The 136,917-nt window shown below is 39.3% G+C and overlaps 13 protein-coding genes, 3 long non-coding RNA genes and 6 pseudogenes across 22 annotated transcripts in view; 11 read left to right on the top strand and 11 right to left on the bottom strand.

The window, feature by feature from the left end:
* LOC116928937 (RNA polymerase II elongation factor ELL) overlaps positions 1–6,847 on the bottom strand; it is a 13,399-nt gene extending 6,552 nt beyond the window's left edge. The window contains exons 1-3 of the mRNA XM_032936071.2: positions 6,619–6,847; positions 5,454–5,501; positions 195–433 (exon numbers count right to left, since the gene is read on the bottom strand). Coding sequence (XP_032791962.2) covers positions 195–433; positions 5,454–5,501; positions 6,619–6,750 — 419 coding nt within the window. The 5' untranslated portion in view covers positions 6,751–6,847. The remainder of the gene's footprint in view (positions 1–194; positions 434–5,453; positions 5,502–6,618) is intronic.
* Positions 6,848–7,924: 1,077 nt separating this feature from the next.
* On the top strand, positions 7,925–10,973 carry LOC116928941 (U3 small nucleolar ribonucleoprotein protein MPP10). Its single transcript, XM_032936078.2, has 9 exons — positions 7,925–8,065; positions 8,171–8,390; positions 8,577–9,216; positions 9,280–9,458; positions 9,520–9,952; positions 10,019–10,192; positions 10,257–10,365; positions 10,438–10,658; positions 10,753–10,973. Exons 2-9 carry the CDS (start codon positions 8,308–8,310, stop codon positions 10,906–10,908), a joined length of 1,995 nt encoding a protein of 664 aa, XP_032791969.2. The 5' UTR covers positions 7,925–8,065; positions 8,171–8,307; the 3' UTR covers positions 10,909–10,973.
* A 2,933-nt stretch (positions 10,974–13,906) lies between these two features.
* On the top strand, positions 13,907–18,216 carry LOC116928950 (synaptotagmin-4). 3 transcript variants are annotated; one of them, XM_032936099.2, is made up of 8 exons: positions 13,907–14,106; positions 15,064–15,405; positions 15,480–15,804; positions 16,347–16,563; positions 16,719–16,907; positions 17,079–17,202; positions 17,268–17,461; positions 17,530–18,216. In XM_032936099.2, exons 1-8 carry the CDS (start codon positions 14,067–14,069, stop codon positions 17,647–17,649), a joined length of 1,551 nt encoding a protein of 516 aa, XP_032791990.2. In that variant the 5' UTR covers positions 13,907–14,066; the 3' UTR covers positions 17,650–18,216. The 3 variants fall into 3 exon arrangements, with proteins under 3 accessions (XP_032791990.2, XP_032791987.2, XP_032791988.2); XM_032936096.2 differs by having other exon boundaries at positions 17,518–18,216; XM_032936097.2 differs by having other exon boundaries at positions 15,480–15,813.
* Positions 18,217–18,393: 177 nt separating this feature from the next.
* On the top strand, positions 18,394–19,731 carry LOC116928956 (33 kDa inner dynein arm light chain, axonemal). The gene is made up of 5 exons (XM_032936108.2): positions 18,394–18,536; positions 18,616–18,831; positions 18,931–19,063; positions 19,137–19,480; positions 19,560–19,731. The coding sequence occupies exons 1-5, from the start codon at positions 18,444–18,446 to the stop codon at positions 19,593–19,595; spliced, it is 822 nt and encodes a 273-aa protein (XP_032791999.1). The 5' UTR covers positions 18,394–18,443; the 3' UTR covers positions 19,596–19,731.
* Positions 19,606–21,360, bottom strand: LOC116928952 (DNA-dependent metalloprotease dvc-1). Its single transcript, XM_032936100.2, has 5 exons — positions 21,116–21,360; positions 20,936–21,047; positions 20,756–20,875; positions 20,444–20,693; positions 19,606–20,377 (listed from the first exon to the last, which is right to left on the bottom strand). The coding sequence occupies exons 1-5, from the start codon at positions 21,289–21,291 to the stop codon at positions 19,716–19,718; spliced, it is 1,320 nt and encodes a 439-aa protein (XP_032791991.2). The 5' UTR covers positions 21,292–21,360; the 3' UTR covers positions 19,606–19,715.
* Positions 21,361–21,401: 41 nt separating this feature from the next.
* Positions 21,402–29,793, top strand: LOC116928935 (RNA helicase aquarius). Its single transcript, XM_032936069.2, has 13 exons — positions 21,402–21,596; positions 21,647–21,904; positions 21,975–22,181; positions 22,252–22,429; positions 22,492–22,670; positions 25,476–25,693; positions 25,787–25,889; positions 25,958–26,475; positions 26,568–26,711; positions 26,784–28,041; positions 28,164–28,790; positions 28,930–29,283; positions 29,438–29,793. The coding sequence occupies exons 1-13, from the start codon at positions 21,498–21,500 to the stop codon at positions 29,717–29,719; spliced, it is 4,425 nt and encodes a 1,474-aa protein (XP_032791960.2). The 5' UTR covers positions 21,402–21,497; the 3' UTR covers positions 29,720–29,793.
* LOC116928949 (probable G-protein coupled receptor Mth-like 5) lies at positions 22,672–25,012 on the bottom strand. The gene is made up of 6 exons (XM_032936094.2): positions 24,328–25,012; positions 23,668–24,266; positions 23,427–23,602; positions 23,218–23,353; positions 23,005–23,152; positions 22,672–22,941 (listed from the first exon to the last, which is right to left on the bottom strand). Exons 1-6 carry the CDS (start codon positions 24,721–24,723, stop codon positions 22,801–22,803), a joined length of 1,596 nt encoding a protein of 531 aa, XP_032791985.2. The 5' UTR covers positions 24,724–25,012; the 3' UTR covers positions 22,672–22,800.
* Positions 29,794–43,157: 13,364 nt separating the features above from the next.
* LOC116928936 (protein jagged-2) lies at positions 43,158–74,369 on the top strand. 2 transcript variants are annotated; one of them, XM_045177662.1, is made up of 16 exons: positions 43,158–43,840; positions 45,292–45,597; positions 61,712–61,769; positions 63,551–63,826; positions 64,799–64,859; positions 65,601–65,734; positions 67,049–67,285; positions 67,987–68,100; positions 68,477–68,689; positions 69,022–69,149; positions 69,375–69,558; positions 70,641–70,775; positions 70,933–71,046; positions 71,181–71,423; positions 71,675–72,366; positions 72,503–74,369. In XM_045177662.1, exons 1-16 carry the CDS (start codon positions 43,676–43,678, stop codon positions 73,184–73,186), a joined length of 3,744 nt encoding a protein of 1,247 aa, XP_045033597.1. In that variant the 5' UTR covers positions 43,158–43,675; the 3' UTR covers positions 73,187–74,369. The 2 variants fall into 2 exon arrangements, with proteins under 2 accessions (XP_045033597.1, XP_045033596.1); XM_045177661.1 differs by having other exon boundaries at positions 69,372–69,558.
* Positions 74,370–77,095: 2,726 nt separating this feature from the next.
* On the top strand, positions 77,096–77,939 carry LOC116928966. Its single transcript, XM_045177681.1, has 3 exons — positions 77,096–77,310; positions 77,397–77,589; positions 77,663–77,939. Exons 2-3 carry the CDS (start codon positions 77,563–77,565, stop codon positions 77,933–77,935), a joined length of 300 nt encoding a protein of 99 aa, XP_045033616.1. The 5' UTR covers positions 77,096–77,310; positions 77,397–77,562; the 3' UTR covers positions 77,936–77,939.
* LOC116928945 (zinc finger protein 2) lies at positions 77,856–80,274 on the bottom strand. Its single transcript, XM_032936085.2, has 5 exons — positions 79,097–80,274; positions 78,902–79,034; positions 78,702–78,845; positions 78,392–78,634; positions 77,856–78,331 (listed from the first exon to the last, which is right to left on the bottom strand). The coding sequence occupies exons 1-5, from the start codon at positions 80,113–80,115 to the stop codon at positions 77,927–77,929; spliced, it is 1,944 nt and encodes a 647-aa protein (XP_032791976.2). The 5' UTR covers positions 80,116–80,274; the 3' UTR covers positions 77,856–77,926.
* Positions 80,275–80,342: 68 nt separating this feature from the next.
* Positions 80,343–84,409, bottom strand: LOC123475240 (importin subunit beta-like). 3 transcript variants are annotated; one of them, XR_006650061.1, is made up of 12 exons: positions 84,273–84,409; positions 84,118–84,185; positions 83,667–84,053; positions 83,457–83,609; positions 83,256–83,402; positions 82,648–83,193; positions 82,240–82,590; positions 81,987–82,184; positions 81,356–81,922; positions 81,065–81,291; positions 80,772–81,005; positions 80,343–80,697 (listed from the first exon to the last, which is right to left on the bottom strand). XR_006650061.1 is itself a non-coding variant. In XM_045177663.1 (11 exons), the coding sequence occupies exons 1-11, from the start codon at positions 84,331–84,333 to the stop codon at positions 80,828–80,830; spliced, it is 2,883 nt and encodes a 960-aa protein (XP_045033598.1). In that variant the 5' UTR covers positions 84,334–84,409; the 3' UTR covers positions 80,343–80,827. The 3 variants fall into 3 exon arrangements, 2 of the variants coding, with proteins under 2 accessions (XP_045033598.1, XP_045033599.1); XM_045177663.1 differs by having other exon boundaries at positions 80,343–81,005; XM_045177664.1 differs by having other exon boundaries at positions 80,343–81,005; positions 83,667–83,995; positions 84,141–84,185.
* Positions 80,856–87,685, top strand: LOC116928967. Its single transcript, XR_004397471.2, has 6 exons — positions 80,856–80,994; positions 81,328–81,489; positions 81,569–81,778; positions 81,854–85,060; positions 85,128–87,126; positions 87,251–87,685. It is a non-coding gene; the product is annotated as an uncharacterized LOC116928967 (long non-coding RNA).
* Positions 87,686–100,874: 13,189 nt separating this feature from the next.
* LOC123475249 lies at positions 100,875–102,534 on the top strand (annotated as a pseudogene).
* On the bottom strand, positions 102,472–105,497 carry LOC123475242 (annotated as a pseudogene).
* A 1,427-nt stretch (positions 105,498–106,924) lies between these two features.
* LOC123475336 lies at positions 106,925–112,615 on the bottom strand (annotated as a pseudogene).
* On the top strand, positions 109,588–110,722 carry LOC123475245 (cuticle protein 21-like). Of its 2 annotated transcripts, none has more exons than XM_045177675.1 (4): positions 109,588–109,621; positions 109,683–109,739; positions 109,824–110,300; positions 110,368–110,722. In XM_045177675.1, exons 1-4 carry the CDS (start codon positions 109,610–109,612, stop codon positions 110,578–110,580), a joined length of 759 nt encoding a protein of 252 aa, XP_045033610.1. In that variant the 5' UTR covers positions 109,588–109,609; the 3' UTR covers positions 110,581–110,722. The 2 variants fall into 2 exon arrangements, with proteins under 2 accessions (XP_045033610.1, XP_045033611.1); XM_045177676.1 differs by having other exon boundaries at positions 109,596–109,621; positions 109,683–109,709.
* A 3,095-nt stretch (positions 112,616–115,710) lies between the features above and the next one.
* Positions 115,711–116,960, top strand: LOC123475244 (annotated as a pseudogene).
* Positions 116,961–119,423: 2,463 nt separating this feature from the next.
* LOC123475335 lies at positions 119,424–120,390 on the bottom strand. Its single transcript, XM_045177930.1, has 3 exons — positions 120,336–120,390; positions 120,002–120,279; positions 119,424–119,931 (listed from the first exon to the last, which is right to left on the bottom strand). The coding sequence occupies exons 1-3, from the start codon at positions 120,388–120,390 to the stop codon at positions 119,650–119,652; spliced, it is 615 nt and encodes a 204-aa protein (XP_045033865.1). The 3' UTR covers positions 119,424–119,649.
* A 93-nt stretch (positions 120,391–120,483) lies between these two features.
* Positions 120,484–121,087, bottom strand: LOC123475251. The gene is made up of 2 exons (XR_006650070.1): positions 120,892–121,087; positions 120,484–120,830 (listed from the first exon to the last, which is right to left on the bottom strand). It is a non-coding gene; the product is annotated as an uncharacterized LOC123475251 (long non-coding RNA).
* A 1,545-nt stretch (positions 121,088–122,632) lies between these two features.
* On the top strand, positions 122,633–126,712 carry LOC123475248 (annotated as a pseudogene).
* Positions 126,713–127,387: 675 nt separating this feature from the next.
* Positions 127,388–128,376, bottom strand: LOC123475250. The gene is made up of 5 exons (XR_006650069.1): positions 128,216–128,376; positions 128,033–128,143; positions 127,822–127,972; positions 127,584–127,731; positions 127,388–127,520 (listed from the first exon to the last, which is right to left on the bottom strand). It is a non-coding gene; the product is annotated as an uncharacterized LOC123475250 (long non-coding RNA).
* Positions 128,377–128,988: 612 nt separating this feature from the next.
* On the bottom strand, positions 128,989–131,989 carry LOC123475334 (annotated as a pseudogene).
* Between the last annotated feature and the right edge of the window lie 4,928 nt (positions 131,990–136,917).

Raw genomic sequence — 136,917 nt, 5'->3', positions numbered from 1 at the left:
GAAAGAAAAAAAAAAAACATGTCGAAAGATTTTGTTGTCGACAGCAAAGAGAGCCTTTCACTTGCACACGGCTGTCTGAATGAGAACAGGTGACGTCATAAATAGCCTCAAGCGCGTCATTTCAGGTGCATGTCTTAAAACGTAGTTTGATTTTCCATTTTTAAAAGCTTTTAAAGCAAAGTGTAATAACGTACCAATTTTTCTTGCTCTCTTCTTCGGCGACAGCCATTCGTTGCCGAGTGGCTTCATAGACGTCATCTTTGGCTTTGATGTTCATCTTGAGACCCATGACGCCGAGCGATTCCAGCGACCGGGAGCCGCATTGTTGGACGCACTCGAAACTGCCTTGGGGACCGCCCGCAACGGACGACGACGACAGGTTGAAACTGAACGCCGAGCCGCGACCCTCCTCCGCGCTCGGAAACCACAGCCGCTAAAGTAGAAAATGGGGAGAATGAAATGACAACGGGTTTCTTTTTGGCACTAAAGAAGAAAAAGAGTTGGGTTACACAACGAAGACGAAAATAACGAAGCGAAAAGAGAGAGAGAGAGAGAGAGAGAAATGAAAAGTCTCTCGTGAAAGAAGAAAAAAAAAAAATGGGGAATTGAGAGCGAGAGATATTTGGCGACAGAAAATGGATGGAAGACTATTCCAATTTCGATCGAAGGCCAGCTGTTAAAGACATCAAAAACCCACCAGCGGCAGATGTAACAGTCGATCTACATTTGATGTGTTGTTTCATAACGGCTGCTGAGTGGCGCTAACGTCTCTTTTAAAAAGTCTGCCGATTTGCCTTGCCAGACTCTCTTTTTTTTTTCTTTTTCTCCGACACACAACAACAGGGAAGTGAAATAACAAAATAAATCAGGCCGCCAGCAGCAGCAACATGATTTTATTTCTTTCGAGAAAGAAAGCTTCCAGCTAAAAGAAGAAAAAGCAGAGCCCAAGAGACACAAAATAAAGTTTTAAGAAAAAAAAAAGAGAGAGGCTGATGGTGGACCGGAGTCAGATACTCTAGACTTGAAACAACGGTCCAGGTCTCTCTCTTTTTCTCAGGTGCGCCAAGGTACAGGAAGAGACCGTCTCTCTGCCTCCTCCTTTTTTTTTCCCCTTTAAGAGAGAACATAGAAAGTTTCCAAAGTTTGTGATAAATAATAATAAAAGGCCTTTCTACTAAAATAGAGCCGACCACTAAATTTCAGTTGACGATAAAAATAAGGAAATACAAAAGACCCATGACTAGCCACCATTACCCCCCTTTTGTCTTCTGAGGAGGGATATGATGCTTTTAGGACTTGATTTTTTTTTCAATTTCAAATGTGTCACAGCGAACAAGGGCATCAGTAATCTCCCATCTTCTTTCGAGTAAAAAGACAACATCATTTCGATATTTTCTTCTGTCGATCCAGCCAAGACGTTTGGAGGCTTTTGGCAAAATCGAAAAAGAATGGTGAACGAAAAAGAGAGAGAGAGAGGATGAAAAGAAGGAGTTATTGACAAGTAGGTCAATCGTTAGAGGGGCGCACGAAAAGAAGGGAGAATGAAGAAGGAAAACACAACAACATTTTTTTTTATTTTTTACAAATATTCTCAACCAAAGAGAGAAAGAAGAGAGAACGGTATACGTCCTTGCCCGGTTTTGGGTGTGTGTGTGTGTGTATGCTGAGTGTCTGTGTTAAGAGAAAAGAGAGAGGGAATGATTCCGTTAGTCTGAGGCGGCGAATAAGAAGAAAAAACGAGACACTCGGAATGTCTTTAAAAAAAAAAGAAGACGACGACGATGGTTCGGTGGTTGTTGGCCCAGCCGGAAAAATGGGACGGCCGAGAGCTTCTTTACAAAGAAGTGCTATGCTACTTTTTTTTTTTTGTACGCGTGTGTGACGTCACACTCCACCACCTACGCATTACTGCTTCTTCTTATAGTTGGCTTATTACATTTTTTTTTTTCATAAACTAGCAACCCCAACTCGTCTGCTGCACATCCCAAATGGGTCATTCCCGGCCAGCCCACAGACACAAGAGAATCTAAACGAAGCTAAAGAAATGGTAGGAGGAATAGCAACAAAAAAAAAAGCCGAACAAGTAGTAGTAGCGCATAGGGCCTCATCAAAAGGAAAAGAACGAAACAAGTCGTGTACAAGAGGCCCTTCAGGGTGAATTCAGGATGTTCGTGAAACACACGTGTGTGTGTCGTGACTCTGGTCGGCTTCAGTCACGCTCTAAATTTGAAAATGTAGCACCACACACAGACAAGACACACATAAAAAGGCACACACGTAGCGGGTCACTAGAGCGTGTAGAGCAAATCAAGGATTTTGTCACCCACCCCCAACCAACCTTCATCATTCATAGCCCTTTTTTTTTTTTTTATCCATGTTCATTTGCATGTCCGATTTCTTCACTTTGTTGGAAAATTCCGACAGTCGCACGTGTGAAAATCACGTATGACGTCAACGATGAACGATAACAGAAAAAAGGAGGGAGCGACAGGTGGCCATTAAAATGCTAAATAACGAGAAGGGGTTGGAAAAGAGAGGGAATCACAACATATAAAAATACGTGCGGCAACAATTACCACCAGAGCGGGCGGCGTGATCTAATTTTGGAAAGTTGATGGAAATAAAACCACTTTCCCTTCTGATGTAAAGAAAATGGCAAGACAATTATTTTTTGAAAAAAAAAAAAAAAAGTCGCACAGCAAAAATGGCCATCAACTTCCTTTAGTTTTCAGGTGATGCCAAGCGGAAATGGGAAACGGACGAAAACGAATTTTTAAAGAATTTAAAAGCGAGCAGATATTCTTTTTAAGCTTCGAGAGTTTTTAATTCTTGTAGCCTAAATTTCATCCCTTTTTTGTTGTTCAAGAAAGGTAGACACGAAGAGAATTCTATTCCTCTTTTCAAAGATGAACGGTTAAGCCAATATTGTGATACCCATGCGGGTCAAAAGTGAAAGGAACCCAACAAAAAAAAAACCCAACAAGACGTTCACGCCAACAACTACCTTTCCCCCCCTTACCTTTTGCTCTTTTAAAAAAGAAGGTAATCCCAAAAATAGTTTTTCTTAAAACATCGATCAGCTGGCTTTTTAAAAACGCCACCATAAAGGAAAAAGGATAAATGTTCTGTTGTTAAGGGAATTGAAAGGTCCACTTTGGTGAAGATTTTGATAGTCGATGACTGCAAGGCCAATTGAAATGTTTAGGAAAATAAAAAACCTGAAAAAAGAACGCCAGGGGAAATTGAGATACGTGGAAACCGCACCCAATTTCACCTTGACAATCTTCGGAAATTTGACATTTTTTCTCCACATATTATCTCCACATTTTCTTTTTGCTACGTCATATACGTCATCATCAAAGTGCCATCATAAAAATCAGGTAAAGTTCCCTTTGTTCGCCTCACCCCCCTCCCCCTTTATCTGCCTTCCAACTTCCGCCTTCCTTATCTACTTTTTGTTGTGTACAAGTGAGGAGCCACCGCTTTTCGTTACGGTCTACACAGCGAGAAACAGACAAGTCAGAAAGGCCATTGACATGGGTGTTAATTAACCTAAAGCTATAGCGTTATGTTTTTTTCTTTCCTTCTTCCCTAACAGCTGTTTGGGTAGACCTTCAACCATTTTGCTTCTTGACAAGCAAAAAAAAATTAAAAATAAAAAGATCAAGGTAGAAAAAAGATAATGAAAATTTAAGAGCCCGAGGTCCGAAATGGCCACGCCCAAGTGGAAGAACTCGTTTTCTGAAATGTGTAAATGCGATCCCTCAAATACCTTTAACGATGCTGGTACTTTTTTGTTGTTAATAAGAATTCAAAAGAAAGAAAGAAAAAAAGAGACTGAGAAGAGAGTGAAAAGAGCCAGGGCAACTTTCTCTCCATTCAAATAAATCATCAAAAGGCGATTGTGTTCGGCGAGAGAAAGGCCAATTCAATAATGGCGTTTTTGTGTATGCGTGTAGTAGTTGTCATACTTTACTTTCTAACCTTGCATTTGGCTGCCAAAAAAAAGAATGAGGCACAGCAGGCGGAACAAGTAATGAACGGATGGATATTTCTGACCGACGATCAAGCAGTTTCGGGAAAGTCGAGTAAATGGATTTTTTTTTTTTGCCATATTGGTTCCCTTCCCCCCATCAAATACGATCCCCCTATTGGCGAGGTCATTCAGATGTGCAACAAATCAAGGACTTTGGCTGAGCCGTTTTTTGTGTGTGTGTGTGCCTGCATCTGTTCACGTGATTGGGAGAGATGTTGTCACGTCACTACAAGTCAATTGGATTATTGCGCCCTTTAATATGTGTACGGTCGATAGATGGCAGAAGGAAAAGGTCTTGGCCGTGTGTACATTCGAAGATAACACCCAATTTTGCCTGTAATGCACGTGCATTGCCGGCCCGTGGAAAGCGACTTGGGTGGGATGGACTTCCTAATTAATATTTTTTGTTACGTATTGTTGTCAATCGATAAATGGCAACCTATATATAAAAAAAAAAGGTACGGTAACAATTTTGAAGGGGGAAAAAACTGTTTTCCGTTCCGAAACGTAAAAAAAAAAAAAGAGAATAGAGAAAATGGGTAACCGCTCTGCTGTTCGCTTTGCTTCCAAGAACCGGATTTTGGTCCAAGAGAGAGGACTGTGTGCGCTGACCTCGATAAGCAAGGCCAATGAGAATTTCGTCAAGTTCGTGAATTAATTTTCTCTTTTCATTTTTTTTTTTTTCAAAAGAAAAAGAGAATTGGATTTGAATCAGGATTCCAGACAGGCAAAAAGCCACAAGGTGTGTTTTAAAAAAAAAAGGCCTGTTGTCGCTGCTAGCGAACGATACACTCATCGTCTTTTTTTGTTGTTTTTTTTTTTGTCTTGTTCCAGTGGGTGGTGAGTGAGCAGAGTGAGTGATGGAAGAAGAGGCCAATGGACTCGGGCACTGTGGATGTTGACGACGCCAAAGTTCATCCGACCTTGGCCGTCCGACATATTGCCAAGTCCCTCTGTCGACCAAAAAGAGCCAAAAGGGCAACTTACGATAAAAGAAGGAGCTCTCTGATAAAAAGGAAACAAAAAACCTCAAATAAATAAAACGCTCTGTGTGTGTGTGTGTATGTGGGCACACACACATACACACACATTTAGGGGAGGGGGGGGGGACTGGTGACTTGGTCTTCCTCTTCCTCCCCAACCGAAATAATTCACAGGGTGAGAGAATGCGGCTTCGTTTTCGATTGTTCCTGTTGATCTAACGGCATAATATTTTTTCGAGACAAGGAATTTTTTTTTTCGACTGAAAGAGGCCAACATAGACACCGCACACACACAATGCTACGACGATCCGGAAACCTACGTCAACCTGTTGCGTCACGAACACGACCGGTTTTTTTTTAATAATTTTTGCGTGAGGGGTTTTCTGCCTTCTTTCAATTCAATTTCATATAACGAATAAAAAAAAAAGACTTACCCCTTCATTGCCGAGAAATTGTACAGTGGGATGTTGTGCCGTCTTCAGCTGAAATAGAAAATACAAAACACGAAAAACTTTAGTACGGTCACTTGACGTTAGCACGAAACACACACAGCAGCACAGAGACGCAACCACACATACACTTGTAGCGCCACCGCAAAAAGGAGACCTCTCAGGCTCTCTTTTTCACAACAACAACCCAATTATTATTTATTCTTATTACTTCTCTCTCTCTCTCTCTCTCTCTTTTCTGTGTGTGCAACGTTTCAAAGCTCTCGCGTGTGAATTCACATTTTTTTTTCTCTCTTTAGGATATTTCTAACGGGGTATACAACAGTATGTCGATCAGTGACTAGCCATGTAGCCGTTCTTTCAGATCACGAATAAAAAGAATAAAAATAGAAATAAAAAAATCCGCACGCTCCTGACTTTTTTTGGTGAAATGATCATGAAAAGGACGGGCAGAAAAAGAGAAGGGGGTGGTGGAAGTAACAGAAGAAGAAGAAGAAAGAAGAGGGATAGGGAGAGATTGTAATTTCTTTTATGCTCAAAGTTTTCACTCGGAGAGAAAGAGGGGCCACTAGCGGCAGCTGCCACGAAAAATCGCCCAGAGCGACACACTCATACACACACACACACACCCAAGTTGTGAAGGGAAAAAAAAAGATTCTTTTTTTTTTCCAACCAGCACATACACACACACACACCATCAACGATAAAAGAATAGAAAAAAATAAAGAAACATGTCGGCCGCCATCGTTGTGCTGACAACGTACGCCAATCTCGGGCAAAATGGTCGCGCACACACACTTACACACACCGATTGTGTCGATTTTTTACGTGAGGAGATGAGGTTGGGGGGGGGGGAGAAGAAATTATCTAATTATGAACATTGCCTTTTTTGGCCATACGATTTGGTGTGCGAGTGAGAGACAGAAAGAGAGAGAGAGCTGGGAGATTCCTTTGCGGGCGCTTAAGGGGAGCACACACACACACACCACACACACTACACACACACGACTTGGTCGACGTTTTTTCCACGTCGCGAAACATCCGGAGCTTTGTGCTGAAACTCTTTTTTTTTTTTTCCTTTTGTTTTATAATTATGCTTTTCTGTTTTTTTTTTTTTCTCATTTGTGTGGCCTTTTCTAAACAATCTCACCTTAATCCTTAGATATTCCTCAATGGCTTTGAACGACGAATCGGTTAGCTTCACGAAAACCAGCGATTTGTTCTCGCTGGAAAGGCCGTGCGCAGAGAGGCCATACTGAACTCCGTCCGCCAGGACCGCCATTTTCCCACTGAACCCCTTCTAAAGCTTGGCTGACTCGTCTAGCTCGTAGCCCTCCCGGCTGGGGCTATACCTCCTCTCTCTCTATTCTCTACTGCACTGCAGTGTGTTGCTGTGTTCCACTCCTCCCACTCAACCCCCCCCGTTTCTCTTTTTTGCTGCAAGTAGTCGTACAGACAGACCCCCAAAAAAGTATACGATGATCGTTCTAACTTGAAACCATGGATCGATACGCACCGGTATTCTAGAAAACAGATCACATTACATGTTTGTGCACCTCTTTTTTCCTTTCGTACGGTCAACTTGATGATGCTTATCGAATATTGTCGTTAATTAGACATCTTGTGTGTGAAATAAGAATAAATTGCCAACAGCGGTGGTCGAATTCACTCGTGTACTGGTGATACCATTTTTTTTTTTCTTCCCCCTTTTTATGCCTTCTTGCCGTTGTTTCGGGAAAGACCGGGAAAATCCGACCAAGTGCTTTTACTCCTGGCCGCCAGAGCGCTTATGACGCAAGAGGATTGTATCGGCAAGAAAAGAAATGAAAAGGACAAAAGCTAAAAGACTTGATGAAAAACAAAACTAAATAACGAAATAGATTCGTGATTTCCAGATGAAGCAATAGGTTATGGAGGAGACAAAAACAATCCCTGACTCGTCTCGTCTTTATGATCGAAAGATATCATACACTTCGTATAATTACACAAAGCAGCAGGACAAAAACCCGATTCATTGACGGGATTTGGAAAGCTGAATACTGTTCAATTCCTTTTTTTTCTTTTCTAAATTCCAGACTTGTAAACGCCGTCTTTAAGCTGACACAGTGAAAGTATATGAACGCACAGTAAGACGGGCCAGTGTACAACCCTACTGCCAAGTGTGCTATTATTTTTTTCTTCCTTTTTTTTTTGTGGCTTAGGGAACCAACAGCAATTGGGTCAAGTTTTAGAGTGGAATAAAAAGAATAAAATACACCTGAAGGCTATGGGCACAAAGTCAAGCAGTCCCGGACACCCAAAAAATAGAAAGGTGCAACCTGGAGCACGTCGCCTACCAGCATTATTTTTCGTTGTATTTATTAAAGAAAGCCTTATTGTCTCTTGCATGTGGCAAAGGACGTGGAGGAGAAAATGGATCGACATGCATATCACCCACAGAGTCCGTGACACTGACTGCAGTGAAAAGCCACATTTCCCAGTAATGCATTAGTGAAGCCTGAACGATACGAATATATACATTTACCTCCAAGTCCTAGACCTCTTTCTGTTACTGGAGATGATTACCAGACAGACTCATTAGCCAGCATCTCTCTGAGGTACCTAATTGTCTCTTCTTTAAATCTGAACAAATATTTTGATTCTGCGAAAAGCAGTTGACATCATTAGTACAACTTTTTTTTCTTTTTTGTGACGTTGAACAGAACTGAACAGACTGCACACTAGAAAGGCTCAATAAAAAAAAAATTATCGATCAGAAATTCAGATCAAAGCGTCAAACCCATTTGTGCAAAACTGGCATTGCTGGTCTCCGTGGACAGACGTCAAAACATTAGGAAACATGGCCGCTCACAGCGAATCCCTCGTGGATCGCGTTTTGAATGAATTTACTGCTGTAACTACGAAACCCGAGAGTTTTTTAAGGTAAAAAAATGTTTTCTTTTAAATGCCTTTCATGTTAAATGTTTTGTATCGTACCGTACGACAAGACTACTTGGGGTTCTAGTATTGGATCCTCATGTCCATGTGCCTGAATTTTCATTCTAAACGAATCCTGTTGTTTCGAAGCTTTTCGTTACTTTATTCTTACCTAATTTTTATTCTTTGTAGTGTGCAGACGGCTGCCAATACAAAATTCAAGACAATCACTAAAGATCTGTATAATTTTGTCAACCGGAATTTCACCTTGCAAGGCCTTACACGTTCTCTTCCAGAGTTGTACATAGATGGATTTGATGAAGAACAAATTTGGCAGCAACTAGAACTTCATAATGAACCTTGTTTCAACATCTTGGTCAAAAATGTAGCCAAATTACTTTCAGGAAAAGACAAAAAACTCACATTTTACAAAGTCGAAGTGCAAGCTGATGAAGCAGAAGAAGAAGAAGAAAATGTAAAGGAAAATGAACAGGATAAAGACAGTGTTGCAAGCGATTTGTCTTTTGAGCTTCCTGCTGATAGTGACAATGATGAAAGCGGGCATGACGATGATTCAGATCTCGACGAAACTGATGACTTGAAATTCGACGAGTACAAAATGCTCGACGAAGAGCGAGAGGAAAGGCCAAAAAAGAATAAAGAACAGTCAATGGGAAAGATCAGGAAAACCGAAGTAGATGATGAGTTCTTTAAAGTTGGAGAAATGGAGAAGTTTCTTGAAAAAGAAGAGGCTGAAAAACCTTCAGTTAACGATGACGATGCCGAGTCGATTGACTACTTTGAAGATGTCTTATCAGATGATGAGGAAAACGTAATCACAGATCCTTGAAATCGCAAAAAGTTTTTTTTTTATGTAATTTTTTCTTCCTTGCAGGACACCGCTATCAGAGCCAAATACAAAGATTTTTTTAGGGGCTCCATTCCAGCTGGAGATCGAAAAAGCACCTCAAATCATAATGGTGAAGATCTCGAAGAGGATAAGGACGACGACGAAGAAATCGAAGACGAGGAGCAGGATGATGATGATGCTGAACCAAGAGGAAAACGTGTCAAGTAACTTTTAAGACGCGTCATTTGTTTATGCACATTGTTAACAACTTGTTTTAAAATCTAGATTCGACCTAAGTGGCTCAGAATCAGAAGAAAGCGGGTCTGAGTCGTCTGTTCGTAATCTGACGAAATCAGACGTCAAGTCTAGCTATGAGCAGAGGCAAGAACGGTTGAAAGCCAAAATCCAAGAACTGGAAGACGAAGCTGTGGCGCCGAAACCTTGGCAGCTGATGGGTGAAACGAAAGCTGAACTCAGGCCTGACAACGCGTTGTTAGAAGAAGATCTCTTCTTTGACCATACGACACGACAAGCCCCTGTCATCACAGAAGAAACCACTAAGACGTTAGAAGAGCTTATCCGTCAACGTATCAAAGATCAAGCTTTTGACGACGTAGAACGTAAAATCAAACCCGTGTACGACCCTACCGAGTACAAAAAGAAGTTGGTTCTGGATCAAGAGAAGAGCAAATATAGCCTCGCTGAAATCTACGAACAGGTTTGATTATGTCAACTGTCAAACAGTCGATAAAAGTATTTCATTTTCGCCTCGCTCAATGTTCAGGAATTCCTGAAGCAACAGGAAATCCAGAAATTGGAAGCTAAATCTAGCAGTCTGGCCGATGCTGCGAACGATGAACCGTCCGATGACCAAAACCGGGCAGCACTTCGAAAAAGGATGGCCAACGTGTTTGCAAAACTCGATGCCCTATGCAACTTCAACTATACCCCGCGAGCGGTATTTACGGGGGCCTTATTTACGTTTACGATCGATTGTCAACATTTTTGTAACATTTCTTTAGGCTGAACCTGATATCAAAATTGTCAGCAACATGCCCTCTATCGTCATGGAAGAGATTGCCCCCGTCACAGTCAGCGATGCCAATTTATTGGCACCACAAGAAGTTCAAGGTCTTTTCTTTTTTTTTATTGCTTGTCATATAGTTTTCTCTTTGAAATAGTTTAATCGCAATGGTTGAACAGATCCCACGAGAGGCGTGTTGAAGGGCAAAACCGAAAAAGAAAAAACAGACTTATTGCGCGAGCGGCGGAAGAAGAAAAGTGCCCAGCGTGTGCGACACAAGGAAAGAGAGCGAACAGAGAAGGCCGTCGACAAGGCCAATCCTGGGCTGGGTAATAAGCACGCTAAAGCCCGCGTTCTACAGAATCTGCAGAAAGCTGAGAAGGAGGGTACCGTTTCATTGGTAGGTTTTCTTTTTTTATTATTGGGAGATCCATCCGGCCATGTCCAAATAGAACGGAATTTTCAACTCTTAAACCACGCTCTTTTTCCTGCAGATCAAGGAGAATAGAATGAAAGCTCCGAAATCGTCTACGGCCTTCTTCAGGCAGCTACAAGAGGACGTCTCAGCTAGCGTGGACGCTGTTAGACAAAGCAAACAGAAATCGAGTTTGAAAAACAAACGCACCTCTGGTTCTCAATTCAAACTTTAAAAACAAACACGTAAAACATAAAACGAAAAAAGGCGACATAAAACTCTTTCCAACTTAAAAACATATGCAACTTTGTTGGTGTCTTTCATTTTATTTTTGATGTGCTGAGTTTACCTTGTTTGTTTATTTTAATGGTTTAACTAACTTTTTTTTTCGCTAACGTCTTTGTCGTTGGGTTTTGAGTAAACCCCCACCCACCAAAAAAACAAAACAAGGAAGGACTTTCAATGGTCAAAAATCAATAGCATTCCGCTTCCGGTAAAAATTTGAATGCTTTTTAGGAAATGGAATGCATGTAACCAGGTCAACGGCAGGAACTGTCGGAACAGAATAGCGTGATATTTCCTGCCAAGCAATGGCTGTGTGGCTAACCCAGGGAGAATGGTATCTTACGTTAACATTTATAATTCATCCATATTTTCCTTCTTTTCTGACGTCAAACAGAAATAAGCCCCCCCGCTGGTCATCGACTGCCATTTTAATTTGCACTAGCCGTTTCGGAAGTGTCAAGAGAAAAGTGCTATGCCTCTTGGGGGCGGCATTCTAAGCTCGCAAAAAAAGAAGATGGGGTTGGGTGCGCGGTGGAGCGACGCGTCGTTCCGGTGATGACGAAGAGACTGGCTTGTGAAACGGGTATAGAACGCAGTGAACAAACTTCAACATCAGGAAGTAAGTGTGCGTTGTGTGTTTCTCCCTTTGAAAAGAAAGAAGAAGCGTCATTTTGATTACAATTCTTTTCGATTATTTACATTAGATTTTTAACACAACAATTTGGGCTGACTCTCACCGTCCCTTGCCTTGCATCCGGGCTATGCAGTCGTCGTTTTCGTAGAACACTCGACGACATAGAAGAGAAGTAAGAGCAATCATCACCACACAATCATTGAGGAACAAGGACGCCCTTTCGGACGGAAATGAAGGAACGAGAGGGGCCCGATGTTGAACCACTGAATCAGTGTAAGTCGATTTCGTTCTTTTCTTAGACATTGCTCAAGTAGCTCTCTTTATTTATCTAAGCCTTACACGTGTGAATCATTTGATTACGAATCGGCTTATTGGTACATGGCGATCGATAACCTCATCGACTATCCGTAAAAAATAGGCAAATTTTCACTCGTTTTATTTTAAGCGGGAAACAAAAAATGCAACAGGAAAAAGAATTTTTTATTTAGCTACGCGGAAGAGGGACAGAAGTCAGCCGACTATTGCATCTCCAGTAGAAGCCCTCCATATCGAAGTTTTCTCCTCCGTGTAGGAAAGGAAGCTCTTTATTGATTTTATTTTTTTTCTGATATTTTCTCGTTCCCGGCGCTTGCCCGCTACGCTCTCTGCCATTGTGACTCCCCCACTGCGTGAGGCAGGGACTCCTGTTATTGACCCGACCTTCATATTCAACCTTCGTGACGTCAACCAACCGCCTTCGCTACCCTTATATTCTCAAACATTTTGGATTCCGCGATAAGATAGACTCGTTTTTGCGTGACGTAAATGATGAAATCCTGTTTGACTGCACACGCCCTGACAAAGAGCGAAAACCTTTCGATTCTTTGCTGAAAAAATTTATTTCAAATGAGACGACGTCTTATTCCCAATACTATGGACAGAGAAAGATTAGGTTTTCCATTTTGTTGAATAAATATAGACATGGCGCTAGTGTGCGTGTCCCTTTTTGCCCGCTTATCGACGAATGTCATCTCTTGCGCCATCACCTTGGCAACGAACACGGATACAAAAGAACCGCGCTGGTCCGTAAAAAAGAATTCTGCCTGATGATGATTCATCGTCCCGATTAAACGGAAAGTACCCTCTAATAATGGCGCAAGATCTCGATATGAGTAAAAGAGGAAGATCATATTTCTTCGCGAGAAAATGGTTTCAGATGAACGCTCGTTATAACACAGTCGGTATTGTGTGTGTGTGTGTGCGTGTGCGCTTTTGTGCCGGATATACTCAAAGACGGGAAGGAGCGTGTCTGAGACGCGGCCTTCTAGACACGTGCAATGTTTCGAGATCGATCAAAAAGCTCGTTCAAACTAACCCCACTAGGCTCACGCTGCCTTTTGTTGAAAGAATGAGGAGGCCTTTTATTAATTTTTTATTTGGGGGGGTGGTAGTGAAGAAAGACCGGGATTCATTTTCAAAAACAAATAATCGGGTTTTTTACGATCGATTGATGGGGTTTAACTTTGTCGTATCGCACTAGAGACGTTGCAGATTTGTGTCAACAACAGCAACAAAAAAGAACGGGCGTTGTTTACGATCAATGCGGTACTTTATCGACGTATTGACCTCCTTTCTGCCTTTTAAAAAATTTATTCATAGTCATGTATCGTGTATTTATTAATCGTTAAGATCGATCAGTGCCGTTTGATTTTTGAAATTGGTTTTTGACTTAAGTTTGCGCAGGATAGAGTAAATATTTTTGAAAGAAAATAAAAGAAAGGGGCTTTCCGTTTTCCCTGTTGTAATATTTGGGTTTACGACAGCGTTCACAGAAAATTGATCTTGTCATATAGTCCCCAACGGCTATGAAACGAACGAACTGCTGTAACAGTTAAATGAACTACGTTCCCCCCTTCGTTCACGACCAGCTTCCTTCGGGGGAAATGGAATCTTTTTATTTTGAAGATTGCCCCCAAAATCTTTTTCTTCGAAAAAAAAAATAAGAACATAATGAAAAAAGAAAAAATTGAGTAGGCTCAAAAGAGCAATTTCGTTCGGGAGTCAAGTCTGCGCAAATGGTCAATCAGCCGTAGGGCGATAACATGAGCATGTCGCCTTTTGTTCGGTGAGGGGAAAATAGGCAAGGAAAAAAAAAAAGAACTTTTTGTTCTAGCCCTGCCTGTATTTTTTGGTGCACGCCTAGTGACATCGACCAATCCTCGACGGTGAGGAGCTCGCCACTACTAGATTGCAAGAGCAGAGTCAAGCGCGCGCTCCTCGTGGAGTGCTCCTCCTTTTTCCTATTTCTCCCCCCCGCAATCTTCTCTTCCGTTTAGCTCCCGGTCTTGCTGCTGTTCCCGTTCAGTCGATCTTGTACCGGGGAAATGAGTCAAAGTGTTGGATGTTAGCAAGGTCTATTTACTGTACACAGGTTACTACGGTGCGAAAGTTTAAAGCCTCGCTCCTAGTTTGTGAGTTTTAACGTGTAGTTCAACATGGTTATTACGGTGCTCGTGGATATTACCAAATTTGCCGGTAGGGTTCTCTGTGTAACATCCTTACCCACTTCGCTTTTGTATTCAAGTTAGGCTTTGATCGATTTGAAATAGTTTCGCCCACACGTCGTTGCTTGACGTCTCCCCCCGCCCTTAATTTTTGGAATTACCATTTTTTGATGATGGACGCAATTGAATTGAAACGGTCATCGTTTCCGACAGTCGGAAATTAATGCGCAATTAAGGGAATTAAAATCATTGTCTCTCTTCTCGCGAAGAATGTTTTATTTATATTCTCGACTGCGTCTGCAGCCGCGGCGCCACTAATTGGACGTGGGGTAGACGTCTTCAACTGATTCAATCAATGGCCGCATCTAGTTATTTACTTTTCCTTTTTATGCTGTGGGTGTAAGCGTGCATCCTACTTTTGCGTCGCTATCGTACGTCGGCGACTCTAAAATGACGATGATAGATATACACTCTCCATCACCCGATTCACTGGGTCGTACCCAACGGAAGCCTAACATCGACCGACCCTTATTTTTATTTATTTTATTTTTTCACGAAAGATGTCAAGTAGACGATGCAACGTATCGATCGAATAACAAAAATATTCGCTTCTCTTTTTTCGATAAATATTTTGATCTCATTTTCGTTCTTTACAGACACCGGGGTCTGATGCAAGGAAAATATTATTATTATTTTTTTTTATCCCGCTAAATTTTCACGAAAGACTATATTGCGCATCGTACTTATTCTGGTCGTTTACTTTCTTACAATTGTGATGCAATTATGTTGATGAGCTAGAAAGAACAAGTCGAGCATAAACGAACTGCTTTAAACGCATTTGCACACTCCCGGGAGATCCCAATCGTCTCCTAGTGGCGTTACAGCAGCAAAGAAAAAAAAACAGATTTATCCCGCCTTACAAATAGAGAGACTTTATATCAAGTGTATCAATAACAAAATGTTTTCTTCTTTTTCCTTTGATGTGTAGTGAGCACCCCGGCAGTGGTGGGCATCTGCCTCGGAGGTGTCGTTCTCCTGATTTCAGTTGCAGCCGTCAGTTGCTTTTGTTATCGAGGCCATCAGCAACAAACGAGGAAGAAAATGCGATCACCTGGCAGTCACCTCGGATCAGAGAGCAGGCCATTGGCTTTTCGTAAGCCGGTGGCCGTCAAAAGCCCCAACAGTCAACAACAATTGACACATTCGCATTCCATCAGCGGAGGCTCTTCGGCAGCCATCAGCCATCACATGAAGAAATCGCCAAGCCCAACAGGAGCTAAAACTCCTCCGGGTTCCTGCCCTATCGGCAAATCTCCAAGTCCACTTTCAGGTAATAACAATCATTACAGTTAGCTGTTTATCAATTTTTGTTTAAAGACAAATTATACGTGTTTTACGCCGCAGGAACGACGCCTTCCACCTTGACCCCAACCTACGAAATGAATAGCCCGCAGGTGAGTCGAAAGAATTCGCTGGTGGGTACGACCTGTCGTTCTGGCAACAACGCCATTCAAGAGGAAAGTGTTCAACAGCAACGCGAGACTGTCATCCGCTTCCAACTGGAGAATGAGGTTACGCATCCAGCCAAAGCAGAATTAATCAAAAGCGACTTGGTTCCTTCCGCCTCCGCCCACCAGGACAATGTCCCCGGAGAAATTGACGTGAATATGGATGGATCCTACAGCGAAGGAGGAACCAACAAATTGGGCCAACTCTATTTCAAAGTTAGGTATGGGGCGTGGGTGTTTCCTAGGACTGGCTTATTCTTGTTGAATAGATGTATCTACATCCACAGTGTAGGTGGCTAAACCAAGTAGATTGTTCACTGGTTTGGGTGGACAAGTCCACCCACTCTAAGCTTATACACATTAAAGCAAGTTACAAAGTAATGTAAGAAAGAAGGACATGTCGTGCGACAGGGAAAATGATAAAGTCGATCATGTCCTTATTTGTTGTAGCAGAACCTTGCGCTTTTTGCGACTTTACTCAAGCGACAGGGCAAGAAAGAGAAGACCAGTCGTCGTTTCTTTTTTATTTGCCGAGGCTGACATGAGGCATTGGAGTAAGAGAAGCTATTGTGATGGTAACTTGATCCTATCCAATCATGCGAGTAGTGAAAAGAGAGACGTACTCTTTTCCGGCTCTTTGCTATTGACTCACGTTCCAATGCGTGCCTCATGCTCCGGAATTGGTCCCCCCTCCCCTGTTTTTCTTTTAAAGATTTCATTTTGAAAAAATAACAAATAGAATGTTTTCTTTTCGCATAATCAGGCACATTGTGGAAAAGAGCACGCTGAATATTACAGTGGTTCGATGCCAAGGGCTACCAGCTCGTGATTCCAATGTCGGTTCCAGCGATCCTTACGTCAAGCTCCAATTATTGCCCGACAAGCATCACAAGGTCAAGACTCGCGTTCTTCGTCGTACACTCAATCCCGTTTACGACGAAGACTTTACTTTTTACGGCATTGGCAAGAACCAACTGCAGGTACGCTTTATTAGCCTTTCAATCTATTCTGGAACATTAACCGTTGTCTCGCTCAGCGCAGATCGTATTGGCCTTGTTATGACGATTTACAGCTTTTACTTTGTTATCGTCTCTACTTTTTGTTATTTTGCTTCTTTCTTTTTTTTTTATTGCAGAGCCTGACGCTCCATTTTGTCGTCTTAAGCTTCGATCGATACTCTCGTGATGACGTCATTGGTGAAGTGTTGCTGCCTGTTAACGAAGCTCTGGAGGAAATGACAGACACGGTCGATTGCAATAACGCTGACAACGGAAACCACTCTGGCGCTCTTCTGTCCCGCGAAATCGCACCCCGCAGTCACAAGGTGAGTTCGCTATCACTTCACCCTGGAAAATATTTTTTTAAAAACTTCAATAAGAAATATGCCGTCGGATAACACGCGAAATGCGCGCACGAACATTTTTTCGTTTATTTTGATACAACTTTTTTTTTTTTAATTTTCTTTGACCTGCGGAAACAAAAAAATGCAAAATAGATGAGGACACATGGGCGAGGCGAGCTCTTGGTGTCGCTTTGTTATCAGCCCCAAGCTTCTCGACTGACGGCCGTTGTGTTGAAAGCACGCAATATTCCCCGCATGGACATGACTGGCCTAGCTGGTACGGTTGATATTCTTCTTATTCTGCCATTGATTTTGACTGATTGGAAATAATTACTCTCACAGATCCATATGTCAAGATTTACCTTGTGCATAATGGGCAACGAGTGGCCAAGAAGAAAACGCACGTCAAAAAGCGCACTTTGAATCCGGTTTTCAATGAATCGTTTGTCTTTGATTTGCCGGCTGGCGCCACTTCGCTGGACAGTATCAGTCTCGAATTTCTCGTCCTCGACTGGGACCGAGTCACCAAAAACGAAGTACGTTTTGAATAATCATCTTTGATTGATTCCATTTTCTTTAAATGAATTCTAAGAATTTTGAACAGGAAATCGGACGTTTAGAATTGGGTGGAACCAAAAGCAGCGGAACGGCCTTGCATCACTGGAATGAGGTGATCAATTCACCTCGCCGTCAGATCGCTGAATGGCACAAACTTAAGGACTGAATCCATCCAGCCCTTCTGCTGATATCATGCTTATTTTCCAACTAGTATTCCGTGGACTCCAGTCAATTTCCTCGCCATTGGAATATAGGACTCTTCTGATCTTTTTAAAACTATACATAACACCTGAGTTTAAAACAACTCCATCTATGTTGCTATTGTTACATAAATTCTAATTGCAGCTCGTTGTAGACCCGGAATGCTTTTACGTGAACAAAATGTTTTCTCCTTACTGTCCACTTGCCTACAATCACAATTTGATTCGCTAAAAAAAAAAAAAAAATGGCTATACACTTTCCATCCACTACTATATCAATTATATAGGCGGAATCTTTTTCTTTTTTCTTTCGTGCTCGGAACGAAAGGTGACGATGTATTTATAGAAGCAAAAGATTTTACGACTTTTTTCTTGTTTGTCTGCTATTATATTCGACAACGTGAAAACAAACTCATTGGCTCCTCGATTTCCTTTTCATTTGTTTCCGAAAATATTGTTGACTAAATTTTCATGCGATGTGACGAAAGAATGTAAAATGTGACGAAATCAATACACGTCAGTTTATTGGGCAATGCTTTTATCTGTAAGCATTAAAAAAAAAAAAAAGGGAGAAGTCGGAATCGCCTCATATTGCACGCAGTGCGATTGCGCAATCGTTAACCAGGCAGGAATGTTTGATCCATAATTCTCTGCCTGGAAATGAAATTCTTGCGCTAAAGTATCGTGCAGCTAACTACTGCGACACTCTTCATTTGAGACGACGACATTTTGAACAAAAAAGTGCAAAGTGAAATCAAATATGTCGGAACGTTTGGCAGGCGCTTCGTTTTCATTGCTGAAATACGATAATCCCGTGCTATTTCGGGAGCCGAGTGACGCCAATAAGAAGAAGGTAATTGTTAGAGTTAAGCCATCAAAAATGTGCAGCTAAGGGATTTTTTAGTTCATTCAGATTGATCATTTAATTGCAGACAGGCGAATTACCTCAGTTACAAACTGCCAGTGGACCAACTGGCGGAAGTACCAGTCGATCCTTCACTACCAATTCGGGTCCGGTTCCAGATCCGCCCTCGCCGCCGGGTGGAGGCAAGAATCGCGATATTATTCGACGTGAAGCGCAAGATGCTATCAACGCAATTCTTCCTCCCAAGGAATGGACCGAAGACGACCAGATATGGCGCCAGCTGGTACCACAACATTAAAAAAAAAAAAACTATCCAATATTGCATTTCGAAGATTTCTTTTTCTCTTTCTTGCATTCTTATATCGTTTATTTTTTCGATAAGGTCTCAAGTACGCCGGCAACAAGATTGGACGTCCTCGCTCTGCAGGAACAGTTAGATTCTAGGCTCAAGCAGCGTCAAGCACGTGAAATTGGAATCTGTCCAATCAGAAGAGAGCTCTACTCGCAATGCTTCGGTACTCGTACAAACTTATCCATCACGATCAATAGTCGACATATAGTTTTACGAAAAGAAAATCATTTATGTAGACGAACTGATTAGACAAGTGACCGTCAGCTGCTCCGAAAGAGGTTTCCTATTGGCTCGGGTGCGCGACGAACTCAATTTGACGTTGCTTTCATATCAGACCTTATATGAGAGCAGCTTGGCCTTTGGTGTGCGCAAAGCTTTGCAGGCGGAGATCGGTCGAGGAGAAATGGAAGAACAGATTGAGCAGTTAAAGCACGTCGAGCAGAATCTTGAATGTCAAAAGACGGAGCTTAAAGTTGAGTTGGAACGGAATGCCAAACGAGCTCAAGAGGACATAGAATCCCTCAAACAACAGCACGCACAAGAAGTGGAATCCTTACAACAATCCAACAAACAGCTCAAGGTAAAAATTAATTGATTAACTAGCTATGGTAATCTTTAAATGGATTGCGTGTTTGATTTAACAATATTTCAATTTTTAGGAACTCTTGGAAGGTGTTCTTACAGGAAACAAATAACACTGGACCATTTAAAAAAAAAGCTAAAAACATTGCATAATATTTTTTCCGCATTAAATACACTTAGAGCACCATGACATTTCGAAATAGAAATAAACGAATTGACTGCACGTATCGAGGTCACTGCAAACATGAATCTAAATGTGTGTTAATTTGACTAAGAGCGACAAACGATTGACAAATGGGACAAGGTACTTGCTTCTCTTCGGGGCTGTCTTCGTTGTGACTGTCGTCCAAAACTATCTCAACGACCTTGGTAGTTTCCTTTTTGATGGATGACGTTGATTGTTTGGCTCCGGACGTGGACGGAATACTGATTTTTTGCGGACAACCCCCTAAAAGATTTCCTTGCCCGGTAAAAGGAATAAAAGATGACAAAGATGTGGGTTTAGATACAATGCCTCCTTGCGTCGGTCTCGCATCTTCCGGTTTTACTGTTTTTGCTGATCCAGCGGACGGTGATGTAACGGTTACAGTCGAACTGCCTTTGTTCTTTACCATCCCTACAAAGCCGGTCACTGTTTTTCCTTTACTAGGATTGCTGGACGTGCCAAAATATCCAGATATCGGTTTGTCCTTGGAAGGACTAGCTTTTTTGCCCGAAAATCCAGTTGTCGATTTCCCTTTCGAGGTGTTATTTGACTGTGGTTTTGGCAGAGGGCTTGCGACATTCGCAGCAGTAACTAATGCTTTACTAGTTGAAGGGCCAGAAGTAGGAGAAGCTAGAAAGCCACGGATATCACGTGAACCCGATGGCATTTCCATTTTTTGCTTTTTGGAGTCTAAACACGTATTTGACAATACAACGTTAATTATGCAAACATAACAATTATATTTAAAATAAATACCTGGTACTGCTTTATTCTCATCTACTTCTTTTTTCTTTTTCACGCCATAACCTTCAGGTTCTTTGATTTTGACAAAAGAACCACCACAGCTGGCCTGATGAGTAGCCCACCAGTTATCATTGGGCCCAGGAGCTCTATTCATTGAGCGCTTAACCAGTCCATAGAAGGGACGCCTATGTTGACAAGGTCCAGAACATTTCCACCAATGCTGTTTGTACAATTTTACCTCATCATGGAAGCTATGATAGATCTAATATATAAATTAGGGTTATGATAAAAAATGATTAATCATTATATCAATTCACATCATACTGTGATTTTGGTTCCACTTTCTTGATTGATTCTGTGCATGTGATATTGAAATTCCGGGCCATGGCCATCCCTATCTCTATTATTGTTTGTTAGGAACAGGAATGCATGTATCATTTCATGCTATAACAAGAATATTTGAGGAGCATGTACAGTTTTGATTTTAAAGCAACATTTTCTTACCAGGAGAGTTTCAACCAGATCCTTCCTTGGTCTCAATTTTAAAAGTGGAACACTAAGACTAATGGAGCAATGCCCAGATCTTCTACCTTCATACCGGCATAGACCAGCACAACTAAGACAGTAAAATTATTAATTAGGGAGAAGAATTAAAAGAATAAAAAAATAATTCTTAAGCTATACACAGTCATCCTTGGGCTCCATTTAACAACCACACTTTTCAGTTTGCTACCAAAGAAACGGTCGTCAAACTCGAGGAATAAAACGTGAATATCAGGAGTTGGGTCCAAATATTCCCACTCTTCGTCCACGATAGAATTCGGGTACACTCCATTTTTCTGTTTGCTAATAATACTCATTGGCTGACAGGAATGAATCGAACGATAAACCGTTCACGGAAACTGCTGTTTACAAATAATAGCCGCCTTCATGAAGTATCAACATTTGCCGCTTGGCGGTTGCAATATCGTCTGCTATCGGTTTCTGTGGCAACTCGGCGCCATCCGAGTTACAACTTTTCAAGCTCATAACTTGCTCGACGTTTCGGGCATTTTTGAAAAGGAAAATGGAGAGTAAAAATCGAAATAACGCTTCTACGGGAAAGAACAATGAAAACAAGATACCCTTAACACTTGATCAAATCAATTCTGATCGTGTTACACAGGTACTAGAATGTGGTGTATAAAATCTTTCAAAACTAACACACTGTTTCAGGTTGCTTCAAAATACTGGGCGCCACAAACTATTGGAAACCACATGGAGTTTGATGGCGATATTGTTGACCAAATTTATCAAGAAGAAATTCAAGGTGCAAGATTCATGATTCGAAGAATCATGATGCTTGAATTTAGCCAATACCTTGAAAATTACTTATGGCCAAATTACAGACCCGGGAGTTCCTCAGCATATCATGTATTATCAATAGTTATCATGGTTAATGAAAAATTCAGAGAGCGAGTATCAGCGTGGCAGGTGCTTATTGTCATTTTTATCACTTTTTGTGTGAAATTTCTGGCTAGAACTTATCTATCTTTTTATTTAGATCTTTCAAAAACTGCCAGACAATTTTCCAAGTTTTTTTAAACAGTTGATGGAAATGTCACTTGATGAAAAGTGGGGGCTTACTTTTAAGGAGCGAACCATAATTCTCATCTTTTTCAACCACTGTTTCAATAGCCTTGAAATTGATCTAATTCGTGATCAAGTTCAGAAATTGGTTTCACTATCAATCTGGACTTGCCTACCAGAGGTTAGTAACATTTCCATGTCGTTTTAAATGTTTTCTTCTGACTTAGCCTTCAACTGTGGTTTTATTTTAGGGAAGGCGAGAGCAAGAACTGAATAGTTTTCCTAAACTAAAAAAGTTTTGGAAAGTTATACAGAAAAAAGATGCTAAGGAGAATGAGGAATCAAGAACTAAAATTGAATTTGAACGTAGATTTCTTCAGCGTCTGATGCAAAAATTCCTTTCTCTTTTAGCCACCATTCCGTTAGAAGGTAAACACTTAACCTCCGCTTGTAACATAGTTCTTTGATATAAATGATTCTGTTTCTAATAGGAGACATTGACATCGAGGCAGTCCATTACTGTGAGCGCTTCTTAGAACTACTAATCGATTTAGAAGCTTTACTACCCACTCGCCGCTTTTTCAATGTCGTAATGGACGATTGCCATCTGGTCACGCGTTGCCATCTGTCTTCATTAAATCACCGCAGTGAAGGAAAACTTTTTGCACAGGTTAGTGTTTTCACTTTCAGTGTATTTCATTCGTGATTTTAAAAAACAGAACATGGAGCAGGGCAGTAATGTAAAGATATCAGAGGAATTGTAGGCGTCGTCAATAGTTTGTTAAAACAACATCGGTAGGCTAGATGGGTGTTCCAAGGGCCATCATTTCTTCGCCGTAGTAGTGTCCTCGATCCCGTGTTTTGGGTGGGAAGCAGCGACGACATAGCCAACACTGCGACATTTGCAAGCGAATTTTTAATAAATGCATGACGCGGCGTCCCTGCGTATTCAAAAATAGGTTAATTCAGCTTTCAAATAGATGTTATTATGTCATTTTTCTTACTTTGAGGGCGGCCCAGAAAATGAGGAAAGGCAGTGTGATGTCGGCCAAGATTCGTAGGCCGACCAAAATAGGATATTGTAACCAAGAAAACGTTTGGATTATCCAAACAGTTTCCACGATGAGAAAAAGACGGGTGAATGCACGAAAGCTAAATCAAATCATTGTGTTACTTTCGTTTTTTTTTTTTTAAGACCTTTAAGTAGGTTGCCTTACTATCCCTTGGTGCGATGGAACGTCCGTCCATAGTTCGTCTGATTATTAAGCGTAGAGCGGGTGGCAAAGTACACGTAAATATTGACCAGAAAAAGGAAAACGCAAGTAGAGCAGAATAGAGCCAATCCCAACCAACCTACAAACAAACAAAAATCGATTGCGTTTTAATTCGGTTTGGGTTTTCTCGTGTGTCACGTTTTAAACATTACCGATTCTATACCAAGTGAAGAAACTGTGCGGTGAAGTAGTTCCGAGTGACTGGTCTTCCATGAAAAAGTGAACCAATACTGCCAAACCTGTCACACAAACAGCTGATCCCCATGAATAAAGTGAATAGAAGACGTATCGTTTTCCTTCCGGTCGCATGGCTTCCTTCCGCGGAAATCTATCGATAGGGAAAAAAAAACCGGTCATTAAACTGTAGTAAAAGCTATCAATATCAGGAATTACCGAACAGCCGTCCAGGCTCTGTGTCCGATGGCACTAAGCCAAAAATGTACAGCCACATCTGAGCCGTGAACTACCGACTCTAAAAACAGTAAATTGAGGTACGGACTAGGTCGAGAATCGGCAGCTGAAAGAATTAAGTTGCTGGTCAAAGTGACGATCATCGAAACAACGAGGCTTATGAGCATGCAACCGCTCAGATCACGCAATTCTTTGAGAACCAGATGAATTCCAGTTAGGGTGAGCAATACAAGTAGACCGACCCCTAAGCCGATGGGGTAAAAGACTTGAACAAACATTTCGAAAAAATCACTCTCGTCCAGCGGGCCTGGCTCGCAGATGAGGGCATAATAAACAGGGCCATCGGATGGAGGCGACAACGGTGCTGAGCTTGTGTTCTCGGCACCGTCAGGCAATCCGTGTCCGTAATGGGAGACGGAGCCCAAAAGTCGAACGCCGTCCACGCAATACTGATCTAGCGCATATTCATGGTGACGAGGAACCTGAGCCAACTTGTCCACCACATGACGTAGGACACCGAATGGTCGTAATTGTAAATCTTCTTGAAAACCGGCGTACGTAAAGATGGGCCATGCTCGGTACTGTAGAGTACAAGTTTTTATTTTTCGAATTGAAATTCAAAGAGAAGAACAAGATTTTTACCGGTCCACATTGTGGTTTACCCACGATGGCTGAGATGCAAGGTCCGTTTGGTATGCAAAATTTCGTGATGTTGAAATCAGAGTCGACACTCTCTGCGTCGAGACTTCCTTCGAATGCTTGCAACTTGTTTTGTTCGTCGAGAAAATCGGGTGCCCACAAGAATGTCGTATCGTTTTGCAATTGGCATTCAAACTTGGAGCCAGTGTTGTGGGTGGTGGCCGTTGTTCGGCTGGCCACTTCCACCATCATGTGGGCTTCTGGGCAGCATTTCTGGACGTGAATCCAATGACTGCTGCTGCCCACGACAGGTCCATCACTTTCCAGGTTCTCTAAGGCTGTTGATGACGCCAACTGAATAATCAGCAAAAGCAATTGTGTGGCTATCCACTCGGACATGATGACGCAAGGTCGTTCCTCTTTTGAAGCCAGTTGACGAAGCTGCAGATCTTCAAAACGTCATGGCATCTTTGGCGATTTGAAACATTGAAACGAATCACTTGGAGCACCAGTTTCGTGTGCTGTTACTGTTTGCTGCTTTGAATGGAACAAAGTGTAGGAAATTTTCTTTTCTCTCCCTCGCTTAGGGAACAACAGACGACGGAACGAGGGGAGAAAATGAAAATGAGTGTATACAGTCTGGGCACAGCAAAATCGGAAATGTGGTAGACTGTCGGCTACAGCAGCCTTGTAGCCGCCGGCGGAAATGATAGAGGTGGGAAAATGACGAGCTTTTGTTCTCCTGAAAACACGCCCAGGTGTGCCGCGTTCCAGCCGCTTCGCTCTACGCTTGTCGTTTTTCTTTTCTTTTTTTTCAAGGCTTCTGGTAAATTCAAATGGAAGGGCACGTTCCCCCCCTCTTTCTTGTATTTTTTATTGTTTGATTATTCTTGTATCCTCAAATTTCGAAATAGTGGAAGAAAGGCTTATAGCTTGCTCGGATTAATATTAATTCTGTTTTCATCTTTTTTTTTTTTCCTGGAAGGGGAAAATTGATATTCGGCTTGTGTTGTCTAGTTTTCGCTGCGTCTTTATTTCATTTTCAAACTTTGTTCGGAAAATTTAGAATTTATTTATGCATTTATTTTATTTTACAATTTAATATTTATATTCATGTTCCTTTCTGTTTTATTTTCGTGCCTGTCATGTAGCTGTTGGATATGCTCAAATTCTACGCTCATTTTGAAATCAATGATCAAACCGGCGATCCGCTGACGGACCGCGATATGATGCAACTCCATTATGATCGCATCACGGCGCTCCAGAAGGCCGCGTTCGTTAAATACTCGGAATTGAGGCGGTTCGCGTTGACCAATGTGGCTAGCATCAATACCCGTGAAGCCCTCACAAAACACTTCGACGGTCTCAGGTTTGGATTTTTTTTTTTTTTTAAATTCTCTTTGATGTTTTTTTAGTATTTAATTCTTCGGCGTATAATAATATTTTTCATGATAAATTCCAGCACGACGGTGCTGCAAGATGTGGCGGCTTACCTCAAGCTGTTGCCACCCCCAGACAATTCGGATAAAGACGAAAAGGATAAACAATTTCTCATGGAACTCTTGGTAATTTCAAATACGAGCTAAATTCGAACCGATTTCTTTTATCCTTGACATTTTTTTTATTATTCTAGATATCCCGTCACGAAAGACGTGCTTCTCAACTGGAGGCACTGAATGAAATGCCATTGTATCCCACCGAGGATATCATCTGGAACGAGAACATTGTTCCGACTGAATATTTTTCGGGTGAAGGCTGTCTGGCCCTGCCTAAACTGAACTTGCAATTCCTAACGTTACACGATTACTTGTTACGTAACTTCAACCTGTTTCGATTGGAGTCGACCTATGAAATTCGTCAAGACATTGAGGATTCCGTCTTTCGCATGAAACCCTGGAAGGGCGAAGATGGCAACGTCGTGTTTGGCGGATGGGCCAGAATGGCTCAGCCCATAACAGCCTTCTCCGTTGTCGAGGTGGGAAAACCAAACATTGGTGAGAAACAGCCTTCGCGTGTGCGAGCCGATGTATCGGTCATCCTCGACGTCCGCAACGATGTCAAGCATGAGTGGGAAAACTTGCGCAAACATGACGCATGCTTTCTTCTCACGGTTCGCCCACCTGGCCCACCCGGAACTCACTTCAATTTCAGGTATGCATTCCATGGTTTCCTCTTCTAATGAAGAAAAGAAAAATGTATATACAAATCATAGATTAAATCATTTCATTGTCTGTGTTAAACAGAGAGCCATTTGTACCGCAAGTTGGCTTGGTCTACGTCAGAGGTTGCGAGGTCGAAGGAATGCTAGATCACCTAGGTAGAATTATCGAAGAAGGACCAGATCCTAGGCCTAAAATACCAGGTGGAAACAGAACGTTCCGCGTTTGGTACGTTTGAAAATCGAATTAATCGTTTAAGTTGAAGATTTAATTATTGGACGTTTTGATGATTTGCCTTAGGCTGGACTGCAATCAATACAAATTAGATATGGATCGCGTCTCGCAGAATGGAGAAGACGTTTACGACACTTTCAATATCTTGATGCGACGCAAACCAAAAGAGAACAATTTCAAAGCGGTGCTGGAAACAATCCGAGATTTAATGAACACGGATTGCGTTGTCCCCGAATGGCTGCATGACATTATTCTCGGCTACGGTGATCCAGGAGCTGCCCACTATTCGAAAATGCCTAATCAGATTCCAGCATTGGATTTCAACGATACGTTCTTAAGTTATGCTCACCTTAAGGAAAGCTTCCCCGACCACGAAATCCGCTCTAATGAAGAAGACGGAAAAGCTGAAGAAAAAGAAGGAGGGCAAGACGGTCCGACGAAATTGGTCCCACCGTTCCGGTTAACTTTCAATCTACAAGGAAAAGATATTTTAGTTGAACCCCATGTCATACCCAGTCGTGGCCCTTACCCGTTTAATGAGCCCAAAAAGAATGCCGTGCGTTTCACGCCGACCCAAATCGAAGCCATCCGTTCTGGTATGCAACCTGGTTTGACAATGGTGGTTGGACCTCCTGGTACCGGTAAAACGGACGTTGCCGTCCAGATTATCTCCAACATTTATCACAATTTCCCCGAGCAGCGGACCCTTATCGTCACTCATTCCAATATGGCGCTCAATCAGTTATTTGAGAAGATCATGGCGCTAGACATCGACGAGCGTCATTTGCTCCGTATGGGTCACGGCGAAGAAGAGCTGGAAACTGAAAAAGACTTTAGCCGTTACGGTAGAGTGAATTACGTGCTGGCCAAGCGCTTGGAATTGCTGGATCAGGTTCAGCGATTGCAGCAGTCCCTCGGAGTGACCGGAGATGTGGCCTACACGTGCGAAACAGCTGGCCATTTTTTCCGCCTTCACATTTTAGCTCGCTGGGAAGAATACCTTGCCCGCGTCAGAAGCGACAAGAGCAGCGGAGTCACCGTCGAGGATGTCGGCCGCTTTTTCCCGTTTGCCAAGTTCTTTGACGATGCGCCACAGCCAATATTCAAGGGTTGCAGTTACGTTGAGGATATGGAAATCGCTGATGGCTGCTGGCGCTTCATTCGCAAGATTTTCAGTCAATTGGAAGAGTTCCGGGCTTTCGAGCTATTGCGAAGCGGACTTGATCGATCGCGATACCTGCTGGTCCGCGAGGCCAAAATTATAGCCATGACCTGTACGCATGCGGCCCTCAAGCGCAGAGAGTTAGTAGAATTGGGTTTCAAGGTGAGCAGCGTTAAAATTCTGTTTTGTGCGTCATTTTAGGGGAATTTTCAACAACAAAAAAAAAGATTATTATTATTTATTTATTTATGTTTTTTGTTGTTAATGTATAATCCATCATCCAGTACGATAACATCTTGATGGAAGAAGCAGCCCAGATCCTGGAGATTGAGACCTTCATTCCGCTGTTACTGCAAACACCACAGGATGGTTTCAACCGACTCAAACGTTGGATCATGATCGGTGATCACCACCAACTGCCTCCCGTCATTAAAAATATGGCGTTCCAAAAGTATTCCAATATGGAACAGTCGCTGTTTACTCGCGTCGTGCGCCTGGGAGTGCCCACTGTCGATCTAGATGCACAGGGACGTGCCAGACCGAGCCTCTGCTCTTTGTATCAATGGCGTTACAAGAAGCTGGGCAACCTGGAACACGTCACGAGTGGACCCGAATACCGCGTGGCTAACACTGGATTCGTCTACGATTTCCAGTTGATCAACGTTGACGATTTCCAGGGTGTTGGAGAATCCGAACCCAATCCGTATTTTTTCCAAAACTTGGCCGAGGCTGAATATGTCGTGGCCGTGTTCATGTACATGCGGCTCTTGGGTTATCCGGCCGAAAAGATCTCTATCCTGACAACTTACAACGGACAGAAACATCTGATCCGCGACGTCGTCAACACTCGCTGCGCCAGCAACCCGCTCATAGGCAGGCCGAGCAAGATCGACACGGTCGACAAATATCAGGTATTATATTAGACACCCATCCATCAACTTGCCTTCCATCTCCGATGAAGCAGAATTTTCTTTAACAAAAACTCACACAGACGTGTCCTTGTTCTTTTTTCTTATCTCATTCTTCGTGGTCAACCTCTGTCGAGTTTAGGGTCAACAAAACGATTACATTCTCCTGTCGCTGGTGAAAACCCGAGCAGTCGGTCATTTACGTGACGTCCGTCGTCTGGTGGTGGCCACCTCGCGTGCCCGTCTTGGCCTCTACGTCTTCGCCAGAGCTTCATTGTTCGCCAACTGCTTCGAGCTGACGCCAACCTTCCGGTCGCTTTTGCAGCGACCTACTGACCTGCGATTGTTACCCGAAGAGACCTACCGGACAGAGAGACTCTCCACTAAAGAGCCGGATGAGGATGCAGCTATGGTGATCAACGATATGCCACAGATGGCCACTTTTGTCTACGACTTGTACCGCAAAAAAGTCGAGGCCATCGCCAAGGACCCCAATGTGAGTAGTTTGAATTTCCACCGCTAGATGGTAGTGGCGTCCATTTTCTTTTCGAGATTTTTATCTATTAGTCATTTCGTGCCTTTTTTTTTTATGATCTATTTTGTCTTTGGTAATAAAACTTGTAAAAAAATGAACTGAAACTCACATAAAGGCGGAGAAGCCCTGGGCGAAGCCGATCGAGCCCATGCAGGAGGATGTGAAGCAGCCGGTAGCGGAGGAATCGGATTCCGAGTCGTCGGAAGCGGAAGTGGAAGAGGTCAGGATCATCAATGAAATTGAAGAAGAAGAAGAAGCCTCTGGGCGAGAAACGAGACAGGAACCTGTCAAAAAGCAAAAGAAGAACGAAGAAGAAAAAGAAGAAGAAGATGAAAAAGAAGAAGAGACGGCAACGGTGGCCTCCACTCAAGAGGATCAAGACTCTTTAAGGAAATGACTTTAAGAGAAGAAAGGAGGGGAGTGAAATGAAAAGAAACGGATGAGCGATCAATACATTCATTTTCCAACTAAGTGAATTCCGAATAGAGACAGAAAAAATGGATTGTCGTTGACATTTTGTCGTTGATGAACCTTGGCGGACATGTTTTGTTTATTTGGCTGTTGGCCACTGGTTTAAAAAAAAAAACAACAACTGTTGGGGGGTAGACAGAATGCGAGAAGAATGCTGTTTTGTAGCACACGCAATATTTAAAAAGGCGCCTTAAATTGAAAGAAGAAGAAAAAAAAACAGAGGCTGTGCAGAAATGAATTTAACTGTTGCCAGACTTCTTTTATGACGAGACATACTGTGAATATGTGCACCAACTGTTTTGTTGTTTTGGGAATGAAGAAGGGACTAAAGGTTTTGTTGTTTGTTACCAACCGGAGCTATTTTTTTGACGAATGGATCGATGGTGCAACAGAGATTGGAAAGGTCTTCTCGACTGGACTGATCCGGATATGGGAAATTATTCAAAAAAACAAACAAAAAGACAATGTTCACCTTTAACACACACGACATACCGAAATGTATGCGCTTCTTATTTATTTCTCTCTTCTTTTTTTTTTTTTTTTAAGGTTTGCAGATAGAAAAGACTGGGGAGGGGACGAGGTGGATGGGTTTAGTCGCGGTAGGGGTTTTTTTTTTCTTTCAAGTTGACGAGCTCCGGTCCATAATTCACATCTGGTCGCTACTTCAAGAAAGAAAGAAAGAAAAAAAAAAAGGGAAAATATGAAAAGAGTCGTGCGCAAGGAGGATGACGGTGGCATGAATATCATATACGTACAGCATATATAGCCTACGTTCAAAACCACACATACCAAAAGAGGGTCTTCTTCTTTAAAAGGCGATCGCGCATCGTCAGCGTACCAGAAGCAACAAGCGCCACTGAGCATCTTGAAAAGAAGTTTTTGCGTCTATGGCTCTGGAGTAGGTGGAGGAATACAACAACAACAACATCGTCTTTTTCACACACACGCACACAAAAAAAAGGAGAAATCCCCAAAAGAAAAATATTGATAATAAAAATGATAGAATGGAAGAATCTTTTTAATAGTCTGGATGATATTTCGTACTAACGCGCGCGCGCGCCCAGCATTTCCACCGATTCAATGGGAAAAATATTTTCCTCTAAACTTTTGTTTGTGATGAGAGATTTTAGGCGAAAGGAGAAACGATCCTGGACACTGTCGAGTCTTTAAAAGAAAAAAGAAAAAAATTCTATAAAGAAGAAGAAGACTTCTTTTCATAAACTTTGTGACCGTTCCAGCCATCAACTGAATGGAATGATTCGTAGGAATTTAGCTGAACGCGTCACCGATTTTTCTCCTCCTTTCTCTGATGGCGACTCCGTTCCGGGCCAACGGCATCGATTTATTTCTCCATTACGCTGTACACGAAAAAAAAAAAAAAAATGAATGCGGATGAAGGGAACGGGAGACGAAGAGGAAAAAAAAAGACAAAATATCTTTATCCATTTTCTCGAAACAAAAATTCCAGGAGGGAGAGAGAGAAAAAACAAAACAAAAGAAAAAGAAAAAATAGTTTTCATATTCGACAGTTACAGTCGAAAAGTGCATGTTGTCCTCTGTGTGTGTGTGCTCCAGAAATCTTTTGAAAAAGGTCTCCCAACTGATGCCGCGTGACAACGAACAAAAGCGGATGGAGGAAAAGAATCCCGGGCGACCTTATCAGCAAGACTCGATCAGCTAGAACGTAGTATTTATTTTATTTTTTATTTTTTTCCTATTCTTTCGTATTGTGTGTGTTTGATCCGCGGATCCAGTTACTCAACAAGAGAAAGAATGAGAGCCCCAAGTTCTTTTTTTTTTTGTGAATAATTAGACCTGCGCCAAAGGTGGCCGGTTTCATTCCATTTACGGCTAAGTATTATACGTATGTCTATATTTGTTGAGAAAAAGCAGTCCGATAACAAATAATGAGCTAGATATATAATATTTTGCGCGGTAAAGGTCATCGCCTTTTTGGATTCAAGAGAAAAACGAATTGAAAAAGAAAGGGACGTGACAAAATGTACCACAATTTGGGGAGCTCGTTTTTCTTCTTGCACGGTGTTCTCTGAATTTTTCCAACTTTGTGTTTTGAGCTTCACCAGAGATCTGGATTGGGTAGGTTTTTCATGGTAAATGCAAGTTTAATGAGGCTTTGACCAGCAGTCTTTTACTTTTCCTCTCGCATTCATGTTGAAGTTAAAGAGGCAAGCTCTCTGTTTTTCACGTGTCACGTTGAATGATCGCCTAACGGTTGATTGGGGACCTTAAAGGACCGGGTCGATTAAACTGTCGGTAATATTTCACTTGGTCGCCACCAATTAATCGGTAGACAGGACTGGACTTGAACACTTCAAACGTTGAACCTCCGCCATTCCATCTTCCTTGAAAAGTTGTTAAAAAAAAAAACAGACACCCTTTAGTCGTCATTAAAAGTCCCTTTGCATAGCCGAAAATTGTGGTGACCAAATGGGAAAAATTATTTAAACGGTAGGCAGTAATAATAATAATAAAATTCCCTAAACAAAACCAGTTGCTTTTTTATAATCGTTAGATAGAGATTGATCCGGCAGTTGTAATCTAAGCGGACAACTGTGAATCGTGGGAAAAAGAGCCGACAAGTACATGCAGATAGCCAGTGAAAGCAAACACACACACAAAAGGAGATCAAAGTTTATGATAAAGAAAAAAAAAGAACATCACTAGATTGAAAAGTGTCAGGTAAAAAGGCATATACACGTTAGAAGGGTTTCCGCCTTTTGAATTTTAGAAATGGGGGGAGGAAGATGAAATATTTGAATGTTGGTATAATAATAAGAAGCCTCAACCCTCCTTCATCATCTCGGGGGTTAATTTCTGAAATGAGCAGCTTTGTTTAATGGACACGGTCAATGGAGTTTCTCAGATAAGAAAGCTAAAATGGGAAAGAAAGGCATTCTTTACGAAAGCACTCGTCTATATACATACATTATAGATAAGTCAAGTTTAAAAATAGAAGACGTTTTTTATTCAACCTCCAGCGTGACCGATTTGTCCGAAAACTGTTGAGAACCGGAAAAAAACAAAAGGGTAACAATTTGATCAAATTATTTCCGAGAGATTTATAAATAGAATTTTGTATAGATAAACATAAAAAATGAAGGTGCTCGTAAATGACACAATACAACAGTCCATTAAATTGTATAGTCACAAGCGCAGTCCAGTTTTTTTTTTGTTTTCCACTCTGTTGCTTTTTCCCGGATGTTGCATCCGCATCAATGGCTATAATAATCTCAGCGTTTCTATTTACTAGACTCGACAGCACTTTTGTTTTTTTATGATGTACCGACATTAGTCGGTTTATCCATTTGAAAAAAAGGCATCTTTTTTTTTAAAATGATTTTTGCTTGCGGTTTCACAAGGAATTATCGTCCGCACTTACAGCTCATTTGTTTTACAAGTGTTCCAGTTTTTTGTGTTGTTGGATGATTATTCAAATTTTCACAGAGGTGCACTTGATTGGCAAAGGGTTTATTTTTAAAATCTCTGTGCCTTTTTGAGGGCGGCTCGTTTTTTTCGCAACGTATACGCTTTCGAACCTTTCACCGCCATTTTGGGATCCGGTTGTTGACGACACAAAAGCACGAGCCCTGTCGTTGTATCCATCGTCTATTTTACATACAGTTATAAGACACAGTTTTTTTTAAAAACAAAAGCCAGTTTGTTTTTTTTTTACCTCTTTCTCCGAGTTGCATTTTCATTCTTTAACGTTCCAAATTTTGTAGATTTTTCCTTTTTTTTTTTTGCACGCGTGATGGCCAAAACTTGAAAAATGGTTGGGAAATTTATCAAACTCACGACCCGCCATCATCAGCTCACGAAAGAATTATAAACGACATTTTTTTCCCCCTTTTTGGATGTCGTTATTTTGATTCAAAAAAATGACTTGCTGCGGCTGGACCCATCGCCCGTTGACACGAGAAGCTCTTTTTGTGTATATAAACTCTTATTTAGGCTAGACAATGAAAAAGAACAAGAAAGAAAAAGAGCCACTTGAGATGAACTTGTTCTTCCTGTTAAAGTTCTTCAAACATTGGACAGTTTGGGTTGAGATAATTTGGCCGTTTCTTCTTAATTTCTTTCTTCTTTTCACGCCGATCCTGTCCATTTTCATACATTTCAACGTTAGTTTAAATGCACATCAGGTGACAAGTCAATGAATCAAAGATTGAAAAAAAACGTTATTTTTTTTTTCTTTCTATGCGTGTGTAACAATCAGAAAAACAGTTTGACGTTCATTTTTTTCTTCAAGTATCTTTTTGACTCCTTTGTTAAAATATAATATTCCTTTTTTTTTTTAATGCTTGTATATTCTTTCTGGTGCCAACTACGAAGGACACGAGTAAACACACCTGAAAGCCTCCTCCCACCTTTCCTTAATTCGAACATTACACAAACCAGTCCCTCTTAATTCCTGAAAGTCTTTTTTTCTTTTAACTCTCTCTGCTGGGTTTCAAAAAAAAAATATATATAGATATATATATATATTTTTTTTTGTCGGGAGACGAAGCCGTTCCGCCTCTCGAGATTGTGCTGACGTGTCGTCGTGTTGTCATTCACGCCGGAGTTTTAAAACGGAAGGGGGAAAAAAAAAATATCTTTTTTTAAGAGTATAAGGGAGGAGGAAGAACAGCACGTTCAACCCGAGTGTGACGAAGAGATCACATTGCCGAAACCTTTTTTTTTTATTTTTTTAACAGAATGCGCATCAAACCGTGATGACTCTTTTTTCTTTTCACGTCTTTTCCCCAAGTTAAAATGCGCTTTTGGAATGTTATTATTAAATTTGCTGTCGATTGTCCTTATAGAAATGATCTTTAACCACATTAATTGCTCTCACGTACCATCCGAAAACTTGCCGGAAAGAGGCTTTAAAAAACAGTTTAAATAGATGACAATTTTCTTTTTTCTAAAAATAACATCTTCATAGTTACAATTTTGAAATTCTAGAGACATAAAAAAAAAAAGAGTATTTTTCTTTTCACTACTGTCAACCCGTGTTGGGCTTGACGAATGAGTCCGGCAACGCTTGTGTCTTTCCCCATAGGTGACTGTTGAAGAGAGTTTGAGTTATTCATGTGTTAGGGGAAACCCGAAAGAAAATATACCGCTGATCCATTCGGATTACACCTGTACAAAAAAAAAAAAGACATCCAGACTCGGCTGATACCTCTGTGTGTGGTGCATCAACGTTTTGTTCCATTCTTCATAGAGACCGTCTCCTGCAAAAATGTCGTTGACAAACGAGATGCTCTATTTCCATTGGCTTTAAAATAAGGTATAGACACACACAAAAAATGCGGCATTAATTCTGTTTGATGAAACTAAAGATCTACTAGCAATATACCGCCGCCATCAGCGATTGACTGATGGCTGATGCTTTCTTCGTCTTATTGTTTTCAGAGAGAGACCCTTAGAAGAAGAATGAGAATTAAAAATGCTTCTCTGGTGGGGTATTTGTTTCATATAGTGCCTTATTTTATTTTATTTTTTTAAAGCATCACACAGCGGCAAATGGCCCTGATGACGATGTTAGAACTCGATAACCAAAATCTGATCAACCCGCTTCTCTTTCTTGTTTATTTCTTCTTCTCAATTTCTTGTTATTTTTATTTTTTTCGGGGGTCTTTTAAACATTTGACAGTTGCCTGATGTAGACATTAGTAAAAGCCAGCCAATCAATTCCTTTTAGGGACCGCGATTGCTCACATGTCTCTTTTCTTATATTGCTTTACCCAAATTCTTCCCACAGGTCTTTTATATTCGTATGTGTGAGAGTCAAATTGGGGAAGAAAAACGAGAAAACTTTTTTTTTCTTTCTTTCTTTCCTAATCTGATTTGAAGCAAGTGATCTGCGTTCTCTTTTCGATCAACAAACAAAACACGAGAAGACTATACGTGTTCCGAGAATCCTTTTCAATCTATTTTGTTCGACTTGAGTTTATATAAGGTATCGATGACTCGCATTTTCATTTTTTTTTTTTTAAACCTCTGATTGATTTGCTTGATTGGTCTGGGATAACTGAATTTAAAGGGGTAAAAACGGCCAGAGTAATTGGCTGGCCGTAAGCAGATTGAACGCGCAGCACATCAGAAAAAAGAATCACGAAATCGTTTCCCACCCAAAAGGCTTTGATTTAATGAGATGCCATCAATCTGTATATAGGTATTTAATAGAGCGGGAAAACCCGTATGGCATAGTCGATTGGCATGAAAATGTGTTGTCCATTTTTTGTGTATACACACGCAGACATTTGATGACGCGCGTCCGACATCACGCGCGTCTTTTTCGTTTGTTTTTGCATCATCGTTTGATTTTTCTTCTCTTCTGTAAAGTGAACCGTGTTATTCACGAGAAAGCGCCGCGTTTTCATCATTAACATAATGCAAACGTCTCTTTTTTTTCTTGAGCGTGTCTATTCGAAAAGAGGGGCGGGATCGATAGCTCTGAAAACTTGTTTGTTCGATTTTCAACCACCGCTCGTTCGACACTTAAATTCCCTCCTCCCATTTATGTGGAATTGCCCTCCTTTTTGATTCTCGTCCTTCCTGCTTGTGTAACAGCGTATGTCATACAACTATACACACAGCCAATCTGCTGCAAATTGATTGGGAATCAAACAAGGGTCGTCTTGATTGGCGAGCCTTTTTCGTATAATGCAGAACAATCTCATGATGTCAGTCTACGAGCCAAAGGAAAATGTTGCGCGGACATGTTCTAACTTCGTTGCAGTTATATAGCAAAGATAAGACATTCTCTCTTTATTTGAAATTCTGATGAAAAATGTGTTGCAAGAGGTCATCTTTTTCACTGAATTCTCTTGAATCATTACAGAACTAACGTAGATTTTTGGTTTGTGTTTGGGTCTTTTTTTTAATGACTTTAACCCTTTTTTTTTTTATTATTACATGTTCCGGCGACGCCATTCCGCCGGCATGTCCCGGTATGTTAGAATTTAAATATATTTTTTTTTTCAATTCTTTAGTGAAGTTTGTTTGTTTTTTCATTTTCGCTAGACGTCTCAATAGATCTGCCAGTTTTTTTTTTTTTTGTTTTTTGGTTCGTAAATATTTTTCATTGGAATGGATGTCTTTTTTATTTCTTTATTGGGCATTCCCGATAAAAATGCCAAAAAGTTTATCGTTCGGATTTCGACTGATAACCGTCGCCGTCGTACTCAAAAGATTTTTTTTTTTCTTTGTTTTCCTACTCCCTCCGACTTATTATTATCTGATTACGATGATTCGATTTTCTGAAACCAAAAAGTTGAAATGGCATTTTCAGGCGGCGAGGAAAAAGGAAACACTTTCAAGTTGGAACAACAAAAAGTAGTTAGTATTATTAGACGTTCTGCGTATTGTTTTTTGTTAAATGAAAAAAGAATATCTGGCGTGGCTGTTTAATATAGTTAAGAGTGCTGTTCTGGAGTATGTAAAGTGCATAAGTGTGTGCTCTATTTTTCCATAATGCACTTATCAGCAACCGGCGTTTTGCGTCCGCCCCGAAAGGGAAAATGAGCGGCGTTCTGTTTTCGTTAAAAATATGGAAATCAATTGTTTTGTGCGTTTTTAAATAGAAACAGAGAAGAACAGACCTATTGCTTATTGACGTTAGAAAATAATTGCCGTTTGGATCTGTTTAACGAATTTTTAATGCTACACACTTTATATAGGCCTTTGTAATATAGACAGGACCCGTTGTTATAAAGAGCTCGTTTTGAATATCAATTAGTCTCGATACACGCATTTAAAGGATTATATACAAGAAAATCCACTCTTTTTCTAAAAATGAGTTAATCAACTCGGGTCGAAATCTTTGGCCGTCATATGTTAATTTAACTACAGTTCTTGTTGCTTTTAACGAGGGTGACACAACTATTATATATGGCTGGGTCACGATACGAGCGTTCAAATTTTCGTCCTCAACAAAACAATCCCACACGTTTTTGCAATCCGTCATGGCTGTCTTGTAAAAGCATTAAACCGTAGAGCCAAAAATTCCCATATTTATCTTTTTGCAAACTTTTGACAGGCCAACTGTTTCTCATTATTATTTATTCAAAGTTTTACGGCTACCGTATATTTAACGGGCGTACGAGTTTCGAATTACTGTATGACTAGCATCTTGGGACCTTTTTATTGATTTCAAAAGAAAAATGGGGGTGGTAGTTCCGATACTTCATCATTATTGAGTCGTTATTGTCATAAAGGAAATAAGGAAGCATATGATTTCCATTAAAAACACGCTCCTGTCGCACGAGCCGGATGCGTTTTTCTTCCGGCACTTCAATTTGAATTTTTTTTTTTTTTTCAAAGGAGAAAACGTTTGTCGTCAGCGTTAGTAGAGGAATGCTTCTATATATTATTCGTTGTATTCAAACAGCTGCTTCTCCTCCCATCTTTCACTCCCGACCCATTAGCTCGTGCCCTCACGACCTTCTCATCCTCCATTTAAGTTTCCAATGGAACAAGTTTCTTCCATCGTTTTTTTTTTTTAATGCGTATATTACATAAAAGAATTGAGTCAATCAAATGGATTATAAGTCCTAGTTATGTAAATTTTGATTTTAAAATTTCTGCCGGCCGACGCTTTAACTTTGTCGTTCAGGTCACGGTCATAAAATATATGGGTTTTGCTTGCCAGATTGTGCTCTCCATATAGGCCTGTGCTGCATATATTATCTCCCCCCACCCCATCTTTGAACAAGAAGGAAAGAGAAAAAAAAACGAGCTCATCGATTGAAAATGGTACATTTCTGTTGGCGTCGTCGTCGTGCGACATAATGTCACCTGGAACTATATAGAGTCGTGTGGAACTGCACAGACGGGGGAGAACGTAAGATGGATGGTTTGTATACGAAAAACAACAAAAATATGAAGTATCAAGGATCTTGCTGTGTATACGTTAGAACGAAGCGTCGTGATGGCTCCCCCCTCTCATATTTAACCGTCCGGAAGAAATCCGGGGGTCACGTCCTCCGCCAGCATTTTTTGAAAGAGGGGAAAGACGTGCGACAAAAATAGTAACCCATCGCTCATCAAAAAATTGAAGCAGGTTAACGTCACTGTTAAGTTTCCTTTAAAACGAGACAATCTGAAAAGGTAAAATGTTATTGGCGTCTCTTATGTCAACTTTTTTTTGCCCCCTCTGTAATAGCTCCTTTGTTTAAAACAAAAAAACAAACAGCACTTTTGAAATGCATAACATAAGAATTTAGTTTCTTTGATTGTTTTCCGAGAAGCCAGTTTTACTTGTTTCTGAACTTAGATTACACACAGTTCATTCCGCCATTGTCTCTGATTTGAAACGAAGAAAAATGTCGGGAATTTTTATTACGAATCAACAACAACAAAAAAATATCATCGCCATATAATATTATTATAATCAAAAAGTCCGTTGGATTTTCGATCCGTTTATAGGATTTCACTCTTTTCTTACATGGTCATCATCGTCTAAGAATCGCTCAACAACAATTTCCTTTCCTAATTATTATCTTTTAAGATAGACGTTTAGTGTGCTAAGTAGTACCTGTACACCTATGATCATCAAATAAGATTTAAATTCCCTTTTTTATTTTCAGAAATTCTCACTTGGGCGGGTGAAAATCATCCTTAATCAAAGAAGAAGAAAAAAACTCGTCTCCTTTCATTTGCTTGTTACAATCCCATTTGAGCTATTTCTAGGAATCATTTGTTAGTACTCTAATGTTACTCAGAGTGTGTAATTGATACACTCTTTGACCTTCCACTAGAGATAAAAACGCGACGGTTGACGAGAGACTCTTGTTTTTTAAAACGTATACACAAAGATGAGGGCCTTTTTTTTTGGAGATGTGTGTTAGCAAAAAAGAAAGAGCAGCCTTCTCATTATGATGTTATATTGCTGTTGAGAGCTCGTGATGGAGCGGCAGGTGACAAGAGAAAAAAAAAGGACCTTTTTCCATCGCCATAGAACCTCAAAGACAAGAATATATGGCTCTTTTTCTATTCACTAAGAGGCGACACACAAAAGAAACGATGGGCTCGATATAGTCAGCCTCCTCTTGATCTTGCGCGTTTTAAAATTGTTAAAGAAAAGAAACAAAAATCGTTTGGAAAGCGCGCAAATAACAATGGCAACAGTGGTAGTAAATTTGTTATTGTCTGGACAGTGGTTGAGTAATCATTTAGCTGCCGAGAAAAATATTCAAGAAAAACAAAGACACACACAAAAAGGAGACCTTAAAGACGTAGGGGGTGAGTGACTTGGTCGTGTTATCTTTTCTTTTTCCAGGTTCGTTTCGAGTATAAGGCTAGATGTACACTATACGTCAGCTCACGTGTCCTTATCGTAATCAATCTCTAGACTGAAATCTAGACGAAAATGGGAAAAAGGATCCCATTAATCCCCTTCTCAATTTGAAACTGTTGAAATTTCATTTTGAAAAGCGCGCGCTAAATTTGAAAAAGAGCGCGCCGCAATTAAATTCAAGTACAAAGACATTGTTATGCTCATTATACGTACGTGTTTTTTTTAATGCTGGATAAAATTGTTGTTTCGATAAAATAGAAGAACAACGCACCGCGTCAAATTGATCATCGCAATTTCTACATTTCCAAGGATCCATCGCAAAAAATCGCATTAGCGTTTTGCGTGATTAACATGTAGCATTTTTAGCTTCTTCAACAAAACTATTTTCAGTTCATTAATTTTTTTTGTTGTTGTACTCATTGCTTGTCTTTTAATCTCTATTTTCGGATGATGAGAGGAGCCACTCTGAAATTCTATACAATTTTTTCAGAGAAAAACACAAGTGCCTTGAAAATATTATTTTTTTTTTCGGTGCATTTTTGCGGTTGAACCGACACCCCGGCGTGTGTTTTTAAAACACTCGGTTCAAAAGTTCATTTGCTTTTTCCTGTTTTTCCATCAACTTTTTTGGTTTTTTTTTCTTTTTCTAGAGATAACACACATTGGCCTCTACCTTGGCTTATTATTTTTTCCTTCTTCCCCTCCACCTCTCTCTACCCACAGCCGAGTTAATGACTTAATTACCCGAGCCATTACACACAACAGTGGAATTGTTTTCGGTTTTTTTCTGTTTAGTTTTCATTTTGACTAGAATTTTCTTTCATCATCGTCAAACTCGTATAACGTTGACATTTCGAAACGAATTGCCCTTTACAAACTAATGATCCCAATCATTTTTAAACCTTAAAAAAATTTCGATTTTAGAATTCATTCATTCCAGCTAAAACACTTTGATTTCAATCATAATTGCACACGATTTGACCTAATCCCGATCAACCGGAAACCCTATTACAATAAGCCTTCATTTTTAAACGTTGATGTGGGAGCACAACCCGATTGACCTTTGCGTGCAGATGATGACGCGCTTCCAAACACAAAAAAAAAAATAACGTAATAATAAAAAAATAATAACAATAAAACAAATTAAAAAGCAGGAAAAAAAATGAAGAAGACACACACAGTCATGTGAGAAAAAAATAACGCGAGCAGCGCACGTCACGATGTAGCAACCCCCCCAAAAAAACCAGGGGAGGAATACAACACGATAAAGAAGAAAAAAAATTCAAACGTTTGCAGTGCGTGTCGTTCTCCCGTCACACGCTCATATGTATGTATGGTAAGGCCCTAGTTTAGGTTTTTATTTTCCCTCACATGATACACTCAAGGAAAAAAGAAAAAAAAAACTTTCCGGTTGGGATCTTCATTCGACGTCATATTTTTAAAGCTTTTTTTTTTATGATTGTTGTGCGTATGTTTCCTCGTGATTTCTACACGTAAGAAATAGAAAACTTTGGGGTTTTCTTGTGTGGCACGTCAAAAATCCACTGGCACGCTCACGTTTTATTTTTTTTTTTTGAGTTCTAAAGGACGATGTGACCGCAGAATTCTCACTGTATAATTTGTTATATGGAAGTCTATAAATGTATTGTCGGTGGGACAGTACGTAATGTAACACGATATCAATTTTTTATTACTGGAACATCCTGTGTGATCGAGTTTATTTTCGAATCACTCTCAGACATTGGGGATATTATTCGAATGCTTTAGATGTTGAGATTCCATGCGTTGGAATTGTTTTAAAATATCGCCCTATTTCAAAAGCGAAATGCAGACAATATGGCGACACCGCGCCCATTTTGAAAACGCCTGAAATAGAAATAACAATCATAAACAAAAGTGGATAGGTCAATATCAAGTGCACTACTAATAGCTCCATACTAATAACGATCTTAGAACCCCTTATAAAATTGCGGTTGAGAGGCCTATATATATAGTTATCCGATATGTTAAACATCGTGAAAAATTTTTTTTTTTTCCTCCACCATGTGTAGACTTAAAAAAAAAAATGGAGGATGTCATACGAGACTTTTTTCTGGGGATGCAATAAAGTGAAGTCGAAATGTTTGGACGCATAGACTTGGACACAATGGACGATACAAATAAGAGCCTTGTCATTTTGGCTAAATACGTATTGAGAGACGAACAACGGCATGTCCAGACCCGAAAGGTCCCCCCCTCTCCCCGCCTTCATTTTTGTTTCACCCCCTCGGTGTGGGGCTGCTCTTTTTCGATGGCTGGGAAATTAGCGCCCGTTTCCCATGTTCGACACGGATCACTTCTTTGTTTTTTACACAAGGATGTCGCCTTTTCTTGTTTCTCACGCTCAGTCTTGTGTCGCCCCTAGTGGTCAACATGTACGAATTATCATCGACACGCTGACCCCGCGCAATAATGTCACAGTGAAATCAGGATGTATTGACAATTAATATTTTTTTTTAAATTAAAAACGAAGTTAATGAACAGGTCAACACTAATCAGGCGGTTTAAATAAAGTTCAAAAACGAAAACAAAAAGGAAACGGAAAGGGGAAGTTATTGGAAGGACAGCTGGCGTCGCCACCAAGCGGTGGGAAATGGACAAGAAAAAGGAACAAGTTCCGAAATGGAGTAGACAGCGTGGACCACATGGTCGTGTCGTGCCTACACCTACTCTCTTTTTTTTTTCTCTCTTTCGGGGTAGTTAGGGAGTAGTGTACAACTGTATACCACTCTCAATCAGAGCCTCCCACCACCCAGGGAAAAAAAAGAAAAAAAAAAGGCGCCCTTCTCCATTTCAAAAAAAAAAAAAGAAAGAAAAAAAACGTGGGGGGAGGGGGGAGATACACACCGAAGGGGGAAGGGCAACAGCAGCTCTACAGCCACGAAACTTCGAAAAAAAAAAAGAAACTAGTGTGTGTGTGTTGCTCCTCCCCCTTCCTACTCCTCCCTCCGGGGGGGTGGTGGTAAGGGGCTGGGTAAGAAAAAAGTCGCTTTAACTCGACCGTCCCGTCCTTGGTCCTCAGTTTCGAGTTGACTGTCGTCCGGTTCACAGGTGTCGTTTCTGTTCCACGCTGTTCCTCTCACACAGACACACACACAAAAATTTGAATAAATTAAAAATTCAAACAACTACTCCTGATTAAAAAAATCGTGATTGTGCTGTTTCGAGTTGTGTGTGTGCACGTGCGTGAATGTCGCCATTGATTTGATCGATTTCTCTGCTCGGTGATTGGCTTTCATCGTCTTGATCGATTCCACGCAGTTTTTCGTCGAACCACGTTAATTTTTTTTGTCTGCTAGTGACTCTCACCCCCCCCCTTTCCAAAATAAAAAGTGGATTTACTACTCGAGATGATTATCACATCACCAAGTGTCTGACTGAGAAACAAAAGAAAGCACACAGTGAATTATTATTATTTTTTTTTAAACTCCCGTCAAGTTTCATTTTTTTGTTTGTGATTTGTGCATGTGAAACGCCCGTGTGACGATTGGATTAACAACACACAGCTCACCTTTTTTTTTTTTTTTTTTTTGAATGGAGTCGTTTTGGTGGAGGCGACCATGTCGGACGATTTCAGACAAAAATCGAAATTGTAGTAAAAGAAAAAAGAATTGTCGTACGTTAAGTGTGTCGTCAATGTCGTTCACATCGTCCGCCATGATTTGGATAGTCCTACTCTTATCCACAGCTCACCTGACGGTACGTTTTAAGTCTGGTTTTTTGTGTGTGTGCTTTGATCTATTAGATGATTTGTAATTTATGATTTTTTAAGAATCTTATTTTTTTTTTTGGTGGGGGGGGTATTCATCTAAAGAGGGAGTTTTTTCTAAAGTTAATGAGGAAGGGCGAACAAAATGACTAAAAAGCCAATTGGCATGCAAATGAAGAACGCCGCTCTTTTTCAGGGCCATGTTTTGTTCTTTCTTTCTAACCCCCTTTCTCAAATGTTTGCTAGGCGGCAGGGGTGAGGGTAACCAAAAACAAAATCGATACATATATTAAGGATCAAAACCAATCAGAGCGTTTCCCTCCTTTTCTCTCTGGTGGGGGTGGCGGTGGGGGTATGTTTTGAATAAATTGACATTAGTAGTTCAAATTGGATTGGTCTTGTTTTTTTTCCCCTTCGGTGTTTTTTTTTTCGTTTTTGTTTAAACGATTTCGATCTGAGAGACGTATGGGTTTTTGATGGGTGGCAATCAACTAAAAAATAAAAAGCCTAAAGTTAAAGAGAAACAGGTAGCTTTTGTTTTTCTCTCTACCCCCGTCTATATGAATAATAGATCTCCATAACCAGATTTGAAATGATGGATGAATGTTAACGTAGAGAGATACACACGTTTCAGCAACACCCCGACACACAGATGGGGAAACCGGTCGAAACTAAGTTGTACACACTGGAGTGTATGTTACTCCACCGGTGTGTATAAATGGAACACGATAACAAAACGAAAGGAAACAAACGTTTTTTTTAACTGGTTTTATTTTTTGTTTCATGAAATTCAATCGACATTAAAATAAAAATAAAAAAAAATATCGGGAATTTTGAGAAAAGAGAGTCGAAGAAAATATTTGTGATTAATGAGGTTTTAGAACATTCCTTTAAAAAGTTCCCAATCTCAAATGACGGCCATGATGATGATGGCCGCCATTGTCACACCTGTTCAGGTGGAAAAGTCTCTTCCTCTCTTTTTTTTCTTCTTCCCCCGACTTGTGTACCATCCCTCTTCTTTTCATCCAATTTTTTCTGACCTTGCCGGCCCCTGGAAAGAAAATGGTGCGCTGATTCTTTTATGACCAAGAACACGGAATCTCTCTTGTCTTCCATTGTGCATCGTAGTCTTTTCTCTCTTTTTTTTTTTTCATGGCAAGTTGAATGATTAGCACAAAAAGAAGAAAAGTCGACTTGTTCTTCTTTTTTATCCCTTCTTCTTTCTTCAAATCATTATTATATACCTGCGAATCGAGAACGACTCCTCCCACATTTTTCTGTCTCTCTTTTGTCTTGTTTTTATTCCGTAAAAAAAAAAAAAAACACAAGAACGAAATCGCTTTCAAATGACACTGATCCCTCGGAGCTCTTCCCCTAAAAATAATAAAAACAGTTTACTCTAAATTTAATGTGTTAATCTCTGTCTTTCTCTGTGTTGAAGATGGCGAACGCGTCGGGCTTTTTCGAATTGGAAGTGGTTGCATTGGAAAACCCTCAGGGCCGGCTGGCCAATGGCCAGTGCTGCGGCGCGGACGAGACCAGTAGCTCAAACTCTGGCACCTGTCATCGCCAATGCGCTACTCATTTCCGATTGTGCCTCAAGGAGTATCAGAGCAACGTGACCGTCTCCAGTCCGTGCACCTACGGCAATGCGTCCAGTCCCGTCCTGGCCGGCAATTCGTTCACGTTTGTCGAACCCGGTAAATCCAACGCTCGACTCGTCATCCCGTTTTCATTCCGCTGGCCGGTAAGTCACTCACTTTTTATTTTTTCCCACGGTTTTTTTTTTTTTGTTGCACCTGTCGCGGCTACCGCTTGATCTCATTTTTTAAAAATCTGAGAGATATCGACATGTTACTAGTGTGAGGGGTGGGGGGGGGGGTTATTATCAGTTGAATTATTTGTTTTTGGGCGCTTTCTAGTCAAAGGTAAAAATGCGCGTGACAGGTTTTTGATGGACAGGTGATTTTAGTGTGTCACCGATTTTTTTCTTTTGTACAAAATCGGTCAAGAGCGTGAGAAAATTCACGAATTTTTTTTTGGGGGGCTGTGTGAGATGCCCTTAGGGGTGGACCTGTTTGGTCTCGAGAGACGCGCTGCATATTTCACATATTGAAATGATTTTCTACTTAAATTTTTTTTTTTGTGACTCGAGTGCCAAATCAAATGTCGGAATGAGCTTTTAAACCACAATCCTTTCGGTTTGTTGTTGTTGTCACTCGCACACACCTTGAAGATTTTGTCAGTTGTCCTAGCGGGGGGGGGACACTTTTTTTTTTTCCTTTTCAAATGTGGATCGAAGTCCCAGTGAGACTTGCACGGTAGTGAGTATCTGGTATAACCTGGTTCCCACGCGAACTAAACCTCCCCCTCAAGAAAATGATGTGCAGAGGGGGTAGTAGATATTATACCTCTCTTACCTGGGATTTTTTTTTTCTATTTTGTTGGTCTTATTATCATCAAAAAGGGGAAAATGAAACAGGAAAAAAAAGGGGAGCAAGCAAAGCAGAAGCTTCTCTCTATATAAAAGGTGTGTGTGTATACAAGGGGGAAGAACAGGTGGCCGAGTAGGTAATAACCGGTCATCATTGTTCCCTTTTCTCTTTAACTCTCCCCCTCTAACCCCCCCCCCCCCCTTTTCTTTTTCAAAAAGAAAATGGACTTGTAGAGGTTTAATTTTTTTATTATTATTTGATCGTCTTGTTGTATGAAATTTTCTTGTTCTTATCTCGAAACCGCATCTTTCATTGCCCGTCTCTACCCGAGAAAGGGAAATAAATCAATGGTCAGACTTGGATTAGATCTCCCCCCCCTTTTTTTTTCTTTCTTTACTGTTTGCCTTGAGAAAAGTAAACTAAAAATTGAAATGAAAGTGTATTTACGCAACGCAGATGTGTGTCCGGAAGCGGCCCATTTTTTTTTTTCGGGCGTGCAACCCTTTCAAATTTTTTGAGACACATGTGACACACAAAAAAAGATTCGTAACATTCCCCCACAAAAAAAAAAGGAGCTATCCATAACATCTTGTCATCACTTAATTTTCTATTTATAGAAGATTCATTTCTTGTGGTAAACACATTTTTCGAACAAAAATTTTTTTGCTGTTATTTCCGGCGGATGACGGAAGAGGCCCATGTTGCCCATTCAACCGTGAAAATGCGATGGCGAAAAAAGGGGGGGAGAAACCAATCAACCTCGTAAAAAAAAATATATCTTTGTACCTTGAATAACAACATGGGGGAATGGAGGGAAGTGCGGTAGACTAAAGGGGGGAGTCTGAAAAAGTTTGCCAACAGTTTGGAAGGAAACGCCCCACGCACGGGGGTCGTATTTATCTTTTTAAAACAGTTTCGTTTTCGGGAGAGGGTAATGAGCTTCTTTATTGGATCTTTTTTTTTTTTCTTTTCTAAACTGTCTGACGTCGTCTCTATAATTTGGTTTGAATTTCTTGTTTGCATGTCGGAATCTTCTTCGGCTTTCAAGAGATGCCGCGATATTATTTTTATTCAAACACTTGAATAATCACTGACAACGAGTTCAATCTATTTTAAGTAGACCTTGAGAATTCAAATAATGGAAGGTGTGTTAAAATAAAAAAAAAGTTGCACTTGCGGCGTCTTTATAAAAAAAAAACAAATCAAATAGAAAACCATTAAGGGGAAGATATGGCGAGATATGGCGACATATTGAAAAGTGAGTCCGGATGGGAAGTTCCCTCTAAAAAGAAAAAAAACCTTTTACCAAACATTTTTGAATTCTCCTTCTTTGGAACTCTAGCGTCAGCTGTTTTTCTCGTTGATGCATTCGATATGGATTGTATATATACAGGAAAAAAGAAAAAAAAAGGACCTCATTAAATAAAAGCTCTTCTTCTTCTTCTTGTTTTCTTGTTGGCGTTTCCCAACTCCTCCCACTATCAAGTCGAAACTGTGTCTTTTTTTACCTGTCCATCTACCTGTGCCAGAGTTGATTGCTTCCAGTTTCTCTGAAAGCTTCCGAGAGAGAGTTGCTCCTTACAAGCGAGTCATTATTATTTTTTCGCCAAGACCCTCCGCGTGTTGCTTTGTGACCGATAGTAAGAAACGAAAGCGTCTGCGTTCTTTTTTTCCTTTAGGGCGACGACATACCTGGGGACTATGCCCCCCCCGTCTCCTGTTGGTAAATCAGTGATTAGTCAGCTGGTAGCGAAAAAAAACAAAAAAACAGCAGCAGCACAAAAGATGCCGTAAATCTTTTGTGTGTCTACACGCAGGCAATTTCAAGATGGATGAAACAAAACACAAAATGAGTTTAAAGAAGATTTTTTTTGTTTTGAGGGGGTTAACTTTGTAGATAAGTTTTAATTGTAAATGAGACCTTCGCCTTTTTGTGTGTGAAGAAAACTCGTACACGGAAGAGACTGCGGATGATGGATCGTCGAATGTTATCTATTGTTGTACACTTTTTATTTTATTTAAACCGCATTTGTTTTTGTGTGTGTTGGTCGTAAAGGGGGGAAATGTTATTTTGCTCTCAATTAAGTGAGGCACAAACTAGTTTCTTTTTTCAGGGGGCTCCAAACCACAACCGCCTTTCCTAAATAATAATAAACCTTTGAACTGTGAGCTCGTTTTCTATATCGCTCCTCCATCATCAGTTTTATGCATTTCTTTTCAGAAAGAAGCGGACCCGACTTTTTCTTTTTTTCATACATTTTTTTTTTTTTTGGGTGGGGGGGGGAGCTTAAAATCAATCGGTGAGAAGATTTTTGAAACTTCTTGTTCCGTAAGAAAAAAAAAAAATGACACCGTCACGGTGTAATAGGACCTGGCCAATGACGGGCAACTTAACACTGACCCCTTCGGCCAGGTAAAGAACACAACCGGGGGCTAACGCTAAGACACTCTGGGATGAAGAGAAGGGAGAAAAAAGAAAAGACAAATGACAGAGCGCGGCAAATATTTGAACAAGGGGGGGACCCCGTGAGTTGCGTGTGGGGGAGGAGCTCAAGTCTCTCTCTCTCTGTGTGTATAGTGTCTCGAATTGTTGGGGCACTGATTGCTACAGCGTCGAGCAGACCCTTGGTTCTTTTTCTTACCTTGTATATCATTAAGCATTATAAAAAGGAGGTGAAAGAGAAGCCCGTCTTTGAAAGAAAATGCGCACCATGTGACTTTTTTCAACCGCTGGATGACGACGATAGCGGGTCGGGATGATAATTGACGAGAGAGCTAAGAAAGAAACACGAAGAGGTACAGAAAAAGAAGAAGGGGCATTACTGGCACGCCAAGTCGCCTGATGCGTCATTTACTGGCGTTCTTCTCTCTGTGTGTGTGTTGTGAGATTTTTTCTTTTTTCGGCGTGTCTTGCGACAGTATTTCACGACACGCATTCCTTTGCTTATACACACACACACACCTCCCTCACCTGAAGACCTTTAAAAAAAAAAAATCATTCAACGTGACACCTAGTGGCTGTTGATGATTTGTGACTTGATTTTTCTTTCCTCTTTTTATTTTTTGATCGTCTTATTTTTTTTAGTTTTCATTTCAAAATGTTGTATCACCTGTGAGGCTTGCCTTTAGCTACAAACAATCACGGACATTCTACACACACATATCTGGTTTTCTCGTGTGCCTTTAGAACGCACACACTTTAAAAACAAAAAAAAAATGGTACGAGTGAAAAACGCGTTCACACACGGAACCCTAATCGGAACGCCACGGGCATTGTTTTTCAAAAAAATTTCGAGAGAAAGGAGAAAATGAATGCAGTTCATTTTTTTTTTCTCTCTCTCGTTGTTGTCTATGCCGTCAAATCTCATTTTTACGCCATCAACAGCCAGAGAGAGAGTTACACACACACACACACACACACATGGTTATTTATTATTAATCATCGTATGTATTGCGTGGCAGTTGGGTGGCGGTCGTTAGTTATATACCTGTGCATCATTTTCCTTTCTTTCATACGTGTTCCAGATCAAATAGAGATCCTCAACTGGATGATGATCGTGTGAGCTCATTTTCCATCTCTACGAAATGTGATTTTAATTGTTCTAAAGGAAGAAAATTGAGAAAAAGATAATCATTTTCTATTATCTTTTAATCATTTTTTTTGTTTTGTTTCGTTGGTAGTTATTTTCATTGCAAAGATGATTGAATCGGGATCTCCCCCTCTTGCTCTACTAATAATAATAACACACCCCACCATCTATGAGGAAATCATCATCAGGATGTCGACCGTGAAATGTTTTTATTTCGCCCTCTCGTTGTGTTCTCAATGCACAACAGATGCGTATCGATGTTGACCCCCTTGAAAGCTGTCGCGATATTCCAGCGGCAACACGATCCCTCTGTATGTGCTCAACAATAACTACTTGATGAATATACGTGACGGTTTGATTACGGGTGGACCTTTTTTTACGAGGGGTACGGCAAAATGATTGGTGCACATTCTTAGCGATGATCTTTTTTTTGTTTTCCGAGTTTAAAGCATCTCTTGTTTTTTTTTAGCGAGAATCTGACGGTAGCGATCGGACAAAGATGATAAGAAAAAGGGGGGAAACTTGTCTCTTGTTTCAAAAAAGAAGAAGATTCTTTGACGATAAATTAAAAGTTTTGCATCCCTTTTGGTGTGGGAATCTCGTACACACACGTGTGTGTGTGTGTAGGTTTTTTCTTTTTTTGCCCGTTTGTCGCAGCTGGAGGTTTTGTGTGTGTGTGTGTGTTTCGTTGGCCCTTGGAAAGAGACGAGTGTTTCCAGGTAAGGAGCTGTTTCGGTTAGCCCCGAAAAGATAGTCATCATCTCAGCGAAAGAAGAATATAAAAGAGAAAGGTTCTATCACTGAGAGATCACAGAGACACAGATCATCTTTTGTCCTCCTTTTTTTTTTCTTTCCCTTCTTCTTATGTGTCTACGAAGAAAAGTCACCAGACGAAAGAATCGTTTTGTGTGTGTTGTGGCGTTTCCCAATGGGAGGCCTGGCATTTTTTCTCGGGTCCCGCGTTCTTGGCATGGGTCCCTGTGTGTCTCCTGCATACCATCCGAAGGGGGGGGAGGGGGAAAAGAAAAAAGAGGAGAAGTTCCACATATTATTATTATTATTATTATTATTATATCTTTTCTAGTCTCGGCGACATTCCTGAATAGGCTGTTCCATCATCCTCTTTTTTTCTTTTCCCCTCCATCACCTTTTCGGGGTTGTCGTTTCTTCTGCAAACGATTCCGAATTTTTTTTTCTTTCTTTTTTTAAAAAAGAAAAAGATTTTCGTGAGAGGTAAAAGATGGTCGTAGTGTCAATTCTTTAGACAAGTAGCCACGTTGATTGTTGTAATATTATTGCCCAACATCATCCCAACGAATGGTTTGATTTATTGCGATTGTATACGACGTTGCATTTTTTTTTTTGGTGGGTGGGGGGGACGGTCGGGATCTCCTAAAGGAGGGTGAGGAGCAGCCGTGAAACGCGCGCGCACCTGATGAATAGATTTGTGTGACTGGGTTTTAAGTTTAGCAGCAGCAGCGTGAAAGGCTTCACTGATTGAAAGTAAAAACTGATGTCTTGCATTCATCTCGCCAGTTGAACTTGAATCGTAAAAAAAATGAAATGAATTTCTTTTTCTTTAACGTAATAAACTTGGGAACTCGCATAGATGGAGTCGAGAAAGGGAACTCTATAAAAAAAAAAACACGATAGGAAGAGAAAAAAAAGGGAAAACGAATGAAAGGGAATGAAAAGGTGTTAAAGATGTAGCTCCATAAGAATTGAGCTCTAATGAAAATGCCACTCAGTCTCTTTCTAAATTTATTTATTTGGGGAAGAAGCGCTTGAAGCGCGCCCATCTTTTTATGATATATATATATTTTTTCCATGATATTTATATATTCCATCTATCTCCCTCATCTCTCAAGTCTGGGAATGAGATGGAGGGGGGGGGGTTTCAATGTTACGCGATAAATTTTCGCCCTGGCATTTTCTTTTTTCTTGTGTGTGTGTGTGTGTGTGTGTGTGTGTATACCGCTACTTGTACACTACCGAGAGAGCCGCCCCCGAAACTAACCGATCGTATTATACACCCCGCTGATCGCTCTAATGAAACTCTTCTTTTTCTTTCTCTCTACGCTTAGACACACACAACACACAAACCGGTACGGACTTTTTCCCCCCTCACTTTTTTTTTTTGGGGGTTTTCGTGCGTGCGCGTGTGTTTTTTTATCTTCTCGATCATAAAAAGAAATTATTAATTCATTCGGAGAACAGACGAAACAGAGCGAAGCACGAAACAAAAAAAAAATGTGAAAATCCCACCCCGTTATTCTGAATTTAATGAGAGTCGAAGTTTTGGGAAGATAAAAGTCCCGAAAATGTTTTGAGACCGCACGTCAAATTATTAGCGGTGCACGTGAATTCAACAAATTGTTTCAAAAAAAATTCCGCGTTTTGCTTTCGAAATTGCTCACTTCGCTGTCTGAATAAGTCGGAGATCATTAAAAACGCGGACAATAATCCCTCCATCTCGGAATCCGAAAAAATCCTTTCATTGTGCGCACGATTTTATTGCCTATAGCGAGAAGCAAAAAGGTAAATGAAGAGAGATCAACGCGTTTTTCTTTTTTTTTAACCAACTCCCAGACCAGTTTTGCTTTTCATTGTCGTGTGAAAGCGGATTTTGAACACGGTACACATTGTGATGCACCGGCTCATGTTAGGCGCCTTAAATAATAATAATAAGAAAAAAAAAAGGTGTCGGCGGTACACACAATTTTCTTTTGGTGGCGTTGAATGGCGCGCGGGTGAAGAAGAGTAGGAAGGGCGTAGCACCTTGCGTTACCTGTTAACAAAGAGAGCAAATAATCCCCCCCGACTCCTTTGAGCTGCGGCACTTGACTTTCCTTCTTGTTGTCTCTTTAATAAAGAATTTTTTTCTTTTTTTTGGTTAAGGATATTTAACATTGACCAGTGAAAACGTGGGGGCGCGAAATTCAAAACGGAAGAGAATCAACTGCACCCCCCCTCTCCGCACGGCTGCGTGTGAATTGCATTTTTCTCGAGTGTGACGTAGTTATGTCGGCGTCTCCATCCTCCATTGAGGGGATTGTAATGTTTACATTTGTCTTTTGTTTGAATCGGCTGTGTTGGTTTGTTGATTCAACGGGTTCCTCCGAACTTTGGCTTAGCCATTTGACACTGGTGAAACAAACAAGGGCTGGGCTCCCAACTTCTTTCGCTCTGTTGTTTCTCCGTGTGTGAAGGGGCAAAAGCGGAGGAGGATTTGCTTTTTCACACCGCCGCCGTTCTTGGCTTCTTTCTTTTTTCTTTTTTTTTTAGCCGCTGCTTTTGAGAAATTTTCGTGTGTGTGTGTGTGTGTACACAATTAAAAAAGATCTCGAGAGAAATAACAAAACCCCCTTTTGTGTTCAGAAAAAAAAAAGCGCTTTTTGTGGGGCTAGTTTAGGAGGGCGCGTCTATTACACGTGTTTTGGAGTTCTTTTTCAGGATGTTTTTTTTTTAAAGGGGGGAAGGAATTAATCGCGGTTCGTCGTGATGGAATTATTAATGGCCATTTGGGGGGGGGGGAACTGGATTTTTTAAAAGAAAATTCAAAAATCTTATTTCTTTTTTGAAGGGTTGCAACCATTTTCGCAGCGGGGTCACCAAAAGCGCTTAACAAACGGCACAAAATTTAAAGGGTCAATTTCTTTCTGCCTTTACGAAGGGGATAACTTTAACGGAGGGGGTTATTCCTATAAAGGAGGACTATTGTGTGTGTGTGTGTGTGTATCCCCTTTCCATTTGCATTCCGTAGACTACACACAACAAGAAGCAGCATCTTTTGAAAGATCTTTTTTCTTTTCTGAAAGAAAATGTTGGGGTTGTGAGAGAGGGGGCAAGTTTGAATCAGCGTGATACCACGGTGATGTGTAGTTTGTTGTGTGTAGAGCAAACGATTTGGAGGAGCGGGACCCCCTCCCGATGGGCCGCCACCACTACGGTCCGTCCACCACTTCTACCCGTTTACAATAAATTATATCATAAATAATATTTGATTTTTTTTTTTTAAGGAGGGTTTCTTTTTTCTTTTGATAAACAGTCCCTACTCTTTCCTTAATCAAAAAGATGAGAGACGTTTGTCCAGCACGAGAAACAAACGCTGCCGGATTGTTTTTTTTTTTTTTTTTTTTTTTTTTAAATGTCTGTCGTGTCTCATGAAATGGCGCCTTGAAAATCAAAGTTGACATTCAAGTTGAGTAACATCAAGGAATTTTTTCTTGTTTCTTGTTGTAGTTTTTGACCCATTCTACTACCCCCCCCTGTTTTAACCCTCTGGAAAGAACGAAAAAAGATGGGTAGTCAAAGACGGAAGTATTCCGGGCCATCACCTTTTGTGACCCATTCCCCCCCCCCCCCTTTTTTTTTCTATTGTTCTTTTTTTTTTTTTTGATTTCTTAAAAATAGAGAAACGTAGAAATAAGTAGGCCTTTCTATGACAGCTGTGGTAGATCCTCGTTTTTTTTTTTTTTTCAAGGGGGTATGGGCAAAGACACTTGGTGTGAGGTGATGGCAAAAAATAAAAAGGGTAGAAAGGTTGAAATTTTTTTTTGGTGTTGTCTACCTCGTCCAGCGTTGCTAATTTCTAGGTGGGCTCCCATTAACAGCTGGGCATTTTTTTTTTTTGGGTGGCTGTCCGGCTGTTGTCCGTCACACGATGCACAAAAATTCCAGGTGGTGGTTTCAAAGTTATTGGATGCTATAAATTTCAATGTTTTTCGATGTGATTTTGTGGAGGTAACACAGGTGTGTGGCTGGGTAAAAAGATTTTGTTTTTTTTTGCGCGCAATGATTACGACGAGCTTTTCTTTTATTTTCATGGAAAACAAAAGGAAAATGCGGGTTGAGGGCCATTTTTTTTTGGTGTGTTTTCTTGGAATTCATCTAGTTGTTCACCTGATTAACATTTAAAGTGCAGCAGCAGCAAGCAGTCCGTTTCAATTGAAAACTTTTGGGGTTCGTCTCTCTCTCTCTCTCTCTTGTTTTTTTTGTTGCATAGAAAAATTCTACAGACGGCCAGAAGAAAGGGCCATTCCACAATTTAAAAAAAGGGCTTCTTCTTTTGAATTTTAGTGTGTATATATATCAACTGTTTTGCTTTCATGATGGATGAAGAATCCAGGCTTCACTTCTATTTTTTTTTTTTATTTATTATCTTTGACTGGAAATCTCACCTTTTTTTTTTGTGTGTGTGTTCCAGAAGATCTTCTTTGCTTTTGTCATCTTGTCAGTTTCTTTTTTCTTCTGGGGTCTCCATTTCACATATTTCGTTTAAAGAAGCAAAAATAAGCCGCTCGCCTTTTTCTCTCGATGAGACGGCGTTGTGTCTATGGAAATGCATACGTAATCAAACAGGATAGAAGTAAAAAGAAAATGCATAAATACAAAAAGGGGGGGACGGTACTGCGTCTCTGTGGCCGGTCCGATGGCCGGCCCAGATTAAAAAATCGAGAATAAAATTTCTCTGCGTGAGATTTTTGTTCTTTTTGTCTGGCCAAAACAAAACATGTCGTATACACCACGAGATTTGGTGGAACTATTGTCAAGTCGGGGGGGTCAGCAGAAGTCGTACAAGATTTCATAAATAAAAAAATTATGATTTGTTTTTATTCGTTTTGTTTCTAGTCGTAAGACATCGGCGCCCCGCGTGTCGTTCACGCTGCACGGGGTTGTCGCCGTAGACGAACGATCTTAATCGCTATGAAATATGTCATCGTGAAAGTTTTTTTTTTTTCTTTTTCTTTTTAATATTTTTGATGCCGAAATGATAAAAAAAAAAAAATTCAATTTTCATATTTTGCTCCTTTGAGGGGGGCGCCATCTTTTCTTCCATGTATCCACCATACAATTTTCCCTTTTTAGGCTTTGGGTCTTTTCGCTCTTTTACTATTTTGTCCACCCCAATGGGGGAAAAAAAAAAAGGAGATGATGACATCACATTCTGTCAGGCTCCCTTTTGTGTATTTAATGAGCTCTCCAAGTCCCCCCCTCCCTTCCTAGTTCACCTGTGTGAACGCGGTAACGCGCGTCAGGAGCGAAACAAATAGGGAAAAAAAAAAATTTAGGGGAAAGGCAGAAGGAGATGAGGACGATGGATAATGATTAAGGAGGAAAAATTGAAAATATCTTACGGAAAGAAGAAGAAAAAGCTTTCAGAGTAAAGGGGCTGCTCTTACGTCATTATCGTTAAAAGAAGAAGGAGAAATAAGAGGACAACTTAAGTTGTCAACTCTGGTCCAACCTGTCGACTTTATCATTTTTGGGGGGGGGGGGATGGGGAGAGGAACGCCGGGGTGGATTTCGGTTGAGACACACGAGCCAAATCGGATGATCAGACCACCAGCATCAAGAGAGACCACCGAACAGCTGATGGTCTCATGACTTGATTGCAATCAACTTGTGAGGCCATTGGAATGTTTCCCTTCAAACCCCCGCGCATCAAATAGAAATTCACGTGGCATCTTCAGAGGGGGGGTTTGCGAGTTTGTCATCTAGTCATGAACGTTTTCTTTTTTCTTTCAATGGCGATCGTTTGATAGTTGGTGTTATCTCTTTAAAAAAAAACAAGAAGAAATGCTGGACATGTAACTGCAATTATTTCTCTTTTTATGATTTTACAGTCCGGATTTATTTCTTTGATTGCGGATGCCATTCAGCTTTTTGTGTGTGTGTGTGTGTGTATTCTAACTCTGTGCATATCAAATTTTTTGGGTTTTTTTTTTCCGGGTGAGGGCTAGAGGGGTGCAATTGTAAAAACCGAAAAGAGTGATAGGTTTTGACGGCAGAAATGTTGTTGTTCGCCTATGTGGCGCATACATTTACCTACACTTTTATATGTATATTTATACGTATCGCTTATGTATGTAGACCGAGATAAGACGTTTCCAGTTTTTCTTCAGTTCTAATCTGTCTGCGTCTCTTGATGTCTGCGTTCCCCAACAAACAGAAAAAACGAGAAAGAAAAAAAAAATGATCTTATTTCATTTTTTTTAAAATCATTTCTTGTTTCTCCGACATGGTTACAACTAGGCGAAATAACATAATTTTTAAAAATATATTTTTGAAATGTGCAGTGAAACAAAAGACTTGTCTTATCCATCATCATTACGCAGAAAAGAAAAGTCCCCCCCCCCGTACATTTAGAAAAAAAAAAAGTCAAAACAAAAGAAGATAGTGAAAACAAGACAACGACACACGCCCATTTTGCGCGCGTGTTTTTTGAAAAAAAAAACACAACAACATTTGTGATAGCGTTGGGACTGACTCGTGTTAACAGTTGGGGCAGTATCGAATGCTACACAACTGAATCCAATTTGATTAGGGATTGAAATATTTTGTGTTGATCTCATCATCTTCTAATGCAGCAGAAAAAGGAAGAAAAGTTGTTGTTGTTTGGCTCGGCAAATCGTCGTCTCGGGCAAGAAACATTCCTGTCTAACGAGCGCGTTCTTGACACACGCGGACGTAAAGGGGCAGCAAGAACCATCGCATAATGGTGGGCGAGTAGAACCGGAGCAAAGGAATAAAAAGATGGAACGCTATCTTATACAATATTTTTTTTGTTCCTTTAATTTTAATTCAAAGATTTTTTTGTTTTTTCTTTGAATTTCTACGAAAAAAGAAAATGTCCAGTTTTATCGAATTTTCGTTGATAAAGTAAAACAGCTTTTGTGTGTGGATCTTGCGTCATCAAATTTTGACCCGATTTTGCTCGAGGGCCACACACACACACGCACGATAACAACAGATATTGGTGTCATGTTTTTTTCTTTTTTTTCTTTTTTTTAATATACAAGAAATAGATGAGAAAACTAAACAGGTCAGCAGCCATTAACTGTTATTGGCGAAAGAATACATTTTAAATAAGAATTTATCAAATTCCCACCTGAAGCTGAATGACACAGCACCGCCCGATTGTAACGGAAACGTTTTCCCTCCCCATTTTTTTTTTTTAACTTGTTTGATTAATCGCGCAATGTCTTGTTTTTCAAAATTCTTTTGGGCATCGACATAATTTCAAAAGGCTGCAGTGTTTGAATTGTCACACGAAAAGCGCATCGGTTGACACACTAAATAAAATTCAGTTCCTCGTGATTTTTTTGGAATAGAAACCAACAACAACAACAAAATGGGTGCCGATAGAAGCGACACTAGCACGTCATTCCTAGCGGAGAATCGTCAAGACATTCCTCACCTGCTTCCATTTGTGTGTGTTGACCTTTACGCTTAAAGTTTTAAATGGGGAAAAAATGCCTCGTCCTAACATCAAAATGTCGTGATTTTGAATTTACGTACACGCCCAACAGCGCCATTTTTCCAGTGGCGGTCGACCTTCTCGTCTTATTATTATTATTTTTTTTTTAATGTATCTTTTTTTTTTTTTTGCGTTGCCCTTCCCGAGTTGATGGACTTGCTCCGACTACGCGCAGTTTGGATTGATATGCGTTTTGTGAAAATAGTGTCGACGTCGGGACTGTTGTGCGCGTTCACTTCTCCCGCTGTGAAAAATGGAAATTGTTGATAGACTAGAAAATCTTCTTCTTTTTCTCGTTTTTTTTTTTTGTTCGCATTTTTCCGTGGGGTTGGGATCACGATTTCATTTTTTTTTTTATATATGCAGACATGGAAAATAACAAACAAACAAAAAAAAATTTTTTGTTATATCGCTCGTCTGTGCTGCCCGCAGTCGTTGCTTGAGACGTCATCGCTCGTGCGTGAACTCTTTGGTACGTGACGATCTCGAGTCCCGGACTCGGGGAAAAAAAAAAGAGCTTCTTCTGGCGTGGCTTTTATTTTGATCAAAAAGAAAAAAAAAAAAATGTGCGACTAGTCGGGTCATTTCGACACACAGAGAAATGGAATGTGAAAATAGACGCATGTGCGTGCATTCCAAAGGTGTTTCTTTATGACCCGTTTTCTTATTTTATTGTGTGTCTTTTGATTGACTGTGGCGCGGCCGCAAATGAAACAAAAAAAGAATTGAGATACAAGCGACGGAGGAAAAGGCCGCTCTCTTAAAAGCATTTGAAACAAATGATAAACGCGGCACGAAATGCGCAAAAGTCGATTGTTTTTGGTTTTTTCAAAAACGCACTCTAAATTTGAAACATTTATTCTTTTACCGTCTTTATAATCGAACCGTTTCCTTTTTCGGGCGGAGGAATCTAAACATGGTCACGCGCACACACACACATATCGATGTGTAACCGCATCAAAAAATAATCCTTTGACTATAGTTGGATGCTAATGAGGATGCGCTTGTTTGCGGGGGAGTTGTGATCCTGATTTTTGATGGTCATCCATTGATCATTTCTGTTTGTCTTGTCGAATAGCACACACACACACACAGCGAAAACTAAAAACAAAGCAGTCTTTTGTTTCGTCATGTTGTAACCTTCGATTGTATCGGGGTAAAAAAAAAAAAATAATAATAAATTCTTTTTTGAAACGGTAATCAGATGCATAGATCAATGTCTTATCTGGTTATGGTACTGCGACTTGGAGACGAGTATTGTGGAGAGACATTTTCTTTTCGACTCCACAGGTGTCCCATTTCTTGTCCCTTTCTTTTTCTTCTGATTTCATCTTTTTTCTTTTTTTTTTTATTATTATTTAAATATATATATACATTTTTTTTTTTTATTATTCGTTTCCGTCGTACAGCTCGACATTTTGTGTGTGTGTGTGTGTGTCTGGAACGCGCCAAACGGGTTAAACCTATCGGAGGAAATGTGAAAGAGATTTTTCGTTCACTGTTGTTGCTACTTTGCTGGCTCCCTATTCAAAGAAATAAATGGGGGTCCTCCCCTCTTGCTCACACACACACACGAAGCAAAAATTTTTTGTTTGACAGGAAGGGCCAGCAGGAGCACACAGGTAGCAGGCAGTAGGTAGCTTCTAATAACAAGCGGGAGACTTTCTTCTTCTTCTTCTTCTTTTTCATGGACGAAGAAGAAGAAGATGATAAAGGAACCCCACACCACCCCCTGGTGGTCTCTTGTGTGTCTCGTCCCCCAAAAAGCCATCAAAAAAATGTCCTTTGGAAAGGGGGGGGGGGGATTGTCGCGTCGAGACCCCACGGAAAATAAAAATGAAAGGGACTTTTAAAAGCCATTTTCTGAAATACGTAGCGACTTATAGCCAATTAATCACTTTATCATATTTTTTTTTTTTTCTTTCCTCTATTTTAAAGGAAGGGGGGGGGAGGGCACTGGAAATGATTGTGGGTAGATGTTCTTGTAGCTAAAAGGGAAAATGAATTCAAGGGGGAAAGGTTAAAGGCTCCGCGAACTTGCATTTTTTAGCGAAAATGTTTGTCTGATACGAAAAGGAAAATCACGAACGCTCGACCTTGGAATTCCTTGGTTTCAATAAGAAGAAGAAGAAGAAAAAAAGGGCTATTTAATGCGGTACTGGAACACGTGAAGCGTTGCACGAGGACACAATCTGCAGGTCTGGAATACTCGCGTGTGAAATGCGTGTACAGGTTATACTAATTACCTTCGCGCTCTGTAAAGCAAAACACCCCCAACAAAAATGGCTCATGACCTCGTCCACTTTTCTTTCCTTTTTTTTCCAACTTTTTACACACGCACAAAAACCAAAAAAATTTAAATATTTTCCACTTGGACGATGTCGTGTAGATCTTTAACACACACACACACACACAAAATCGTCGTCGGCAATCGATCTGCTTGTTTCATTCTCATTCAAAAAATACAAAAAAAAAATTCATTTTTTGTTGTTGTTTTGTTTGATCCATTGCGTTTGCCGTTGGACACAAACTTTCTATTGTCTACCTTTCGACTGTTGTTGTAAATACACACTGTAGAGATATATTTATATATTTTTTTTTTGGGAAGGGGGGCTCTTGTGTGTGTGTGTTAGCTTTGGAATGCGCGTGTTATCTAGTGGACACAATAGGCAGCGCGCAAAAGGGGTTAGCGCAAGAGAGCCACTTGAAAAGGAGGGGCAATCTCATCCATTATAATCCGTATCGTGTATGTATATATATATATATTCCTTTAGTCTGTGTAGGAATATAACCGAAACCTCGTTTTTTTTTTTTTTTTTCAAGTGGAACGAAGAAGAAAAAAGGAATTTTTTTGTTTTGTTTTGTTTTGTTTTTTTTCCCTTTTGGCTTTTTCGAGCCTACAGCGCGCAAGATTTTTTCCTTATTGTAACGCACGCCATAACGAGCTCTGATTTCCTTCTCTTCTACCCTTATTTTTTATTTTTTTTGTGTTTTTTTTGTTTAATAGACTTGATGGAATGTTGCCAGACTCTCTGAGCTGGTCATATCGGCCATCATTAGATACTAATCAACTGATATGGAGCTCTCTCTCTCTTTCTTTCTCTTTTGTAGGCTCTCATTTTATCGCCATTAATATCCTAAATAATTATTCTTTATTTATTTATTTTTCCTGTTTGGGGCTCTTGTTTATTTTCTTTTGCGGCATTCTTGTCCCGTTTTCTTTTCTTCTTCTTTTTGGGAAGGGGGGTGGGGAGGCGAAATGCAAATGGACAGGAAACCAAATATGTGCGACGTGCTTTGGCCGCTCGCTCGTCAATTTGCCACCCCTTTGTTTTGTGTTCCGGACGTGTGATTTCCTGTGTGTTATTTTTTGTTGTGTTTGTTTTCTTACTTGGCATTCCTTTCACACGCAAAGTGAACTTTTTCTTTTCATTTTCTTCAGAAAAGAAAAGAAAAAAAAAACGAGTAGAAATGATTTTTTTTCTTTTTCTTTTTGGTTAGAGATAAAAATGCAGTCAAAACGTGTAATTGCTAATTTGTTTTGTTTCTTTTACTTGTTTTTTTATTTTATTGCAGAGGTCCTTCACTTTGATGCTGGAAGCGATAGACTACAACAATTCTACACGACCATCAGGTAAGAAAAAAATCACAAAATAATTCGTTTTTTTTTTTTTACTATTGGCTCATTATCTTTGAGTTTGCTGCACAAGAATTTCAAAAAAGTGCCGTTTTTTTTTCTTCATATTTTAAGTTACTTAACGATTCGCTAACAGCCAATTTGTCGCCTCAATTCGATCGTGTCCACGAACAAAAAAAAAAAAAAACTAATAATTAAAAAAACAAATCGACCGCTTCTCTTCGACGCCAATGACGCCCGCCATCCATGACGAATGAATGGCTGGGAACGTTTTTTTTTATTATTATTATGGGTTTTATTATTGTTGTTATTGTTGTACTGACTCCGTCGCCAGCACGAAAGAAAGAAAGAAAGAAAAAACATTTTAATATATCGCGCATGACCGGCCATATCAAATGTCAATTTGGAAACCCCCTTCCTACCCCCCCAATGTTTGGGGTAGGGATTGGGAGGGTTGCAGACGGGAATAAGTGGGTGGGTCGGGAGCAGAGTTATTTGAGCGGGGTGAGGCCACGCTCTATAAACACACTAAAAAAAAAAAAACGCAAAGTGAATTATCCGAAAGAAGAAAAATGCCGTTGCGCGAAGATGAGGGGGGTTTTGTTGTTTTTTTCCCGCGCGCTCGTTTTGATTTCGGGCAACCGGAACGGCGGCGGCGCCAGTCAAACGGTAGGAATCGTTTTGTGGGTTTGTGTTGTATTAGAAAATTTAATGCGGCAAAACTTGAGGCAGCGGGGGGAAGAAAAATAGCCATAAACGACTCGAGATTTTTGGAAAATGGCCGTGTCAAAATATTATGAAACAGTAAAAGAACGTTTGAAATTATATTTAAAAAAATATATATATATAAATTAAATAATAACCCGGGAGGCTAATTGCTATTTGATTGAAATGATTTCGCTTTTTTTTTTTTTCTTTTCATTTTTATTGCTAACCGCTTCGAATGCGCACAAAAAAAATTGTGGGCGTTTACACTGAAAAAAATGCCGATCGTAGAGTTCCCTCCTCTTCGATTAAAATCTAAAAGCCTTTTTTTTTTTTATATAATTCTTATTTCATGATTCTAACGTATAGATCTACATGCATACGCATTAGACGGACACACACACACGCTATCGTTTTGCCTCGACCGTTTTTCTTCTAAATAAATGTGGCCATCTATAATCCGATCCGTTACTCCTCCTCTCTGCCCCTTTTATAGTCCTCCTCCTCTTATGTACAGCGTTGCGATGAATGATGAAAGGCTTTTTATCATATCATCCGGGGCATTTGCGTTTTTTTTTCTTTTCTTTTCTTTTCTTTTTCTTCGTTGCTTCCCATTTTCCCTACACGAAACAAACAACAAACGACTACATCTAGACAATAAGTCTTAGATAGACGCAACCGAATCAAATGGCGGGGCAAGAAAAACGAGGTAGTAGTTTTTGAATATTTGATTGCAGATGGCCGGCAGCAGTTTTGATCGAATGCGTAACCATTACAATAAACGCTTGAGCGTTTTGTTGAAAGGTTTTCTCTTTTTTGTTGTCGGAAAATAGCCGATAAAATAAAAAAGAAAAGGGTTCCATCGGAGATTGTTCCATGATCGACATACACACACACACCCGTTATTATGTAAATATTATGCCGGTAGAATTTCTCTATTAGTAACGAAAGGCTTTCCGATGATGGATTCATTTCGGTTTCGATTCTTCTTCCAACTGAAATGAATGTGGAATAAATGAAGGATTGGGTTTTTAAAAAAATTTGAAAAATCGAATACATTTTCAATGTTGCAGGCGATGCTGTGAGTGGGCGTGAAATTGAACGGGCCGTTTATTCGGGCATTTTGGAACCGAGCGCCGATTGGCATTCTTTGACTCACGAAGGATCGGCCGTCAACCGAGACTTGCGACTCACTTACCGCGTGAGGGTGCAGTGCGAGCCCAACTACTACAACGCCACGTGCACGAAATTCTGCCGGCCGAGGAACGACATGTTCGGCCACTACGAATGCGACCGCAACGGCGATAAGACTTGCATGCCCGGGTGGACTGGAGCCACCTGCGAAACAGGTCGGTTTATTTATTTATTTTATTTCATTTCTTGTTACCTTCTTTGCCCGTATCGATGTATAAAGAGTCTTACGACGAATCAGCTACAATCTGAAAGAACAAGAGTAAAAAATCAAACAAAAGAACTGAAATAACCACACACACACACACACACCAAAAGAAAAGTTGACGGACTTGTTTTTTTTTTTTCGTTTTATGTAAATTTTTGTTCCCGCGTGCAATGGCGTAGGGAGGTGGGTTAGGGTGGGAGATGAGGGTTTTTATAGCTTGGCCGACTACATCGAGTCGTTTTGAGTGCTTTAGAAAATTCCAGTCGAGTCTGCTACTTGATAATTATAAAAGCCAAGCGAAAACGAAAGAATTCCACATTTCACGAACGCCACACGCACGCACAATTGAATTAAAAATAATAATCATAATTCACCAGCCGAGTCTGAATTCAATAGGCTTTAGAAAATAAATAAAACAACCGAAAAATGAATCGTAAAAAAAATATAAAAATTAAAATGATCTACTTAAGGGTATTAAAAAAAAATTTTTTATTTGGAATGAAACTAATGAAAAATAAAAGTTTTTGAGTGCGTCGCGAAGTGCGAGTGAGACTTGCTCGGGAGTGGAACTCGCGGGTTGGTGAAAGCAACAACAACAACAAGAAATAAGAAAAAGGCAGTGACACAGGACACGTCTTGGGTTGCACCGGCCTAATACAATCTACATAATAGGATCGCCTGCGAGTGTGTGTGTGTGTGTGTGTGTGTATAATTGATACGCGCGTAACACGAGAAACGAATAAAAATACAACACTCTGTTTGTCCAGTGAGTCTGGCATTTCAAAACGATTTCGACATGTTGAAATAACAAATCAATTCGGATTTTATTCTTACTATTTTCTTTTCTCTCTTTGGAAATCATATTTTCATTGTTATTTTATTTTCTTTTTGTGTGTGTCTGTGTGTGTCGAAACAAAAACAGCTGTTTGCAAACCTGGTTGCCATCCCATCAACGGCCAATGTGAACAACCCGGCGAGTGCAGGTAACCATCATTTTTTCTTTTTCTTTCTTCCCACTTTTGTGTGTGTGTATTTGCCTTCACCGCATTCCACGCATATTATCCGTACATTTTTATTTTTTTTTCCGCTAAATGTCTGTGTGATGTATTCAAATACCGCGCCATATTCTCACGGATGGCAACCCCTCACACTAAAGAGGAGGGGGCGACCGCACAATGAAACGCATTCACACGACGAAATTTCAATTGGCAAACCGGAAGAGATAAATGACTTTATTTTATCCCGTTTAAAAATAAAAATTACATAGCATTTGAATTTGAGAAAAGAAATTAAAAACGGAAATTGATGATTTTGAATTGAAATCAATCGTTTGTTTTCTTATTTGGTTAATCAGCTTGTCCAGCGTGGGAACACGGGTTCACCTGTGTTTTGTTTTCTCCTTTTTCTTTTTTACGTTGTGCTTGTGTACTGTCGACTTCATCAATATTCCAAGCATGCTCTATCCCACCTTCTTCACCCCCTTCTTGCATGAAATAGTTTGAAAAAAAAAAATTCTCGCAACAATTGAAACGAAAAATCAAAAAAAAACTTCCTCCCCCCTTTTTTTTTTCATGTTTCTCGTTGGAAATTGCTGGAACACAAGAGTCATCACATTTCCCGCATTCCCCCCCTTTTAGATTCTTTGAATAGAAGAAAAAAACAACTCGAAAATGACAAAACAAATGACAATGTCTTAATCAACTTTCTTTTCGTGAACGCACCAGGTGTCGGTGGGGATGGAAAGGTGAATTTTGCGATCAATGCGTCCCGTATCCGGGATGCAAACACGGCTACTGTAACGGCAATCCATGGCAGTGCATTTGCGAAACAAATTGGGGCGGCATCCTCTGCGATCAAGGTAAGAGCAAACTCAAAGAAAACGTTGATTTTCTCCGTGAAATGTAACATGATTTCAATGGCATTGGAAATGCATTTTAATGCTTTTGAATAACGTGTCACGACGGGCCAACCTTACGCATTCGAATCACTCGAGAAAAAATGTATCGTGAAACAAAAGAAATGAAAGTCGTATTACACGAAGTTACGAGGGTAGAATGGGGGCAGAAACCTGTTCCTCCAATTCCCCATCATCATTAGTTTTTTTTCTTCTTTTCCTTTTCTTGACATTTTCTTGTGGGCACATTTCCCCCCACGTCAACAGTTGTCTTTCATCTCGCTAATTCCCTTAAAAGCTCTTTGGACTTTTAAATATTCTTTTTTTTTCTTTCCCCTATTGAAATCCCATCAGCCAGGAGGGGACGACTTGTTGTATTTGTCTTGCCTTTAACAAAGACATAACTGGAACGACATCTTAATTGGGGCCGAGAGAAGCTCTTATGGTCACAGCCACACTATGTGTGTTTATCCCTAAACCTTAAAGTTTACCTGAAGCTTTTTTTTTTTATTTCTTATCTTTCTTTGTTTATTTTCGTTTTAAATTGACGCGGGCTTTTTTGAAATGAGACATCAGGAAAACCTTTTTTTTTTTTTTTTTTTTTTTATTTAGTGACACATAAAAATAGAGGGACATTTTGTTGTTGTGCGCGCTTTCCATATCAGCACAGTGGACTATATGTGGTCTTGTAATCTAATAAACTCTTAGGGGACGACATTTGGCACTTTACTCGAGTAAAAAAGGGGGTGCGTCTGTAAAATAAAAAATGGGTTTTAATCTGCCATCTGTACAGGAGCCATCTGACGTTTTTTTTTTTTTCCTTTTAAGTTGTCCAGCCAGTTGTTGCACTTAACAAAAACATGATCCGATTTGCCATTCATCAATTGGGATAAGGCAAAAAAAAAAAGAAAAGAGAAAAGAGAATTTTAATCCACTTGAGCTTCGAGTGGAGTGGGGAGTTGAAGAGTTTAAAAAATTAAAAAGAAAAAAATGAAATGTTTAATTTAAGATCGAAATCAGGTGTATACAATATAGGCCTGCCCCCCTTATCTTTCCATTTGAACGATCTTTTTGCTGAGCGATTGGAATCGTGACGTCATCGCAGATTATGTTAAGTAGTTACAGCACTCGCTCTCTCTGTTGCGTGTCTCTCTCAGTTTTTTTTTTTTAACAGTTTTTGATTAACGATTTCATTCCATTTTGTATACTCTTTCTTGTTTTGTTTATTATTATTATCTCATTAATTTTTGTCGTTTTTTGTTTTCAATTTATTTTTAGATTTGAATTATTGCGGAACTCGGGAGCCGTGCCACAATGGCGGCACATGCGAGAACACGAAACCAGACGAGTACCTGTGCAAATGTCCCGACGGCTTTTCCGGCACTAATTGCGAAGTGGTGGACAACGTCTGCGCCACGGCTCCTTGTCTCCACGGCGGCACTTGCACCGTCGCCATCAACGCATCATTTAACTGTTCCTGTCCGCCAGGATGGACTGGAGCCACTTGCCAAATTAGTAAGTTTGTACCGTAGTCAGTTTTTTTTTGGTTTTTTTTTCTGAATTTTATTTTTTTAACAAAAACAAAGAAGGAATTTGATTTTTAATTAATTTCTTGTTTTGTTTTGTTTGGTTTTGTGAAAGAGGAGGAAACGAAAAGGGAGGAGGAGGAATTTAAATTGTGTATTTTTTTGGAGAAGTGGGAGGAGGTGGGGGGGTCGTTGTTTTGTTGTTGGCCGGAAACTGTAATGGAGTTAATTAAAGCTCTGGAACATCATCATCAAATGAAAATGAATGACATTACTAGCGCCACAGTCTTTCCATTTTTCCCCCATTTCCCAGCGAGTTTTTTTTTTTTTTTTGGTGAATCGTGACTTGGCCTTCCAGAACGAAAGAGAAAACACACACTGGCGGGTTGTTATTATTATTATTGCCTAGTTTGGCCCCTCTTTTCAAACGCTCGGCAATCTTATAACCCTAGCGTCATTTGCGTGCGGCTGACCTTTTCAACCTTGACCCGCGTTCAACCCACCCGAGTGTCGCGTTTCTTTTGAATCCCTTTTTTTTTTTTTTTTTTTAAATAAATGTCGTGAAACGCGGGAGGAAGGCCGACGTCATTTATAAAAATGTTTTTTTTTTTTTCCCACTGCCTTTTTTTTTTTTTTTTTAAATTTCGTGATTGATGTTAACCGTTTTTTTCTTTTGGTTGTTATCATCAGATGTGGACGAATGTCTGTCGTCGCCGTGTCTGAACGGGGCGACCTGCGCCGACCTGGAGAACGGCTACCGCTGCCAATGCGCAGACGGCTGGCAAGGCGACACTTGCGATCAAGGTAGGCCATTTAAAAAATAGACGCTTATTTACAACTGGTGAGCAGTTGCGTGTAGCGCTCTCTCTCCGACATTAAACGAAACCCATTTTCGGGAGAAGGACAACCTTTGTGAACCTCGTTCACTCTCATTACATCTCGTTTCCTCTTCTTTTTCTTTTCTTTCTTTTTCTTTTCGTTGTTGACTTTGTTGACTTTCTTCTTATTATTTTTCTTGCTGTTGTTGTTGTTGTTGTTGATGACGTGACTGGGTTTGGGGTTGAAATGTCTCTTCTCTTTGGCTGTCGCATTGGGACAACGAAGGACAGCCGCAATAATTGATGTGAAATTTTTTGTTTTGTTTTGTTTTGTTTTTTCCCTTGCGTGCGTTTACGTACAGATGTGGACGAGTGTTCGATGGCCGAATTGTGCAGAAACTCGCTGAGTTGCGAGAACACACCTGGCAACTACACCTGTCGCTGTGTCGAAGGTTTTCACGGTCGCCAGTGTCAGTACAACGTCAACGATTGCGATGGCCATCAGTGCCTCAATGGCGCTACTTGCATCGATCTGATTGGCCAGTACCACTGCGCTTGCCGACCCGGTTTCAACGGTAAATTATTTGATTTGATTTGATTTGATTTTTCTTTTTTTTTTTCTTTTTGTATTATTTATTATTCCGTCATTGTTTAGTTTGCCTTTGCGATGCAATCTACTTTTTTTTTTCCCCGTCTGACTTGTGAACTAGTTTTTTTTTATTATTATTATTATTCTTTAACATGTTGAAAATGAAAAGAAAACGTGACGCTTTTTTTTGGGGGGGGTGAACTGGTTCTGACGTCAGAATCAGTTCCCCTTGATTGGCAATTTTCGGTGAAACGTTGACAACAATTTTTCTCTTCTTTTCTTTTGAGAATGAAATTTGAATTTTGACTTGTTTTGCAGGTCAACGGTGCGAGATCAACATTGACGAGTGCTCGAGTCAACCGTGCGCTAACGGAGGCGAGTGCGTCGACCTAGTCGACGGCTTCAAATGCATTTGCCCTTTGGGCTACACCGGTGCCCAATGCCAGGTCAGTTTAAATAGCTCCAAATTCTTTGGATATTTTTCTTGTTTGGTAAGAGAGAGAAATGAAATTCTCCGTGCGGGACGATTCGTCTTGTTTTTGTTATTATTTGTTGGCCCGAGCAAAAGTTTGGCCGCCTCAAATTGACGGATGAGTTGTGGCCGTGAATCGTGAATAATGTATCGTTTCTTTTCCCTCTTTTTTCTTTTTATTTTTTTCCCCATCAAGCAGACGGATACGGATTTGTGCCATCCGAACCCGTGCGCCAACGGCTCGCCGTGTTTCAATACGCTCGGACAGCTCGGCGGACCCGACTACTATTGCCTCTGTCAGAGCCACTGGCAAGGCAAAAATTGTTCACGATACCGACAGCCCCCTCCGCCGCCCCCGCTTCCAGCCAGCCAACCTAGTCCACGTGAGTTTTTTTTTTTTTGGGTTTTTTTCCTCCCCTTTCTTTTTTTTTTTCAATTCGATTCGATTCATCATGTGGCAACACGAAGCCGCCGCACGTTCCATCCTGTCTCGTTTGAGAGCGTTACTATCGTTTCTGGCGGTATTATTAGGATTATTATTCACGCATCGTCAAAAGGCATTTTTTCTTCCTTCCTTTTCAATCGTTCACTCACGAGGAGGGATTGTCAAAGTGAAACTCTTTTGATTTTTCAGAAAAGAAATGGGGGATAGCGAACGGACGCGCATTCTCCGTTTGAAAGGGCAAAGGAATTCGGGAAGCATTTCAATTTAATTGAAGGATCACGTCTCGATGACTGTGTCGAAAACTTTTGCCTTTTCGGATAATGGGCAGATGATGGGAGAGGGGGAGTATTCGATTGTTGCATCACCAACATCTTTTGATGTTTGCTTTTTATTTGATTATTATTATTAAAGCTTGTTAGCGTGCATGATGATGAGCTTCTATATTCGAAAATGCGCACAGTTTGGTCTAGCGAAATTTCTGAAGGAGTGACGCTGTCTGAGATTGCGCGGTGATGCCAGACGTGTAGAATATCGTAGTTTGTACAGTTGCCGAGTCACTGCAATTGATGAATTGCTCCCGTTATTTAAATTCATTGGGGGTTTTTTTGTTGTTGTTGTTGTTGTTATTATTGTGCGGGTTGGATTTCTGTGTCAACCGTCCACCTGCGTTTTTTACTTTCGCCAGTGGATATTATTTCTCGCGAATCGCCGAGTCGTTATGCAACTTTTTTTTTCTCTTTTTCTCTCAGAGAGAGTGTTCATAATCTGTTAAGGAATTTCTGAGAAAAAAAATAAAATTTGCATACCTTATTTGGTTGACATTTTTTTTTTCCCCCAGCAAGTAATTTACATTCAAACCCAAACTCTTTTCTATTATTATTATTATTATTATTATTTATTCAACATTTTCTTTTTATTTTCTGTATCTGTTTAAACATCACGAAATGCCACAATTGAAAATGACCACATTGCATCTGCAGAGTTGTTTAATTTATGTACATTTTCTGTGTTTCTGTGCAGAAACAGAAGCGGGCAGTTGTTGGACGTCCAAGGGTGCCGGCCATTGCGTCCACGGTCGTTGCGTCGCGTCAGAAGATGGTTCGACTTTCTCGTGCCAATGCGATCCGGGCTATTCGGGTCATTTTTGCACCGACAGTAAGTCTCCCCCCTCTCCTTATGTTTTGTTTCTATCCCATTCTCCGTAACCGGCCAAATGAAAAATCACTGCCGCCATTGTTACACACACGCGCAAATAGCTCCACAAATCATTGCGTATCCGCTCATGTTTTTGTTTCTTCTTTGACTCTGATAGACGTTAACGACTGCGCTGATAGCCCTTGCCGGAATGGCGGTACCTGCATCGACGGCATCGATTCGTTTCACTGCGTTTGTCCCAAAGGTTACGACGGACTCACCTGCGATCACAGTAAGAATCCTTTCTCTTTTCTCCCGTCTTCGCAATTGCTGTTTTTTTTTTCTCTATGCATCGTGAGAAAGAAAAAGAAGAAAAAAAAATGCAAATTTTGGAATGAATGAATTTTGTTTTGTTTTTGTTTTCAGACGTAGACGACTGTGCAGCCAATCCATGTCGCCATAACGGCACGTGTGTCGATTTGGTGGCCGATTTCGTGTGCCGATGCGTCGACGGCTGGAAAGGGCGCACTTGTTCCAATCGCAACCAGCACTGCCAACACGGTGAGAACCCTTGCCTGAACGGTGCCACTTGCGTCGATGACTCAAACCCCGAAGCCGGATTCACGTGTCGCTGCTCGAGCGGATGGCGCGGCTCCATCTGCCATCTGGGTAAATATAGACACATGTCTATTTCGCTATTCTTCCGTCTTGGCTAGTCATTTTTTTCCATTGTCTGCTCCGTGTTTGTGTTTCACTCGATCCGCGCTCTCGATTCATGTCGAGTCACTGTCAACTCGATTCCGTCATCCGCCCCTTTTTTATTTTTATTTTTTCCTTTTTTCTTTTTGAAAATGGATTGGCTGTGTGTGTGTGTGTGTGTGTGTGTGTACTCATCTTTTTTTTTTTAATTTTTTGCTTAGCTGAACATATGCCTTGCGATGCCAATCCGTGCCGCAATGGCGCCACGTGTTTGAACACGGGCCAGTCGTTCACCTGCGTCTGCAAAGACGGATACGAAGGTCAACATTGTCAGATGGAGCTGAGACAAACGGCCGCGTCGACGACGGCCAGCCCCACCAGTTGCCAATGGTCGGGCCGTCTGTATCCGGATCATTCGTCGTGGGACGATGGATGTAACAAGTGCCAATGCAGGGCCGGTCAGGCTGTCTGCACGCGCGTTTGGTGCGGTGCGGCCAACTGCCTCGAAGATCCCGTTCATAAAGTGGGCAAATCTTGCGGAGCTTCGGAAATTTGCCTTTCGGCCCAGTCTGGATGTCTGCGACCGCCGTGTCCGGCCTACGGTCAGTGCCGGCCGTTGAAACCCGGTAGGCTTTTGCCCGTTCCGGCCACCACCGCCTCTTGCTGGCCCAACTTGACGGGCAATCGGCTAGCGCCTACCTGCGCTCGATTGACGCTCGTGCTGGACCGATACAGGGCCCAGCCGGGATTCTCGGTGCAATCGCTGTGCGGCCACTTGCGTAAATTGGCCGCTGCTCAGAGCCATCTGTGGGACGATTTCCCCGGACAGCAGCAGCAACAGTTGGAAAGACCATCTTTGGTCATCCTCTGCGATCTCAAGGACCATCTGGAGGATGTTGTCCAAGTCACCATCGTAAGTCCCCACCCATTTCGATTTGATTCACTTTCACGCTCACACGCCGCCCACTCATTGAAATTGCTAAACATTTTCCTCCTTTTATTTATTTATCCTTTCCCTAAAAAAATAAATGAAATGAAATGAAATGCAGTCCATGTCGGAGACGTCGTTGGAACTTGGAGGAAGCCGGGCCACGGCTGCTGCGCGAGTCTTGGGCAATGTCCTGACGGCCTACTACAAGGAAGGGTCCTCTATGGGAGCCGTGGTGGACGTCAAGGTGGAGACACCCTATCCGGACGCGATGGAATCGTCGGACACGTCCTCGCAGAACCATCCGTCATCGGACTCGTCCGGCAGCAATTACGTGGTGGCCATCGTCTGTGCCATACTTGCCGGCCTCGTCGTCGTGGCCGGTCTGCTGCTGTTGCTCTTGTGGCGGCTGCGCAAGCGGCCAGCTCATTCGCCGTCTCACAGCGTCAACAGCTCCATGGATCGATCCATTGAAAAATCGAACAATCTGCAAAACGAGGAGAATTTGAGGCTGCAGCAGCGTCGCATGAAGACGCTGAACGTGGCCGAGCTGGTGGACCATCCGGCTAAAGGAAGTGGCGTGCCGCTGTCGAAGAAACTGAGCAAAGTCGTCGAAGACGCGGTCGTTGTGGCGCAGGAAGATTCGTCCTCCGACGAGTACTCTGGCGGCCAGCGGGACGTCATCGAATCGAATCCCATCTACAAAGCGCCCATCAGCGTTGACGTGCGGAATAATATCCACTTGGCGGCGAGAGCGGGCCAGATGATGGACAAGGAGCTTAGCCTCAAAGTCGTTGTCGTGTGAAAAGAAAAAAAAAACAAAACACTTCACCTAGAGAAAACGGGGCGCTTCTGTTTGTCCACTTCCTGTCCTCCTCAAGTCCAGTGAATTTCATTATTGTAAAACAAAAAACAAAAAAGGGATAAAGAAAAAGAAAAAAAAAAAAATTTAGAAAGGGATAAAAAAAAATAAAACAAAAAGTCGCACGCCATTTCCGGCTCCGGAATCGGATTTTCAAGTATCTCAATAGTTGAGAAAGGGAGTTTAATTATTAATATTATTATTATTATTATTATCATCATTATTATTATGATTTTTTTTTGTTCTTTCTGTTTAACCTATATATATATATAAAACATGTATATAAGGTGTGATGATGTAAGTATCCTAAATATTTTAAAAGAAGAAAACATTTGTATATAAATATTAACAGTTTTTGATGGTTGTAAAGTGTTGGTACATGTTGAATTGTGCACATCTGCCTCACGAAGAAAATGTTGTTCACCAACTGTAGTTCACTGGAAGACGACAATCCACCTCCTTCACTACCGCCAGACCCACCCCACCACCCAGCAATCACGAATGAATGTTCCAATTAAATCCGACCCTTTTTGTTTTCAAATCACGTTTAACAAAATTTGATTGAGAAAAAAGGAAAGGAAAATGGGGATACATATGAAAAAAAAAAAAGAAAATTAACTGACGATTGTCAAATTTGACGCGCGTTCAATTTTTGATATTGAGTCGGCAAAACAAAAAAAAAAACAAGTTTCAGTTTATTTGGAGTTTCAATAGAACAAGAAGTTAAACGGTCGGATTTTACTTACAATAAAAAACAGACCAACACACACACACACGCAATACACACCCTGACTTTTGATTATTATTGTTTTTTTTTTTTGTTTTGGTTCTTGTCCAAATCTATTTCGTTACCGTTGTGTCCAGTCCGTCATTTGATTTCAGTTTCTAAATGTTTTGAAAGAAATGTTGTACATAAATGTTTTTGAGTTTTTTTTTTTTTTTCCTACAGCGACATGATGATTCCTCTTAATTCATTGATTTTCGCTCGCGTTTGATCGTGTCACTGTGTCAGAGCTGCATGCACATTTTCAACTACCCTACTCCCACCCCCCAATACTGCTCTCCCCGGCCCTCCCAAAAATGATGAAAACGTCGTTGAAAAAAACAATAAACTATTTTTCCACAATGCCCGTCTTGTTTCCACCACCTCGCACAAATCTTGTCCATAACAAACTTTAAAAACGACGATTTTGGTCCGTTTTTTGTTTTTCCAGTTTTAATTTGCTTTCATCAAGTCAAAATGGATCCCACGCTCTTTAAAACTGGCGGCGCCTGCAACCAGAAAACAATCAGCGTGATCACGTGGTGTGCATATCAGTTCCCGTTCTCCTTCCAACGATAAAACATCAGAAACGATGACTGAAAAGGTAGTGCGAGGTTCGGGGAAATGGGAATGCGACCAACAACAACGAATAAAAAAAAAAAAAAAATCCAATTTGCCCTGTAAAACATGTACAATTAGATTACGCTCAACTGGGGCCCTTCATTTGGGGAGCCCGTTTTTATTCTCATTCTGAAACGGAAGGGAGAAAAACACAAAAATGACGTAAAGGGAGAACCGGGATGTTTTTTGTTTTTTTTTCAAATGTAACAACACGAGAAAACATTACCAACCGAAAATATACATCATGCAGAGCCTAACGTGTAGTTTCCCCTGAAGGTATTTTTTTTATTTAATTTTTTGTTTTTTGTTTTCTTTTGTTTTCACCTGTTGTGTGTGCTCGGATTCTTCTTGTTTTTATTTTGTTCTCGTGCGTGTGTGTGGCGACTTAGACTGAGAGACAAGAACGCTTCCCGTCAAGTGATCGATCATGTTGAGACGATGCGGGATCGCTGGAGAGGGAAGAACTTGAGAATTGCGTCTGCTTCTTCGACTTCTCAAGAAGAACGAAAATGTGTTTCAAACGCTAGCCTAGCAGCCAATTACACGCCACGCAATTAGACGGGAAGAACACAAAACAAAACAAAACAACAACAACAACAACAAAAAAGAGCTTATATAGAGTTGGAGTAGATGTAACCTCATTCGTGTATATGCAGTGCAGTTGGAGATCACATCATCCATCAGCTGTGATTTTTTTATTTTTTCATTCTCTACCACCTCTTTTTCATTTAAATACACGTACGATGTCTAAAAGTATATAACCACACCTTTCGGGCTGTTGGGAAATATTCGTTGCAGACGACTTTTTTGTTGTTGTTGTTGTTAAATTTTGATCCCGTTGACTTTCATAATTTTCCATCATCGTGTTTTAATTAACGTTTGGGAAATTCAGCTTTTATTTTTCTCGTTTAGGGCCTCCAGAAAAAGATGAAAGTGAGCCTACTCTGAAGATACTATCAACTTTTATACAATTCGATCGTCAGAAATGTTTACCTTGACATTTTTCTCCACAGGGTCAGCCAATGATTATACGAAACATATAATAAATATATAATATACCACCTCCCCATGTGCTACATTATAATATGTATAGCAGTGAATCTGTTTTTTTGTGTTTTTCCAGTCGGCTAACGTTCAAAGCTCAGCTCCTCGCTTTCTTTCTTGCATCATCAAGTGTAATTAAACCACAGCGTACGCGTCTACCTACGTTACCTACGTGCAATGGGTTTCTTCTTTTTTTTTTCCCCCCTTTTTTTCCCAGCAGATATAGACAGACACGCTTTGCTCAATGCATATCATTCATCTCGTTTCAACGGCTGTTGACTTTTCAGACAAAGTGCTGTAGGCCGTGCCTACCATCTGGCGGTGTTGGTGGGGTTGCCGCATATACGCTGTTCGCTGCAGTGTGCTGTATATAGACATTCTGGCTTTTGTTATTGTTGTTGGGTAGGTTTATTTATTTTTTGTTTTTGTCTTGTCTGTTTTCCACTTTTTTTTTTTCTATTGTGGCTTTTAAATCGCTAATGCATATGGGCGAAGCTGACTTCAAAAAGTAAGCCGTTATTACCACCGCAATCTCGAAAATAAAAAGGAAAAAAAAAGGAGTGAGACGTTAATGACTGAGGCAAACAGACTTTGTGTTACGACGGTCGCCTAGAAACTGAAAAACAAAAGCACAAGCAAAAAAAACTAGTTGTTGTTGGGGGGATAAACATGAATGATGACATTGATAACTATACGATAGGGTAGTAATAAATCGAAATCGTGGTAGTTGCTTTTCGTAATCCAATCGTCTGTTGATTGTTCTGTTTAGTTTTTGTGTGTGTGTGTGTGTGTGAGTCAGGTGAAACTTTCCAAACGAATCGGTTGACTGCTCACGGTTATGATAATAATAGTGCTACGACTTCTTTTAAGTTGCAACGTTTTATTTTCGAGACAAGAGAAGCTTTTTGTCTTATATTGTTACACACTATTCAAAATTTTCGTGAATACAACTAAAAAAAAAAAACAAAAAACCTACAGGACCTGAGAGAAATTTATCTTTATACAAGAGACATGAAAGTGTTCGTTCTCTTGTGACAGCTGAATCTGTATACATTCATTCCGTAATGGCTTTGGACGAATGATTATTCTCGCAAGCAAAATAAGAGTATGCAAACTGAATAGGACGAGTTATTATTTTTATTGTTATTTTAAGAAAATTGGTTTCAAGCCTCTTCTAAACGGTGTGCAGACAACAACACACACACGATAGTTCATTTGTTTATGATTATGACTTGGGGCAATATTTACAATTGTTGCTTCAAAGTACTGCAGCGTAACCCAAACAAGTTCAATGACAAATCCTTATGGCTGTTTTATCAAGGTTAAAAACAAAAGGTGAAATGCAAACAAAAAAAATCATTGAAGATATTGGAGAGGACAGAGGAGACAGGATTTTTCCAATCTGGCAACGCTGTCAAATACCTGACAGTTCATTCTGTTACTTATGGACTTTGGTACGCCCTTACATTGTCTCTTCACAGTCTACGGTTCTAGTTTGAGCCGTGCCCAAACTTTAGGTTATAAATGGTTAAGAAAGAGTCTCCCAACCGAGTGATTGCCTTTTTCGAGTGGCTATGGTTCGAGTATCTCATATTTACTGCACTCTACATGCTTGGAAGTCGGGAAAGGATAGCCTTCAGTATGCTCAACTATTTACAATTCCTATGAAATCAATTGTCACTTTTTTTTTAACAATGATTACCTATCGTCTCCCGGAAACGAAAGCTAGTTGTTTAGTTGCTTTCCTCGCCACTGCTTGCTATTCGAGCTACGTGTTCCTGCCTCATTATCTTGGCTCTCTACTTCATTATCTGGGTTACACTGCTGGCCAGAACTGGGAGTTTGGAAACCACTTGTAATAGGACAATTCATTCCACCTTTCTCCTTCACAATGGGCTCAAAGTCTGTCACTACAGAGGTAAAATTATAATTGTTTCGAAAGCCATAATGTGAAAGTTGATCTGTTTTTACGGCTTGTTTACTTCATACAGATTGAAAAGAGAGAAAGAGAAGTAAAGCAATTTTATCATCGAATAGAAACAGTAGAGAAAGCCCTTAGGCTCCGTGAACTCACTCCTGATCAGAGGACTGAATTTGAGAAGGAGCTTGATCTGTTAAAAACTGTGTTGAAAAACAATGAAGAGCAGCTGAAATCTCTTCAAAAAGAAAACTACAAAACAGGCATCATTGCAATGGCTCTCATCTTTATTTGTTTTTTAGTTTATGGTTTACAAGTCATGTTTTGGAATAAATCCTCACATTAATGCAGCCAGTGTGTCATCCACATTACCACCTTGAAGCTCAAAAGCTTGGATAACATTGAGGCTTTCAGCGCTGAGTTCGAATTGCAATTGGTCAGTCACTTGCTGCGTGGAATCCGAGCCAACGACTTGAATTTCAATTGGTCTTCCGTGCTCGTCGGGAATGATAATGGTCTGAACATGAGAGACGTCATGATTATCCATTCCGAGACCGAGGCCGTCGGCACTTTGAATCTCTAGCGTGTCCCATTCCATGGGATGACTTTCTGGCTCCATCTCGTGACCTGTCAGGACTTGCACAATTTTAACAGCCGCTCCTGCAGTTTCTGGGTCGCCATGCCTTTCTTCAGTCAAATGTTGCAACAGGGCGGGCTTTCTCATGAAGCTCAGGCCGCACACCTAATCCAAAAGAACAATTAAGCTGAAGTACGTTTAAAAGATTTTCACTGGAACGGTTACCTGGCATTCGTACGGTTTGCGGTCGCTGTGAGTGAAACGATGACTATTCCTGTTGTCCTTGGACGAAAACGTCTTTCCGCATATCTCGCAGGCCCACGGTTTAATACCGGAGTGGGTCAACAAATGCTTCTTGTAGTGCTCCGGATAAACAAACGTAGCGTGACAAATCTCGCAGTTGTAGGGCCGTTCTCCAGTATGAACACTTCTGATGTGATACTGCAACAATCTTTTTCGTTTAAAAGTCTGCGAAAGAGAAAAGTCAGTCGAGCGGTGGGAGGCAGGCAGGTAGGAATTCAATTGCGGTACATACTTTGTCACATTCGTCACACTTAAACCGTCTTTCTTGAAGATGGACGGCACGATGGTGGCTATCTAAATTCGACCGCTGGGCAAACGTGGCTCCGCAAGCGTCGCACTGGTAAGGCTTTTCTCCCGTATGAACTCGCATGTGGCTCTACAATGAAATAGTGCTAAAATACGATCATATATTATGGAGAAGAAAGAACTTACTTCCAGTTGAAGCTGCGACACCAACAGCTTCCCGCAAACGGTGCATTCTACATTCTTTTTATGCTTTGAATGCGTTTCTAAATGCTGTTCAAGGACTAGCTGGCTGTCGAAGGCTTTACTGCATACATCACATCTAGACACAGTAAAGCACTATTAAAGAAAATGATATGGATAATACGGCAACAACATTCATACTTGTGCGGCTTATTGTGTTTTTTTAAGTGAGTGTGAAGATTCTCTGCTGACGCAAACTGTCTGCTGCATAAGTTGCAACTAAACCTGGAATGCTCGCCGTGCAGTTTTTGGTGTTTGATGTACGAATGATTGGAGCGAAACGTTTTGTTGCAGCGATTGCAGGCATATGATTTATATTGGTGAGTCAACATATGATGATTCAGTTTGTTTTCATCATCAAACTTCCTACCACACTGTGCACATCCAAATTTTTTCTGCAACTCATGAAGTTTGTCATGTTCCTGAAAAGCTTCAAATGTTTCAAATCCTTTGTGACAGCTTCCACACTGGAAAGGGAGAGGAGCATCTTTAAGATGAGATATTCGGTGCTGATCTATCTCACATTTCAAACGAAACTCTTGCTCGCAAATATCACACTTGTGTAAGAGTTTACCATGAATTTCTTGCATGTGATTGATTGCAAAGGTGGAAGTCACAAATTCTTTTTTGCAGAATCGACACCCATAAAGTTCATTTGCCCTTTTCAGGTCTGAAATTCCTTCTACTACTTCAAAGTCAATCTCTGTACCACCATTTTCTTTTTCTGTAATGGTAATTTCAGCATCCATGCTAATGATGGATTGTAGAGATAGGCCCTCGGGACTTGAATTTTCTTGGTTTTGGATTGGAATGGCTTCCTTAGTTATATGTAGAACCCCCCAAGAATCATTAGACATCCTTTTTTTCTTGCCATTCTTTGTTTGTGACCCACGACTTTCTGTAAGCTTCTTTAACAATTCTGTCTGTTTATTGCTTAATATTTGTTGTAACTCGGAGAGCGATGAAAGTTCTCTAAAACACGAAAGGCACGCGTGGTCTCCAGCTAGTTTGCCTGCTTTAGCCTTTACATTGGAAGTTGACACCAGCTCTGTGACTAAATCCGCCAATGTTTTTTCACCATTTTTCCCATGTTTGATTTCCTTCAGGTTTTTCCATCTTGTTTCGCCAAGAGAACAGCAACACACGATACAAGAATACATGGTTAAAGAATGTTAAAACTCCGCTATACAACTTGGATTTTCCGGTGTGATGTTTCCATTTGTTGTTTCCGTCTGCTATTCACGAAGATGAATTCCAAAGATGCCGTTTGATTTTAATGATATTACGCTTTGAACTTCGACTTCGTAAATTCGTATTGTGTGAATAGTTTCATACTAGTTAATACTACTATTGCAAAGAAATGTTATTAAGTTTTTCACACAAGTGATTGTTTCAAGCTGAAAAATATGTATTTCGAGATCTGGCTTGGTCTACAATTTACACGAATATGTTTTACGGAAAATGGAAACACTAATTGAGGTTTAGTATCGGTTGATACAACGAATTTGATAACTATTTTCATGAATAATGGATTCTTATCAGCTGTTAACACTTAATAATTGATGGCTAATAATCCACCCACCGAGGCGACCTCCGACTCCGAGTTTTTTTATTTCGAATTTACGTTCGGTTGATGTTTGGCAGTTTGGCAGCTGGGTACGTAAAAATCAAAGCGTCGTCTGCTGTCAACATTTCAAAGCGCCGGGAAATTAGTCCGAAAAACTAGTTGCCATGAAAATTATCTGTTGCGTTCATCGTATGATACAAAAGAACACATAGTTTACAGAGGCGTTCTCGTGTCGGTTAATGACTGCACCTGTTGTTGTTTAAAAGAGAACGTTCTTTTTCCCCAGAAGTTTCACTATCGCATTTTCAGTTCAGTCTTCTTGCATCCATTTCTATCTCGCTGAGAGCTGCTCTGCATATTGACGCAACTTGCCCATTTCCTTTAGTGTGAAAAACAACTTCTGCCAATAATGACTTACACTCAGATGCCTGTAAGGGTATATGAGACAATGCCTTCTTTGGTCCAAATTCAAGTAAGATATTCCTATTTTGATTCAAAAATATAAATTAAAATAAATTTGCTTGACCAAAAAAAACTATTACCCGATCAAATGAGCCATAGCTGTGCGAGTTTTCTCTGCTAAATCACTTTTGCTTGTAGTGATAGACTGAATAAGTTTTGAAATATGTTTAAGACACAAAGAACTTGAACACAATTCAAGAGTTAATGGAATAGTTCCTCTGTATAAGATTGATTGTATAAGACTGGAATAGGTTTCTAAGCAAGTTTGCAGTAGCTTTTCTCTTAGTTCTTTGCTACTGTATCTCTCCTGCATTTCCGATAATGAGAAACAGTATATATTTAGAAGGAGTATAGAAGATCCAATATTTTACCTCAGCAGTTGAAAGCTCGCCATAAAAATGTAAGCGGCGGAGGACAGCCGTCATGTACATTTGGAACCCCGTCCGACCAACGGCCGTCGCCATCTGGCCGAAAGCAGCTACGCAGCGTATTTTTACTTCTGTTGGTAAGTTTTGGTTAGAATCTGTCAAAATGAGCAGTTGCCCCAGAAGTTTGCTAACGTAAGGTATTGCTTCTGAATCTAGAACGCGGAAAAGAGTGCCAATAGCATCCACGACTAGGGCTAAAGCAGGGTCATTTTTAGGGATGCTGCTGATTGCTAACGTTAAATAGGAAACGAGTGAGTCTGCATGGAGCTTCAGCTCCCAGTCAAGCATTGGAGCAATTGTTGATACAGCCAAAAGAGCTTCTTCTCGTGCCATTCCGAAAGGGAATTTTGTTAGAAGACTCAGCAGGTAGGTCATAAACTTGTGACAAAGTTGTTTTGAAGTTGCTTTGCCTAATTCCAAAATTTCTACAACGTTTCGTAGAACAACGCATATCAACTTTTGTACAGCCTCGTGGCATTGGCATCCCACACGGTCCGGTAGCTCGACAACCTACATGTGATGAAGAAGTTGTAGCAATACTACTTTTACAATTCTCGGTATCCAAATGCCTGACCTTACGTAGCAATAGGAGCAATTCATTCGTAGTTTCCAACACGACCCAATAACAATCGGTGGGAGAGGTAAGCAGCAACTGACGAAGAGCTTCAAAGGCAGCTGTTAGACGTCTCTTAGCGGCCTTGACGAGCTGATCGGCTATCATGTCATAATAGGGTGACAGCACAGAGGTAGGTGGCCGTATATCTCCATCCGCCTACATCCAAATGGAAATGTATTAGACATAACACAGTATGAAACAATGCACTCACTTGTTGTCGGGCTAGTGTGTGAGAGGCTTTGACAACTGATGTCAGAGCAATACAACTTGAGGGTGACACTCGACCTTCGCCGTCGTTAAGGCAAGCAATTAAGTCATCTAGAAGCAGTTGAAGATCTTGTAAAGTTGCGGGAACCACTAATAATGGCGGATATTTTTCGACCATCCAACTGATAACCCAGAGAGCAGTGTTGCGTATTCTTGAACTTGCCTTATCTCGTATCACTCCTCGAATCAGAGGAAAGATATGTTTGAGAGTTTTTTCTGCATGTTTCGGGTCCATTTGTTTGAGGAAAACTAACATAGACCAAAGAGCTGCATGGCGGTGTCTCCAATCCGCATGCTACCATCAAAAGGGCATTTTAAAAAACGTATAATTTTTCTAGTAGTAATGTTTTACCTGAATTTTCTTTTCAACAAGAGGTAGTACGTAACGATCTATAGTGTCGGGGTAATCTTCACATAGCTCACTGAAATATATTATCACCTCCCTCGGTGGCGTCCAACCGTCGGGTGATTGCTTATTCTTGAAAGTTTCGCCTCGATTCTTTCGAGAAGCTCGATCAACCTTCGATATCGTATCACTTTTACTTTGCTTTTTCTCCGTCGCATTAGAAGCTTCTAGATCTTCCAAAGTTAGATCTCCCTTGAAAACAGTGTCGTAACATGCCTGTTCGGCTTTGACGGAGGAATTGTTAGCCACGTCAGAATCCTCAGGTGATAAATTGGCAAAAATTTCTCCTCTAACCAATTGAGCGAAAAGGCAAGGAACGATTTTGATTCTGTTATTTTCTACCAAATAACAGGAGGCTTCTCTTTGTTCCGTTTGGAGTATCCGCCTTCCCTCAGGATCGCGAGGATTTTCCACCTGGCTCACAGCCTTCCAAAATTGTAGACCCATTTCGTGAATATCACCTTCTTCTGAATTTATTGCCGCCGTGGTTATCTGCGTGAGAAATTAGAGTTGTGAGAACGTGTTTCGGTTTAGACAATACGTGCCAATTGTACTGGGATGATGACGTCGATATAGTCTTTCAGGTGTTGATAACAGAAAGATGCAGCTTTGATCAGCAACGACAAGGCTATCGACCGAGTACCAATATCAGATGATTCGGCGGCTTCGAAAATAGCTTGCATGACAATTTTATGTTCCCCCTAAAGCTTGAACATTTCTTATATTTTTCTTTTACAATTACCATAACGTCTTACTGAATTTTTGAAATATGCATGGGCGGGCTCGAAACAAGACATCAGCATGTTGAGGATTGCTTGCTGAGCTCTATTTGAGAGCTGATCCATGCGAAGGCTGGCGAGCAAAGGTGCCATTATGTAGCCAACATATTCAGCCATTCTTTCCGTTTTCTACAAGTAGGGATATTCACGATCCTTCACTGCTTATGCAAAAAAGAAACAACATACCAACTTTTGACACATAAATGTCAATGCTTCCACAGCTGATTCTTTCCCTCCGCTGTCCAATTGATATACGATGCTGGATAATGTAGGTACGAGATCGGGCCAGTTATTCTTAAGCGGTATTTCCATCACTGCGATGCAAGCAATTATCTCGACAACGGTAATTGAGTAGCATAATGAGGTTGTAGGTAAAGCGATCAGAAGGTTGCTTTTAATCATGTCACGAACGTCGGCTGCAATGGCTCTCCAACGTTTTTGCTGTTCCATTTGCGGCACAGAACCTTTCATGTTCAACTGCAATTGTAGCTGAAGTGCTGCGCGCCTACAAGCCACTGGAGAGAATTTTTTATGGTCGGCCATTATTACCGACATAAAGCACAAGAATTGGTCCTGTTATGGACCACATGAAAAGTTAATGGTAGTGGTGGAACTGTATCACGTTCTTTCTACTCACCAAATCACTTTCAGCTATCTTACCGAGTTCCAGTTCTGCTATGTTCTCTTTCTGACCTGTATAGTCTCCTGTAAGTGCATGCCAAGATAAAAGTTTAAATTAGAAGGTTAACACTATGCCAATTTAGTTGACCTGCTGATGTCTTGGAAATGTACCTTCCGAGCACACCAAAGGAAGACTCTCTAGCATTTTGACGACGAATTCCAGTGGGAGCATCTTGTTTAAAATATTTTGGGACCAACAAATAATGACGTTTTTATTAAAACTTTTTTTCCCCCTACAAACTCTTTGCTTCAGTAGACAATCGGAAACTGGCGTCGGGATATCTGAGCGCGATTTGCTTTGTCTGCCTCTTGGTGGGAGATCAGAAGCTAAGGTGAGCGGTCAGAGGTACGCATTTTTCTATTTGTCCGCAAGGTGACCAGCGACAGCATTAAGGTTAATTACTATGTCAACAAATTTTATTTTTGTGCCTATGAAAATTAACACACAAAATAAATCTCACGTTTAAAATATTTTCTTTAATCAGTGATAAGTCATGGCTTCTGCATCTCTGTAGATGGCTTTCCGCCGTTCTTCGTGCGGATGAAATGGGAAGTTTCATGGCTGCCACCAACCTGCATCGTTCAGAATCAGTAATAGGCTTTGCAATATCGCTGATCAACATAGCCATCCCCATCCTACAATGCATTTCCTTGGAATCATAAGCAAAGTAAAAGTGTCAACAACAAATCTGTGGCAAAATATGTATATTTTTTTTCCAACATGGTTTAAGATACTTGCAAGTAGTTTTTTCAAGAATTTCATCTAAAATATTTTTTTACAGAGCATTCAAACTGTTTTGAGGTGACTAGTGTTAGGTCAATAATTTTTCTTTACTGTACAACAAGTTAGAATTACTCCTCTTTTAATAGAATTGGAAGGAAGCTCAAAAACTTACATGGTTAGTATTTGTTTGTCATGGCACTTATTTTATTCTGAATTTCTAAATGAACACTTTTTGTGCACAGCTTCAGATATCCAACTTGATGGTGAAGTGATAGGACATCTACTCATATTAGCAGTTGACTTTGTAATGTCTGCCAATGAGTTATGAGGGGCTCTGATTAGGATATGTGAAAGGCCCAATGCTGAATTCCCAATCACCAACAATAGATAGAGGTATGTAACTTCTCCATTCTAAAGTACTAGATACAAAGAGTGATTTAAGTTAAGTGTGTTTTTTTGCTCTCCTGATTTCTTGATTGATGGGTTTTGTGTTGGTCCAGTGCTAAAAACAGGCAGGACTTGTAAGCAAGAAGTGCAAATCAAAGACTAATCTGATACACAACTTTGAACTTTAACTGAACTTGTAACTTTAGAAACAGGGGAAATTACTGTAGACACTATCAGTACCGGTACATGATTCCTGATAATTATCCCACATAGACTTTAGACTTGTAGAAATTGTCCTACAGGATTTCAAAACACATTTCGATCGGCCTATCGTTTATCAATTTCCCTGTAAAGCCTAAGACGCCGAATACGGATTTGTTAAAAATGAGGTATGGAATCAGAATACATTAAAAAGTTTGCCTTTAAGTTACTAGGAAAAATAGAGAGAAAATATAAATGACCCGTTGGTCAACGTTTGATCATTGGTGAGGTACGCTGAAGATTCGGAACAACGGAGTTGGAATGATTTGATTTACGAATGTTGCTTAGACAAATGATCTTCACACTCTTTATAGGACACGCATACGGAGTTGTATCATTGGCCAGATTTAGATGAGAAATATTATGAACCGTAGTATAGACTTTTGACATCGAAAAATCAATCAGCTTTGTCGTCTCGTGAAAATTTCTTAAACTCGCTTTTTAAGAGAAGTTCACGTGATGACTTGTTGACTATTCCTTAAATATAAATGCACAGTTGTTGGAAATAATGGATGCATTTGTTTTTCGTCAAACAAATTAAACATTGTTAATGTGCAGCTAGGTGTGTTGTTGCTCTCCCTTGTAAAACTACCCTTTTTCGCCAAATTGTTAATCTCATTCTTTTGTAACGTTTGAATGTCGCCCAAAGCGGAAGGTCATTCGAGGCGTTATGCCATTTCTTGAAATGGAACATTCAGAAAATGTGGTATATGTTCGCAAATGGTTAAGATCTATTCAGATCGGTACCATAAAGTATGACTGAAGGAAAAGGGTACGTAGGTGAAGAACAGCTCTGGCGTCTTTGGTAAGCGGAAAAGTTACTGTAAAGGGAAGCGTCACATGACGGTTTTAAGGATGGACTCTTTCGTTTGCTATGCCAAATGAATCTGTGCTTGGAACTGACAGGTGGTGTTTAGCAGTGGCACCCAATCTTTATTCTTAAAAGCCAGAGGTGTTCTTCAATTTTCAGGGGGACTGATTGATGATAGTTGTTGGTTAAACCATGAAGAATACCAATATATGGATAAGTAGAGGGGTATAAAAGTATAAAACAATTATTTATCATGTCATTTTCATTCACGCATGCGCGACAGTTCGTGAGCAGACGAACCATTGAAAGAGCCTTGCGCAGTCTAGCGTGCATCTAGCCAGATACTAGTAGAACCATGGACTACTACATCTAGAGGACGGGACTCTTTTCCTATCTCGCCGTGTTAAAGCCCGTCGGGTGGGTCAATTTCACGGGGAAATATATAAAACACATCAATCGATAGAGCTTTAAAAGGCGGTTACAATTATGCAAATGGATTTTAGAAAATCTTTGAAATGAAATAGATATTTAAGTTTTAGTATTAGGAGAACGGGAAGAAAGTCGTTTCACCGGTGCCCCCTAGCGACTAATGTAAGTTCTAGTTACCAAGTCCTTGTCAAAACAAACAAAACAATACAAAGGTTCGACTGCTATTCTAGAAACGTTTTGTGTGTGACAGATTTTTTGACAAATTTTGCCGGTCGCAGACGTTTAGTTGTAAGAGCTTCTGGAACTTGGCCGCTAGGTAGCACCGGTGAAACGGACTTTCTTCCCTTTCTCCTGTAAGGAAATTACAAATATCTAGAAAACTATTAATTACAAGTATAGGAACATTTATTAAGTCAACTAATAATTTTTTGTGCTTTTTTCACTGCTGATGTAAAAAAAATTACATGGCCGACATAGGAAACCTCGAAGAGTCTCGTCCTCTAGATGTAGTAGTCCATGGTAGAACCCGAAACATTGTTTGATAAGTACTGTCATATTGCGGTTACAGGTTTTCACCAAGTAGCCAGTTAGAAAAGGGTTTAATCGTGTTAAATGTATGATTTTTCGATTCGAGTCTATTTATTTGTCAGAACTGAAATTTTACTTCTAGAACTTTTAAAACAACGCATAACTTTTATTAACAATAGTTTACTTTTACAACTATAAAAATGTTGTTAACCATGTTAACCATGTTAACCATTCTAGAAAACAGCTAAATTTTAATGTTTAACGGTATTGTTTACATTATGTGTAAGGAAAAATGAGCTGCGTTGTAAAAGGGTGTCATCATACCCAGGGCCTACGACAATGAAAATTGTAAACAATACCGTTAAACATTAAAATTTAGCTGTTTTCTAGAATGAAATACCCTTAATTTAATATTAAAATGTAGCTAGTTCATTTACCTTTAACACAAAATTATTGCTAGCATCCTTTGGTAAATTGGGAAGGTTTCACAATTTTTTTTTTGCGATCCCCTTTTTTCCCTATAAGGATTCCTCAGAGGAAAAACGGACTCGTAACAAAAATGGCGAAATCCGCAAGAGTGCGTTCACAAATAGAGAGAAACGCGTCAATCACTTGCTTTATTAAGTTGGTGCGCTAACAGCACTGTTTTCGTTAATTTAAAAAACGGCTAGTTTAACGAGAAAACCAATGACGAAATCGAAATCAGCGTTCAATTTCGATTATGCCGTGTGATTTTTGGATAATTTCAAGAGATGTCGTTTTTGGCCGATTTTGACAAAAGTAGGAAGGCTATACCCTTCCCACTTTTTCATTTTTGGCAAAATTTCAAATTTTGCTTAAGATACATGATTTTGATTCAGAATGGTATGAAAATCACGGAAATCAGTTTTATTTTTCTGTTGGTCTTATAGTTTTTTATATAAACGTTAAAAACCATAAATTAAGTTGGTGCGCTATCAGCACTGTTTTCGTTAATTTTAAAAACGGCTAGTTTAACGAGAAAACCAATGACGAAATCGAAATCAACGTTCAATTTCGATTATGCCGTGTGATTTTTGGATAATTTCAAGAGATGTCGTTTATGGCCGATTTTGACAAAAGTAGGAAGGCTATACCCTTCCCACTTTTTCATTTTTGGCCAAATTTCAAATTTTGCTTAAAATACATGATTTCGATTCAGAATTGAATGCAAATCACGAAAATCAGGTTTATTTTTCTGTTGGTCTTACAGTTTTTTATATAAACGTTAAAAACCATAAATTAAGTTGGTGCGCTAACAGCACTGTTTTCGTTAATTTTAAAAACGGCTAGTTTAACGAGAAAACCAATGACGAAATCGAAATCAGCGTTCAATTTCGATTATGCCGTGTGATTTTTGGATAATTTCAAGAGATGTCGTTTTTGGCCGATTTTGACAAAAGTAGGAAGGCTATACCCTTCCCACTTTTTCATTTTTGGCCAAATTTCAAATTTTGCTTAAAATACATGATTTCGATTCAGAATTGAATGCAAATCACGGAAATCAGGTTTATTTTTCTGTTGGTCTTATAGTTTTTTATATAAACGTTAAAAACCATAAATTAAGTTGGTGCGCTAACAGCACTGTTTTCGTTAATTTAAAAAACGGCTAGTTTAACGAGAAAACCAATGACGAAATCGAAATCAGCGTTCAATTTTGATTATGCCGTGTGATTTTTGGATAATTTCAAGAGATGTCGTTTTTGGCCGATTTTGACAAAAGTAGGAAGGCTATACCCTTCCCACTTTTTCATTTTTGGCCAAATTTCAAATTTTGCTTAAAATACATGATTTCGATTTAGAATTGAATGCAAATCACGGAAATCAGGTTTATTTTTCTGTTGGTCTTATAGTTTTTTATATAAACGTTAAAAACCATAAATTAAGTTGGTGCGCTAACAGCACTGTTTTCGTTAATTTTAAAAACGGCTAGTTTAACGAGAAAACCAATGACGAAATCGAAATCAGCGTTCAATTTCGATTATGCCGTGTGATTTTTGGATAATTTCAAGAGATGTCGTTTTTGGCCGATTTTGACAAAAGTAGGAAGGCTATACCCTTCCCACTTTTTCATTTTTGGCCAAATTTCAAATTTTGCTTAAAATACATGATTTCGATTCAGAATTGAATGCAAATCACGGAAATCGGGTTTATTTTTCTGTTGGTCTTATAGTTTTTTATATAAACGTTAAAAACCATAAATTAAGTTGGTGCGCTAACAGCACTGTTTTCGTTAATTTTAAAAACGGCTAGTTTAACGAGAAAACCAATGACGAAATCGAAATCAGCGTTCAATTTCGATTATGCCGTGTGATTTTTGGATAATTTCAAGAGATGTCGTTTTTGGCCGATTTTGACAAAAGTAGGAAGGCTATACCCTTCCCACTTTTTCATTTTTGGCCAAATTTCAAATTTTGCTTAAAATACATGATTTCGATTCAGAATTGAATGCAAATCACGGAAATCAGGTTTATTTTTCTGTTTATCTTATAGTTTTTTAAATAAACGTTAAAAACCATAAATTAAGTTGGTGCGCTAACAGCACTGTTTTCGTTAATTTTAAAAACGGCTAGTTTAACGAGAAAACCAATGACGAAATCGAAATCAGCGTTCAATTTCGATTATGCCGTGTGATTTTTGGATAATTTCAAGAGATGTCGTTTTTGGCCGATTTTGACAAAAGTAGGAAGGCTATACCCTTCCCACTTTTTCATTTTTGGCCAAATTTCAAATTTTGCTTAAAATTCATGATTTCGATTCAGAATTGAATGCAAATCACGGAAATCAGGTTTATTTTTCTGTTGGTCTTATAGTTTTTTATATAAACGTTAAAAACCCATAAATTAAGTTGGTGCGCTAACAGCACTGTTTTCGTTAATTTTAAAAACGGCTAGTTTAACGAGAAAACCAATGACGAAATCGAAATCAGCGTTCAATTTCGATTATGCCGTGTGATTTTTGGATAATTTCAAGAGATGTCGTTTTTGGCCGATTTTGACAAAAGTAGGAAGGCTATACCCTTCCCACTTTTTCATTTTTGGCCAAATTTCAAATTTTGCTTAAAATACATGATTTCGATTTAGAATTGAATGCAAATCACGGAAATCAGGTTTATTTTTCTGTTGATCTTATAGTTTTTTATATAAACGTTAAAAACCATAAATTAAGTTGGTGCGCTAACAGCACTGTTTTCGTTAATTTTAAAAACGGCTAGTTTAACGAGAAAACCAATGACGAAATCGAAATCAGCGTTCAATTTCGATTATGCCGTGTGATTTTTGGATAATTTCAAGAGATGTCGTTTTGGGCCGATTTTGATAAAAGTAGGAAGGCTATACCCTTCCCACTTTTTCATTTTTGGCCAAATTTCAAATTTTGCTTAAAATACATGATTTCGATTCAGAATTGAATGCAAATCACGGAAATCAGGTTTATTTTTCTGTTTATCTTATAGTTTTTTAAATAAACGTTAAAAACCATAAATTAAGTTGGTGCGCTAACAGCACTGTTTTCGTTAATTTTAAAAACGGCTAGTTTAACGAGAAAACCAATGACGAAATCGAAATCAGCGTTCAATTTCGATTATGCCGTGTGATTTTTGGATAATTTCAAGAGATGTCGTTTTTGGCCGATTTTGACAAAAGTAGGAAGGCTATACCCTTCCCACTTTTTCATTTTTGGCCAAATTTCAAATTTTGCTTAAAATACATGATTTCGATTCAGAATTGAATGCAAATCACGGAAATCAGGTTTATTTTTCTGTTTATCTTATAGTTTTTAAATAAAAGTTAAAAACCATAAATTAAGTTGGTGCGCTAACAGCACTGTTTTCGTTAATTTTAAAAACGGCTAGTTTAACGAGAAAACCAATGACGAAATCGAAATCAGCGTTCAATTTCGATTATGCCGTGTGATTTTTGGATAATTTCAAGAGATGTCGTTTTTGGCCGATTTTGACAAAAGTAGGAAGGCTATACCCTTCCCACTTTTTCATTTTTGGCCAAATTTCAAATTTTGCTTAAAATTCATGATTTCGATTCAGAATTGAATGCAAATCACGGAAATCAGGTTTATTTTTCTGTTGGTCTTATAGTTTTTTATATAAACGTTAAAAACCCATAAATTAAGTTGGTGCGCTAACAGCACTGTTTTCGTTAATTTTAAAAACGGCTAGTTTAACGAGAAAACCAATGACGAAATCGAAATCAGCGTTCAATTTCGATTATGCCGTGTGATTTTTGGATAATTTCAAGAGATGTCGTTTTTGGCCGATTTTGACAAAAGTAGGAAGGCTATACCCTTCCCACTTTTTCATTTTTGGCCAAATTTCAAATTTTGCTTAAAATACATGATTTCGATTTAGAATTGAATGCAAATCACGGAAATCAGGTTTATTTTTCTGTTGATCTTATAGTTTTTTATATAAACGTTAAAAACCATAAATTAAGTTGGTGCGCTAACAGCACTGTTTTCGTTAATTTTAAAAACGGCTAGTTTAACGAGAAAACCAATGACGAAATCGAAATCAGCGTTCAATTTCGATTATGCCGTGTGATTTTTTGATAATTTCAAGAGATGTCGTTTTTGGCCGATTTTGACAAAAGTAGGAAGGCTATACCCTTCCCACTTTTTCATTTTTGGCCAAATTTCAAATTTTGCTTAAAATACATGATTTCGATTGAGAATTAAATGCAAATCACGGAAATCAGGTTTATTTTTCTGTTGGTCTTATAGTTTTGGGTTTAAACGTTAAAAACCATAAATTAAGTTGGTGCGCTAACAGCACTGTTTTCGTTAATTTTAAAAACGGCTAGTTTAACGAGAAAACCAATGACGAAATCGAAATCAGCGTTCAATTTCGATTATGCCGTGTGATTTTTGGATAATTTCAAGAGATGTCGTTTTTGGCCGATTTTGACAAAAGTAGGAAGGCTATACCCTTCCCACTTTTTCATTTTTGGCCAAATTTCAAATTTTGCTTAAAATACATGATTTCGATTCAGAATTGAATGCAAATCACGGAAATCAGGTTTATTTTTCTGTTGGTCTTATAGTTTTTTATATAAACGTTAAAAACCATAAATTAAGTTGGTGCGCTAACAGCACTGTTTTCGTTAATTTTAAAAACGGCTAGTTTAACGAGAAAACCAATGACGAAATCGAAATCAGCGTTCAATTTCGATTATGCCGTGTGATTTTTGGATAATTTCAAGAGATGTCGTTTTTGGCCTGATTTTGACAAAAGTAGGAAGGCTATACCCTTCCCACTTTTTCATTTTTGGCCAAATTTCAAATTTTGCTTAAAATACATGATTTCGATTCAGAATTGAATGCAAATCACGGAAATCAGGTTTATTTTTCTGTTGGTCTTATAGTTTTTTATATAAACGTTAAAAACCATAAATTAAGTTGGTGCGCTAACAGCACTGTTTTCGTTAATTTTAAAAACGGCTAGTTTAACGAGAAAACCAATGACGAAATCGAAATCAGCGTTCAATTTCGATTATGCCGTGTGATTTTTGGATAATTTCAAGAGATGTCGTTTTTGGCCGATTTTGACAAAAGTAGGAAGGCTATACCCTTCCCACTTTTTCATTTTTGGCCAAATTTCAAATTTTGCTTAAAATACATGATTTCGATTCAGAATTAAATGCAAATCCCGGAAATCAGGTTTATTTTTCTGTTGGTCTTATAGTTTTTATATAAACGTTAAAAACCATAAATTAAGTTGGTGCGCTAACAGCACTGTTTTCGTTAATTTTTAAAACGGCTAGTTTAACGAGAAAACCAATGACGAAATCGAAATCAGCGTTCAATTTCGATTATGCCGTGTGATTTTTGGATAATTTCAAGAGATGTCGTTTTTGGCCGATTTTGACAAAAGTAGGAAGGCTATACCCTTCCCACTTTTTCATTTTTGGCCAAATTTCAAATTTTGCTTAAAATACATGATTTCGATTCAGAATTGAATGCAAATCACGGAAATCAGGTTTATTTTTCTGTTTATCTTATAGTTTTTTAAATAAACGTTAAAAACCATAAATTAAGTTGGTGCGCTAACAGAACTGTTTTCGTTAATTTTAAAAACTGCTAGTTTAACGAGAAAACCAATGACGAAATCGAAATCAGCGTTCAATTTCGATTATGCCGTGTGATTTTTGGATAATTTCAAGATATGTCGTTTTTGGCCGATTTTGACAAAAGTAGGAAGGCTATACCCTTCCCACTTTTTCATTTTTGGCCAAATTTCAAATTTTGCTTAAAATTCATGATTTCGATTCAGAATTGAATGCAAATCACGGAAATCAGGTTTATTTTTCTGTTGGTCTTATAGTTTTTTATATAAACGTTAAAAACCCATAAATTAAGTTGGTGCGCTAACAGCACTGTTTTCGTTAATTTTAAAAACGGCTAGTTTAACGAGAAAACCAATGACGAAATCGAAATCAGCGTTCAATTTCGATTATGCCGTGTGATTTTTGGATAATTTCAAGAGATGTCGTTTTTGGCCGATTTTGACAAAAGTAGGAAGGCTATACCCTTCCCACTTTTTCATTTTTGGCCAAATTTCAAATTTTGCTTAAAATACATGATTTCGATTCAGAATTGAATGCAAATCACGGAAATCAGGTTTATTTTTCTGTTGGTCTTATAGTTTTTTATATAAACGTTAAAAACCATAAATTAAGTTGGTGCGCTAACAGCACTGTTTTCGTTAATTTTAAAAACGGCTAGTTTAACGAGAAAACCAATGACGAAATCGAAATCAGCGTTCAATTTCGATTATGCCGTGTGATTTTTGGATAATTTCAAGAGATGTCGTTTTTGGCCGATTTTGACAAAAGTAGGAAGGCTATACCCTTCCCACTTTTTCATTTTTGGCCAAATTTCAAATTTTGCTTAAAATACATGATTTCGATTCAGAATTGAATGCAAATCACGGAAATCAGGTTTATTTTTCTGTTGGTCTTATAGTTTTTTATATAAACGTTAAAAACCATAAATTAAGTTGGTGCGCTAACAGCACTGTTTTCGTTAATTTTAAAAACGGCTAGTTTAACGAGAAAACCAATGACGAAATCGAAATCAGCGTTCAATTTCGATTATGCCGTGTGATTTTTGGATAATTTCAAGAGATGTCGTTTTTGGCCGATTTTGACAAAAGTAGGAAGGCTATACCCTTCCCACTTTTTCATGTTTGGCCAAATTTCAAATTTTGCTTAAAATACATGATTTCGATTCAGAATTAAATGCAAATCACGGAAATCAGGTTTATTTTTCTGTTGGTCTTATAGTTTTTGGTTTAAACGTTAAAAACCATAAATTAAGTTGGTGCGCTAACAGCACTGTTTTCGTTAATTTTAAAAACGGCTAGTTTAACGAGAAAACCAATGACGAAATCGAAATCAGCGTTCAATTTCGATTGTGCCGTGTGATTTTTGGATAATTTCAAGAGATGTCGTTTTTGGCCGATTTTGACAAAAGTAGGAAGGCTATACCCTTCCCACTTTTTCATTTTTGGCCAAATTTCAAATTTTGCTTAAAATACATGATTTCGATTCAGAATTGAATGCAAATCCCGGAAATCAGGTTTATTTTTCTGTTGGTCTTATAGTTTTTTATATAAACGTTAAAAACCATAAATTAAGTTGGTGCGCTAACAGCACTGTTTTCGTTAATTTTTAAAACGGCTAGTTTAACGAGAAACCAATGACGAAATCGAAATCAGCGTTCAATTTCGATTATGCCGTGTGATTTTTGGATAATTTCAAGAGATGTCGTTTTTGGCCGATTTTGACAAAAGTAGGAAGGCTATACCCTTCCCACTTTTTCATTTTTGGACAAATTTCAAATTTTGCTTAAAATACATGATTTCGATTCAGAATTGAATGCAAATCACGGAAATCAGGTTTATTTTTCTGTTTATCTTATAGTTTTTTATATAAACGTTAAAAACCATAAATTAAATTGGTGCGCTAACAGCACTGTTTTCGTTAATTTTTAAAACGGCTAGTTTAACGAGAAAACCAATGACGAAATCGAAATCAGCGTTCAATTTCGATTATGCCGTGTGATTTTTGGATAATTTCAAGAGATGTCGTTTTGGGCCGATTTTGACAAAAGTAGGAAGGCTATACCCTTCCCACTTTTTCATTTTTGGCCAAATTTCAAATTTTGCTTAAAATACATGATTTCGATTCAGAATTGAATGCAAATCACGGAAATCAGGTTTATTTTTCTGTTGGTCTTATAGTTTTTTATATAAACGTTAAAAACCATAAATTAAGTTGGTGCGCTAACAGCACTGTTTTCGTTAATTTTAAAAACGGCTAGTTTAACGAGAAAACCAATGACGAAATCGAAATCAGCGTTCAATTTCGATTATGCCGTGTGATTTTTGGATAATTTCAAGAGATGTCGTTTTTGGCCGATTTTGACAAAAGTAGGAAGGCTATACCCTTCCCACTTTTTCATTTTTGGCCAAATTTCAAATTTTGCTTAAAATACATGATTTCGATTCAGAATTGAATGCAAATCACGGAAATCAGGTTTATTTTTCTGTTGGTCTTATAGTTTTTATAATAAACGTTAAAAACCATAAATTAAGTTGGTGCGCTAACAGCACTGTTTTCGTTAATTTTAAAACCGGCTAGTTTAAAGAGAAAACCAATGACGAAATCGACATCAGCGTTCAATTTCGATTATGCCGTGTGATTTTTGGATAATTTCAAGAGATGTCGTTTTTGGCCGATTTTGACAAAAGTAGGAAGGCTATACCCTTCCCACTTTTTCATTTTTGGCCAAATTTCAAATTTTGCTTAAAATACATGATTTCGATTCAGAATTGAATGCAAATCCCGGAAATCAGGTTTATTTTTCTGTTGGTCTTATAGTTTTTTATATAAACGTTAAAAACCATAAATTAAGTTGGTGCGCTAACAGCACTGTTTTCGTTAATTTTAAAAACGGCTAGTTTAACGAGAAAACCAATGACGAAATCGAAATCAGCGTTCAATTTCGATTATGCCGTGTGATTTTTGGATAATTTCAAGAGATGTCGTTTTTGGCCGATTTTGACAAAAGTAGGAAGGCTATACCCTTCCCACTTTTTCATTTTTGGACAAATTTCAAATTTTGCTTAAAATACATGATTTCGATTCAGAATTGAATGCAAATCACGGAAATCAGGTTTATTTTTCTGTTGGTCTTATAGTTTTTATAAATAAACGTTAAAAACCATAAATAAAGTTGGTGCGCTAACAGCACTGTTTTCGTTAATTTTAAAAACGGCTAGTTTAACGAGAAAACCAATGACGAAATCGAAATCAGCGTTCAATTTCGATTATGCCGTGTGATTTTTGGATAATTTCAAGAGATGTCGTTTTGGGCCGATTTTGACAAAAGTAGGAAGGCTATACCCTTCCCACTTTTTCATTTTTGGCCAAATTTCAAATTTTGCTTAAAATACATGATTTCGATTCAGAATTGAATGCAAATCACGGAAATCAGGTTTATTTTTCTGTTTATCTTATAGTTTTTTAAATAAACGTTAAAAACCATAAATTAAGTTGGTGCGCTAACAGCACTGTTTTCGTTAATTTTAAAAACGGCTAGTTTAACGAGAAAACCAATGACGAAATCGAAATCAGCGTTCAATTTCGATTATGCCGTGTGATTTTTGGATAATTTCAAGAGATGTCGTTTTGGGCCGATTTTGACAAAAGTAGGAAGGCTATACCCTTCCCACTTTTTCATTTTTGGCCAAATTTCAAATTTTGCTTAAAATACATGATTTCGATTCAGAATTGAATGCAAATCACGGAAATCAGGTTTATTTTTCTGTTTATCTTATAGTTTTTATAAATAAACGTTAAAAACCATAAATTAAGTTGGTGCGCTAACAGCACTGTTTTCGTTAATTTTAAAAACGGCTAGTTTAACGAGAAAACCAATGACGAAATCGAAATCAGCGTTCAATTTCGATTATGCCGTGTGATTTTTGGATAATTTCAAGAGATGTCGTTTTTGACCGATTTTGACAAAAGTAGGAAGGCTATACCCTTCCCACTTTTTCATTTTTGGACAAATTTCAAATTTTGCTTAAAATTCATGATTTCGATTCAGAATTGAATGCAAATCACGGAAATCAGGTTTATTTTTCTGTTGGTCTTATAGTTTTTTATATAAACGTTAAAAACCATAAATTAAGTTGGTGCGCTAACAGCACTGTTTTCGTTAATTTTAAAAACGGCTAGTTTAACGAGAAAACCAATGACGAAATCGAAATCAGCGTTCAATTTCGATTATGCCGTGTGATTTTTGGATAATTTCAAGAGATGTCGTTTTTGGCCGATTTTGACAAAAGTAGGAAGGCTTTACCCTTCCCACTTTTTCATTTTTGGCCAAATTTCAAATTTTGCTTAAAATACATGATTTCGATTCAGAATTGAATGCAAATCACGGAAATCAGGTTTATTTTTCTGTTGGTCTTATAGTTTTTTATATAAACGTTAAAAACCATAAATTAAGTTGGTGCGCTAACAGCACTGTTTTCGTTAATTTTAAAAACGGCTAGTTTAACGAGAAAACCAATGACGAAATCGAAATCAGCGTTCAATTTCGATTATGCCGTGTGATTTTTGGATAATTTCAAGAGATGTCGTTTTTGGCCGATTTTGACAAAAGTAGGAAGGCTATACCCTTCCCACTTTTTCATTTTTGGCCAAATTTCAAATTTTGCTTCAAATACATGATTTCGATTCAGAATTAAATGCAAATCACGGAAATCAGGTTTATTTTTCTGTTGGTCTTATAGTTTTTGGTTTAAACGTTAAAAACCATAAATTAAGTTGGTGCGCTAACAGCACTGTTTTCGTTAATTTTAAAAACGGCTAGTTTAACGAGAAAACCAATGACGAAATCGAAATCAGCGTTCAATTTCGATTGTGCCGTGTGATTTTTGGATAATTTCAAGAGATGTCGTTTTTGGCCGATTTTGACAAAAGTAGGAAGGCTATACCCTTCCCACTTTTTCATTTTTGGTCAAATTTCAAATTTTGCTTAAAATACATGATTTCGATTCAGAATTGAATGCAAATCCCGGAAATCAGGTTTATTTTTCTGTTGGTCTTATAGTTTTTTATATAAACGTTAAAAACCATAAATTAAGTTGGTGCGCTAACAGCACTGTTTTCGTTAATTTTTAAAACGGCTAGTTTAACGAGAAACCAATGACGAAATCGAAATCAGCGTTCAATTTCGATTATGCCGTGTGATTTTTGGATAATTTCAAGAGATGTCGTTTTTGGCCGATTTTGACAAAAGTAGGAAGGCTATACCCTTCCCACTTTTTCATTTTTGGACAAATTTCAAATTTTGCTTAAAATACATGATTTCGATTCAGAATTGAATGCAAATCACGGAAATCAGGTTTATTTTTCTGTTTATCTTATAGTTTTTTATATAAACGTTAAAAACCATAAATTAAATTGGTGCGCTAACAGCACTGTTTTCGTTAATTTTTAAAACGGCTAGTTTAACGAGAAAACCAATGACGAAATCGAAATCAGCGTTCAATTTCGATTATGCCGTGTGATTTTTGGATAATTTCAAGAGATGTCGTTTTGGGCCGATTTTGACAAAAGTAGGAAGGCTATACCCTTCCCACTTTTTCATTTTTGGCCAAATTTCAAATTTTGCTTAAAATACATGATTTCGATTCAGAATTGAATGCAAATCACGGAAATCAGGTTTATTTTTCTGTTGGTCTTATAGTTTTTGGTTTAAACGTTAAAAACCATAAATTAAGTTGGTGCGCTAACAGCACTGTTTTCGTTAATTTTAAAAACGGCTAGTTTAACGAGAAAACCAATGACGAAATCGAAATCAGCGTTCAATTTCGATTATGCCGTGTGATTTTTGGATAATTTCAAGAGATGTCGTTTTTCGCCGATTTTGACAAAAGTAGGAAGGCAGTACCCTTCCCACTTTTTCATTTTTGGCCAAATTTCAAATTTTGCTTAAAATACATGATTTCGATTCAGAATTGAATGCAAATCACGGAAATCAGGTTTATTTTTCTGTTGGTCTTATAGTTTTTTATATAAACGTTAAAAACCATAAATTAAGTTGGTGCGCTAACAGCACTGTTTTCGTTAATTTTAAAAACGGCTAGTTTAAAGAGAAAACCAATGACGAAATCGACATCAGCGTTCAATTTCGATTATGCCGTGTGATTTTTGGATAATTTCAAGAGATGTCGTTTTTGGCCGATTTTGACAAAAGTAGGAAGGCTATACCCTTCCCACTTTTTCATTTTTGGCCAAATTTCAAATTTTGCTTAAAATACATGATTTCGATTCAGAATTGAATGCAAATCCCGGAAATCAGGTTTATTTTTCTGTTGGTCTTATAGTTTTTATATAAACGTTAAAAACCATAAATTAAGTTGGTGCGCTAACAGCACTGTTTTCGTTAATTTTAAAAACGGCTAGTTTAACGAGAAAACCAATGACGAAATCGAAATCAGCGTTCAATTTCGATTATGCCGTGTGATTTTTGGATAATTTCAAGAGATGTCGTTTTTGGCCGATTTTGACAAAAGTAGGAAGGCTATACCCTTCCCACTTTTTCATTTTTGGCCAAATTTCAAATTTTGCTTAAAATACATGATTTCGATTCAGAATTGAATGCAAATCACGGAAATCAGGTTTATTTTTCTGTTGGTCTTATAGTTTTTTATATAAACGTTAAAAACCATAAATTAAGTTGGTGCGCTAACAGCACTGTTTTCGTTAATTTTAAAAACGGCTAGTTTAACGAGAAAACCAATGACGAAATCGACATCAGCGTTCAATTTCGATTATGCCGTGTGATTTTTGGATAATTTCAAGAGATGTCGTTTTTGGCCGATTTTGACAAAAGTAGGAAGGCTATACCCTTCCCACTTTTTCATTTTTGGCCAAATTTCAAATTTTGCTTAAAATACATGATTTCGATTCAGAATTGAATGCAAATCCCGGAAATCAGGTTTATTTTTCTGTTGGTCTTATACTTTTTTATATAAACGTTAAAAACCATAAATAAAGTTGGTGCGCTAACAGCACTGTTTTCGTTAATTTTAAAAACGGCTAGTTTAACGAGAAAACCAATGACGAAATCGAAATCAGCGTTCAATTTCGATTATGCCGTGTGATTTTTTTACTCCAACGCTATCGAAAAGTTCGCGAACAGCGGCGAGCCGTTGAGTGTAATCAGAGTATATACGGTTGCCGCAATTCAAGAGCGACTACGTATACAGCCCAACCCTATCGGGAACTTCCCGATCGTAGGCTTCTAGTGATAATCACGTAAATCAAGTTGATTTTTCATTTGGCCTTATAGTTTATTAACTAAACGTAAAAAACGAAAACTTAAGTTGGGGCGCCAACAGCACTGTTTGTTTGTTTTTTGTTGTTGTTACCGTTTGTTGTCACCGGGAGCAGTTGAGTTTCAACTGACGAAAGCACGGCTAAAAGCTCAACTTCCGAGGCTGCACGTTAGAGTTCGTAAAATTGAGTGTGTATCTTTCTAGAGCACGTACAAAGCGCTGTACCCTACTGGCGCGACGGCTGAGACGAGGTTGTCGGAGCTTTCGGATCCGTAAAACACGGAAAGCAGACGCACACATTTGTAAAGTCAATTACGTTTTCACGTGGTAATTTCAATTGAAACAAACATAGATCTTTTAACACAATATTTTCTGACCAATTTACTTTTTCTAGGCCCTAGCCTAATGGCAGAAATACTTTTAAGTGAAGCTGAAAAAGCTTTTATTCATCATGGGGTACAGGTGGGCAAATTACTTTATCTATCAGCTAATATTGTATACAAGCATCTCTAGAAAAACTAGTTATAAGGTTACATGAAGTGGAGCACACATTTTCCCATGGATCAATAAATACTTTTCTCTTCTGCAACATGTTTTTATGGAACATGAAAGGATGACTTACGTGATGTGATGGCAGGACAAGACTAGATTATCGTCCCATAATCCTTGAGACTGGTTTGGTTTCCAATGCTAGTGGCTCATCAAGGCTTAGACTTGCCAACTCTGATGTTCTTGTGGGAGTCAAAGTTGAATTGGCTTCACCGTTATCTGAAAACCTTCGGAAGGAAGGCTGGAATTCTTTGTGGACTGGTCTGTTTAAATTAAGACATATAATGTTAAAATCATGTTAAATGTCAATCATTTTCAAATCAAAGCTCTGCAAATGCAACACCGAATTTGAAGGAAGAGGTGGTGAAGACTTGGCAAATGAAATATGCAGATTTTTGCAGATGTCTTACATGTCAGGAGATACAATAAATTTAGCAGAACTCTCTGTTTTGACAGGCCAACAATGTTGGGTCTTATATGTTGACATATTGGTAAAGATTAATTACTTATTTACAGGTCATGGATTTGTTGTCAACATTTTTCTAATATTTAAATAGATTCTTGAATGTGGTGGAAACCTGTATGACACAGTGTCATTGGCCGTAAAATCTGCTCTTTATACGACGCAAATTCCGTCCATTAAAGTAGCAACCATGGATGGAGATCAACCTGAATTAGAGCTGTCCGAAGATCCTTACGATACTAAGAGATTAAACACGCAAAACGTACCATGTCTCGTAACGCTGATGAAAGTAAAGATTTTTTATTTGTTTTGTTACACTGTTTTGGAACTTAAACAACATAATTATTTTTATTATCAGATTGGAAACCATTACCTTGTTGATCCGACACCAGAAGAAGAATGTTGCAGTTCTTCGGGTGTTGTTGTTGCAGTATCTGGTACCAAGAAGATAACGGCTGTTAGGAAAATCGGCTCTGGAAGCTTACACCCAGAAAGCCTAGTGTCAATGCTCAAAGTAATACTCATTAACACAATATGAATATCAATTATATTCAATTAAGCCGCCAAAAATTATGTTTCTTTTGCTTTAACAGACAGCAAGCGAAGTAGGCACAGTTGTTAACAAGATTCTTATGAACAAGCTATTGGAGGAAGAAAGGGCGGGGAAAACCCAAAAAGTCGGTTTCATGCGGTGAACTTCATTTAGTGTAAGAAGTTTTGTAATTGAATCAGTTCAACAATATTTTTGAAATTACAATTTTCCCATTAAAGTTCGATCTATTGCTATTTTATTGTTATTCAACTATTTGTACAAGGACTGTCATGTCTGGTGCACGACCAAGCCAAAATAACACGCGAAGACCCCAAAAGGTTAGCCTCATCTGGGTTTTATCCCACCTGGTTGATAATTGCATTTTATCAATAAACAATGCCAAAAAACGATAATCGAATCTTAGTTTCGGTATTACCATAACCGCCAATCGAAGAGAAATTGTTGCCAGACTCCTTGAAGACGTTGCCGGAATGAAGCCCTGGAACTATGAAAAATCCTCGTGTGGCGCTTCTTGCCATCAATGTGTATCGATCGACGAGACTTCCATGGTCTTTAGTTATTGCCCTAACAGTATTGATATTCCTTAGAATATAAAAAGAAGCCGTTATTCAATTTAAAAAAGGATTTGTTATACAAAATCATCTGTTTTCAAACGCCGTTTTAGTTTGACGTTCAAGTGAGTATTCTATAACTTAAAATAATAGAATTCAAACATGTAGCAAACTTAATCTATCAACTTTGCTGCATAATATGCTTTTCTAACGTTACTTCAGACTATACTCTGAGATTCAGGAACTAGTTGTCTGGTGCTATTACCTAATAGTTAAAAGCATCGTTCTTGGCATCGAACGAAGATTGTTCATGATCATGTCGAAACGCTGCGCTGCCATTTCCTGCATGTACTTCATATCACTTTCAGAAAGTTGGTTCAAATTGGTCAAATTGGGAGTTTGATTTCCAACTGGTCTTTGAAGAAGCATTTCGGCGAAGAGCAAATAATCTACGGAAACAAAACCACGAAAAAGTTTTTGTGGTGGTTTTATCTTCTTATGAGAATAAAATTAAATAAATAAAAAGTAAAAAATAAAAAGACTACTAGGTCTTAAGGGATGCATTTGATGCAGCAAAATTGATGATTTTTTTTTTCAAGCTGCAGAACGTTCTCGATAAAGCAGGCATCTAAATACCTAAATATGAGCATCAATTGAGAGGGCATTGCCCGGAAGCTGCTCATCATCCGCTCATGAATTTCTTCCATTTGAATTCGTATTGCCTGGCGTTGTTCGGTTGTCCTCTTCTGCCATTCGCCCGCTTTTGGCCCTTTGTGATCGTAAACATCCCAAAGACCTGACTTATTGAATCACCGTCAGTTGGCCAGGGCGGCGCTGAGATATAGCGCTGCGACACGGCCATGCAGAATAAACGGTAATCTAGTCATACAAACTCATTCGATGATGGAAATTTTTCCGAACGAGAAAAGACTGTCAGGGCAGTCGGCAGGATTTCAACTGACAACAAAAGACACTATCGAAGCAAAATCGCAAAACAAGGAAGAAAACTAACCGTTAACTCCAAGTTCGGCAGCATGGCGTTTCATTCCGGCATGATCGTTGAGTACAATTGAGGACCACAGCCGGCAAAGAGACTTGCGTACATTCGATGGAAGCTCTTCGTATAAGCCATGATCCAGCAGAACAATCTCGGCGTCACCTTTCTTCCTTTTGCGGACCAAGACTACAAAAGGTGCATAAGCAAATAAATTGAACCGTTTGAAACTCGAATGGGGTTTTCTGACTTACTGTTTCCTGGATGGGGATCGGCATGGACAAAACCCGTATGAAATATTTGTTCAGCAAACGTTTCAATCAGCTTGTGGCTGACTTCCTTTATCGAGAGTCCTGCCTTCTCTAAGGAACTGGTATCGCTTACTTTGATCCCGTCAATAAATTCTGTAGTCAATACTCGCTGTATGTGAGAAAAAAGGAAAGAGAAAGGGAGCCAAATTTGTAAAATAGGAACGGAGATTATTCATCTTATTATTTTAGTTACCTTGCTCGTCAAATCCCAGAAGACTTTGGGTACGTAAACGTAAGGTAACGAAGATAGTTCTTTGGCACATCTGTCAAATATTCCGTTATCAATACACTTTCTTAAAGCTGAAGATGAGCTTGTTTTACCTTTCACCATTGTGGCCTTCATTTAGAAAATCAAGTTCCTTGCAAAGGGTTTCCTTTAAGTCCTGCATAAAGTTATGAGGCAAGTAACATTTTAATTTCACGTTGCAAAAGTTTAATCCTGAGATAATTTAGGATGTCTTGTCATTCTTTCATACCTTAAGCACCCATTTAAATTCGAATTTCGGGTGCATCCAACTTATCAGTTCTAAAAGTATTTCAATTGTCGCAATATCACCATTGAACCGGTCTTGCAAATCAATGTACTGAACCTTAACTGCAACTTCTTTTCCATCTTGGCATTTGGCTCGGAAAACCTATGTCAAATGAAATGGTAAATTTACGCTTCAGCATAAAAATCCTGTTTTGCATTTTAGAATTTACTTGAGCCAAACTGGCAGCAGCAATAGGTTCTTCGTCGAACGACTTGAACAATTCCTTGTGATCCTTTCCAAATTCTTCATTAAATAGTTGCCCAATTTCACTGGCACCTCGCAAGACATTTGTCTTGCAGAACTTTAAGAGTGTCCAGATATTCTTTTGGTAAAATGTGATTCATTGAAACTAGGCCTTGACCAAGTTTGATATACAGTCCACCATTGCTAAGACAGCCATCTAGAATCCGGTTAGCAGTGCGCTGATGAGTTTTTTTCAGCTCCTGCTGATATTGTATTGAATCTTCATCAATATTTCTTAATGACCACCAGTAGTCTGTAGATATGGTTGTTCCAATTACAAGTGATCTTCATAGATGGTAATTGATTATTTTAGGTTTATTCACTTTTGGTTGTACTAGCTAATGTATTACCTTAGGAATCTACCAATTCCTTGGACCGTAACCCTGACCTTTCGTTGTTGCTGGTTGTCAGCCTGAATATACCAGATACCAGGTACAGCAATAGCAGTTGCAAATAAAAGACCCCATTTCTTCTTGGAAGTAGTTTTAAAACTTGTGTTTGATAGTGTGGTACACTTCCTAATAGGTTGGTTTTGTAGATAAATAACTTTGGCAATCTTTATACCTTTGAGTGAAGTGAACATGATTTTTGGGAATGGGAAGAATAATGGGAAAGATAATCAAAATATAATATGATCACCAAATCATGACCACTGACTGAAAAGGAAGTAATTTCAGTCGGGAACACTGAAAAAATTCACCGTTGGTTGTTTAGTTGTACAAAATTAATGCAATCTTTAGCTGTAAGACTAAGTTCAAAATCAAGATAGCTCGTTTTTTTGTCTCAGTTTCTCAGACTCCCAGTCAAATTCTTTACGTAACAAACAAATTATTACCCACTGAAACACTTTTCAGTTTTCACCGTTCTCAAACATACAGTTTCGTCTGCTAGCTAAAAGCCCACAGTTTGCCCAGTCCGTAATCCACGGTCCGCCTCCGCACTTTACTCTGGTCCAAAAAATAGTCTGTTACTTATTGGTTAGTCAACTTATGCTCCTACTACATCATAACGCAAAGAGCATTACCGAAATTAAAAAGTACTTTATTCTTGCTCGTAAAAATAAAATAAAAGATATTCAGTAATGGTTTTTGTTCTGTGTCTTCATGGAGTTAAATTAGTATCATGGAGAGCTACAGAGTTTTTGAATGTATCGTTAAAGCAAGGCAAAATGGTTCGCGCTCTACAGTTTTATTCGACTAGTAAAAATACCGGTAAAAAAGACGTGGACTCATCACTTGCCGGAAACGAAAAACGAAAAACTCTGTTGGATAGACTGGGAAATGGCCTGAACCTTGGAACATGGAAATTTATATGCAAGACTTAGTTTTCAAAATCTCAAGCCAGACATTGTGCCCCTGTCTTATAAAATGTGTTACCGGAGGGACTTGAAACATATGCCAATCTGGCTATTACAACAGCTGTATCAGCAGCAACATGCATATCAGCAGGTCTTGTATATCAACTTCTTCAAGTGGATTCTGCACCACTCACAGAAGAAATAATAGGCTTTGGCATTGCTGGGGTGGTTTCTATTATTGCTCTGATGATTGTGTCACTTAGAGTACCACTTCGCATTTACTACTCTCCAAAGTCTGATGACTTTCTTGTCTTTATGCCTCGATTCATACCATATGCTACAAGAAAACTGTGTATTCAGCCAGGTCAGCTTGCACCACCTACAAGCACTTCAGGATTCCTACCTTGGATTAATATCCAGCATATACATACAGAGTCTAAGCAAAAGATTTTAATTGATGGTGACAAATTTATATTGCCTATGTATTATAACAAACTGATGGGTTATTAACATGATTGTAAATCAGCAGCATTCATTAATAAATATGAATAAACCAAATTAAATCAATTGAGTATATAAAGGCACCCATGTGACAGCACTTGAATAGTCAGTTCTTTTCATGTTCATCATCCCAATGTTTTCGAAATCATGTGATGATCGTGGTAATATGAATGACTGAATGCCCCTTAACGAACCCGCCCTTTCCCTTAAACAGACTTCATGGAAATCAACTAGGGCATGTCTACTTTTCACGAGTACGATTAAAATCTTCAAAAATTTGGGATTCAATTTCGTGGAATTCCGCTCGAGCTTCTTGCGCTGCTACCTCGTCGCCTCGCTCCTGAGCGTCGATGATTTGAGTTCGTAGATCGCGAAGCTTATCCCTTTTCAATAGCACCGAACTCCCCTCATCCTGTCGTAACATTTTAGCCATTAAAGCTGAATCTCTTATTGTGCGACGCTGTATTACCTTTCTTTGTGGAGATCGAGGAAAACGAGTAACGAGGCCATTTCGAGCAGTTCACTAAAGCCATTCTTTAGGGGAATACTTCGGAATCCGCGGCGAATACACAAAGCTGCGCAAAATAAATTGCATTACGATAAGCTTCATAAATATGTAGTAAAATATTAAGCAAAACAAAAATGGCTACTGGGTACGTTGCTTGCGCAATAAGATGAGAATCACCAAACATATCTACAAAAAGAATTCACTTTCTTGTAATATTATTTTAATAAACTGCTTAAAAAAAATATAAACCTATATCGTAAACAGCAAAGCGCAGGAGCGCCAAGGACGGGCAAGAGACTTCGAGTTGAAATGTTTCATCCCAAACAGGATTAAAACCATTATCAGCTGTAAAATATGTACTATCAGTATGCAAATAAACTTATTATTGCTTTCCTTCTTATTACTTATGATCTTTGTGGTGTGTTTGTTGTTAATATTGTCTTGCTGGCTTCCAATAATCTCAATTTCTACGCAAGGACTTACTATCCCTCGTTTAGACTTAGTTAAATGACGGGCTGCTATGACCTAAATGCAATATAGTTTTGTTAACGTTAGTTTTTGTTAACGAAATTGTATGGTATCGACGAATCGTCGATACCATACGTTGTCGACGACGATGTTTACCTTAACAACGACAACGACAGGTTCTTCGGCAGCCAATATCGAGGATTCAGGGAGTTCTTCAGCATAAAGCTTGGCTTCAATACGTAACCACATTTGCCGTTTTGCAAAAATTTGCCTTCATTTAATTGCATGCTTTTATCTGTAAACAAAACAATTAGATAAATCGATAATGCGAAAGCGAGTTCAAAGCAATCGTAATGACCAACCAGGGGTTTGGTAATTTAATGCCGCCATTTGAGAACCAACGTTCCAAAAGGGAACTGGACAATAATTGCTAGAATCTATCCGTTGGCCTTTGGGTAGACACGGCTGAACATCACCTAACAACAAAAAAGTGCAGTTTAGTGTCTGTGCGAATGCGAAATGAAATGCTACGACAATATTTTGAGATCAACATACCTGGTGGTACCAAAGAAAGAATTTTTGCTCTTGAAGCATCAATTTTTCGGCTTTTTGCTCCGGGAAGGAAGACATTTCATATGGATTCCGTCCGTCACGCAAAATGCGTTCCTGGTTGAATGTCACCGCTCTGCAGTAGACGATGATGTCTGACAGCTCTTTAGCGATTCGCCACGTCAGTTCAATTTCGCGGTGCATATTTTCACGATCACTACACGCTGCGCGACACTCCTTTAAAAAGCGTAATACCATTAGAAAAAACACTACAAAATATAATTGTAAAACACGGCAATACTTAATAGTGTTGCACCAATCAATAGCATCTTCCTTGGATTCTACACCCAATTCGATTGGATCTGTGTGGGAAGGAGACTTCACCCGGAGTAGCTACTCCGGAGTAGCTTTGCGAGCCAAAGCATTGTCTCCGATGGAATCGGGGGCGAATGTGACCGGACTGGAGAATGCAACGCTACTAGCTCCACCATGGCACCCGCTACATCGTAGCTACCTTTCTGCAAACTGCCTAGTGGCATAACATCTGTGGACTGAAATTAATATAGAAATATCTTACATGGCGCAAGGTATGCCTCCATCACTGTCTAATAAATTCTCACGTTTTCGTTTTGCATTTCTTGGGTAATGTCAATTTCTTGCGTATAATTAGCTGGGAAGAGAAGTTGCTTGCGACCTCCATAGTCGCCCCGCCACCAGCCGTTATCTTCTTTTTCACGTTGTAGATTATGGCGTGTTTGCAAAAACAAAGCTCGTCTTCCTGCTGGCTGCGGTAATCATAAAGAGCTTTCACGGTTACCTAATGAAAATAAAAAGTAGATTCTTGACAACACATCAACATTACTAGGGCTGTAAATTTGATTACCCCAGTCAAAGCGTTAGAATCCATGTAACCAGGTGCATCTTCTCCATCTTGTGGACTCTGGCGAAAAATAAAAAATAAAACCGTTTTTAATCTAAAACTTCAAAAACAAAGAAAAAACTAGCAATAATCGGTTCAAAAGTGTTAATATTACTAAAACACTGTCGGTTTTTTACACTAGCAAGGTCATTTCTACTTATTAGGATTCAAGCCGAAAGACAGACTTGTTAACATTCTTATCGTATTTGTCCTACCAATGTGAACACAAACAATCCTTCCTATTTTTCTAGGAAGTAGTCGCTTCTTCTTATTGTAAGTTCAGCTAAAACATTCGGTAACGATGGTTCTTGAATGAACAAAAGGATCAGTAAAAAATTGATAGGCAATAACTTCAAACAAACCAGTTCAATCTGAATATTCATGATTAAAGCGCAATGACCTTTCTAGGGCCTACGTTGAAGTATATAGAAAGCGACAGGTATGTCCATCTTCAGTCTTCTCTTTGTCTTCAATTGGTGACAATGAATCGATGGGTAATACACAGAACGAGATCTTTATGGCCTACGAAAAAGTAACGGTCTCTATTTCTTTTAGTTTATTTTGTTCGCAGTCTGCAATGCTGTAAGTGGAATTGATGGGCGTCCACAGCAAGTACCCCCTTGTTCTATTTCTTTAATTTAATAGGGTTTAAAATTTAATTTTACCGCTTTAATACTGTATTTCTACCTTTTTCAGCCTTACATATTGAAGCCGAATGGAGAAATTATTCACTTCGTAGGCGGTCTCCCAGTGCCTTTTATTAGCCAAAAGCTTGTTATGCCTTTGACTTCGACAATGCTACTGGGTTTACCCGTCTCTCTAGCAGGATCAGTTATTCCATTGGCACTCTGGCCGTACTTCAATCAATTCAACCCTTCTTTCATTTCAAACGTTATCTATAAGGAGCGGACAAGTACTCCTGTACCGATTTCTACATCCATTGGTTTGGATTCCGGGAATGAAATAACGACTTCTATCCCTATGAAGTCAGAAGAAACTACTGCAGCTACCATAACCGCTACGCAAGCCGATGTCGATTTCTCAATTCCGACAGCAGATTCAGGGATAGTAGCAGGTGCGGTAAGTCAAGCGGTAACACAGCCATCTTCATCTATTCCGGCATATTCAACATTACCACCCTCATTGGCCATGCCGACTACTCCGGTCATTACGGTAAGTTTAGTTTCATATGCAATTGTTTAAAGCAATTACGCTTTCCTAACCACTGAGAGAAATTTAGGTTCAGCGAGACGGAGAGTACGACTTTGAATATAGCGTGAATAATCGAGAAACCGGGGATATCAAAAGTCATGGAGAGAAACGATTGAATGGTGTCGTGACGGGATACTATTCGCTGGTGGATGCGGACGGGATGCTACGCAAGGTCAATTACACGGCTGATGCTAATGGCTTTAGAGTGACAGTAAACAGGCTACCCATAACAAGCCAATAGGTTGACTATTAAATTATCACGACGTCTACCGAAAACATAACGGAATTCCTTTTGTCCTACATAACGATTAAATTTTACAAACTGAAAAGACGCGATGAATTAATAATCCGGAAACTAACTTAAAAATATACGGTAAAAATGACGTAAAATGAAATTACCACTCCACGTTGACGTACGATCTCCTCTGTTACTGGATAGCGAAGGCGAACCTTACGGTAGAGGGGATTCTTTTCGTAATAGCTAACCAAGTCGATGAGACTTCTCAAACTGGGCCGTTCCAATGATGTACAGACGGCCCTCTTGCTTTATGCGGCAATGTTTGATTTTTCCTCGGCCCTTTGCAATATTATTACGGTCCATGAGATATCAAGAAAAAGAAGCTAAGGTTAAGCTAAGAAAGATTCGCAAAAGTGAAGTTATATCTACCTGAATGAAATGGAAAAGGTGTTCAACTCTCGCTCACTTGGCCTGACCAAAAATGCCCCATCTCTCGGGATCCAACGAAGTAGCTCTTCTGCCTTTGCTCTCACGGTTGTCGGATGGTACCAATCCTTGCTTTCATGGGTACAAGGCTGAGGAACAGGTTTATTCAAAACGATACTAAATCCCTGTGAAGGAAATTCAAGTGTTCTTTCAGTAAGCGATTTAGAATATACCATCAAATTATAGTGGCCCTACCGGACTTCGCAAGGGATGGGTTTTGTAGTGAACAACTAAACTATACAAACTATCGTAGCAGTTGGGCTCTATAAGGTAATATTTTGTTCTTCCCCACTCTTGTCGAGTGCGTATATGGCAGTGATAGACTTTCTCTTGACGCCTTGAATATTTAGAAAGAATACAATATCGTGGAACGATTAAGTCATTAATACAAGTACGTGACTTACCAAAAGGAAAGCGAAAAGTCACCAACGAAGTTGCCACTCTTTCGGACAAGGAAAGCTCCGTCACCTAAGGAGGGCCCATACTGTTGTAATAACTCTTCCGCTCTTGTTCGACCCCCTGCCAGTCTACCATGGAACCATTCCTCGCCGAAATGTAGTTCGTATTCCGAACACCCTTCAGTAGAAACATATGATGTTTAGATACAAAATTAAGCAAAATTTACAAAAAAATAGTTACTTCTCGCAGAGTCTGTTTGGCAATATCAGAAACATCGTCGTCTGCTTCTTCCGGTTCATTTTCTTCTGGATGAACTTCAGTATAGAACATCTTGGCGTCACTTAAAACGAAAAAATGTGAAACCCATTCTCTTTCCAGTTTGTCTTCCAAGAATAAAATGCCATTCTTTTCCGAGTTTGAGAGATCTAAATCTTTTACTAGTGAAAAATATGATAAATATGATAAACAGCCAATTTAGACTGAGTGAGTTAAACGTAACATACTACTACTATCGTCAAGGCGGCCTATTGAAGACATGGTTTCATCAATTGAAATAAATGTGGCGCCTTCAGGTAGTTTTTTGTGCTTCAGTAGAATCTTCTTTCGCAACGCATCGGGTGAAGGCATATAGGTTTCATTTTTTTCAAGTGGCAATGTAAGCAGCATTGAACCAAAAATCTCTTCGAAAATTTTTGCCATCTTTCTTTGTTGTGGAAGTGTGCAATGGTCTTCAATCGAAAGAATGACTGGGTAAACGGAAGCACTAAAGGCGTGCTCTTTGATCGTTTTAACAACGTCTGAGAAAGCGAATTTTGCTTGTAATGGTATGGCCATGGTAAATAAAAAAGGCATCCCATCAGGACCATCCCAACAATCTAGCTCGATGCAACGGCAACCTTGATTAAGGCAACGTGCGTAAGCTTCAACACTGGATATACTAGAAAACTGGTCGCCTGTCAAATACCTTATAGGAAAAATATATATATTCCAACAAATGGTTCCATAAGAATAATTTTTGGATTGGAAATGCCGTTACGTGTTATGTGACGAAGAAATCCAATAATTGGAAAGCGGTTGGGTCATATCCTGATTTACACTATTGTGCTGGGAATCCCAAAGCTCGTTATGGTGCGAAAAAGGTAACTTGTGAACTGAAAAGAAATGCAAAAATAGCCATGAATGTGAAAATGACCAAATTGCATTTCCTTATTTTCACCTCTTTTGGAGGAAATAGGCAGCTTCGACGTTGCGTCGTGGATCTCGTACGAAATCCCTCATAAAGGCAGTGGCTGCATCGGCTTCCATCGGTGGGTCACCTTGTTCTGCAAGAAATCTTTGGAAATCTTCCAAAGATATAATGCTTCCATCCGTGGAATACTTGTGGAAGAATGACCGGTACATCTGTGAGGCACAACTGAGTTTTGTCTAAAAGGCGAATTGATCACCGGTAGAAAGGCATTTTGTACGTTTTCATCGTAGATGAGGATGTGGTAGAGGGAAGCGAATTCGTCGAAAGATAATTCGCCTAATCTTCGACAATCTATTTCATGAAACGCCTCTTTGAGCCGCGGTTTGGTCATTTGGCAGTTCACTTGTGGCAAGAATGCTTTGACATCTTTCAGCGTCACTGTAGTCCTGTCGGTGGTCATGTTACAAAATTCCTTCCATAGCCAGCGTTCCATTTGCAATGGGTAAGAAGAAGCCAGTGTGTCACGCGACAAGTAGCGTAGTCCTCTCACCCACAGATCACATTCCGGTCCAGAAAGCGCTATCAACGAAGTTTAGAACTGTATCATATTGAATTAAATTATGCTAAAAGTAATTACCTCCAATGGAAAGAGTCTTAAGACAAAAATCTTGACCGTAAAAACGACATAACATCGATTTTCGTCAAATTTTCGGGCATCTTCTGGCCATCGCTCAAAATCTCTCGAATTTCTACCAGGCCTTACTTCCTTGACTTCTCTTAAATCAACTGATATTGACAAAGGGGAAAAGTGTTACGGTTAATATAGATGGCTGGTAGAATTTAATTACAAAACAGGCTAAAATAAAAATGCTTAACAAAAGAAAATGTTCTTAGACCAATCTTGGGTTTTTGGCAAGCTCGAAAAAAAGTTATTGCAGGTTTACATATTAGTACATTTTAAATATACAGTAAGATTACAAAAATGTTACCAGCCCCTTCGGAGACATTCCTCTTGCTCATTGGTTTATACCACACAACTTGACGTGTCTCTCTTTAACTGACAAAATCCTTCTGTCAGGATGTTTCTTCTGGAAAACTTGGTGACAACTGTCCTCTCTCCAATTGGCAAATAATGTTTTCCATTTCTGGAAGCAATCCAGTCCCATCAGTTTCATTCATGGTTCAACTGACTTGTTTACGTTAGCGACGGATCAAAGAAGGGAAAGATGGAACACTCCTCTGTCTAACGGCAAGCGGAAGATAACTAGGTACCATACGAGACAACGGGGAGGACTCAAGTTGAGGCAAAGGCTTATTGATTCTGGCAAATTACCAGAAATAGTTAGCAGGATGTAAATAATTTTGTACCAAACAAGTACTGAAATCTTGGTTTCCTACACCATTAATCTACTAAGATTCGTTCACTTTGAATGCTGATATATAATGTACAGTACATCTTTAAAAACAGCTGACAGCCAGTTAGTTCCAAAGTCTCTTTCCTGCTGTCAACTTTTTGGCCTGGAGGAATCAAGTTTTAAAGCTTGGTAGTCATAGCAAAGGCTGAAGGGCGGAGCTTAATAAAAACATGCCTGCTCTGCCTTTCAAATGTTTCAATTGCTCAAGAGCTCAGGCTCAGGTGGGATTTATATTTCATAACCAACAAAGCTAAAGTAATCATTTGTCAACGTTACAAAATACGGGATTAAAAAAAACATTATTGATACAATAACTAGTATACTATAGCTGGATATCACAACAAGTCGATTATGTAAACTGTATATGCTTGTCAGGCCTGCATAGTATTAAGTGGTAATAACAGCATTAAAAAAGTGAGATAGAGTCAATAATATTAATGACTACCATTTGTTTGAGCTCTTCAGGAATAGATCATCAGGCTTGAGAAATAGATGGAACACGTCGGTCGGCCCAAGTGCAGATGACATCAGTAGGCAACTATATTTCTCCCTCGCAGCGTCAAAATATGAGACAAGATGCCTTACTTTTTAACGTACGGGCGTTACGCTTACGCAATCGCCTTATTTTTCGAATATTACTTTTTTATTTTTATTTTTACAAACGAACACGAAAATGAGTGGACTATGCGTCCACTGGCAAAACATCTAATTTTTAGACTCATACCACCGCCAATAAGGCGATGGAGAACGCTGTAGTGCCATACATTACGGCGACCAACTAGAGGACGATATTATGCTTTGTGTTCGTCGAATCAAACTGAATTCACTCCTCTGAAGAAACATACTACCCCATGTGTAATATGTTCAACTTAAAAGGAAGGGTAAATTACCTTTCATTCAATTAAATTAACAGCGTCACAGCAACAGCGGATTTAAGATTCTTCGTACGAGCTATAGGCCAATGAATTTCAGTATTCAGTAGTTCGGTTTGCAGGGGAGGAATGCAACTTGCGTTCGCTTCGAGAAGATATTTTCACGAGATTTTCAGCGCAAAGACACAGAATCAACAGATCTGACGACAATTTTACCAATAAAAACTGTTCGGCTCTTTGCTGTTTAAGTGCATAAACAGCCCAATCTCCACCAATTATATAGTGAATACACGACCAAATAGTGGATTCTAACTAACACTAATCACTGAAATAAGCAAGACGAACAGATACCAAACACAATTCTAAAACAGAAGAATAAGAGACGACGAGCACTTGCCAATTCTATCACCAAAAACTATTTTAGACAAGAGAGAGAAGATCTGGGTTGGATAAAGTGGGAGGTTGATGTGCTTCCCGTTAGATAAAAATGTTGGGATTCTGGGTAGGATTATTGAGAAAGGATTTCTTGGTACCAGTGAAGGTCATTACTAGGAAAGAGCGAGAATGGTCTTTTCTATATATCCAAGTAGGAAAAGAACAGAAGTTTGATCAAAAAATCAATTAAACGCTTCATCTCGTGACAACATATTTGGAATTTTGGATTAGAGATTCTCGGAATTTTACTTTTTCCCGATAGTTTTGGCAAACAATGATTTACTATCGATATCTTATACTCTATGCGTTCTTATCTTCGTTCATCAGTTCCTTATCACGTTATCCTATTCCAGCCTATATCAAGTGTTATGCTAGACAACAGTGCGAAATAAACATTCAGTTTGCAACGTCAATGTAGTTACCATGGTTTTGTCGCTTGAAGAATTTGAAGCAGCTAGTAACTGTGAATTAAGTAATGAACAAAAAGCTAGAATGTTATCACTGTTTCACCTGAGACAGAAGACAAGCAGTTTTCTTATTCAGTGTCTTGCTGACCGTGAAATTCAAAAATTGATAGAAGTCCACGAGAATGCGTCCTCGAAATCAGCTTATCGTTACAATTGTACCGTAGTTCACACTCCCCATGCCTGCGCTCATGTTAGAAAATGTAAAACTATTTTTTTTAAATATAACTTATTGTTACTTGTATCTTTCCAGTTGGATGCAGTTAATGATCATGGTTGGAATGGGAAAAAAATCAACCTTATGATCCGAAGTTGAATTGGGGCAAGCTTTTGCTCAGCAACATTCCAACCGTAAGCGGGACAACGTTGGTAATTTAGCTACAAGAAATCACGAAATAAAGCAGCAAGAAATTGACCAATTAGAAGAAACCATACGTATTCTTCAAGAGGAGAACACTAAAATAAAACAGATTTACCATAGTCGCTTAACAAAAGTTAACGACGCAGTTAGCGACTTTAATGAAAGCAACGTGAAACCAGACAGTCAACAGGTAAACCAGCTCCAACAGAAGATACAGTTGCTGAATTCGGATTTGCAGTCCCAGATGGCGACAGTACGACTACTCAGAGATGAAAAAGCTAATTTGCAAGTTATGATTAACAACTTACGAGTCGGGTCACTTTACAAGAACAATACGAATGTATCTGCTGATAATAAGCGGATTGCTCAACTAGAGGAACAGTTGAATGCGATGAGATTGGACTTGCAGTACAAAAACGACAGAATTCGTTCATTGACGCAACAAAATTCTGATTCGCTGGCTGCGTTTATGGAAGCTCAAGCCAAGATACCGTTCAACCGCTTTCCTTCCGAATCATCCAGGACAAAACAATGAGCATCAAGGCTGCTGCATTATCATGTAAAGATAGAACGATATAGGCATGTATATTGCCAAAAACAATTGGACGTGGTACGTTTTGTTATCAGATAGTGCTGCTGCAACCAGAAAGGCAAACTGTTTTTTCCTCGCATTATTCCGTTATTAAAGCTACTGAGACTTGTGCTTAATCACGCTTAATAAATATAATACAAAAAGTTACGTATACTTATAAATTAAATTGATACGGCATTTTATTTTAAAACTGATTTAAAAGTATTGATATGCGTTATGGTTAACAAGGGGAAATATCTTTGTGGTTTTAGTTGTGGACGTAATGATAATAGTGTACGCCACGACGTGATGTACAGTATTATGGATGGGAAATGCGCGGAAATTAAAACTATGCGACCCACGGATTAAAAGTAAGAAATTGAACAAATGAGTTTTACGATGAAAAGATAGGTTCTAAAATTTGACATAAGATACTGTACGTTTCAGTCGGAATCCTCACTGTCGACGATGTTTTTCAATCGACCAAATATTTTCTTAAATTCTGGTGATTTCTTTGGTGACGTTTCTTGTTTCTTTGCGCTGGCTGGAGAAGGACTACGGCGAGTTGCAAAGAGGCTCGTTACACCGCGGCGAGATCTCCTGTTTTGTCATAGAGGTAGAATTTAAAAGATAAATTAAGATTTTGCAAAGAGAAAAGCTCTTGACAAATAGACTGGTACCATTGGAGGTGATGATGTTTGATGTATTGAGTTCTGAAACCTCCTTTTCTCTCTCAAATTTCTTCTTAAGTTTTCGGCATTCAGAAACTGAAGGTTTTCCTTCAAACCGCGCTCATGAAGCAACTCCATTAGCTTTTGAGCCCTCGCTTTGTCGCTTTTGCAGTTTTGCCATAATATTTTGTAGTTCTGCACGCGAATTCCTGTAATTGAAGTTCAGTAACAATTAAAAATAGAAAAAGTTTGTGATTGTGTTGCTTTGCTCACCCGCTTCTTTCAAATAGCGCTGAAGCCGTATTATACGCGGGTTGTCTCCGGGATTTTTCTTCTCCTTTGTAGTTTCCTTTTAGATGATTTTTCATCTTTCTGCGTGGCCTTTTTCTTCTGCGGAGAAACGTTTTCGGACTCCTCACTGGAAGAAGATCCAGAAGACAGGCAACCAGGAGTTCTTCAACCTTGCCAGTGCTTGAATTACTTGTTTTACGGGACACTGGATCATCGGAGTCGCTAGCACTTCCAGAACTCCCACTTTTCCTTGTTCCGTTGGCTTTCTTTGCAGAACTTTCTTTTTCTTATCGAAGAGCTGAGAACTGAATCAGGGTCTTCGTCACTTTTGGAACTCGAGCTGGATCGCGATATAACGTTATTTTCAACATTTGAGGGATCCTCAACCTCACTATCTTCTGAAGAGCTGCTAGTATTGGACGAGTTATCGAGCTTCTCCAGAATACCGTTTTTATCCAACACCTTTGTTTTTTTAGTGTCAATTGGTTTGGATCTGGAACTTAGAGGATTTGTGTTGACTTTGGCTTTAGTTGGAGAAATAGTAACGTCATCCTGAACAGACGATTTCTTTTGCTGCTCGCAGGACCTAGTTTTGTCTTGCCCATTGACGGACTAGATTTGCTGTCGATTGTTACTGGAACAGTTTCATTCTTCATGATGGTTGCTGGACTGCCATTTTTTTACTGGAAGCCGGTTCTGGTGTGACACTTTCTGATTTAACAGCATCGTCGGAGCTGCTATCAGACGAAATATTTTTTTTTTTTTGTTTTGACTCGTTTTTGCTCACTGCCAGTTTCCTCACTCCTTTTCTTTTCAAACTGTTTTTCTCATTCACTTTTTTGTTTTGATTAATTTATTTTTCTTAATATTGTTCTCTTGTGCGTTTCCCGTGCTTGCGTGAAACTTGAATTAGAATCAGAGTCTTCTTGTTCAACAAGTGAGGTTGGACCAGAAGCAGGGGAAGCATTTGAGTCCTCCAATTTAACTTCCAATTTTGACTTGTTCTTTTTACTTTTATTCACAGTTACCTTTTTTCGTAACTGATCCTTTGCCTTCTTTGTTTCTAAATTGGTATGCTGGATTGATGAGCATACAAACTTGGCAAGCGGGACATCACTAGAACATGAATTGTCATCTGCTGATACTGAAACATTTGACGATGGAACTTCTAATTTTGAAACAACTAGTTTTTTATTGGAAGCCAACTTGCTAAGTGGGATATCACTAGAACTTGAATTTTCATCCATCGAAACCAAAACATTTGATGGTTCTTTGTGGTGTTTTTCAGTAGTGTTTGAAGTTGAGCTTTCAGTTTCATCTTCTGACAAAATGGCTAACTGGGTTCTCTTTTTTAGATACAAATAAGCTTTAAGGGTAAATCTGAGCTGGAGTTCGAATTTTCATTTGAAATCGGGGAGGCAATTTTAACCATTTGGTGAGACAGGCTTAAGGTTTCACAATCTTTCAGGGGGTGATTTTATGGAATCGGATTCGGATTCGGAAGAAGTACCCGAATCAAGAGCTTCCATTATTTCGTCACTCATTTCACGTGTTAAGATCGAAGATGATCTAGTAATACTTGAAATTTTGTCTTCAGTCACTGCCGAACTCGTGAATGAGATTGGCGGGAAAATGCAGCTTTGTCGTGACAGATCCGCCTGCTATTTTTTTCCCCATCCACAGTTGCCAATGTAGTTATAGAATTCATTGTATTTTGTATCGTAATGTGGTAATTCGTGAATTTAATAGTTGTAAAAAGTAATTTGGGTTCGCTATACCAGGCAAAGTTATTTGCGTTAAAGTGTATAGAATAATCATGATATGAAAATATTCGGAGTTAGAAGCATTTATGCTTTCGACAACTCTTTGTTATCTTTTCCTGTATCAGCTGACAGGGGTTCCTCAAACGCTGAAAAGGCTAACATTTGAACAATCTTCCGAGCGTCGTCGTGCTTGGAATCTGTTTTCTTGTCAGTTGTTCCTCTATAAATAACTGCTTAAACTGGCGTTTGACGCGACGCAGTAGATATCCAGAGTTCCAAACTCTCGTCATTTCCCGACTCAGATAAGACACAAGACGGGCCGTCTCCAAATGTGACGGTACCTTCCCATTTTCACTTAATCGAAGAGTAACCAATGCTTCATTAGGACGAATTTTTGTGGGTTTGAATCTTACTGCGACCAATTTCCCATCAACTTCCTGAAAATAGTTCATAAGGTTGTTATGTACGTAACGTACAACCGAAGATATTCTGAACGGGGACACAAACCGTCAAACGTAGTTTAGCTGTCAGTTGAGGCATTGATACACGCGATTGTTGAAGAAGGAATCCTGATTTTCTATCCATTACATACTGCAGTGGGCCGATTAGTAATTGTGTGTCGATAATGTGCGCAGTGGAATTTTGTCTCATTCCGACCAAAACGTCGCCGTTTCTTTGAATAAATCCTATTCCTTCAACCGTAGCACTTGGTCTGCGTGGATAACTTCGGGATGAACTTTGGTCACGTTCACCATCCAATTCCTTAGCTTGGCGACCTGAATCCTCTGTGCCATTTCAAATTATATATGTCCGTCATATTGAATGAAATAAGACAATTTACCGCTGTTGTGATGACTCTTCTTCAGCAAATCCCAGTTTCCTATTCTGAATTTCATTATCACTGAGCAGCTGTAGACTGTATTCCACCGTGCCATCTGGCAGCACAACCGAGGTGGTTGTTGGGTTCGATGATACCCTGTAACATTATCCTTTTGGATTGCGTGATGTTAACGGAAACATATGTGACTGTCTCTGCACTGTCGTCAACGTCATCCTCTTCAGTCGCCATAAACTCCTCTGGAACGGTGGAGGATTCACCAATATCATTTGAATTTTCAGTTACGGGGTCAAGTGTCGTTTCTTCTTCCGGATTCATCGCATCATCGTCGTCTTCATAACTTTCGGTATCTACTTCGGCAGCTTCATTCTGAAATCGTTGGCAGCTCTTACTCGGCGGGTTTTCTCATCTATCATTTTTGCTGCCATTTTGATCGTGTTTGTTTTATTTAGCGCAACAAACGCCCAAGGAGATATTTTCATATTCGTACGGAAGGTACTGCAAACAATGAACAATTGTTTAAAATATAGGGATAGTTATTCAAAGTTTATCAACTTACTTTAATCTTACAGAAAACGTAGAATTCTGTGTGGCTAATGTTTGGGACATACATGCAAGCATGTCATCCACAGCTTTATTCAATTGATCGGTATGGCTGATCGGGCCAAATACCGAACTGCACGGCTGCTGGGTTGTTTGGCCTTCTTGTTTCCTTTCTTTTCATTTGGAGGACGACGATTACGTCCACTGGGTCTCCTGCCCATAGTAGGGCTTAGATAGTTAGACTAAAACTACTTTCTACATGGTAAACGGTTCAGCTAAGCATTTCAAACCAACCTTTCTGATTCAGCTGGTTGACGCGGTTCTTGCGACGTTTACTTGGGCGCTTTTTTTTCCCGTCATGCTTGTTTGCAACAATCAAAGTTGAATTTTTTTCAGTTATGATTTCAGAGGATTCTACCTGATGATCCAGAAGCAATTGTTTGACTGTGTCCTTTTATCAATTACTGAACTTGCATTGGTTAAACTGACTTCTAACTCATTTCCTTTTTTCCTAACAAAAAATTTTAAAATTTATAAAATTTCTGTAGTCACAAAAAGCAGCTAAAGAAAGAGGTGGAACGCCATTTTGTTGCGAAAAGAAGACATTTTGAAGTGGAACAACTGAAAACAGCCATGAACAATTCATAGCGTTCCGAGTTTTGTAAGAGACTAAGGTTATTTCAAGGGTAAAAATCATGGCGTTGACGAAAATTTACTGAGGGTTCTTACCTTCATTTAAGTGGGCCAAACCAGGCGAGAAAAGCAAAACAGCTACACACAGAGAGAACACTCCCATTGCGAATTATTAAAAAATATATATAAACACAATAAGCAATGATGAAATTTTCCAAATGGAAGAGAAAATCTCTTGTTTACTGGTCGATGACTTGTAGCCTTTGTTGACTACCAGTCGTCATTCTTTTACCACGTAACACCGCAACGGGGCCTGGACGTGGAGAATCAGATGTTTCATTCCGATTGCCGATGGCGTCAGAAGGATGGCCTATGGTTTTGTTTCCTTTCATGGAGCTGGAATTGTGTTTACTGCTACCTACAGCGTGTCAGACTGGCATCGTGTTTCACTGCTACCTGCAGCGAGAGGATGGCCTTAATGCTTCGGCATGGTTTCTGATGCGAGAAACCCAGAGAGAGCGGCAAACGAATATCTTCAAACAACAATAAAATATGCATTTTTTTCAATTATTGTTAACAACAGGAACATGTTATTTGCCATATATCACAGTGAGCTGCCCAGGCACTAACATATTTAATATTCTGATATTCACGCAAGTAACGAGAAGAGTTTTCACGTTCTTCAGCAGTAATGTAGCCTACTAAATTTCCTTCCTTAATCTTGGTAGGATGACGCAGTTGGGACACCTAACTCTTTAATCGAGTCATATAAACGAGAAATGCCAATGCATTCTGTTCTGGCTTTCGGGCAATTTTACCCCTCAATAACATTCAGTTAGATTTATAAACGTGTCTTTATAACAATAACGATGCATTCCTGGTTGACTAGTGCATCTCAATGTCAGGACACTAATCGTGAGGACCAATACATGCTAGGCAACTAACAAAAACGAAACAAAAATCAGGAGGTAAACATGACACAACGTGTGCTAATACAAAGCTACTAGCGAGCCTTGCTTGTTTTAAACGTCATTACGCTCCGAGCTCCCACCTCCGTACTCCATAGCTGTCCGAAGTATTTGACTATTTGGGTTTAATTAACCAAAACGACAACGCTGCCCCACTGTTGCCGCTTTCACCAATTGGTTTTGTCGCTCACCAACTGACGTGGGTTATTTTCTGTCAACGTCAAAGGTTTCGTGAATTTCCTTCGTTTCGTATAGATATCGTTCACATAGAAAATACAACAAGCAATTGAAGAAGAAAAGAAACAAGGCAAGTCTCCGTCTTTCTTCACTCAAATCAAATGTCAGTGATACCTAAGTAACTGTAAACACAGGGTGGTTTTAGTTTAGATGCAGATAGCTGTCATAAAAACATTACATCAAGCTTGGATCGGTCAGAATTTTGTCAATTCACGTATCGTATTGTATTTTTCTGTTTAGATGTCCGTGACCGAGCAACCTTGCTATACCCTCATCAGTACCCCAGATTCTGATTATCCACCACCAGATCAGCTACGAAAAGAATTGGAAATTGGAGATATAAAAGCCAAAATTGATGCCTTAAAAAAGGCCATTTATATAATTTTAAATGGAGAAAAGATTCCAGGAATCCTCATGGCTGTTGTTAAATTTGTGCTGCCTCTACAAGACCACAATGTCAAGAAATTATTGCTGATATTCTGGGAAATTATCCCAAAGACATCAGCAGATGGAAAGCTCCTGCATGAAATGATTCTTGTTTGTGATGCCTACAGAAGAGATCTGCAACATCCTAATGAGTTTATCAGAGGGTCAACTTTGCGCTTTCTTTGCAAACTTAAAGTAAACCAATTGTATAGTGTCACTAATTCTTCAACTGAGCTCTTTGTGGTTTTCCCTTTTAAAGGAACCTGAGATCCTAGAGCCGTTGATGCCGTCGATCAGGTCGTGTTTGGAACATCGACATAGCTACGTTCGGCGCAATGCCGTTTTGGCTATTTACACAATTTATCGCAATTTTGACTTCCTCATTCCCGATGGACCAGAATTAATCGCAAATTTTTGGAACGTGAACAGGATATGTCCTGCAAACGAAATGCGTTCATGATGTTGATTCATGCCGACCAAGATAGAGCTCTTCTTACCTTACTTCGTGCATTGATCAAGTAATTAAGAAGTTTTGCATCCAAGAAAATTTAATAATTTAGTTTTTTTTTACTTTTCTGTGGGTCAGGTTCATTCCTTTGGCGATATTCTACAGCTGGTCATCGTTGAACTAATTTATAAGGTATGCCACGCCAATCCTAGTGAACGGTCGCGCTTTATTCGATGCATCTACAGTCTCCTGAATGCAACAAGTCCGGCTGTTCGCTACGAAGCCGCTGGTACCCTAGTAACTCTGTCGTCTGCACCTCAGCTATCAAAGGTTATTGATCGATACTCTTCTTTTAAAAAATTCTAACATTAACCTCACATCACCTCTCCTACCGTAGCTGCCGCCAGTTGCTATATCGAAATTATCCTAAAGGAAAGCGATAATAATGTGAAGCTGATTGTACTGGATCGCCTAATTGCTTTGAAAGAGCAACCAAACCAAGAACGTGTCCTGCAGGTTGGTTATCTTTCATTAACCTTGGCACCCTCCCATCCCTGAAAAGAAAAAGAAATAAGTAATATTAAATAATAATAATAAAATAATAATTACGTTTTGCCAGGAATTGGTCATGGATATTTTACGTGTTTTGGCAACTCCCGATTTGGAGGTTCGGAAGAAGACGCTATCGCTCATTCTTGATTTGGTGTCATCACGCAACATTGAGGATATTGTACTTGTTCTGAAAAAGGTTAAATTTCCTTCATGTCGTTGTTAATGGAACAAAATTCCTACTAAAGAAAATTTATTTGTAGGAGGTAACGAAAACGCACAACACAACTGAGCATGAAGATACGGGAAAATATCGACAACTGTTGGTGCGCACTCTTCATTCTTGCTGCATCAAGTTTCCTGATATTTCTGCGACCGTAATTCCTGTCCTAACAGAATTTCTTTCCGACACCAACGAACTAGCAGCAGCGGATGTTTTGCATTTGTCCGCGAAGCGATTCAAAAATTCGAGGGGCTGCGTCCGCTTATAATCGAAAAGCTCCTCGAAGCCTTTTTTCGATCAAGTAAGTTTTTGTTTTTGACCAAAATCTACATACGTTTTTTTTTTTTTTTTTTTTTATTATTAATTTTCGTTTTAAGATCGGTCAAGGTGCATCGTGCGGCAATCTGGATCTTGGGCGAGTACGCTACTTCGACTGATGACATTCGTTCAGTCATGTCGAAAATACGACAGTCGCTGGGTGAAATTCCTATGGTGGACGATGAAATCCGGAAAGCAGCTGGAGATCAACCCGATGGAGAAAGTTCTGCTACACAAGGAAATGTCGTTGTCAGTAATCCGACGGCTCCCAACGCTCGCTTAGTCACAGCAGATGGTACCTATGCCACCCAGTCTATCTTCAGCACTGCCGTAACAACCGCCAAAAAGAAGAAAGACCACCTCTTCGAAAGTACGAAAATACATGAAATCTGCAGTTTTACTCATTAGTTATTAAATGCATTATCATCCTAGGTATCTGATGGAAGGTGATTTTTTCATTGGAGCATCAATGGCTACAACTCTAACCAAACTAGCCTTACGTTTTGTGCAACAAATTTCTAGCACGCAAATCCAAAACCAGTTTTGTGCAGAAGCCATGCTTGTTATCACGGCAATCCTTCATTTGGGCCGTTCTGGTTTGCCACAAAACCAATCAGTAACGATGATGCTGCAAGACTAGGGCTTTGCCTTAAGGTAAGCCACAATCTTGAAAACCTCTATGAGCAGTTCAACAATTTTTGTTTTGTCGTTAAAGGTGCTGTCAGAACGATCACCCATCTTGGTAGAAGTCTTTACAGATGCCTGTCGTCGTTCAATTTCGCTTATGCTAGCTGCCAAGGCTGAAGAAGAAGCTGCTGCCCAAAAGAATTTAGAAAAGAACAATCGATCGGTCCAAGCTGATGACCTCGTCTCGTTTAAGCAACTTCTTTCTCGTAATGAACTAGGCGGCCTCGAAGACGTATTTGAATCGAGTTTGTCGCAAGCTTTGCAGGATCCGCTCAGCGAACCGGACTGGATCTGAGCGTCTCAAAACTGAACAAAGTGACACAGTTGACGGGTTTCTCCGATCCCGTCTATGCCGAGGCATATGTCAACGTGAACCAGTATGACATCGTCCTTGATGTTTTGATTGTCAATCAAACCGCTGATACCCTTCAAAACTGCACGTTGGAACTGGCTACGCTCGGTGATCTGAAACTTGTAGAAAAGCCTTCAGCCATCATTTTGGCCCCACATGACTTTGCTAACATTAAGGCTAGCGTTAAGGTATGCTTTTGGATCTTCTGTTATTTCAGATTCATTAGTCTTTCCGTGGTGATCCAGGTTGCTTCGACGGAGAATGGTATTATTTTGGAAACATCGTCTACGACGTGACTGGCTCTACATCTGACCGAAATGTTGTGGTTTTAAATGACATTCACATTGACATCATGGATTATATAATGCCAGCCAGCTGTACTGACGCTGAGTTCCGTCAAATGTGGGCCGATTTTGAGTGGGAAAACAAGGTTACTGTCAACACCAATATTAATGATCTAAATCTCTATTTGCAACATCTTCTCAAGTAAGTAGGGTGTAGGATGTTCGCTTTTCTTAGCTTAACTTAACTTGTAATTTTCTTCTTATGTAGGTCGACAAACATGAAGTGTTTAACACCAGAGAAAGCCTTAGCTGGTGATTGTGGTTTTATGGCAGCCAACTTATACGCGCGTTCCGTCTTCGGAGAAGATGCATTGGCTAATCTCAGCTTGGAGAAACCATTCGGTAAATCCGACGCACCAGTTACAGGACACATTCGCATTCGTGCCAAGAGTCAAGGAATGGCCTCAGTCCCGGTGACAAAATTAACACGATTCAAAAGGCTTCAGTAAAACATGTCGTGGCTTAAATGTAACCGCAGTATTCTCCACGGTTGCTTCCAAAAAAATTCATTCGTTCTTTGATTCACTATTATTCCCAAATTGAAATGTCTATTTGTTGCAAGTGTTTTTTCCTCATCTACATTCTTTAAGGAATATGTGGAATGCAGTTGTTGATTAGTTTTTCTTCATCAATATAACAGTGGGCTATGTTATATTAAATTGTTCACAATCGTTCTATCCTTCAAAATAATTAATAAGCGCGACATATTTTCATAGTGACAACCAAGTGAAACATAAGCTAGCATACTTGTGCACGGCGTTCTGAAAGTGCTTTTCATTAAAATAATACCGTCTCTTGACTCTCTCCATTAGTTCCTTTGTCGTTCAACGGAATTTCGTTAGTACCATTTACAGTAGTGTCCTATGTATTTATGGAAGCTAAATATGAGTATGATGAATTTGGATGTTTGAATTTACATTACTTGCTTGACTAGCAGTTTTGGATGGTCCATTTGTTCGGGATACAACCAAGGTTTGAAGCCTGACTATGTAATTGTTTCCATTCTAAATATCCGCGGCAAGCTTTATGCAAAGTTTTCATCATCTTAAGTGAGGGGAATCGAATAATTAATGAATTTCACTTCTTACAGTGAACGTATACATCTAATATCCACATTACCTTGGGGGCAAAATACTGAGTGCCTTTATTCACAGCCCAAGTAGGGATTGTTCTCCGTGGATCCGTTGCCGAGACATAGGCAAGCGTTAGGCCCTTGGATTTTCCGGGCAAAGGCTCGATAACGTAGCCTCTTTTTATATAAAAGGGCATTACGATAAAATTAGGTTATGACAGAACTAATAAAACGACAAACCTGTGATGTGGGATACCTCTGATGAAATATTTTTAGGGGGTAGGTCTTTGTGAGTAATGGAATGATTTAGGATAGAAATTTTTTTGTGTGGCTAACCACGAACGTTGAAGGACAAAATCGCGGTTCTGAATCGGTGGCGGGCACGACACTATATTAAGCAAAAGATGTTGGTAACTTTGAACTACTTTCTCTCACATTCCAAAATACTTACTGGCGTAATAACCAACATCATTGTTTGGATTAATATAGCCTATGGTGTAAGATGCAACCATACATGTATCCCAAACAGGTCTATAGTCTCCATCCATTAAGAGATCAAACAACAACCACATATCAACATCATGAAAAGTGGTTTTCACCTAATGAATTAAAAAATAACCAAAAATAAGTTATGAAGGCTTACTTGCCCATACATCTTGGAGTTATAAAAATAATTATGTTAACATTACTTTGACAATTTTTAAGTCTGTGCTGTTTGAATGTTTGCTCCACACATTGATTTCCATGTTGATACTCCAGTTTCCAAGAGTTATCTGCTACCATTTGCCAAAGTTTCTCAAAATCTTCATCAGCTGCAGCTTGCATCATTCCAACCTCCATCTGAAAAAATTTTTCGATACAAATTCCTCACAGAAAATATTCTTTAGAGATTTAGTTCACCTTGTTTAACGTGTATGCCCAAAATTTGGATGCCCTGAAGAAAGAAGTTTCGATACACACAACTATTGGTTCGGCTTTGATATTTGCTTCAATTACACATGGCTAAAATATCTGCAAACAAGAAATTAGCTTATGTTATGGCTTTCTCACATTGAAGTAAATAAGGATTCTAGTACATGTTACCAGATACAAATGGTCCTTGTTAATGTCTGTAATCTTTAAACAAAAGCCTACAACAGCACTTCATATTTAGTAACTGAGAAGAACAAGTTGCATATCAGACTTCTTGGTTGGTCCAGTTAACAATAAGACTGCTAGCCCGCATGCATGTACGAGAAAAGGGGATGGCCTTCTCCTTCGCTTTGGCCTTGGATTACACAATTTAGATCCCTAAGTCGGTAATCTACATCATCAACAAACTTTCAATTGAAACGTGCGGCTGCCTGCTACATTCGTAACTTTTCTCTTCTTTCAAAGCAATTGCCAGATGTGAATTTCAGCTGTCAGCAGGTGATGTGCGTGACGGCCGACAAGGGTTGGGGAGATCTAAACAACGTTATAGCGGGAAGTGGGTTATCCCTAAACACAGTTCATAGGCGTCTTGGAGTTCAAAACTCTGTTATCTTTTTCTCTGAACAAAGCCCCTAGACGGCTAAGTTCAATAACTGCTATGAAGTCTTATACTTTTTGGTAATTAAAGAGTTAATTTAGTAGGATGTTGGGTCTGGACTATGTTCTACACTAACAAACAAAACACAAGCATGTTCTGCTTCAACTGGGTCGCGATATCATGATTAACCGCCCAAAGTTCCTTAAGAATAGTTCAAATCCATTTCATGATCCTATTTAAAAAAATAAATAATAATTCACGCATTATTGAAGCGTTCTAGAATAGCTCACGTTTTGTCAAAGTGTTTCGATAAAAGAAGAACTTCTATTGCAAGCTCAGTTTCCCATTATCTGCTTTCGATAACAAGTCCCATGGGAGAAGTCAATTCGGTAAATTCAACACTATCTTTTGTTTTAATACGTAAACGAATTTCTGGTTGGCGCACTGTTTCACTTGAAGTCCCATCGCCATAGTCAACATAGAGCTGAAGGCACCGCGTGGAAAACCGTAAAATTGCTGGGAGTTGAGAGTAGGCTCACTACATTCCGTTCTACTTCATACTTGATACTCCGGGCCCCATACGCTACGTTGTACCCAAGACAAAGTGCGTCCAGCACTTGTCCGTCCCATGACACATCCACATCATATCGATCTTCGCCTGATTATTGACAAATTAAAAACCTGCTTACTTTTCATCAATTACAAGAAATCTTACCTTTTAGCCCAAAATCTAATTCTCTTTTGGACTAGCTGATGAAGTTCAGTTCTATTTTAAAGATTTAAAAAAAAACGTCATATATTTTGGGGTTTTAAAAATACGCAATGTCTCTTACCTAGAAAAAGGGAAAAAGACGACAAATTCATTGATTCTCCCCAAAAATTCATCCCGACCGAAGTGGCGCTAGAAAAATAATGGTATTGAAGAGACAATTCCATAAGGATTATATTTATACGGAACTCAAATTATATGAGATTCCAAATACCTTAAGTATCGGACGAACAACGAAATCACTAAATTCTCGAGATATGGAAAGTGTCGTCGAAGGAATTTCTTCTACTTATACAAAGGACAATTTCAAACACAACCAACAATGGTAATCTCATAGTAACTGACCTTCTTTATTGCTGTTTACACGCCGTTTTGCTGCCATTTCAGTTTCATGGCGCAGTCGTAAAGCATGATCGGCAATTTCGTCATTAGCCAAGTTTGAAGTCATGATAAAATCGCATCTTTGCAAATCGTTGTTTTGCCTCTTCCGTCTGTTATTCTTCCCTTTAATAAACAAACAAATATATTTGTGTATAATGCCTATCGTATTGCTTCAAGCAAACAATACTTCATCGAACAGCTGGCGTAGAACTGTTAATACATCAGGGTGCGCCTTATCTACTTCATCCAGTAGTACGACAGCCTATAAAATCGGTAAACCGATTTGTTGCTCTTGCGATAAACGAATATTTAGGAGCTTACATCGGGGCACTTTTTGAGTTTTTTGTCAACTGCCCGCCTTCTTCATAGCCGACATATCCTGGTGGAGAACCGATTCACTGCGTAACCTGAAAAGAAAAGATGTCAGTGGTTGCGAAAGCCTAGAATATCAGGTGAAGTCATGGTGATTACCTCATGTTTGTTTTGGTACTCTGACATATCTAAACGAATGAATCCGTCTGTATTCTTAGGATTTAAATACGTAGCTACCTAGAGGAATAGCAAATTTAACGAAAAAGGTTCAGGTAAAATGAAAACAACCGTTTACTTGTTTGGCAAGCTCCGTTTTACCGATTCCCGATGAACCGAGGAAAAGAAAAACCAATGGATGCTCCTCATCAATCCAACCTCCTTCTTTCCTGCGTATAGCTGTTTTGAAACAGGTGACTACTTAATGAAACAAAAGCAAAATATGGGAATCGAGATGACTATACCTGATGCAACCGTGGCGATGGCCGCCTCTTGTCCAATAATTTTTTCTTTAAACGCAATTCTAGCGGATATTTGCGTTTCTCTCTTCTGCAGCCTTTTCCTTCATTGAGTCTTCGTACTGCATAAGTTTTACAAGTTATGCTTTCATTTAAATAATTGTATAACAAAAATTGCAGCTACCTTGACAATGTAACTCTCTAAAAGCTTCTTTCATAGCATCACTGTTGGCGTAGTCGATTGGCTTGTGTCCGCTAAGATTCCGAAGGGATGGATTGCAACCACTGTCGAGTAAAGCAGCCACACAGGCTAAAAGAGAATGATCATGCTGCGATAAGAACTGCTGTAAAGATGAAATCATACTAGTTTTCCTTACCGGCATCGTCGATAATGCAGGCATAATCAATGCAGTGCATCAGTGTCCAAATGTAGCCCGATTATTAAGACGGTCAGAAAATTCTTCTTCTCTCATTTCCATGACTTTTGTCAAATCAAACAGATTGATTAACTGCTCTTCTATTATTTGTTGTCTGATATTGTTACCATCCAACCAATGAAGCCTCCTTTTTCTCTTGCTTTCAAATTTGCATTGCTAAAATCCTCCCTAAATCTGAATTGGCTCCACACTATAAACAAATAATAAATAAATAAATAAGCAATCTTACATATACTGTATGGTACAATAATGGATAACACTTATAGTATGGTTTTTAAAAATAATGATTTGGCACCTTTAATAAAGTTTTTATAATAACTCAACATTTCCTTTGAATCCTGCTGCAATATGTAGTGGAGTCCATCCTAAGGATGCCTGAAAGGATTTGTGTTCAAGTAGAGATTTGTATGTATGATAAAGTTTTAAAAATAAAATAAAAAGAAACTAAAACTAAAAGTGATGAACCTTTTGGTTTGGATCTGCCCCCTGCTCTTACAGAGACGCTCAACAGCAGCAGTATTGCCTTTTTGCAGCCTTAAACAGTGGATGTTCTTCTAAGGAAGTTTTATTTTTTTGAAATAATCCTTTAAGATCCATTGATGTACTACATACCATAATGTTACTGACAAGTTTGTCATCCTCCTGCTTTTGGTACACAGTGTGCCATTACAATGCCAAACGCCATGAAGGGTAACACGCCGAACTCCCTTTGGGGAATTTTCCTGAGAACGCGAATTATGGTTGAAGGTTTGTCTGGTGAAGGAACTACTCGAGAAAACTGGTGAGGCAAAAAATGATCGTGACGCCACCAGAATAATGGAAGGACTTTGTTTTGGATAGGTACCGAAATACTCCTTAGAGTGGTTTGAAAAATTTTGCATGTTGTTGCGATTTTTAGAACATAAAAAAACCAAGTTTTTAAGCGACGTTTTCTGACGTAACCTTATGGATTCTCAAGCTCTGCCTCAAGGCTTGAAGCAGACTACTACTCATCTTAACTTTTAATCAACAGGGACCACCTCAGGTCAGGGTTGTCTCGCTACATTCCAATATTCATATCAGAGCATGTCGTGCATGTTTGATTGTTTGTTCAGCTACCTACCCCCATTCAATTTAGATACCACAATTATTAATTTTTATATTATGTTGATATTTTTTCATACAGGTATTCGGATGTAGGAATAATAATGTTACAAATTCTTTTTGAAAAAAGGTAATAGCCAATTACGTAACACGGTTTATTAATGACTGGCTAGAATGCAATGCTGGGGTCATGTAAGATGTTTTTACCAGAAGGAACACAGCCAAAGTGAATAAACGCTGTTAAAAAGGCTTCATGAAAATGAAAACGATGAAAGGAGCCTGATTTTGATTTCAACTCAATATATTTTAAACACGAAGTTCGTATATTTCGATGCATCTCTCATCTTAGGTAGAAGACAAAAATGGTTGATGAGTTTAATGGTCAGGCTGCCAGTTGACTGTGGTAGAGAAGCCTAAGAACTGCAGTCAAATTCTGATTCATCATGACTATTGGATGGTCGAAGAAGAGGCCGACACGAGCAGTGTGGTGGGAGCCCTGACGACGTAATCTTAATTTTGAATTTTTGCTGCATTAAGTCCTCTTCTGATTGGAGCAACCGTTGCAGCGCTGTCATCTGGAAGTATCTCTTCGTTCAGAACTTCTTCCCCATCTACTTCCTACAGAAACAGAAGCTAAGAAAAACACTGTAAGATAATTTATTTTTGAAATTAGTTTGTAAAGCATCCTACTAGATGGCATTGAAACTAGACATTAATGGGAAACCAAAATAGAAGTTGTTGATTAAGATTGACCTCTACGGTATTTCTAAACCGTGCGAGGGCAAAAGACGCGGAACCATAAGATGTCGCCATGTATTGTATGACTCCAACCCGGTAAACTTGGAAAGTGTTCATAGATTATCAATCATCGTTACCTCCTACAGCGAGGCAGTTGAGGATGAATTGAATTACGATCCGCTTCTCTGACATTTAGCATGTTGGTACCATTTTCGATGAAAAACCTGATTTAACCTAGAAGGCGATTTAATGACAAAACGAGGAGAGCATTCCTTTCGGCTGCTTCCGTTTATGTGTTTAAGACGTCAGCAGCATCCACCAATCATCATAGTACTCAGCACCGGACATGATGACCAACCGATGATAAAGCAGCCGTAGAGCGGCTCCGCAAGTTCTTAATTTAGTATGCTTGTTTTTTCATCTTCTTTCTCTTTAACTCTGTGGTTATTTAGACTATGTCGAATAAGGGGCTTAACAAATACAAGCCGGTGATCTACTACATCATGGCAGCAGAAAACAGGAAGAAAAAAGAGCATGTATATACCTTGATCTCTTCAGAAGGTGACGGGCTGTGTGCGATAACGGCCAATAGCTCCAGCTGATGGCTGTGCCTCCTGATACAGAAATCTCCGCTGGTCGCGGTCGAACCGAAGTTCCGTCTGCCGCACTGCGATTTACTCGTGATACGTACCCAGGAAAAACAGCGTCTACCTCTTTTCCTGAACTCTTTGGCAAGCCTATCATTTGACCAGGTCAGCCTGATGATGTTACCAGTTTTTCCTCCCGGCAGCCTTCTAAGTTTCACGACTCTCGCGTCTTCCCAAAAATATCACACGAGTATCACGCTATAATCTTTCCGAATCTCCTCCAAAAATTTCTCCTGCTTGAACAAACGTGAAGTACTTGGTCTCCAATTCAAAGATTTAAAACACAATTATTTCTTAAATGTCTCCGACAAGCATAAAACATGGTTGATATATGCCAGAACCAAAGTTTTGTGAAGAGATATTGCCCTTTAGTGATCACTTTCAAACTCCATAGTATTGCAACATCCTTGTCAAAACAGAATCATTTCAGAATTTTTCACAACCGAACTGCAAATCTGCTGATATGTACTGAATTACATTTCTAATATTTCCTTTGGGTATCACAATTGCTCTCTAAAAACCAGACAATTTAATCTTGCCAAACTTCGATTCGGCCTATTTTAAATGTTTAATGTCCGAAGAAATTTTGAATGAAAGTACAATTATTCAATGATGCTTGAATAACTTAACGTTTAAAAGAAACCAAAGTTAGACTGTATACAACATTAGTAACCTAATCATCGATTCAGACTACAGAACACATAGTGACTCCTTTACATGTGGCAAGAATAAAAGATTTACTATTGTGAATGTATCAAACCCCAATTGCAGAATTTAATTAGTAATCATTGCTTCATCACTTGCTGCCAACTAATGAACAGTAAAGCACAGGGTAGAGTTTCGGGAGAAATGTTTGTTGGAATAAATAACGGTAAAAGCTGTGCTTCGTTAACGATAAACTATTCCTACAAATGGGTTAACAAGTCGTAGATGCAAGCACGCGCACTTTCACTATACAACAGCTCTTACGTGAGTAGACGAGAAGCAGCAGCAGCTGAAGGGCTGGGAACACGACTACATTGCGAACTTGACGCCGAGCGAAAGAAGAGTTTGCAACCCAACAAGCAACTGTTCTATTCTTAAATAAGACGCACAGCGATGACTCGGAGCCTTCTGTCGGGTATCGGAGTCGCACCGATATAAAAACGCCGGTACAGAACGACTGTATCATATGGTTAATTAAAAGTCAATCTCAGCAACCACCTGGCAAAAAGAATACATGGCAAAGCAGCAATCATGGCCACTTTGATTGTATAGGATTACCATTCAGCTAATACTAGCTCCACAAAATTTGAACTATTATAGAGGAAAGATAAACTATTTTACAAAAATAGATTATTAATTAGAGTATGTTTGTATTCACATAAAAATATTTGAGTGGAATTATGATATCAAACAAGGTCTGAATGATATAATAAAGCCACGCCAAAAGACCTGTTACTGAGGGGCATAGTTCAGCAGTTTTTCAATCAAATCCATGGCCCAGCAACATTCTTCTGCAACAGTATCTCTCTAGCTATAAGGTTAAGGGTATCGCTGAACACAAAAATGAGAGAATAAAAATACTTAAATCTAGTTACATTAAAATATATGATTGACAGCATACAAAAATTTAGTTGTTTTATTAATTAATGATTTTCATTTGTGCTGTTTAATATAGATATTTTGTATGTCAAATTTTAACAATTGGTGCAACTGTTACTTCAAACACAGCAGCCAACTTTTCTTTGTCTTGGTGACTGGAAAGACGAAAAGAGTTATAATTTCGAGTATTCATTTGTAATAGGTTTTCAAGATATGTCTCCCATTTGTTACCGATTACTTTTCCGCACGTAAAGCAACGAATAGGGAATGATCATTTTATTCTCTGAAGTTCTCTTGATAAAGAACTGTAGTTACTTATTGATGTTCATTGGGGGAACATTACTAGAACTTCGGTTTATCAGATCAAACGAAAAAATACACGCTGAGACGAGCGTCGCTGAAAATGAGAAAATCACGACTTGCTTTCGTCTGCTGACGTTGAATAGGATAAGCGGCAAGTTCACAAACTTGCTAAATATTAAAAATTATTCTATGATTTATGCGTAAAAAACCTGGCAATATTTGCATAACAGGAACTCATTAAGTTGGTGTTAATATATTTTCGTAACTGTAAGAATTAATTAAATTAATTTTAATATAATTTTTTCGATTAGATATAGATACCAGGTGTTTAGATGTTTGTTAATTTCAATTGCCTCACCGATTTTTGTTTTCACCCGATATCTATTCATTTGACCGTGTTACATTCCACGGTTCAAAGGTGTGATTGATTAATTGATATGTTTTCCTACAGAACAGACTGAGGTGGTAGAATTGAAACATTGATTTTCAGGATCAGGTCATTTGGTTAGTGATCACTAGTAACTGCAAACCTTCAAATTATGGCGACTAGACATACGACCCAGATACTGACACGTCTTCGCAGCTTAATGAAAGATACTTCTGTCGTAACAGAAGCTATTCAAGCTACATAATACCTTCTGGAGATGGCACACTAGTGTAGTGGCTCATTTTCCATCAGATTGCATATGTTTAAAAAATCTCCAAAATAGCCATGGGATTTCTTCAAAAATATTTCCTTAATTTTAGAGTGAATATATAGCTGACAGTGACCAACGCAGAGCTTTGTCTCTGATTTACTGGTTCAGCGGTATAATCACATTACTAAACGGAGGCATGGTCGTGGATCTGATGGCTGTTATTTTAATCTAGGCTATAAAAGAGTTGACTTGTAAACTGACACTTATGAAAGAAGGTAATGTATGTATCCTTTTGTATATATACTAAAGCATTTTCATGTATTAATTTTTAAGATACCTCTACTACTCCACCCAGGGAGCAGGTTTGCCAAAACTTTGCCAGTAGGATCAAAAGTTGGTGTGGATCCAAGACTATTTTCCAAAGACCAATGGACTCAACATTCTAAAACTTAAAATCGTTTGTCATACCTGGTCTTGTGGAACGAATATCGTAGACGTCATTTGGGGACGAGCTTCTGTCCGGACCAGTTATTCAACCTCTAGAAATCAAATACACTGGTAGGATTAGTTTGTTCATGTTTATAACCAAATCACAATAATTTTTCACGGTCAGTCACTGGCTCAGTAAGCCTTCGCGGCAGGACAAAGTTAAAGATGTTGGAGAAGATGGCTAAAATTGTTCTTATGCTGCTTGATGGTCTTAGACATTATTAATGCAGCAAATAGACTCATGAAGCAAAGCCAACACAATTACTTCTCATTTATTCAGGGTTGCTAAACTTACGTGGCAATCGATATCCAATATAATCCTGTATTTTTCGTGGCTCCTGGTCAAAATGAATGGAGAAATTCATTTGTTTGTCGATTCGCCCAAAGTGACATCTGCGGTGAAACAGCATTTAAATCTGGAGGCTGACATCGAAATGAA

Source organism: Daphnia magna, linkage group LG8 (assembly GCF_020631705.1).
Source record: "Daphnia magna isolate NIES linkage group LG8, ASM2063170v1.1, whole genome shotgun sequence".
In the NCBI taxonomy this organism is placed as follows: Eukaryota; Metazoa; Arthropoda; class Branchiopoda; order Diplostraca; family Daphniidae; genus Daphnia; species Daphnia magna.
This window is presented reverse-complemented; position numbering and strand designations above follow the sequence as displayed.

What these genes read in the sequence shown, in the direction of transcription:
- LOC116928935 (XM_032936069.2), top strand. Translation starts at nt 21,498, where the DNA reads ATGGAGAGTAAAAATCGAAATAACGCTTCTACGGGAAAGAACAATGAA. An exon ending in GGAACTCACTTCAATTTCAG is followed by an intron (nt 26,476 to 26,567) that starts GTATGCATTCCA and finishes TGTGTTAAACAG; the next exon opens with AGAGCCATTTGTACCGCAAG. An exon ending in ACACGGTCGACAAATATCAG is followed by an intron (nt 28,791 to 28,929) that starts GTATTATATTAG and finishes TGTCGAGTTTAG; the next exon opens with GGTCAACAAAACGATTACAT.
- LOC116928945 (XM_032936085.2), bottom strand. Translation starts at nt 80,115, where the DNA reads ATGTATTCTTGTATCGTGTGTTGCTGTTCTCTTGGCGAAACAAGATGG. An exon ending in AGTGTGACGAATGTGACAAA is followed by an intron (nt 78,635 to 78,701) that starts GTATGTACCGCA and finishes TCTCTTTCGCAG; the next exon opens with ACTTTTAAACGAAAAAGATT. An exon ending in GCAAACCGTACGAATGCCAG is followed by an intron (nt 78,332 to 78,391) that starts GTAACCGTTCCA and finishes CTTTTGGATTAG; the next exon opens with GTGTGCGGCCTGAGCTTCAT.
- LOC116928966 (XM_045177681.1), top strand. Translation starts at nt 77,563, where the DNA reads ATGGGCTCAAAGTCTGTCACTACAGAG. An exon ending in CAAAGTCTGTCACTACAGAG is followed by an intron (nt 77,590 to 77,662) that starts GTAAAATTATAA and finishes TACTTCATACAG; the next exon opens with ATTGAAAAGAGAGAAAGAGA.
- LOC116928936 (XM_045177661.1), top strand. Translation starts at nt 43,676, where the DNA reads ATGGAGTCGTTTTGGTGGAGGCGACCATGTCGGACGATTTCAGACAAA. An exon ending in TATCCACAGCTCACCTGACG is followed by an intron (nt 43,841 to 45,291) that starts GTACGTTTTAAG and finishes TCTGTGTTGAAG; the next exon opens with ATGGCGAACGCGTCGGGCTT. An exon ending in AGGCGACACTTGCGATCAAG is followed by an intron (nt 68,101 to 68,476) that starts GTAGGCCATTTA and finishes GTTTACGTACAG; the next exon opens with ATGTGGACGAGTGTTCGATG.
- LOC123475335 (XM_045177930.1), bottom strand. Translation starts at nt 120,390, where the DNA reads ATGAAATTCAGAATAGGAAACTGGGATTTGCTGAAGAAGAGTCATCAC. An exon ending in GAAGAGTCATCACAACAGCG is followed by an intron (nt 120,280 to 120,335) that starts GTAAATTGTCTT and finishes GAAATGGCACAG; the next exon opens with AGGATTCAGGTCGCCAAGCT. An exon ending in CAGCTAAACTACGTTTGACG is followed by an intron (nt 119,932 to 120,001) that starts GTTTGTGTCCCC and finishes AACTATTTTCAG; the next exon opens with GAAGTTGATGGGAAATTGGT.
- LOC123475240 (XM_045177663.1), bottom strand. Translation starts at nt 84,333, where the DNA reads ATGCTCCCACTGGAATTCGTCGTCAAAATGCTAGAGAGTCTTCCTTTG. An exon ending in ATATCGACGTCATCATCCCA is followed by an intron (nt 83,194 to 83,255) that starts GTACAATTGGCA and finishes TTTCTCACGCAG; the next exon opens with ATAACCACGGCGGCAATAAA. An exon ending in ACACACTAGCCCGACAACAA is followed by an intron (nt 82,185 to 82,239) that starts GTGAGTGCATTG and finishes ATTTGGATGTAG; the next exon opens with GCGGATGGAGATATACGGCC.
- LOC116928956 (XM_032936108.2), top strand. Translation starts at nt 18,444, where the DNA reads ATGTCGGAACGTTTGGCAGGCGCTTCGTTTTCATTGCTGAAATACGAT. An exon ending in GTGACGCCAATAAGAAGAAG is followed by an intron (nt 18,537 to 18,615) that starts GTAATTGTTAGA and finishes ATTTAATTGCAG; the next exon opens with ACAGGCGAATTACCTCAGTT. An exon ending in ACCAGATATGGCGCCAGCTG is followed by an intron (nt 18,832 to 18,930) that starts GTACCACAACAT and finishes TTTTTCGATAAG; the next exon opens with GTCTCAAGTACGCCGGCAAC.
- LOC116928952 (XM_032936100.2), bottom strand. Translation starts at nt 21,291, where the DNA reads ATGAGTATTATTAGCAAACAGAAAAATGGAGTGTACCCGAATTCTATC. An exon ending in TGGAGCCCAAGGATGACTGT is followed by an intron (nt 21,048 to 21,115) that starts GTATAGCTTAAG and finishes TTACTGTCTTAG; the next exon opens with TTGTGCTGGTCTATGCCGGT. An exon ending in AAAGTGGAACCAAAATCACA is followed by an intron (nt 20,694 to 20,755) that starts GTATGATGTGAA and finishes TTTATATATTAG; the next exon opens with ATCTATCATAGCTTCCATGA.
- LOC116928949 (XM_032936094.2), bottom strand. Translation starts at nt 24,723, where the DNA reads ATGTCCGAGTGGATAGCCACACAATTGCTTTTGCTGATTATTCAGTTG. An exon ending in AGAGCCTGGACGGCTGTTCG is followed by an intron (nt 23,603 to 23,667) that starts GTAATTCCTGAT and finishes CCCTATCGATAG; the next exon opens with ATTTCCGCGGAAGGAAGCCA. An exon ending in TTCCATCGCACCAAGGGATA is followed by an intron (nt 23,153 to 23,217) that starts GTAAGGCAACCT and finishes GATTTGATTTAG; the next exon opens with CTTTCGTGCATTCACCCGTC.
- LOC123475245 (XM_045177675.1), top strand. An exon ending in TTGATGGGCGTCCACAGCAA is followed by an intron (nt 109,740 to 109,823) that starts GTACCCCCTTGT and finishes TACCTTTTTCAG; the next exon opens with CCTTACATATTGAAGCCGAA. An exon ending in CGACTACTCCGGTCATTACG is followed by an intron (nt 110,301 to 110,367) that starts GTAAGTTTAGTT and finishes AGAGAAATTTAG; the next exon opens with GTTCAGCGAGACGGAGAGTA.
- LOC116928950 (XM_032936096.2), top strand. Translation starts at nt 14,067, where the DNA reads ATGGTTATTACGGTGCTCGTGGATATTACCAAATTTGCCG. An exon ending in CAACTCTATTTCAAAGTTAG is followed by an intron (nt 15,805 to 16,346) that starts GTATGGGGCGTG and finishes TCGCATAATCAG; the next exon opens with GCACATTGTGGAAAAGAGCA. An exon ending in ACCGAGTCACCAAAAACGAA is followed by an intron (nt 17,462 to 17,517) that starts GTACGTTTTGAA and finishes ATGAATTCTAAG; the next exon opens with AATTTTGAACAGGAAATCGG.
- LOC116928941 (XM_032936078.2), top strand. Translation starts at nt 8,308, where the DNA reads ATGGCCGCTCACAGCGAATCCCTCGTGGATCGCGTTTTGAATGAATTT. An exon ending in CCAAGAGGAAAACGTGTCAA is followed by an intron (nt 9,459 to 9,519) that starts GTAACTTTTAAG and finishes TTTAAAATCTAG; the next exon opens with ATTCGACCTAAGTGGCTCAG. An exon ending in TCGCTGAAATCTACGAACAG is followed by an intron (nt 9,953 to 10,018) that starts GTTTGATTATGT and finishes CTCAATGTTCAG; the next exon opens with GAATTCCTGAAGCAACAGGA.